Here is a 135,462-nt window from a genome sequence, read left to right as displayed (position 1 = left end):
AAGACAGAGCAGTCCACAACAGACAGACAGACAGATTAATGGAAAAAATACAAAGCCCAGAAAGACCAACATAAATACAGCCAACTGATCTCTGACCAAGGAGAAAAGGCAATATAATGAAAAACAGAATCTTTTCAACACACGGCGCTGGAACAGCTGGACGTCCACATGCCGAAAAGAGACAAACCTAGACACAGTCATTATACCCTTCATCAAGGTTAAACTTAAAAAGGATTGCAGACTTCAGAGTAAAATGCAAAACTATAAAACTCCTAAAAATAATATAGGAAAATGTCTAGATAACTTTGGGTATGACAATAACTTTTTATTTATTATTACTATTTTATTCTCACCAGAGAACTTTTTTTTTTATTGCTTTTAGAGAGAGGAAGGGAGGGAGGAAAGGAGAGAGAGAGACATTGATTCAAGAAAGAAGCATCAATCAGTTGCCTCCCATATGTGCCTGGTCCTCCGGTCACACGTGCCCAGACCAGGAGTCATAGGCACCAGGACCAGGGATTGTACATGCCTGGACCAGGGTCCAAAACTGCAACCTAGGCATGTGCCCTGACCAGGAATCGAACCCGCAACAATTGGTTTATGGGACAACGCTCTAGGGTGACAGTAACTTTTTAATCAGCTTAACAATAACCCACAACCTTTGGACCAACTTGTGACAGTAACTTTTTAGATAACAACACCAAGGACACCATAAAAGAAATAATTAATACTTTGAATTTCATTAAAATGTAGAATTTCTGTTATGTGCGACACACTGTCAAGAGAATGAGAATACAAGCCACAGACTGGGAGAGAAATTTGCAAAAGATATTTCTGATAAAAGAATGTTATCCAAAATATACAAAGAACTCTTAAATTGAACAATAAGAAGACAAACAACTCAACTGAAAATTTATAAAAAGACCTGAACACACACCTCACCAAAGATGATATACAGATGGCAAATAAGCAAATGATAAGGTGCTAAACATATATGTCATCAGGGAATTGCAAATTAAAACCACAAGATACCACCACACGCCTGTGAGAATGGCCACAGTCCAGAACACTGACACTACCAAATGCCAGTGTGGAAAAACAGGAACTCTTGTTCATTGCTGGTGGGGATGCAAAACAGTACAAACACTTTGGAAGAGTTTGACAGATTCTTGCAGAACTAAACACACCCTTACCGTACAATCCAGCAATTGCACTTTTTGGTATTTACTCAAGTGAATTGCCAATTTCTGTACACAGTCCTGGCCAGGTAGCTCAGTTGGTTGGAGCATCATCCTGATATGCCAAGGTTGCAGGTTTGATCCCTGGTCAGGGCACCTGCAGGAATCAACCAATGAATGCATGGATAGTGGAACAACAAATTAATGTTTCTGTCTGTCTCTCTCTCTCTAAAAAATCAATCAATAAAAAAAATCTGTGCATAGATAAACCTTCACATGAATATTTATAGGAGCTTAACTCATAATTACCAAAATCTTTGAAGTAAACAAGATGTCCTTCTGTAGAGGAATGGATAAATAAACTGCGGTGCATCCAGACAATATAATGTTATTGAGAGCCGTAAAAAGAAATGAGCCATCAAGCCATGAAAAGACATGAGGAACTTTAAGTGCCTTAATATTAGTAAGTGAAAGATGCCAATCTGAAAAGGCTACATACTGTATGATTCCAACCATATGATATTGTAGAAAAGGCCAAACTATGAAAATAATTTTAAAAAATTAGTGTTTGCCTTGAGTTGGGGGGGAGAGATGATGAGACAGATTACAGAATATTTAGGGCAGTGAATCTGTTCTGATACTATAAATAGTAAATGCCATTATACATTTATGAGCATTTGTACAACACCAAGAGTGAACACTGATGTAAACTTCGGACTTTGGCTGATAGTGATGTGTCGATGTAGGCTCAGTGATTATGATTAGTTTACCTCTCTGGTGTGTGTGGGGGTAAAGGAGGTTGTGCATGTGTGAGAACAGGGGTTGTGTGGAAACTCTTTGTACTTTATGCTCAATTTTTCTGTGAACCTAACACTGCTGTAAAAAATAAAGCCTCTTTGATAGAAAAAATGCCATGTGGTTTTCAGAACACTAGCCCCAGCGTCACGGCCGTGTTCAGAACTCCGCTGAAAGACACAGTTGTAATCATGCAGAAACCTTATTTTCTTTAATCTGGCCTTTTATTTTGATTCTTTCCCTTTGATTCAAACTGGCCTCAGCACCCCGACTCACTCACCTCACTCTCGTTTGCTTTAATATTAGACCCTCAGGACAATAAGGTTCTGATTGGCCCTTAGTAGCCTTAGAAACAAGGTCCTGGGTCTACTGACTATTGAGACAGAGTGTTCTTTTTCTGTTTTTTAAAAACATATTTTATTTAAAAATTTTAAAGATTTTCTTTATTTATATTTAAAGAGAGAAGCATGGAGGGAGAAATTAAGGGAGAGCAGCATCGATTGGGTGCCTCTCCTCCAACTGGGGACCTGGGCCGCAACCCAGGCCTGTGCCCTGACCGGGAATCTAACAAACAAGTGCCCTTTCGGTTTGCAGGCTGACACTCAATCCCTGAGTCACACAAGCCAAGGTGAAACAAAGATTTCAATCAAACTAAACATAATATCTTAGCTTCAGTTGTGTGTTGGCTCTAGACCCAGCAGGAACATGGAACAATCCCACAGAACAAATCCCTGTGAAATTGTAACTGAGAAAACATAAGCCAAAACCGTGAGGCAGGTGCTGGTGCAAAAGCAAAGAGGTTTTATTCAAGCGCCATGTAATTTGGGAGAATGGTGGCCTCCCACCTCAAAGACTACTTCCTATTCCTGCTCAAGCCCCCATCTTTATAGGGATAAAGAGGGGAGGGCGGGGTTTTTTGTATCCAATTACCTTGCCAACTTTTGGTGCACTCAGGGCCCTATCCATTCATCTTTCTAGTTTTCGGAGGTTTCCTCATGGAAACCTCCCTCTGCAGCCATCTTGGCCAGTGGGGCAGGGGGTGGGGGAGTGGAACTCCCTGCACGCTGACACCCTACGCTAACAAAACGGGACAGAGCAACTTGTGGCTGACATCAGGACCAAATGCAGTGGTCAGTTACCCCCTACCCTAGCACCAGCTGATCAATCAGTAGAGACCATCACCCTAACTCTGTTAGTCGTCATGATTAATCATTTTCCCCCATTTCCTGGAAGCCACTGGGGAACCAGATCTTGGAGCATGAGCTTCCTGTGACTCTGGGCTTGGCACTGTTTCCTTAATAAATCCTTGCTTTCTTGGCTGAGGATTCCTGCCCCTGTCTCATGGGACTTTGATGCATGCAGGCACATGGACCCATTTGGTCTGGTAACATAGTTTGATAATCAGCACACTCTTCTTGCAAACGATACAAGAAACCTAGGAAAATTTAACTTTATTCATCAGCCTCCCAATGTATATGTTATTATTTTGGTGTGTTTTAATTCTGTCTTAACAGTTAAATTTTAGAAGATATTAAAGTAGTATCGCTTTTTACTGTCAGTGATCATGTAGAATTTTTACCTATTCTCCACTTCATTCTTTGAAGGTAATCTGTTTCTATGGTGCTTTTAATCTGCATGTGGTAAAATTTGCATGTGGTAAAAATTTACATGCAGTGAAATGCACGGGCTTTATATGGGTGGAGGTCCATGAGTTTTGACAAATGTGTACACCATATAACCCTACTCTGGATGCTTCTAAGATCTGCTATTTTTTTAATATGTTAGTCGGCTTCACTGTGATATGTCTATGTGTAGACTTCTTGTCATCTCTTCTGCTTGAAATATGTTAGGCTGGACTTCCGCCAAATTGGAGGCATAGGTGGAAACACTATGCCTTCTCCCACAACCAAGTTTGAACACAAAAAACGTTTGGAGAACTAGGACACACCCAAAGACCAGAAAACGGAATTATACGGAAGTCCGACAACAACGAACCGTTCAACGGGGACAGTAAGAGAGGCAGAGCCAGCAGTGGAGCTGGGTCGGGCAGGACAGATCCCCCGACCTAGGCACGCAGGCAGCCTGGAACCAGTCGGGGTGTGGGGCATACTGACCAAGGTTGCACATTCGCGCACAGTGAGACGGACCACATAGGCCCCAGGGGGCGAACCCAGTGGTGGAGGGCTGACAGCGGTGGCACACTCTTGTGCAGTGGAAAACGCGTGGGCCTGGTGACGGTGGTGGCTGCGGCGCCAGTGGGGGCCACGGCGGCAGGTGGCAGACGGGAAGCCATTGTCCCTCTTTGACCCCGCCCCCACATACAATGTCACAACCCAGCGACTTAGTTGCCCTGTTCTAGTGAACACTTTAGGGCTCTGATCCTGCTACGGAACAGGCATGAACAGCCCAAAAGATGGTGCAAGAAGAACTCAAAGTCCCAGAGCCAATAACTCTAAGGGACCAAGAAATTGCCAGCCTCTCAGAAGCACAATTCAAGACACTATTTATCAGGATGCTCACAGAGCTGGTAGATTATAGTTGCAAATTAGAGGAACATAGTCACAAATTAGAGGAACATATGAAGGCTAAACTGATTGAAATGAAGGGAGATGCACAGGAAACCAATAGCGATGGAAAGGAAAATGGGACTCAAATCAATGGAATGGACCAGAAGGAAGAACAAAACATCCCACCAGAAAGGAATGAAGAAATGAGAATTCAAAAAAAATGAGGAGAGGCTTAGGAACCTCCAGGACATCTTTAAACGTTCCAACACCTGAATCATAGGGGTATCAGAAGGGGGAAAGAAACAGCCACGAGTGGAAAACGTATTTGAACAAATAATAAAGGAGAACTTCCCCAGTCTGGCAAAGGAAATAGACTTCCAGGAAATCCAGGAAGCTCAGAGAGTGCCAAAGAAGTTGGACCCAAGAAGGAACACACCAAGGCACATCATAATTACATTAGCCAAGACCAAAATGAAGGAGAGAATCCTAGAAGCAGCAAGAGGTAAGGGGACAGTCACCTACAAAGGAGTACCCATCAGACTGTCAGCGGATTTCTCAAAAGAGACCTTACAGGCAAGAAGGGGCTGGAAAGAAGTATTCCAAGTCATGAAATCCAAAGACCTACAGCCAAGATTGCTTTATCCAGCAAAACTTTCATTTAGAATGGAAGGACAGATAAAGTGCTTCTCAGATAAGGTCAAGTTCAAGGACTTCATCATCACCAAGCCCTTATTATATGAAATGCTAAAGGGACTTATCTAAGAAAAAGAAGATGAAAAATATTAACAGTGAAAGGACAGCAAACACACAGTTATTAACAACCACACCTAAAACAAAAGCAAACCAAGAGGACAGCTAGATCAGGAGCGGAACCATAGAAATGAAGAACACATGGAGGGTTAGTAACAGGGGAGTGGGAGGAGGAGAAGGGGGGAGAAGGTACAGAAAATAGCATAGATGTTAGGTAGAAAATAGATAGGGGGAGGGCGAGAATAGTGGGGGAAATATAGAATCTAAAGAACTTGAGACACGTGGTTATAAACTAAGGGGGGAGAATGGTGGGGGAGGGAATGTGCGGGTGGAGGGGAATGAAGGGGGGGAATAGAACAACTGTAATGGTATAATCAATAAAATATATTAAAAAATAAAATAAAATAAAATAAATAAAAAAATAAAATATGTTAGGCTTCTTGATTCTGTGGGTTTGTGTTTTTCATTAGTTCTAGAAACTGTTCAAACAATAATCAGTAAGCTAACTGTAGCTAACTGTAATCTTCAGTTGCTTCAGTTGCTCAAGAGCTTCAGTTGCTCTTACTTTTTCCAGAACTCCAGTTAGTTAAATTTCTCACTTTACTCTCTATATGTCTTATTTTTCTCTTTCATATTCACTTCGTTACTCAGTATTTAGTTCATATGCACTTTTTTACTCAGTATTTAATTCTCTTTTAATTTATTTTTAAGTTCATTAATCCCATCTTCAGTTAAATCTAAACTGCTCTGAGTTTTTTTTATTAAAGATTTTATTTATTTATTTATTTATTTTTAAAGATTTTATTTATTTATCTTTAGAGGGGAAGGGAAGGAGAGAGGGATAGAAATATCAATGTACGGTTGCTTTTCATGAGTCCCCTGCTGGGAACTGGCCTGCAACCCAGGCATGTGCCCTGACTGGGAATCGAACCACGATCCTGTGGTTCGAAGGCCCACACTCAATCCACTGAGCTACACCAGCCAGGGCTATTTATTTATTTTTAGAGAGAGGAAAAACATTGCTCTGTTGCTTCTCACATACACCCCCATCAGTCACAGAACCAAAACCCAGGCATGTGCCCTGGCCCAGAATCAAACTAGTGATTTTTTGCTTTGTGGGATAACACCTAACCAACTGAGCCACACTGGTCAGGACTCTGAGTTTTTTAAAAAGAATATTTATGTGGAAGTTTTCAAATACAATAGAAAGGAAAGCATAATGAATCTCCATGTACTTATCACCTTGTTTCATCTATACCCCTCCCACTTCTCCCAGACTCCCACAGAATTATTTTCATGCAAGTGCCAGATATTATACCTTATCGTTTGTAAGTACTATGTATCTCAAAGAGATAAGGGCTGTTTTTTTAACATAACATATAATAAACTTGAACATAATACTACAATTACATCTAGCAAAATTAATGATACTTTTTTTTTTTTTTACTTAGCAAATATTTATGAAGCAACTACTCAACTACAAGGGCAAGGGGTAGAACAATGAGTTGGATGGATGTAATCCTGCCCTCACCGAGCCTACAGTTTGGCGGAGGCTGGTGGTGAACCAGGTGGAGGTCAGCGCTGCAGGCGCTCCACTGAGGACGCTCCGTCCTAGTAGTCTCTGTCCCCTTGCACAGCAGCGGCTCCGATTCCCTTTGGTAATAAAACAATGATATCTTAACGTCATATCGTATCCAGCCAATGTCCAAATTTCCCTACTGACTCACAAAAGTATTTTATTTTTCAGTTATAGTTAACATTCAATATTATTTCATATCCGTTTCAGGTGTGCAGCACCGTGGTTAGACAATCATACAATGCACAGCGCGATCCTCCAGTAATTCAAGTACCCACCTGGCACTTCATAGAGTTATTACAGGCCGCCGCCCGCCCTCCCCGCAGTGCGGCCTGAGGAGCTGTTGGGGGTCCGGGCCGAGGCCCACGCGGGTAGAAGGAAGCCGCCGCAGCCGCCGACCCTGCCCACCCGCCCCGGAGAGCCAGCCCCGCATCCCGGCCTCCGTTGCTCTGGCGCCCCCTCCCGCCTGCGGGGTTGGGTGGGGGGGGAGTTCGCTCCCTCTTCTGGAAGGAGATGGGGCGGACGCTTGTGAGGCTGCAGTTCCCAGACGAGACCACCTGCGTCAGTGTCATCGCGTCGGGCCAGTTCAGCGAGGACACGGTCCCCACAGTGGGCTTCTACAGGTGGAAGGCGACTGAACAGCAGAGATCTGGGACATAGGAGGGCAGCCCCGGTTCCCTCCTTTACGGGAGGGGAGCATTGGGAGCGGTACTGCCCGGGCGTCAGGGCCGTCTTTTGCAAGATAGATGCTGCAGATCGCGAAAAGATAAATCACAGTTACAGGGAATTCCAGTGCTAGCCCTTGGAAGTAAGAGAGATCTTCCTAACGCCTTGGATGAGAAACAACTCATTGAAAAAACAGACCTGTCTGCTATTTAGGATAGAGAAATATACTGCTTTTCAATTTCTTGCAAAGAAAAGGATAATATAGATACCACACTTCAGTGGCCTATTCAACACTCAGAATCTAGAAGAAGCTGAAAAGCATCTCCTGAAGTCTTCCAGTCCTTCCTCGCCATAATCCTAGACTTATTGTCCGTTCCTCTGAAGTACTTCCCAGAATACGGTCCTTCCTAAACCCAAGAATTTGCCTCTTTCAGAGTTTATTTATCATGTGCACCGTTGAAGATGGGTGTCTCTGATCCTTCATAAAGAATCAGCTAGCCTTGGCTGGTGTAGCTCAGTGGATTGAGTGTGGGCCTGTGAAGCAAAGGGTCGCTGGTTTGATTCCCAGTCAGGGCACATGCCTGGGTTGCGGGCTAGGTCCCCAGTCGGGGACGCATGGGAGGCAACCGCACATTGATGTTTCTCTGCCACTCTTTCTCCTTCCCTTCTCCTTTCTCTAAAAATAAATAAAAAATATTTTTTTTTTAAAAAAAAGAACCAGCTAGAGTTGTCGCGTAAAGTCAGCACACACACAAAGGCTTCTTGTGCACACTTGTCTTACACGGTGTGTAGAGCTTTTTTTTTTTTTTTTTTAGCATACTTCTGACCATCTTAAATCAAGAGAATTGCAGATTTCTGTTCTGGTCTTTCTGGGCCAGATTTTTATATTGGTTTTTGGTTAATGTCTATGATGTTTCATTACAGAAAGTAGCTTAATACTGGTACTGACCTGATACAGCATGGAGTCTCTAGTGCCAAACAGTATTTAGAAAAACCTCTAGCCGAGTGTGTGGGATATAAACATCACGTTTCCATCGCCCACCAATGTGTGTGAGATGTCTAATTACACCTGAGGAATGTTAAAAATGGCCTGCAAGGTGTAGGCAGAGGCACCAGATCAGAGCTGTTTGTTCTTTACATGGGTGCCATTTTATGTGATGAGGTTTTAAAACTTTCTGCTTCCTGAGACTTCCTCATCGCCAGAGAGCAGCCAGGGACATGAGGGGGAACTAAGTAAGGCATGCTGTTTTATATCTGTCTAGATCATTACTTCTCTATTTTTCTTTCTTTTTTTTTCTGGCTCAACACACTTTTTTAAGGGCTTGGGAACTGAAGAATTCCTCAAAAGTTTTCATTAATTTAGAGCATTCCAGCCAATACAATAAAGCATGTTAAGAAAAAAAGAAGTCATTACAATATTATTGACTATGTTCTCTAAGCTGAACTTTACATCTCGTGACTATTTGGTAACTACCAATTCACATTTCTTAATCACATCACCATTTTTCACCCAGTCCCCTAACCCTGCCATCAATCATCAGTTTGTTTTCTGTACCTGTGACTCAGTTTCTATTTTGTATGTTTACTTTGTTCTTTAGATTCTGTGTATGAGTGAAATCACATGATATTTGTCTTTGGCAGACTTATTTCACTTAGCTTAATACCATCTAGGTAGGCCCATCCATGTTGTCACAAATGGTAAGGTTTCATTCTTTTTATGGTGAGTAATATTCCATTGTATCAATTGCCACAAGTTTTTTATCCACTCTTCTATTGGTGGGCATGCGGGTCACTTCCATATTTGGGCTATTGAAATAACACTGAAATGAATATAGGGGTGCATATATCTTCTTAAATTAGGATTTGGAGTTTTTTCAGATATTTATCCAGAAGTGGAATTTCTGGGTTCATAAAAATCTTATTATAGATGGTTTGATTCAGAATCCAAACAGACCTATACATTGCATTTGGCTGATGTGTTTCTTAGAATCTCTTTTAATTTTCAGCTGTTCTCATCTCCCCTTTTTTCTTGCAATGTATTTGTTGAAGAAACTAGGGCATTTAATCCTGTTTTGTTCCGGATTGCATCAAACTCGCATTCTGATGATGTCACTTAACACATTCTCCTATTTCTCGTATTTCCTGTAAACTGGCGATTACACTTAAAGTCCTGTATTTTTGGCGAGACTGCTTCATAGATAATGCTCTGTGTTTCCTATTGTATGCCGTCATGAACAGAATGTCTGGTTGCTCTTCTTTTCATGATGTTAAGTTTTATCAGTGTGTGTACATAGCGTCAGCTTAATTCACCTATTAAGCCTCTTAACTAATGCTTCTGACCGTCATTGCTGACTGTTGCCTAGATCAATTATTTCATTAGGGCTGTAAAGTGATCACAGCATATCATTCCTTCTGCAATTCTTAACCGGGATTCTTCTGTGGAGAATAATGGCTTCTTAAACTATTTAGTTTATCCATTCAGTTTTTAGCTTAAAACTTCGTAGTTTTATTATTAGAACCTCTACTTTAAAGATTTTAGGTCATCTGTGTAGTTTTCTGTTTTCTGATATGTTTCCAAATTTCTCTTATCAAGTATAGTAAGCATAATGTTTTATAATGTATCAGATAATTACAGCATCTAAAGTATTTGAGGCTCAGTTTCTGCTGTTGCTTCTTCTGGTTCTCATTTATAGTATATTATCTTTTTTTGTGTTTAGCCATTTTTATCATGAGCTACTAACTGTCTTTGGAAAGTGATTAGTAGTTCTTTGGTGCCTAGGATGAAGGGACATGTTTCCAGAGTGGATTTGTATGTGCTTCTGCCAGGTACCTAGGGCATTATACTCTCCTCCTTGGAACCACTTACATCTAAAGTTATAGCTTGAGTTTTATTTAATCACCCAAATGTGAAATTGGACTGCAAATTTCTTTTACAGCTTACTTGTGGTCACAGATTCCCCTGTTCCACTTGGTGCCAAGGGACACTCTCTTGCAGTTCCCTGGAGGTGGAGAGCTGGGGGCACCTTCACTGCAGGGAGGGTCTTCCCTCAACTCACCTCTTCAAGTGAGCCTTCTGTCCCTTCTTTAAGGGGGGGGGAAAAAGCACAATAACAAAGCTTAATTCTGCAATTTTGTAAATGCTCTCTAAGCAAAGGAGACTACAATGTTTCAAATCTCCCTAGGTTTCTGACTTCATTTAGATTCAGGCCTGTTCATTCCTTACTATCTTGTTAGCTTTACCGTGCTTTTAAGCTTTTCTAGAACAAACTATTACTTTTATTGGAATTTGTCTTCTCCCTCACTCCTTAGCTTTCTAGATATTTATCATTAATATAGCCCCAAACTCTCCTTTGGCTATACAAATCTCTTCTCAATCAATTCAAATGCATTAGGTATTCTGTCAATTTTACTTCTTGAAGAAATCACCCCCAAATCCTCTGAAGGACTCCAATCTTGACGAACTGATCTCTAGTCCTGCCCTACAACTTGGAATCTCCCTTCACCATTGCCCTTGGGATGCCTTTTGTTTTTCTTTTGTGCTGAATCTTCTATTTCTTGGGTTCCATACTGTTCTCTTTATTGACTTGTCTTTACTGATTTGTCTTGGTGTGATAAACCCTTTCCTATGTTTCTGAAAAAGTGTGCCTGGAATGTCAGTACTTTGAGACCTTATATATCTGACACTGTATTTTGGGCTTAAAATTAAGCCAGTTTGGCCAAATATAAATTTTAGGCTAGCACTAATTTTCTTCTAAATTTTGAAGGCATTTCTTCATTGTCTTCTATTTTAGTGTTGATGAATTGACAAGCCTCATGTTGTTCTGATTTTTTGACCCTCTCAATTTGTTCTTTCTCTCTGGAAACCTGCAATTATTTTGGCATCCAGTGTTCTGATCGTCTGTAATGACGCGTCTTGATATGGCCCTGATTTGTTCTGCCTGATACTATGCCGTTTTAATTTAGAGACTCAGTTCTTCGTTTCAGGGGAATACTTTTAAAGAATTTCTTTGATTATTCTTCCCTCTGATTCTCTGTTCTCTTTTTGAAACTCTCATTATTCAGATGTTTGACCTTCTGGACAGGTCCTCTAATTTGTATTAACATTCTCCGAAAGTAGAGCAAATTTGATCTTCAACTTTATCCTACAGTCTTTCTGCTGAATTTTTATTTCTGATACCATGGTTTTGAGTTCCAAGAGCTCTTTTTGCTTATCTGAATAATAGTTACGTTTTAAATAGCTTCCTGTTATTTTATGGATACACTATATTATCTCTCCGAGGATATTAATGATGGTTTTATTTTTTAAGTTTTTTTCTCCCTTACAATTGTTGTTTTGTTTACATTTCTTTCTTATTTCTTGTTTGTTTTGCTTTTTTTGTATACTGAAGACTTTCCTTAAATGTCTAATGATCCTTGACTGTCTGCTACTATTTAAGAGTAAGGACATTAAAAAGCTTATTGGAAAGACTGTGTGACGGCTGGGCATGTAGGCCAAGGGTTTACCGTAATTGTAGGATTCCTTTATCTGTTTCGTTAAGAGAATCCCGATGGCAATATCTTTGGAATTTCTTTTTTGGGCTATCATATTCCCCAGAAAGGTTTTCCAAAGATACAATCATGCTCTTGTTTACTTTTGTTTGGGAATCAATTTCCCAGATTTGCTAAACCAGTTACCATTATTTCACTCGTTTGTCGGCTTTTAAAATGTTGCTGCTGTTGTCGCCTTTCCCTCTCTCTCTCTCTCTTTTTTTATACGGCTGGGAGGATAATTTGTGCATTCATCCTCCTCCCCCATCTTTAATGGAAGTCCTGTTGTTATTAATAATTTTATCGCAGGAGGACAACATATCATACACAGAATCGTGTAGAAAGGTTTTGACACAATTACCAGATGGCTCTAAAATTGTATGTATATATGAAAAGAGAAATTCTTTTTTGTAATAGTTTGGCAACAAACAGTATTTTTCAGAGGTATTGCGCCCCCCTGCCCCGCCATTGGTGTCAATCCCCCCGCATGGCGGGGGCCCAGATACAATTGTAAGAAACGACTAAAAAAGTCGTAAGAAGACATGTAGGTGACAGCTGTGCGAGGACAGAATAAAACTGCTTGAAAAGGCCCAGGGCACAGACCGCGCCTCCCTGGAACTAGGAGAGGGTGGGAGGAAGTCTGATCTCGTCGACGATTGGCGGGCGTTTAGGACTAATCACACTTAGCGAGTGGTTGTGTATTCGTTCTGGTCCACCTCCCGTTGGGCTTCGAAGCCACGTTTACAAATGAGAGCAGGGGACATGAGAGGGACAGGACATCTAACCAATGAAACTTTGGGGGGTTAATAGACGTGGTGAGGCCGCTGCCAGGTTCAGGGCGGAAGGAGTTCTCGATCAGAGGGGAAGCGAAAGATGGCGGCAGAACCGCTGCTGTCCAGGCTGTTGGGGCTGCTGTTTTTGGGGCTCCTGTTACCTGCATCTCTGACTGGCGGTGTCGGGAGCCTGAATCTGGAGGAGCTGAGTGAGATGCGTTATGGGATCGAGATCCTTCCGTTGCCTGTTATGGGAGGGCAGGTGAGGAGGCGTAGAGCGGGCGAGGGTCCTTGGCGAAGCAAAGGAGAAAAGTAGAAGGGCAGCTGTGGAGTCGGTGGCGGGAGCCTAAGGAGAGTCGGAAAGAATAGGTAGGGGGTTTACGATGTCCCCTGAGGGTCGCAGACTGAGACCCATTCCCTCGGGGCCGGGGAATGGCCGGGCGGGGCTTCCCGCTGTCAGCTTTGGTCCTAGTTCCTGATCGAAACTCCCTCAGACTTCGTCCCCGTAGAGAAGTGATAGTGCCAAACACAGCTGGAGGACTTGTGGCTTGTTCTGTCTTGACGGGGCTTTGCCCCAGGATCCGAAGAGGGATGTCATTGTTCTTCCCGACCCAGCCTCTCTTCTCCCTGTCCCCTGACTCTCCCTCCCTTCTTTCCCAGAGCCAAGCTTCTGATGTGGTGATTGTCTCCTCTAAGTACAAGCAGCGCTATGAATGTCGCCTGCCAGCTGGAGCCATTCACTTTCAGCGTGAAAGGGAGGAGGAGACACCAGCTTACCAGGGACCTGGGATCCCTGAGCTGTTGAGCCCAATGAAAGATGCTCCTTGCCTGCTGAAGGTGAAGGGAACTGGGATGGTTGACACGAGGGCTTGGTAACTAGCTGTCTGTGGGAGAACCAGGGTGTCCGTGAGTAAGGTGGGATGGGGAGGACCTGTCAGAGTTAAGACCATTGGAGGAGTAGACGCGTTGTAAAGACAGGAAAGAAGCCAAGAATCTTGCAACCACTGGTGACACTTTGCTAAATGTAGAGGAGGGTTAGAATAGATTTCAGGGTTAAGCTACGACTGAGGTGACTAAGAGGGTCAGTGTAGCATAAGAGGGGGACTCTCCTAGAGAAGTCTTTCTTCTCTAGGAGAGTTAGTAGTAAAGTTACCTGCTGTCCCTGTCACTCCGCCCCAGTATCCTATTTTGTTTTCATCATCGGAAGTCATCTCATTAACTGAATCATCACTTTGTTTATTTTGGTCTGAGTTCCAGCACTAGACTGTAAGTCCATGAAGTCAGAGAGTATCTCTTGTTCAGAGCTGTGTCCCCAGTGCCTAGAATAGCACAAGAAATGATGTAGGAGTTCAGTTTACATTTTATGTCTCCTGGGTCTGAATACTTCAAGAATATCATGATTTCTTACTTTTATGGGAAGCAAAAAAGAATTTAAAAATCTTTTTAAAAGGAGGCATAGAAAGCCCACAGGTGGAAAACAGACTTTAAAGGTATCTCTCTCAGTCACAGAGTAAAACAGCCCTCTCTCCTCTCTGAGAATCTGGCGGATTTTTTGTGGAAGCAGAGGGAGATGAAAAGTAGAGGAGAGGTTCTGTGTCCTGGAGCCAGGAGAGATTCTAGTTCTAAGAAGAGACACCTGCACTTCCATCCTCATGATTTTCTTTTAATTGTCAGACCAAAGACTGGTGGACGTATGAATTCTGTTACGGACGCCACATCCAGCAGTACCACATGGAAGGTGACTCATGCCTACATTTTTCCTAAGCCCTCAGCAGCCTGTCATAGAAGTGACCTGCCTCCCCTGACCCCTTCCCTCCTAGTCATCTTAAAAGGGAATAACTGTGATTCACCATGGTTTCTCTTGCAGATTCAGAGATCAAAGGTGAAGTGCTCTATCTTGGCTACTACCAATCGGCCTTCGACTGGGATGATGAAACAGCCAAGGTGGCAGGAGTGTGGGGCCGGGAGAGAAAGGGTTGCTGACTGCAGACTCAGAGTCCCGACTAGAAGGGGAGGGTCGCGATTAGCTACATCTTTCTTGGGGCCTGGTGGCCATTATTCCTCCTTGCTCTCTTTCTCATGCCCCATCTCTCCTGCCCGATGTCCCCCTCCAGGCCTCCAAGCAGCATCGCCTGAAACGCTACCATAGCCAGACCTATGGCAACGGGTCCAAGTGCGACCTCAATGGGAGGCCCCGGGAAGCCGAAGTTCGGGTGAGTCTTGAAAGAGGGAAGTTGATACTTCCTCAGTGACAATTCAGATTCTAATGGAGGAGGGCAAGGTTGCATTTTACACTTAAGAGGGTCTCTCCCCGGCCCTAAACGCAGAGTTTAAGACTCATATTTCCAGCTACCAGCTCTGTGTAATTGCCTGGAGATTCAGAAACACTTCTAATCAACATTTCCCAAATCCCCTCCAAACCCTGAGTGTCATCATTGACGGTTCTTTTTCCTTCTCTGTCCTTCTTCATGTAACAACTCTTCAGTGAGGTTGTGCTGATGTAGCTATTGGGATCTGCTCTAGGGATACAGCAGTGGGCAGACATGTAGCCCTTGCCCTCATGAAATGCATAGTCTAGAGACGCAGACAGATGTTAGCAAAAGAATCCCAGAAATGAGCCTGTGATTACAGATGGAGGAAGGATGTGAAGAAAAGGAGATGAGTTCTCTCAGAGTAAATTCTGAAGCCCATTCATTCTATTCTAGATTTCTCTCACAACTCCCCTCTTCTTTCCTATGCTTTGTACCTTCATCTCTCACTTACGTTACTGCCAACAGCCTCCAAACACGTGTTCTAGATCTAGTGGTCCTCAGTGGGTTCAGGCAGGCGGGCTGTTATATGGTGGGAAAAGTTCCTTAGGTAACACTAATGCGTATTCATATACACACCGGTAGAGACCCACATGGTACAAGAATTATCCTTCTGTAATACAGATTTGCACATGCAATTGTGTGCTGGTAAATGTTGAATAGCCACATTACCAGGGTGTAGGGTAAAGGAGGTGAAGAGGGGAACCCTGATTTATAATGCCTGCCATACCCATTGCATAAATATCCCTACCATGGCTAAATTCATGCTATTACCATAATGCCAACTATCTTGCCACATTCCTGAAAATTTCCCAGTAGGCTCTTGTGAACTGTTGTGAGCCAGACCGAACACACCACTATAAGCATGTGTCACTCCTCTGCCCATACTGGAAAACCTTTGATGGTTCTTCCTTATTTAAAGGGTAGATTCCAAATATTTCCACCCAGACCAATGTGGTAGCAGTGGAGGTGGTGGAAAGCAGTCGGATTCTGAATGTATTTTGAAGGAAGAGCCAATAAGATTTGTTGATAGATTGGATGTGAGGTAGAGTCAAGTATGACTCCAGGGTTTTTAGCTTCAGCAACTGGAAGAATGGAATTGTCTCGAAGTTACGTGGGGAGGAGCGGGTTTGGAGGAGCAAACTAGCTTGGTTTGTGCACATGAAGGCCAAGATGCTTATTGGACATCCCAGTGGCGATATCCAGTTGGTAGTTGGCTCTGATCTTCTGGAGTCTATGGGTGAGGCCTGGCCTGGAGATAAAAATACTCATTGTGTTTCCTTCCCACTGGCCTCTTTTCTGTCCTTGAACCAGCGGATCTCATTATTCCCTCCACCTAGAGCTATCTTCCCACAGGTATTTGAATACCTGCCTTCCTCCTCTCCTTCAGATTATATGATACTGCCACAGGAAGACCTGACACAGACACACAGACATACCTGCACACACATGCTCACCCTTCTGTCCTCATCCTGGTAAACTCCTTCAGTGTTTTATACTCTTCAAAGCACAGATATTTCCTGAAATCATCTTCTTTGTTTGAATTTAATCTCTCTCTCTGTCTACCAGACCCACTAGAATAAGCTCCAGGGAGGCAGGGACAATGTCCATCTTATATTCTGATGTATCTTTGTGCGTGAAACAGTGTCTATCACCAAGTAGATGCCCAGAAATTACTCATTGAATGAAAGGAATGAATGATGAGCCAGTTCACATGTCACCTATTTTATGTGTCCTTTCTTGGCTAACCCAGAAAGTTAGTTGTGTTCCTTCAGCACTTCATGTACATGCATCCACATCACATATATCCTTGTCTTAGTCTGTTTGGGCTGCTGTAACAAAATGCCACAGACCAGGTAGCTTACAAACAACAGAAATTTATTTCTCACAGTTCTGGAAGCTGGAAGTCAGAGATCAGAGTGCTAGTGTGGTCAGGTGAGGGTCCTCTTCCAGGTCACAGACTTGTGTCTTCACATGGTAGGAGGGGTTAGTGGGTGCTGTGGGGACTCCTGTAAGAACATTAATCCCATTCATGAGGGCTCTGTTCTCATGACCTAATCACCCCCCCAAGGCCCCACCTCCTAATATCGCATTGGGCATTAGGATTTCAACATAGGAATTTGGGGGGGGACACTAACATTCAGACCATAGCAGCTCATGAACATCCACATATATAATCCATTGTAGCACTTCATTGTATTCTCATTATTTCCTTATTTCTTTGTAACTTCAGTATACCAAGAACGGAGTGTGGAGACTGCACTGTCCTCATATCTATAGAACATAGTGCCTGTGTAAGCACTGTAATAGGAACTGGGGATAAAGTGATGGCTGAGAGACCAAGTCCTGCCCTCGGGAGGTAGACATTAAATAAGCAGCGACAACAAGTAGGATAGACACTCCAGGGGTTAAGTACACATCACAGGGAGCACAAAATGAAGAAACTAACTGAGTCTAGTAAAGGAGTGGCCTCTGGAAGAAAGTGACCTTCGGATTGATGATTGAAGGATGGGGAGGCAAGAGGATGGCCCATCCCAGGACTTGAGAGATATTCATGGGGACTGGAGAGAATTGCGGGAATGGGGTTTGGGTGGTTGTGTGAGGGGAGCTGGGCAGTTGTTTAGCAGGTCATGGTCAAGTCACAGGTCATGAAATCCTAGGTATGTTGAGGAATTTGGACAGTCTGAGAAATGGGGGGAGGTCTGCTAAGCAGAATGATGCCGTACAAAGGTTTGTTTTGACAATTCACTCTGGCTGGCGTATAGAAAATGATTGGGAAACCGGTTAGGAGGCAGTTGCTGTAATGCAGGTAAGAACACAAGGTGGCCTGAAGAGCATGATTCCACCACTGAGATAGGTATAGTGGGACGGGGAGTAGTTGGTGAAGGAAAACGATTTTGGTTTTGAACAGGATGATTGAGTGCTGGTAGGTGTCCGAGTAGAGACCTGAGGAGGCTATTGGATCTGTGGGTCTGGAGCTCAGGAGAGTGATCCAAAATGAACCTGGAGGGCTGGGAGTTATCAACATCTTGGTTCTGATTGGAGTCATGGTATGGATAGAATACCCCGCCAAAGAAGCAGTGTGTTAGAGGAAAGTGGGATGTAACTTCAAGCAAGCTGTCATCGAAAGCAGGGGCAGAAGGGGAATGGGTCTGAGAGGAGACTGCGGTGACATGGAACCCAGAAAGGAAGGTCTCAAGCAGAGACTGGTCCAGGGTGTTGGCTGCATCTGAACCTTCCAGGAAAAGGAGAATTAAAAACTGTGCATGGTTATGGGAGTTAATTATTTTAATAAAAGCAAAGTATGCACATAGAAACAAAACAATTCAGATGGTAGGCATGAAAACCACATGAAAATTCCTAAGTCCTCTACTTCTTATCACCCCTGACCAGTCCTTTGGTTAGACTTAATAACAGAGGCTATTGGTGATCTTGCTGGAGAGTTTCAGCAGGTGGCAAAGACGAGGTGTTGAGGAACACGGGGGGTCTGGATGCGAAGGAGAGGGAGAGGTGAGCACTAGTGGGAGCAGCTGTGGGGAGGGTGCTTGCTTTGTCCTTCTGTTTTTTAAGAAGGGGCATATTTTTTTATTTTCAGTTTTTACAGCATAGTGGTTAGACATTTTATAACTCACAATGTGATCCACCAGTAAGTCCAGCACCCATCTGACACTATGCATAATTATGACAATGTTACTGACTGTGTTCCCTATGCTGTACTTTACATCCCCGTGACTATTTCATAACTGCTGATTTGTACTCTTTTGGTTTTGGCAGAATTTTATGGTTTTATTAACACAAATAAAATGTGCACACAATCTGTCTATTCATTTTCTTTGCTGTGCAGCCTGGCATTGGAATTGGCAACTCTGATGGCCACCGGGGCTACTCTGTCCACAGTGGCTTTGCAGTTCTTTGAGGAGATGCTGTGAGCAATCTCAGCACAGTGAGATTTGTTGCGCGTCTGCAGCACTTCAAGCTCCTTGACAGTAAATCCCTCCCTCCAGGGCAGGCTGGTGTGGTGCCAGCCTCCTGATGCCTCAGGAGGAACAGTGCGTGTAGTGTTTGGGAAAAGTACAGTTTTCATGGGGTTTAGGAACAAGTGGCTGGTCATCTGGAATTAAATAAATTTGGATCCCTATCCCGGTTCTTACATTATATAAAATTTCAGAGAGATCTAGGATTTTTTTCCTTTTTAATTTTTAATTATGAAACATCTCAAACATAGAGAAAATGTCACAGAGACCCATAAATCCACTGCCAAGTTAAACAGATGTTAACATTTCACCACATTTGCTTCAGATCTCCAGTTTTTTTAAATAAAGGAATAAAACACTATTGATATAGTTAAAGCCCACCTCTCATTTCTTCCCTCTCCCTCCTCTGCACAAACAACCACAACCGTCTCCCTCCTTGCATTTCACTTGTATTACTGATACGCATATCATGGACAATGTGTATTGTTTTGTGTTTTAAAATTATGTATCAGTGTTAGGAACTTGCTTATTCACTAACCAGTGTTTTTGCCATCCAGTGCCAGAACACAGAGATAACTAATTCAACGACTGTAATGACTGTGTTGTTTCCTTGTCTATTTAAACATTCCTCCGTTGAGAAATAGTTGGGCTTCAGTCTAATGCTCTCTCGCACAGTCTTGCAACGTAGGTCTCACTGTGAATGTGTGAGAGCTCCTCTGGGGAAATACTTAGAAGTAGAATCACTGGGCTATAGGGAGTGTGTGTTTTATTGGTGAGGCTGGTGCACTGCCCATTTTTCAATGTCTGGGGTTTTTTTCCATATAGGTATTCTTCATTTGTTTTTAATGTTATTATTTTTTTAAGTTGTGGTAAAATATACATAACATAAAAGTTACCATTTTAACAATTTTTACATGTACAATTCAGTGGTATTAAGTACATTAACAATGTTGTATAATCATTACCACTATTTCCAGAACTTTTCATCATCGCAAACAGAAACTCCATTCTTATTAATCAGTAACTTCCCATCTCCCTCTCCTCTCAGGGTCTGTTTTACTTTCTTTTTTTTTAAAAATATTTTATTTATTTATCTATCTTTAGAGGGGAAGGAGAGAGGGAGAGAAACATCAATGTATGGTTGCCTTTCGTGTGTCCCCTGCTGGGAGTTGGCCTGCAGGGAACTGGCCTGCAACCCAGGCATGTGCCCTGACTGGGAATCGAACCACGATCCTCTGGTTCTCAGGCCCGTGCTCAATCCATTGAGCTACACCAGCCAGGGCCTTGTTTTACTTTCTGTCTCTATGAATTTGCCTGTTCTAGGGACCTCACGTAAGGGGAAATTATTCAGTGTTAGTCCTTTTGTGTCTGGCTTATTTTACATAGCATAATGTTTTCAAAGTTTATCCATGTTGTAGCATATATCAGAATTTTATTCCTTTTTATGGCATAGTTTATGACATATTCCTTCCATGGAATATTTAATAATATTCCATCATATATATGCAAGGCCCATGCAGAAAGTATCCAGCCATGTGCTATGAAAAATAAAGACATTTATTGAAGGAGGTACAAGAAACATGGTACATAAGACAATGACACCTCAGTCCCCTTCAAAGTAGTCTCCTTGGGACCTTACACAGTTCTCCCAGTTGCCATCAGCTGCCTTGTCATATTTTCCTGAATCTGATTGACGTTCTGAAATCTCTTCCCTTTCAAAGTTGATTCTAGTTTGGGAAAAACCAGAAATCTCAGGTACCCATATCTGGGCTGTGGGGGAGTTGGGTCACTTGGGTGATTTGATGTTTCACAAAAAAACTGCAGGAGATGTGATGAATGAGCTGGTGTGTTGTCGTGATGAAGCTGCCAGTCACCAGTTGCCCATAGCTAAAGCCTTCTGAATCATGTGAATAGTTTATGTGGAAGAATATTCAAGCTTAATGCAAAATCTGACGCAGATTCGTTGCTCTACTTGCTAAGTCACTTTGAACGCAATGGCCACACAGTACACATGCTCACTCAATGGTATCTACCACCTCCCACTGACTAGTACAGTGAAGTCGTCATTGTTCACACATGCACATTCCAGTCCACTCTCCTTGGCTGCCAGGTTACATCGATGTTATGCAAACTGTTCTCATTATATTAACAATAGTTGGACTTTTTATGGACAGACCTCATATGCCAAATTTTATTTACCTTTTCATCTATTGATGAATAAATAGATACTCTATTGTTTCCACCTTTTAGTGATTGTAAATAATGCTGCAATGAACAATCATGTACAAGTATCTGTTTGAGTCTTTGTTTTTTATTCTTTTGGGTATGTACCTAAGAGTGGAGTACACCTCATGGTAATTCTATGGTTCGCTTTTTGAGGAATTGCCAAACTGTTTTCCACAGTACCTGCACTATTTTACATTCCCAGTAGCAATGTAGAAGGATTCCAACTTCTGCACACCCCCTCCAATGCTTGTTATTTTTCTTTCCTTTTTAAAATAATGACCATCCTAATGGAAATGAAGTGGTATCTTATTGTAATTTTGATTTGCATTTCTCTAATGACTAATGATGCTGAGCATCTTTTCATGTGCTTATTGGCCATTTATGTATCTCCTGTGGAGAAATGTGTACTCAAATTCTTTGCTCATTTTTGGATGGGGATATTTGTTTTCCATTGTTATTGAGTTGTAGGAATTCTTTATACATTCTAGGTATTAGTCTGTTATCAGATACATTATTTGCAAGTATTTTCTCCCATTCTGTGGGTTGCTTTTTCATTCTCTTGATTGTGTTCTTTTTTTAAAAAATATTTTATTTATTTATTTTTAGAGAGAGGGGACGGGAAGGAGAAAGAGTGGGAGAGAAACATCAATGTGTGGTTGCCTCTCATGTCTCCCCTACTGGGGACCTGACCTGCAACCCAGGCATGTGCCCTGACTGGGAATCAAACCAGCAACCCTTTGCTTCACAGGCCCATGCTCAATCCACTGAGCTACACCAGCCAGGGCTTGATTGTGTTCTTTATGCAGAAAAGTCTTCAATTATCATGAAGTCTAATTTATCTGTTTTTTTCTTTTATTGTCTTATGTTTTGGGTATCATGCTTAAAATGACTAAGTTTTTTTAAGGTTTACTATGTATGTAACATTAATAAATTATAATTTCATAGGCTATCATTTCTTTGTCTACATTTTCAAATGTATTAGCCATAAAAATATAGTTTTTCTTACTTTTTTATAATCTGTTTTTGAAGATAGATCCTCTTGTTAATTCCTAATACTGACTGCATTTTCTCTGTTTTTGATCTGCCTTGCTAGCGATTCGTCTGTTACTCTGAGAGCTGTCTTTTGACTTTGTTCATCCTCTCTATTGTCTGTTTACTATTTCATTAATGTCTTCATTATTCTGTGTTTATTATTTCCTTCCTCCTCCTTTCTTTCTGTTTATTATTTTCCTTCCAATTTCTTGAGTTTTTTCACATTTAAAAGTTCTACAACTTAATTTTTTGAATAGTTACTACATTTTCATAGCTTAAATATAGAAATGCCTTAAAAAAGTATGCAGAGCCCAGGTTGGCGTAGCTCAGTGGATTGAGTGCGGGCCTACAAACTAAAGGATCGCAGTTCAATTCCCAGTCAGGGCACATGCCTGGGTTGCAGGCCAGTTCCTAGCAGGGGATGCACGAGAGGCAACCATACATTGATATTTCTCTCCCTCTCTCCTTCCCTTCCCCTCTAAATATAAATAAATAAAAAATCTTTTTTTTATAAAGAGTTGTCTGTCCCTTTCCTCTTTTGTTTTGACCATCTAAATTCTTTGCTCATATTCCTAATGGGTTGTTGATCTCAGTTTGTAAGAGCTCTTTGTATAACAGCCAGACTATCCCTTTGTTTCCATAGGAGTTACACCTATTCTTTTAACTTCTTTTTTGTTGTTGTTGTTATTGTTTTTTTACTTTTTAAATATATTTTATTGATTATGCTATTACAGTTGTCCCATTCCCCCCCTTTATTCCTCTCCACCCTGCACACCCCCTCCCACCCACATTTCCCCCCTTTAGTTCATGTCCATGGGTCATACATATAAATTCTTTGGCTTCTACATTTCCTACACTATTCTTAACCTCCTCCTGTGTATTTTCTACCTATTAATTATGCTACTTATTCTCTGTACCTTTTCCCTCTCTCTCTCCCCCTCTCACTCCCCTGTTGACAACCCTCCATGTGATCTCCATTTCTGTCGTTCTGTTCCTGTTCTAGTTGTTTGCTTAGTTTGCTTTTGTTTTTGTTTTAGGTGTATTTGTTGATAACTGAGTTTCCTGTTATTTTACTGTTTATATTTTTGTCTTCTTTTTCTTAGATAAACCCCTGTGACATTTCATATAATAAGGGCTTAGTGATGATGAACTCCTTTAACTTGACCTTATCTGAGAAGCACTTTATCTGTCCTTCCATTCTAAATGAAAGCTTTGCTGGATAGAGCAATCTTGGATGTAGTTCCTTGCCTTTCATGACTTGGAATACTTCTTTCCAGCCCCTTCTTGCCTGTAAGGTCTCTTTTGAGAAATCCGCTGACAGTCTGATGGGTACTCCTTTGTAGGTGACTGTCCCCTTATCCCTTGCTGCTTCTAGGATTCTCTCCTTCATTTTAGTCTTGGCTAATGTAATTATGATGTGCCTTGGTGTGTTCCTTCTTGGGTCCAACTTCTTTGGCACTCTCTGAGCTTCCTGGATTTCCTGGAAGTCTATTTCCTTTGCCAGACTGGGGAAGTTCTCCTTTATTATTTGTTCAAATACATTTTCCACTCGTGGCTGTTTCTTTCCCCCTTCTGGTACCCCTATGATTCAGGTGTTGGAACGTTTAAAGATGTCCTGGAGGTTCCTAAGCCTCTCCTCATTTTGTTGAATTCTCATTTCTTTATTCCTTTCTGGTTGGATGTTTTGTTCTTCCTTCTGGTCCATTCCATTGATTTGAGTCCCATTTTCCTTTCCATCGCTATTGGTTTCCCGGACATCTCCCTTCATTTCAATTAGTTTAGCCTTCATATGTTCCTCTAATTTGTGACTGTACTCTACCAATTCTGTGAGCATCCTGATAAATAGTGTCTTAAATTGGGCTTCTGAGAGGCTGGCAATCTGTTGGTCGCTTAGAGTTATTGGCTCTGGGACTTTGAGTTCTTGCACCATCTTTTGGGCTGTCCGTGCCTGTTAAGTAGCAGGAATGGAGCCCTAGGTTTTCACCAGAACAGGGCAACTAAGTTGCTGGGTTGTGACGTTGTATGTGGGGGCGGGGTCAAAGAGGGACAATGGCTTCCCTCCGGCGCCCGCCTCCGTGACCCCCACCAGCACCGCAGCCACCACCGTCACCAGGCCCACGCGTTTCGTTCCACTGCACTCGAGTGTGCCACCGCTGTCAGCCCTCCACCACTGGGTTCGCCCCCCGGAGTCTGCGCGATCCGTCTCACTGCGCGCGAATGTGCGACCTTGGTCAGTCTGCCCTGCACCCCAACTAGGTCCGGGCTGCCTGTGCTCCTAGGTCTGTCCTGCCCGACCCAGCTCCGCTGCTGGCTCTGCCTCTCTTACCGTCCCGGTTGAACGGTTCGTAGCTGTCGGACTTCCGTATAATTCGGTTTTCTGGTCTCTGGGTGTGTCTTAGTTCTCCAAAACTTTTGTTGTATCCAAACTTGGTTGTGGGAGAAGGCACAGTGTTTCCACCTATGCCTCCATCTTGGCGGAAGTCCCCTCAGGTTTTGATATGTGGTGTTTCTGTTTTCATTGTAATTTGTACTTTGCTTCAGAACTTATTTAGAATTATGCTTACAATGTTTCTAAACAAATGTATTTCTCTTGTTTTTATATGATTGCTATTGATTTCTAATTTTATGTCATTCTTTCAATGATTCTCTTGGTCATTATCAAAACATTTTTGTAAAGATTTTTAATTTATTTTTAGGGGAAGGGACAGAGAAAGAGGGAGAGAAACATCAGTGTGAGAGGCATCCATCCCTTGCCTCTTGCTTAACCCCCAACAGGGAACCTGGCCCTCAATGCAAGCATGTGCACTGACCAGAAATTGAACTGGGGGCCTTTTGGTTTCTTGGGACAGTGCCCAACCCACTGAACCACACCAGTCAGGGCTTGTTGAAACTTCCTTTGTGGTGAACTTCAAAAAAGGGTCTGGGTGTGCTCGAGAGCATGTGTTTTCTCTAATTACTTGGTTCAAGTTTGTTTCAAACTTTTTACTAATTTTTGTTTAGTTGCCCAATCAATTTTGAAAGGGGTGTATTAAAATTTTCACTATAATGGTTTCACTACAATGGTGGATTTGGCAGTTCTGTTAATTTTTTTATTTATATATTTTGAGACAGGTGCATGTAAATTTAGAATTGTGATATCTTCATGGTGAATTGGTCCTCTTATACCTTAATGTTGTGACCATTTTTTTTCTATTCACATCTACAAAAATTATTGTGAGATATACTGCAATACATAAAACTGTATAAATTGTAACTGCACGGTTTAAGGAATAATAAAGGAAATACCTATCTAATCACCTCAGGTTATGGGAGAACATTGACAGCACCTTAAAAGCAACCTTGCGTGGCTGGTGTGTCTCAGTAGATGGAGTGCCAGCCTATGAACCAAAGGTCACCAGTTTGATTCCCAGTCAGGGCACATGCTTGGGTTGCAGGCCAGGTCCTCAGTTCAGGGGGCCATACAAGAGGCAGCTGCACATTAATGTTTCTCTCCTTCTCTTTCTTCCTCCCTCCCCTTGTCTCTAAAAATAAATAAATAAATATTTTTTAAAAAGCAACTCTGTGCCCCTGTATGCCCCATCCCCTCTCAACCTTTCCCACAGAGGGAACTGCTATCTTGACTTTATGAGGATACTTCCTTTGCTTTTCTTTAGAGTTTCACCATTTGTGTATGCGTCCCATTTGATTTAGCCTTTTTCTGAAGTTTATACAAATGGCATCATACTGTATGAAAGCATCCAGAGTACATATACAGAAGACTCCTGGGCCTTGTTTCTTTTGCTCAGTACTCTGTTTCGTCCATGCTGACATCCATCCATGTCGATGGCTCGAACTACAGTGTATTCACGGGGGCTGTGAACAACACTCTTATAAGTGCCCTCTAATAATGTACGGGAGTTTCATTAGAGAAAATTCCATGTGGGAGCACGATTGCTGGGTAAAGACGGTATGAAAGTGAGCCCATGTTCCACTTTATTTGGCAATACAGAGTATTTTCCAGTGTTTGTTCTCATTTAATACATTCTTATTGCAGTGTATGAGGTCTCATCACTCAGTATCATGGTCAATATTTGATGGTTTCAGACTTTGAAATATTTACTAATTTATTGAGTATGTAACGGTATCTCACCGTGATTTGCATTTCACTGGTTCCTAACGATTGATCATCTTTTCTAGTATTTATTGATTAATACAAAACTGATTTAAACTAATGTACTTAATTGATATTCTCATATTAAGACAAACTTTTACTTGAAATTAAATGATTTATGTTAAGCCAATTCTGCATTCCTAAGACGCACCCAGTTTGGTCATATGTATTATCCTTGACCATCTCTTTTAAATGTATCTTACTGGATTCAGTTTACACTTTTTTGAAAGACTCTTGTATGCAGGCATACCTCAGAGATAATGCAGATTCCGTTCCAGAAACCACAATAAAGTGAATATCACAGTAGAGCGAGTCTCACAAATGTTTTGTTTCCCAGGGCTTGTAGAAGTTATGTTCACACTGCACTATAGTCCAGCAATTTTCACCCAGTGTGCTGCAAAAGGCACACGGCCTGATGCAAGACTTCCCAAAACTTGTAATCCCTGACTGTTTAGTCAGGGGCACTGACATCTTTTCTCTTAGCTTATCAAATAAAAAAATGACAACTGCCAACACATAACAATAGCTGTTCATTGTGAATGAATCAAAATTATACCTGTTTGTTTTATGAGATCGGCAAAAAATATATATTTTTTGGTGCGCTACAGAATTTTAGTAATTAATTTAAGTGTGCCATGAGCTGAAAAAGGTTGAAAATCGCTGTTGTAGTCTAAGTATGCAACACAATTATGTCTAAGAAAACGGCACACATACCTGAATTAAAAAGACGTATTGCTAAAATAACCAAACCATCATCCGAGCCTTCAGCTAGTCATAATATTTTTGTGAATGGGTCTTCCCTTCAGTTTGTGAAAAACACAGGATCTGTGGCATGTGATAAAGCGAAGCGCAGCACAACGAGGTGTGCCTGTGTACCTCCTGGGAGGTACTGAGCTGTAGTTTTTCCTACTAGTACTGGTAACAAGGTTTTGCTAGTTTCAAAAAAGAAGCTAAAAAATATTCTCACTGTTTCTGCACACCGGAAAGTGTAAATTGCAATTTTTTTACCTATTTTTTATTTATTTTATTTTATTTATTTATCTTTAGAGGGGAAGGGAAGGAGAGAGGAAGAAATATCAATGTATGGTTGCCTCTCATGCATCGCCTGCTGGGAACTGGCCTGCAACCCAGGCATGTGCCCTGACTGGTAATCGAACCGCGATCATCTGGTTCGCAGGCCCGCGCTCAATCCACTGAGCTACACCAGCCAGGGCTGTTTTTATTTTTTTTAATATATTTTATTGATTATGCTATTACAGTTGTCCCATTTCCCCCCCTTCATGTAAATTGCAGTTTTTTATTCCTTGAATATTTGCCAGAATTCATCTTTAACATCACCTTGGTCTAGGTTTTCTTTGTGTTGAAATTTTAACTACTGATTCATTTCTTTAGTAAATTTAAGAATATTCAAGATTTTCTATTTCTAATTGGGTTAGTTTAAGGTTTTTTTTTTTAAGGAATTTGTCTAGTTCATCTGAGTTTTCAAGTTTATGAAAATTTATTCAAATTTAGCCTTGCAGGACAGTGAGCAACCCACTGGGCCATACTGATCAGGGCTGTATCACTGATTCCTAATATCATTTCACTGTGGTCAGAGAACATTTATTGTATGGTTTAAATTCTTAGTTCTTTGAATATTTTCTACAAGGATGACCTTAAAGTGTTCTTCTGTGAGATCCAACATCTGTGCCCTTTCAGGGGCATTTCCTGTTGCCTGCTTGTTTCCCATGTAAGGGTCCCACTTAACTATTTCTTTGCGCATCTCATAACTTTTTGTTGAAAACTGGACATTTGAGGTAATATATTGTAGCAACTCTGGGTACTAATCCCTGAGAACTAAATGTAATTATTGGTGGTAACAACTATTCGTTTGCCCTTCCTGCCCTGGCAGTTCCTCTGTGATGAGGGTGCTGGCATTTCTGGGGACTACATTGACCGTGTGGATGAGCCCTTATCCTGCTCCTATGTGCTAACCGTCCGGACTCCTCGGCTCTGTCCCCACCCTCTCCTCCGGCCCCCACCCAGCGCTGCTCCGCAAGCCATTCTCTGTCACCCTGCCCTGCAGCCTGAGGAGTACCTGGCCTACCTTCAGAGGCAAGCTGGTGAGTGATTAAAAGAGCAAGGAGAGGAAGGAGAAACGGGGGGAGGGGACAAACAAGACAAAGTATTGAAGAACCCCGGGGGAATGTGTCCCTGTCCTGTTTGCATGCTGTTTTCCAGTAGACTCAAAGCAGTTTGAAGATAAAACGATAGAGGAGCTGCAAGACCTGGACCCTCCAGTGTGGAGTGAGACCACACCTGGGGTGGTGCCCACAAAGAGAGCAGGTAGGGCCTTCCTTCACCTGTTGCACGAAACTTGTCTCTGTTTCTTCCTTTCTCTAGGTGTATTCTCTCGGGCTGACTTTTGGGTGTGGGGTGAAAATGTAGTGTGGGCCCACCCTGACACATGTGGCACAGTGGGTTGGCTGTCCTCCTGCAAACAAAAGGGCCCTGGTTCGCTTCCCAGCTAGGGCACATGCCTGGGCTGCGGGCCAGTTGGGGGCGCACAACAGGCAACCACACATTGATGTTTCTCTCCCTCTCTCCTTACCTTCTCCTCTCTCCAGTTACAAGTAAATAAAATCTTTTAACAATCATAAAATAAAACCAAAAAAGTACTATGGGCCCTTCATCTTGGTAATAGAGGAGAGGAAGGTCCACATTCTATTTGTTTCCTTCTATTGCTCCCCTCCTTTCTGATTCCTCCTTGTTCTCTGCATTCCAGCTGCAAGCCCAACCAAGGATGACAGTAAGGAATCAGATTTCTGGAAGATGGTTCATGAGCCAGAGGACCAGGTCCAAGGAAGGGAAGAGGCACAGGCTGAGGTGAGAGCAGCCTCCTAGCTACTTTGATGAGGCTGACCTGGACATTGGGATGGAGGCCACTCAAGCTGAGGTCATTGTGAGATGGCCCGCATCTGTCTCGGGATATGAGGACATACCCAGAGCCAGTGCCTTAAGAACTTGGTCGGCATAAACAAGCTTGCATGCTCGACTCTGCCTTCTTCTTATCAGGAGCAGGAACCGAACCTCGAGCCAGCAGACCCAGCTCCAGGCTCTCCTGATGGTGAGTGAACCCTCCATGTCTCCTTTCCTGCTTGAAGGTATTTTTGGGTGGGTGGGGGTAGAGATAAACACTAAGAGGGAAGTTGGTGGGCAGGCCAGCAGGGAATTTGTTTCTATAGGAGTTAGTGCTCTTTGTAGACAGTTCTCTTCAATGGAGGCAGCAAACACAGTAGTTCCTCTACTTGCTGACTTTGTGGTCTTGGATGATTTCACTTAACAAACTCAGTGTCCTCACCCATAACATGCGGGTGATCACCCCAGCGTTAGAGGGTTACTGTGAGATTAAATGAGGAGGAGTCTGTAGTTCACAGTGAAATGTCTGCAACTGAGAAGACAATAGTGGAGAACAGGATCCAGGGGAGAGGAGCACCTGGCCCCAGCATCTCTCCCAGAGCCCTAGAGTCTGGGGTGATTGCCAGAAGGGCCTCAGTAGCGCGTCCAAGAGCAGGGACCTTAGCAGCTTGTAAGCACCCTTCTCTCTCTTACCTGAGTCCGCCTCAGCCCAGTGCTTTCTGGAGGGTTCCAGCGGCCCCACCTCTCTGACCAGAAGATAGTTCCTGGGAATAAAGGACTTGGTCTCCTCAACTCCTCTCCTCAGAGAGTCAAAGTAGAATTTAGGACACAGTGGGCTCATTCCTGTTTTTCCATCTCAGATTTTCAGAGCAATGTGCAGGTCAAAGTCATTCGGAGTCCTGCAGACTTGATTCGGTTGATAGAGGAGCTGAAAGGCGGAACGAAAAAGGTATGGGCCCTGCTCAGCCGAGGGGTAGAACCTCCCTGCCCACTGCGAGCCTTGGAGAATCACCCTGACCTGGGCCTGCGCTGGGCCCCATGGAGCTGCCTGCCTGCCTGTACTCTTCTTTGGTGCCCCCACCACACCCCAGCCACTCTGCCTTTGTCCGCCCCCCCAACTATGTGCCTCTACTGAAACCCCAACCATCTCCCTTTTTGGATCCCCACCCACCCAGGGGAAGCCAAATGCAGATCAAGAACAGCCTGCAGATGGTGCTGCAGAAGCCCCTCAAAGCGAACCAGAGGTGAAGGTGAAGGGTGACACAGAACATCAGCACGAGGTGGAAGAAGAAGAGGACGATGAGGATGAAGATGAAGATGAGGATGAAAGGCAGTTACTGGGAGAATTTGAGAAGGAACTAGAAGGGATACTGCTCCCGTCAGACCGAGAGCGGCTCCGTTCAGAGGTGAAGGCTGGCATGGAGCGAGAGCTGGAGAACATTATCCAGGAGGTGAGCCCAGCTCTTCCCTCCCATTGCTTCTGCAGGTGTCTGCTCCCGTGGGCAAGACAGGCCGAGGGGCTGAAAGAGAACCCCGGTCAGCACCTAGCAAAGCATGGGGCCTGGGACAGGGCTCTCTGAAATGATAGTTGTTTATTTAATTAAAAGGGGGGACGGTGAGGCGAGGGGAATCGGAGAAGAATGAGCCTTAGACATGACTCTTCTGTGGAGCACGGACCACAGACCTTCATTGCTCCTTGACTTTCCACTTCTGCCCGGGGCATTCCAGACCGAGAAGGAGCTGGACCCAGATGGGCTGAAAAAGGAGTCAGAGCGTGATCGAGCTATGCTGGCCCTGACGTCCACTCTCAACAAACTCATCAAAAGGCTGGAGGAAAAGCAGAGTCCAGAGCTGGTGAAAAAGCACAGGAGAAGGAGGGTTGTCCCCAGAAAGCCGCCCCCCTCCCTCAGACCGGCAGGTGAGAGCTGTCATCTGGGAAGCCAGCCCCCATGTCTTTGCCACTCAGCTCATGCGTGCACAGGAGGGTGACCTGTTCTTTCCCCTCTGAGGGTGCTCGCCTGCTCCCCTCTCCCTGGAGCTCTGCTCTCTCACCTTCTCACCACCTCCATCCCTTTGCCCGCTTACCCTCATTCATCCTTTGGGAAGTGGCTTCTGGAGCACGTCTGTCTTGTTTTCTGACTGGCTCCCGTTTGCCTAGTACTTAGTACTTTGACTGGCACACACTGGGCGATCAGTGGATCTTAACTGAGTGGCTGGGAGCCTGCGTGCTGCAGACCGCACATCTGTGCGGGGCGCATGGGAGCAGCCCCAGCGGGCCAAGTGTGAACAGGCAGCCAGCTGCTCTGAGGTCAATTGCCCGGATAGACTGGAAGCCATACTTTCTTCCGGCTCCCCCTGTGTCCCTTCCATGGGGTTCTGTGTGTGTGGAGGTCAGAGGATTCCGAGTGGAATATTCACATGTCAGACCCTCGAACCTACCTTCTCTGTAAACATGGAAGTATCTTTTGAGCACCAACATGGGGAGTGCCAAACCACAGCTTTCCTACCTGCTTCTTTTTTTTTCAAATTGTAAGAATAAGTTTATTTGGAAAGTTACAGAGGCAGTAGAAGGGAGCCAGCCGGGCTGCATAGGCTCAGGAAACAAGTTACAGAAGCAGAAAAGGGCCCCTGGAGCTTAGGAGAGAGAAAGACAAAAGTAACGCTCCTGTGGGGGAGAAGAGGGAAGGGAAAGGTGGGGTGTGCTGGGGGTGGGGCGCCCCTGCTTCTTAATACAGAACTCCTTTGTAGGCCCGGACGTCCCGATTTTCCTTTCAGGAAACAATTGTCTTCCTGCTGTGACAGGCAGAATTATTTGGTCCAGAGGGGAGCCGGCAGGCTGCAGTCGGTGGAGGGAGCTTTATAGGCTGGGATGGGGTAGGGGGAACTAACTTATTGGGGCCCTGACTCCTGTGCGAGTTTGAGGTGGAATTACTGCCAAAGCGAGTTGATGGCCTAGGGAGAAGTGACCACCACAGCCCCTAACCCTGGAGTCATGGCTCCACTTTGTGTCTCCCTGTGTGTCTCCCCCTCTAAGAGGAGGATCCTGAGCACAGAGTCCGGGTCCGGGTCACCAAGCTCCGTCACGGAGGCCCCAATCAGGATCTGACAGTCCTCGAGATGAAACGGGAAAACCCGCAGCTGAAACAAATCGAGGGGCTGGTGAAAGAGCTGCTGGAGAGGGAGGGACTCACAGCCGAAGGTGGGCCCTGGAGGGCGGGGCTGGATCAGAGCTGTTGGAAGGGCTTGCTGCTGGAAGCGGAGGGGCTGGGTCAAGGAGGACTGGCAATCTCGGCTGGGGATCTGGGGGGCAGAAGACCCCCTGCCCCCTGCCTCCTCTCACTGCCCATCTTGCATCTTTCCAGGGAAAATTGAGATCAAAATTGTTCGACCAGGGGCTGAAGGGACCGAGGAGGATGCACGGTGGCTGACTGATGAGGACACGAAAAACCTTAAGGAGATTTTCTTCAATATCTTGGTGAGAGGCTCCCACCCCCAAGTCTGGGACCTGCCCCCCTCCAGTGTGCTGTGTTGTTGAGAGTGTGGCCGGGTGACACCGGCACACCCCAGCCTTGCCAGCTTCTGGGCTTCAGTCTCCTCATCTGTAAGGGAGCCCAGTGGTCCTGGCCACAGTCTGTACCCTCGGCCTGAGTACGGAATGAAGTGTGTGCGCCCCATCCCTTCCTTTTCCGTGCGGCTTGCTTTTGGATCCTCCAGCGCTCAGTGCTCCCCTGGGCTCGCCAGCCAGCACTCCAGCTCACCCCATGCACCCTCACCAGGTGCAGGGAGCGGAAGAGGCACAGAAGGAGCGGCAGCGACAGAAGGACCTGGAGAGCAATTACCGCCGGGTGTGGGGCCCTGGAGGTGGGGAGGGCACAGGAGACCTGGATGAGTTTGACTTCTGAGCCCACTACTGCCATCCTTTGCAAGGAGACCAGAGTCTTCCCAGACTGGCCTTGTCACCTCCCCATCTGTCTTCCACCCCCTGGGACCCTGAAGGCAAAACTTGGGAGCAGGGTGAGCTGTGGACTTCTGGGGCCCCGGGCAGGGGTGTGGAGGGGCTGTGGGGTCGTGCTGCTGTGAGCTGCCCAGAAGACCACCCAAGGCCTGTGAGTTTTGTCCTCCCAGGCTTCTCCCCACACCCCCTCCCTGTTAAGTCCCCTAACTTGTTCCCGGTTCCCTCCCTACCTAGAGACCTTTGGAGCAGAGTAGAGCAGGGGAGCAGGAACGGTGTCTGTGTGGCAGGCCCCAGGAGACAGGCCCCTGACCCTGCTGCTGTCGGGAGTCACCTACCCCTGCTCTCCGATTAGCTCAGGACTTCTGCTCCTTTCTCTCTCCACTCCCGTTCCCGTCTGCTTCTGAGTTGAGGCACTTTCCTCAGCTGCTGAGGAAATGGGAGGACGTTGCCCACCACCTCTGAAACAATCCAGTGAAAAGGGCGGGGTACAGACCCGCCATTCATGTTCTTGAACAATCAGGTTTCTAAATAAAGAACTGGACCATCATTCCATCAATCTTTTTTTTTCTTTTGAGGGGGGTTAGGGTGGGGGTAGGTGGGATGGGGGCTCAAGTAGGTGGGAGGAGGTATGGTGCTGGGTTTCTTCAGGGGGGAGTGCACAGTCTCGTCCTGTGCTGTGCTCCACTTCTCCCGGGTGGTGTCAGTGGGAGCCTGGGTTCCAGGAAGAGACCAGGGCAGATCAGCAAGCCAGCCCCCTAGCCTGGCAAGGACCGAAACACCTGTCGTCCCTCCTCCTTATCTGTCCATTTCTGTTCCTTCTCTTCTCCCCATTTCTATCCTGAAAGCCAAAATGCACACCATGTTAGCTCAGCATGGCCACCCCCTTCCACTGAGCGCTCTCCTTGCAGCATGCCGCAGGTCCCGTTTGCCAGCCACACCCCCCCTCCCCCCGGCCACGCCACTCCACGGCTCCCAGAAAAGACTTCTGCCTTTGGCGGTGCCCAGAGAGAGGGCTGCTGCCAACACACACTAGCTGCCTTAGTATACCAAGGGCAAGTGGGCCTGGGGGCCTGTCTTTATCTCTTCTTCACTGCCAAGTGCAGATGTGGATTCCCCCAGCCCCTCCTTTCTCATCTTTCTCCCTATTTCTGAGTGACAGCTTTCCTGCTGAAGACTCTGCATGACTCACAAGGTAAGAAAACTGCTCGAGGGCATGGCACCCCTGGGCCTGCAGCAGCGACAGTGAGATTCATGGAAGGGGAGTGTGTGGAACTGATGCTTTTGCCGACTATGTACTTTTTGTGCACGTTACACTTAAGTTGTTATTTAGAAATGTAATGGGTAGATGTATAAGACCCTGCTTACCCAGATCCGCTTATAGATCTTGAAGAGGGGGATGCTTCACCTGTGCAAGATCTGAGACATGGCTTCACGGTTAGCTGTAGTTAGAATTCTGGGTTCAAATCTTCACCCTTCTTACACTCAGTGGAGCCTTGAACAAGATATTTAATTTTTCGAGTGCTGTTCCCTCCTGGGTAGATGATGAGGCACCCTGTGAGGTTAGGCTGCCTCACAGGGTGGTCGGAGAATGGGGTGAGGTAGCACGTGTGGTGCTGTTAGCCCAGCCCTGGCCCTCGGGCAGTGCAGAGGCACTCTCGGGAGACTAGGTGGTTCTTGGGGACAAGAGGCTCAGGCGGAACCCCAGAAGTAGATCAGAAGTTACAACAGAATGTTACAGAATGGGAGGGAAGGGAGAAGCTGGAAGAGGAGGGATGTCCGTGATGCAGATGGAGTCTCATCAGAAAGGAGGGTTCTGGGACCCTCACCAGATTGGGTCACATGTGCAGCGCTTCTAACAATAAATTCCTTTTTACGTTCCTCTGGCTTATGGTGAAAATCCCATGGAGGAGGGTGGTCTGCCCCAGATGTGCTAAGGCAAACAAAAGGAGGGAAGCAGGATGTGTGGCAGATGGCAGCCAGGTGGAGTGGGGAGGGGGAGGGGAGATAATAGTGGGAATCTAGGTAAGGACACCAGAGACAAGCTGGGAAGGCAGTGGCTCTCCTTCAGCCCCACAGGGGGTCCCCTTCCAGAGCCCTATCCTGCCACTACCTGGAGGGCTTGATGTTTCGTTACCCACCCGCTACTGTGCTTTACATCTCCCACCAGGCCAAAGATGCAGCCCATGAAAAAGAATCCTGTGGATTACTCCTTGTTGGGATTGCCTATGGGGGTTCCTGATACCCTGCCTTTCACTGGCCTGTGGTTCCCTGTGCTAATTCCGCCCTCTCCAGGATCGCTGTCTCCTCCCCATACTCTCAATCTTTGCAGGAAGAGAATAAGCTTTGGCTAGCAAGAAGGAAAGGAGGAGAAGTGAGGGAATCCAGGGTCTTCGAGCTAAGGGGGAATGGCCAGGTCTTCTAGTTAAGTCTTCTTTGCCACGGCCCCGCTTCTCCCTTCGCCTTCCCAGACCACACACCTACATCTGTGTCTGTTGCCGCACTGCAGCCCTGAATCCACCTTTTCCTCGATCAGGCTGCTCTGCGGGTTGGTGCCCCGGCCTGGGATCCTACAGAACCAGGGCCTCCGTGTGAATGAGACCTGGGCCCACTGCTGCAACCATGCCTAGTTAGTCCGGTGGCTCACCTGCAGCTGAATGCCCATCGGGGTGCTGAGGGCTGGCACCCACTCTACTGAAGACAACGGGCCATTGACGGCTCCTCAAGGTAGATGAGAACATGAGGGCAGCCGTGCCCATCATGCACTGGCCGCTACCCAGCACTGCCCCACCCAGTCCTCTCCCAGGGCAAATGTTTTTGGCTGCACCTAAGGAATGAACAGCAGGACTGGCTACGGCTGAAGCAGGAGGTGCTGCAGCTGTTGGAGGCAGCACTGGCCACAGGATGCTGTTGCCATAATGGCCCTGTGGATGACATGGAAGTGGGCCAATATCTGCATTGGCTGGGCATGAAGTTCATGGCCATCAAGGACCTCTGAGGCCAGGAGATCTTACACCTCTTTCTCCTTGGTCAAGAAAAGGACCCCTACTGTAATAAGCTCTACCACTGGTACCAGATCAGGGGCCCAAGGTGAGCAGGCTAACCTGGGACAGTCTTCCAGGGGCTGGCCTTGGAGCCCTTTTCCAGGCGCCCAACAGATACCACCCAGGTAACCTGCCCAAGGCAACTTGGCTATGAAGTGGAGGGCCTGCCCAGAATCAGGCAGACTCCAAAGTTCCTGCTCTTAACCCAAACTATCCCATCTTCTCACTTCTCCAAGCAGCCGCTCTCCCCATCCTCTCCTCTAAACTTCACACCCTAACTCCTCCCCAGAACTGGGGTCATCTTGGGAGTCCGTGACTTCTCTGCTCCCTGGAGCCCCACTGTTACCATCTGCCATGCCTGTCTCCTCCTACCACATGTACCCAGAACCACCATACACAGTGGAGTATCCGACCTACCATCTCAGTACCTTTGGACACCCTGAATACCCTGCCACCAGCCACAGCAGGTCACACACTCCAGCGGTGGCCCTTTCCCACTTCCAGTTCCCCACCTTGACTGAGGCCATTCCCTGACCCACCTCTTCAAGAACAGATCAGCAACTCACCCCCTAGACAAAATCACTTCCTCTTTAATTGCTGTTAAAGAAGATTCACACCACCTGTCTTGGAGGAGATGGGGACATTCCCCCCTGCCCCCTCCCCTCTCCAATTACCTGGTCCTTTACAAAATATTTTAGCCAGAAAAAAAAAAAAAGACCGGAAACCACTGACACAGACGACCCAAAGGCTGGGTTGATTGAGGGAGGCAGGGCTGGGCCAGGTGGGCCCACTCCACCACCCCCTTTCTGGGGATGGGGCAGGGGACCTGGAAACCCTCCCAGCCACCTCCCATCCGCTTACCCTGGCTGGGAGGGATAACGGGGTTAAGGGATGGGTCTGGAGCTTCTCCAGTGGAAGGGAGGGGCTGGATAGGAAAACTAGTGGGGGAGGGGTCCCACTGTAGGGGTGCCCCCTACCCCAGTTCACCACGGGCGCTGCACAGTCACAGTTACGCAGTCACAGTCACAGACACAACCCAAGAGCACCCCCACCCCACCCCACCCTCTTCCCACCCTTGGCTTCCCCTACCCTGAAACACCCTCCCCAAGCCCCTGCCCACCCCTGCCCCATTGTTGGGGAACAAAGCAATAAATTACAAGGCCCCTCCCCAGTCCCCTTAGTTGGCTCCTACTCCATCCCTTCTCCCTCCTAAGATAGTAGTGAGGAGGGACCCAGGCTCTTGGCTCCCCCAGCCCTTTAGCTTCCATCCATGGGTGGGTTTGGGGGGATGTCTTGATATCCACTCCTCATGGTCCCTTTCACAGAAAGGGTTGGGGACCCCCCTACCCCTCTTGGGCAGCAGGGGTCCTGCCCCTCGCTGCCCTTCCGCCTTCATTGGGCAGTGAGATTAGCATGGAAGGGTGGGGTCCCCTTATTGGCCCCAAGTCTCAGGGCTAGCCCGCCCACGTATTAAGCCCTCCCTCTGGCTTGGCGTCGCCCCCAGGAGCCAGCCTGGGTAGGTGCTCCTGCCGAGCGATTGTCAAGCACAGGCAGGACTGGATCTCCCCCGCCTCACCCTTAGGGGGCGCCAGTGGGCATAGTTGACCCAAGAGCAGATAAGCGCGGGGTCCCCTTCTCCAAACACCAAGTGGCTAGTCCCAGAGCAATCCCAGTGTGAAAACAGTGGCGAGGGGGTGTATTAAGCTGGGGTCTCCATGCCTTGTTGGGGAGAGGGAGGTGAGTTTGTGTCTCCTGGGAGGTGTGGGGGCTGTGCCCTCGTGGGGGGAAGAAGTGCTCTCATGGGGTGGGGTTCGGATTGGAGGTGAGTGGGTGCATCTGTCCAGCGGTCCACCTGGTGCGGTCGTGCCCGGCCCGGCCCGTGAAGGAGTAGGGGCGTCTCTCCCGCTGGGCAACTATACCAGCGCGACTGGGGCGTCGGCGCGACCCATGCTGGCAGCGCTGCTCCGGCGGCGGGGGCTGGGCGTGGCGGTAATGCTGGGCGTGGTGGCCGCGCTGGGGGTGGTGGCTGTGCTGCCGCCCTCTCCCGGGCAGCCGTGCTGGAGCAGGATGTCGGCGCACAGCTGGCTTCCAGCCTGGCGGGCGTAGAACAGCGCGGTGCGGCCCTGCGAGTCCCTCGCGGCCACGTCGGCTCCGTACTGCCGGGTGGAAGCGGCGACGTCACTGCGCAGCCCCGGGGAGGCCACGCGCAGGCCACTCCCCAGGATTGCCAGGCTCACTTCCAGGGTCCCTTTGAGAATACCGGGCTCCCCCTGCCTGGCTGTTTCCGAGACGAGCCTTCAAAATCCCCTTTCCCCACTCCCCCTCACGTACCCACAGCAGCAGCTGCGTGATGACGACATGGGCGAGCTCGGCTGCCAGGTGGAGCGGGGAACGAAGCTGCGGGTCCTCTACGCTGGTATCCAGCGGGCCGTGTCGCGCGTGGGCCAGAAGCAGGAGAACGGCGGCCACGTCCTGGGCCTGCACCGCAGCCCACAGTTGGCGGCCCAGCGGCTCCTCCGGGGCGCCCAGCGGCGCCAGGAACAGCAGCTGCTCGTACTTGGCACGAATCCATGACTCCCGCTCCTCCCTGCAAGACCAGGGATCAATGGGAAGGGCTCTCGGGACTCCCACTAAGAACCTCAACCCAGGAGACCCTCTCGGGAGCCCTTCCCCCACACCAAACTGTTCCCTCACACATACCGCGAAGAGTCCCGCGTGGGTTTGGCTCGGCCCCGCGTGTCGCTCTCCCACACACGGTTGGCCATATCGTTGCCAATGGCCGTCAGCACCAGGGTCAGCTCCCGCGGCCAGTCGTCCAAGTCCAGGGAGCGGACGCGGGATAGGTGCGTCCCCAGATTCCGGTGAATGCCAGAACACTCGATGCAGATGAGTGCGCCCAGGTTCAAGCTGGCCCACGTGGGGTCTGGGGAAGGAGTGAGAGGTCGGCTCCCCACAGAGCAAGCAGGGGCACCCCGGAATTCTCTAACTCCAGCGAACCACACTCCCTCCCAGGCCCCTCTACTGCCCCCTTGCGCTCACTGGGGGCCCCGCAGTCCACGCAGATAGAGTTCCCCTTGGCGTTCCTGATCGCCTGGATAGCCACGGCTTCGCTTTGGCTGTCTGTGCGTAGCTGCAGAAAAAGCCGGGGTTGTTATTCACTCTCCCTGGGAGCCTTTCTCCGAACTCCTCAGACACCCCTCTGCTTCCCACCACCCCCGAACCCCTGTCACCCCCATTACCTTGACCTTGCTGCTCTCACAGCATTGCAGACTGGCTAGGATCTGACTTTCGATTGCCTGGACCCAGGCATCCCGCTCCTCAAAACTGGCTGCCTCAAAGTGCCACGTCTGACCAGTGCTGGACACGATCAAGAACTCGAAGTTTTCCTCTGGGTGGGGGGATGGGACAGGGTCATGAGGGATAGAGTTCAAACAGGGACTGCCTTCCCCAAACCTTCCTCCCTGATGTCCATCCCAAGCCCCTGGGAGTGGGGCGGAGGGGCTGGGGAAGCAGAGGGTGGGGGAGAGCAGGAAGCCCGAGCACATGCAGGGGAAGGCAGGGGCACCCCCATCCCTCTGCACCCCAGCTGAGCGCCCCTCCCAGCTCCCCGCTTGTTACCTGCTTTATAAATATTTCTTAAACTACCAAAGGATTTTAGTTTCCACATTTTGCGCTTGGCTGGTTTCCCGAAGCGAAGGAGATAGAGATAGAATAGAGAGCAGAACGAAGAAAGAGACCAAGACAGAAGGAGAAAAAGAGGCAGACAGAGAGATGGAGAGAGAGTGACAGAGTGCCAGAGACAAAGCAGGACAGACAGATGGGGAGAGAAAGCAGAACTAAAGTCAGTGGCCCCGGAGCAGAGTAGAGCGGAAGCCAAGAGCCATGAGAGCAGGCAGATCTGGAGCCTGGGTCTGAGCACCCAGCAGAGAGCAGGGGCAGTGGGAACCGGTTATCATGGCCAGTGAGGAGCTGGGTCTCTGGGGAGGGAAGGGAGGGCCAGGGTCTGAGTAAACATGGGGAAAGGGTCCAGGGGGTGGGTCACAGGCCTGGGATGAGGGGCCTGCAGTTCAGAAGTCTTGAGGGTCTGGGGGCTTCACTGGGTTCAGGAATGGGTATCACTGTGGTCAAGAGCTGCCAGGGGAGCTTGGCGATCATAGGAAGTTACTGGGAACAGGGGCTGGGTGGCCACAGGGTCCAGGAGCTGAGGAGTCAATGGGGGACACTGAGGTCAGGGGCTGAGTCCCTGGGGGACCACAAGGGCTTCTGGATGCAGGAGCTGGGGTAGTAGGCAGAGCCGAGGGCAGGAACAGACACTAGAGGGTCATTAGGAGAGTGAGCAGGAGCTAGACTTATGGAGGTCATTGAGCACGGGGGCGGGGGAATGCTGGGGTGAAAGGCACCGACTGGGCAATAGGAGGAAGACCAAGGGCTGAGGGTGTCTATCCCTTTTTCCACTAAACTATGTGCAAAGTGGTAGTGACAGTCAAGCTCTCAACTCAGGCACTTTTCCTTCTCCTGCAGGACCTGAGCCAGGGATCTAGAGTTGGGGGTGTGGGTCCAGAGTGGGGGTGCAACTGCCCACCAGGGCCTCACCTTCAGCCTGCCCAGCCGAGCCTTCAGTCTTGGACGGTGTAGTCAGTTTTTTTCTCCTCTGCTTCTTCACCATGGGAGAAGGGGGAGGTTCCCGACTCAAGGGGCTCAGGTCTCCGGACGGCGTACAGTCTTAGGAAGGGAGACACAGCTGCCTCAGCTGCCCCCTCCACAGATTTCCTGATTTCACATAGCCCGTCTCCTCCCCTGAACTAGCTTTGGCATTTTAGTACCCCTCTTCTCAGTTGGCCCTCTCTGGGAGGTCCCCCAGATTATTCCTGAGGAGGTGGGTGGACCAGTGGCTCAGAGTCAGACCCATACTCAGGGCCTGGTGCTGCCACTTAATGGCCTTGAGACCTTGAGCAAGTCACTTAATCTTCTGAGCCTCGGTTTCTTCATCCCAAAAATGGGGATAATAATCTTGACCCAACAAGGTTGTGAAGATTACTTGTTACAATGTTACTTGCTCTTTTAAATAAATCAAGAAAATATATATATATATATACATACACATTTCCAAACTCTCCAAACACTGAATGCGAACTATGAGCTGGACAATGTTCTCAGTTTGTTTAAATCTTAAAGCAACCCTCTCACGTAGAAACTGTTACCTCCATTTTATGAGTGAGGAAACCGAGACATGAGATGTCGAGTGACTTGCCCGAGTGGCAAGCCAGGACTCACATTCAGGCAATTTAGTTCTGGAACCAACTCGTTTTAAGCATTATGGTAAACATGGCAATGCTGGGCTTGGCACCTGGAGCCCAGTAGATGTCCGATGTGTCCACTCATGCACCGGGTCCCAGCCTCCATGCTTCCACTCCAGTTTCACTCCCACCCACATCCCACTTGGCTCTGAAAGACAATGGATGGAGGATGGGTCCTCACTGACCAGTGCTGAGGGCTCGGGCCAAATTCCGGTCTGGCTTCAGCAGGTGCTTGGATGTCTGGTCTGGCGGGGGCTGCAGGGAACCAGGGCTGGGACTGGGGCTTGGGGCAGGAGTAGTGGCTTCTGTCGGAAGCAGAGAAAGATACACACCTCGGTGAGCCACTCAGCCTCTGGGTCCATGCCTTGGCGGTACCTCTTGATCACCCACTCTTTCTTTTTTTAATTTTTTTAAACATTTTATTTATTTTCTTTAGAGGGGAAGGGAAGGAGAGAGGAAGAGAAACATCAATGTATGGTTGCTTCTCGTGCATCCCCTGCAGGGAACTGGCCCCTGGGGGGAACTGGCCTGCAACCCAGGCATGTGCCCTGACTGGGAATCGAACCACGATCGTCTGGTTCGCAGGCTCGTGCTCAATCCACTGAGCTACACCAGCCAGGGCCACCCATTCTTTCACTTACCCAGTTCCCGCCCCGACTATGCCTCCTCTCCCCCTGGCCCCGGCCCCCCTCTCCTGTGCCTTTGTCATGAGCCCCACTCACCAGGGCCTTCACCCATCTGGACAGTGCTCATGTCCTTGACCAGCCCATTGATGCTGGCTGAGGGACCAAAAGCAGAGATGGCCCGTGGGGGCCGCTTGCCAGGGACTTTGACCGTTGTTCGTAGCAAGTCCATCTCCTTGCCGTGGGTGCTGTGGATGTAGTCCTGGAGGGGCGCAGGGGTTGAGGGTGTAGGGAAGGGTGGGGTCCTTGGTGTTGCTGGGAGGCAAGCAATAGTAGGGAATAGAGAGGGACTGGAGAGGGGGCTCTGGGAACTGGCTCACGTTAATGCTGGGGTGGTAAAGGAGGAAGCCGTTACTGGACAGGGTCACATATTTCTTCTTCCATTCTTTGTTCAAGGAGTTGCCACTTCGCTTTAGTAGGAAGCTCTGTGGTATGGAGAAAAGACGTGGATGAAAGCTGCTTAAGACCAGCTACGCCCGGCCAGCCCTCAGCTCCTGGACCACCGGCCGACCTGTTTAATGGGGATGGCTCGCCCACTCCCTGTTGTCTCTCCCCGGCTGTCCAAGCTCCGCTTCTCAGTGTCACTGCCCCGACGATTCTGGAATGGTTATTGGCACTAGTTAGAAAATGGGTGGAGGGACACGCTGATGAAGGTGTGGGGAAACAGATGAAAAAGGGCCCAACAGAGGGGTCTAGGGACCACAGGAGATGGGCAGGTAATGGGACAGGGGATGGGGGTCAGTAGAGCCAATACCGCAAAAAGGCTGGTCCTGCGCTTGGCCGCCCGGTGCAGAGACCCTGGGGTGCTCAGCCCAGCCACTGCCGCGGCCTCGGCCCGCAGCTCTCGGTGGCCGACATTGGGTGATGACGGGAGGGAGGAAGAGTAGTCGCTAGTGTGGCCCCCGTTGCTAGCCTGGAGAAGTTAAAACAGCTGAGATGCTCCCACCCCACCAAGCGGCAGTTACATCCATGTATGAGGAATCCAAGAAGCGTGTTTCATGTCATCACCGTTTATTTGTATCAACGTTAATAAGAAAACTCCTCACTAATGTTGTCTCAGTGCTACAGATTTTACAAAGCGGGCTTCACAAGTTTTTATGCCACATAATTTTCCTGACAGCTTTGGGAGGTTTAGGGGACTTGCTCGAGGACATTGCAAACAGCGTTTGAAGCCTTTGTCACTTTCCAGTCCAAAGCACTTTCTACAAATGGTGTCACTACCATTTCCACCTGCCCCCCAACAACCCCCTTGGGTACTCCGTACTCGTCCTTGGATGAGCAGTTATTCTCTGACTCTTACTAGTCCCTCTATGGACCCTGAAACACCAACTCACCTGCCCGGCTATGGGGGTGGAAGCGGCTGAGTGGCTTGGGGAGCTGGGCAGGGACTTGCAGGCGGCCAGAAGCTGTTGCTGTTTGCGCAAGGTCACCACCTTCTGGGCCACTGAGGAGGGGAGGGGAAAGGGAAGTGAGCAGGGAGGACACCCAAGAACACTCTTCGGTGCCCAGCTGTAGGAAATCCCCAAGAGATAACACAGGCCCCTACTTTCTTGTCACTGTGGCCTTCATGCCACATGTGATACATCCTCCAGCCCAGAAAGACCTTGTGGCTATTAAGCAAAACTTCTGTGACCTTCTTGATCCCTCCTCTCTCCCACACAGGCAGATGACCTATCACTCAGAGAGAGGCCTGGATATCCGACTTCTACAAACACCCCAGGCCTCCAGCTCTCTGTCCCCCACACTCACCCTCCTGGAAGACCCGGTCCACGTTGAGCCCGTAGGTCGCACAAGTCTCATAGTAGCTGCAGCGCTTCATGTCGGCACACAGGGCTCTGGCTCGGGCATCTCCCACCACCCGAGGGGAGGAAGCACTGATCCTGTCTGAGGGCCAGGAAAGAAGCAGGACTGGCACCTCTTCCCCATCTTCCCCGTGTTCCTTTCTCTTGGGCTCCGTTCCCAGGCTAGGCCCTCTAGGGACAGGATCTGAGGGAATCTCTCCTGAGACCAGGTGGAATGGAGTGTGTAAGCCTTTTGTGAGCGCTGGGCCCGGCTCACGTGCCCAACTGTGTTTCTTCAAAAATAAACACTCCAGAGTTGAGTGGGGCTCCCCAACAAGGCCTAAACTAGCTGAGACTCACAAGTGACAATCTCCCAGTCCTGCAAACCCAGTGAACCCGGAAATGCATGGCACGTGAACTAGGGAAGGGATGACTGCGGGTAACAGGTGGACTGCTCACTCTGCCGTGGGAAACCTGGAGGTGAGCAACAGGTGGAAGCAGGCACCCGCCAGACAGGCACCCAGGCAGAAAGCCCTATGAGCGCAACACGGGTGGGCAGTGGAAGGAGATTTCCCTGGCCCGGGTGGACAGTCTGGGCACCTCTGAGTCACTTCTTTGAGAACTGAAATGTTTTCTGCCCTCTGTGTTTTCTTCATCATTTCATTCATATTTTCTCTTTGTTTTAAATAGTTCATTTAAAAGGTGTCAGCCCAACCCAGTGGAAAGGGCTTTCTACGGGCACTAGGGCCTGAGATTTTGTTTCCCGTGGCGGTGGCATCAGGAAATGGCAGCGTAAGAACACAAGGTAGGTGACCCCTCAGAGATGGCAGACTGCTATTCTAGCTGTCCCTTCCACCCCAGAGTCCCCTTTTCTTTGCTCAGGTCTTGGGAAGTTTGTGTTGGTTTCACGGCTCTCTTATCTGGAGACCAGCCTTCATCTAGAAGATGACTGGAATCCACGGGACCATTCCACACCTTACCAAGTTCTCTTGGTGTTGGGCAAGAACCCAGCAGCCATCAGTAGTGCCTTCCCATCCCCTCCTTACCTTGCGTCCCGACCAGTGCCAGTGCCAGGCCTCCTCGCCCCTCCCCCCGAAGGGAGCTCAGCTGCCCGTGCAGACGGCTCACGGCCTGGAAACTATTCTCATCCTCCAGGCTGAAGACCAAGATCACAGCATCTGCCCAGCCTGAGAACTTGTCGGGGGTGAGGGAGCAAACAGAGAGTGAAACAAGTGAATGACAGTCCCCATTAGACCTGGGAAACCAGGGTTCTCTCCCCTGGTCAGTGCTGACCCCAGCCAACCTGCGTACCCCACACCTCACCCCTCACCTTGGCGTCAGGCGCCCCAGCTTCCTCTCGGATCAATACCAGATGAGTCTGTCCATCTACCAGCATCTCTTTTTTGTGCTGCTCACCTGTCCAGAAGGGTTGGAAGTGGCAGGTCAGAGGTCACATGTCACCAGGCCACCCCGAGATTCCTCTACTTTAGCTGTCATGGCCTCGTCCTTCCCTCTGGTCTCCATACCTGCCTGGTCATTGGTCACACTGCCTAGTCACTGCCCTGGGTGCCCGAGCCCAATCTTTAGTTTACTATGGTTCCTGAGAACTCACTCTCTGTCTTCTCCAGCACCTGGTATGAACCGGTCAGGAATCGATGGATGAGCGATGACTTCCCACTCCTGGCGTCGCCCAGTACACCCTGAGGACAAGGTTGTAGAGCAGAGATGGTGGGGATTAGGGGGAGGCGGGATGCTTGAGTCTGGAGAACTTAAGGAGACTGGCAGTGTGCAACCATCCAGAGAGGGCCTACAGGGCCTGGATGATGGTCAGTAGAGATCACCTGGGAGGAGCAGGCCAGGAGTGTGGCGAGAAATACTCCCAAGCTCAAAGTGATCCATGAGCTGAAGAACGTCAGCAACTCAGTGCAATTTTTGTGTGTGTTGTGCTGTTTAGAAAGCATACTAGATGTGTGTACAGGGGTAGGGAGGCATGTCACAGCCCTAGGCATTGGTTGAAAAGTTTAACCCAATTTTAGGCAGAAGAACATGAAAGGCAATAAGAGAGAAGTCGGAAATGAGGCGAAGCCTGGAAGACAGCCACAGGTAAACAGGGAAAAGGGGACTGAAGAAAAAGTTGTGAGGACATACCAAGCCTCAGGAAGGTGCTATGAAGGTAGAACCTCAGGAAAACTAAAATCTATTCCCAATTCACAGAGAGGGGAAGGAGGAGATAGAGGTCAGAGAGTTGAGAACGCAGTGGGCAGGAGGTCAGCCTTTCTGCAGACGAGGGGCCTGGGTTACCTACCAGGCGCAGTTCAGGAATGGAGCGACTCAAAGTCCATTCCTGGCTATTGGCCACAGCCTCTGTAACAGAAAAGGAGCCATAAGAGGAGGTACTCCAGACCCGGGATTCCCAACCCTCAGCCACCCCTCCCCCTTTTGCAGCTTTCCTTAACCCTCAGGACCCTGCCTGGACTGGGGAGTTGCGTGAAGGACTAGGTTCCAGAGTGGTCCCCAGTCTTCCCATCCTAGCCAGCTCTCCCCACAGCTGTTGCTGCCGCTCAGTGGTTGCTTAGCAACGGAGTCAGCAAGATGAAAATACTTCGGTTGGCATCTCCCTTAAAACACGTCCCCAAAGGTAAATCCCTGCCCCACACCTGGGGACCAGGGCTCTGACAGTGGTAGGCTCTTCTCTCTGGAAGGAGAATGTAGGAAGGTCTCCTACCCAAAGGCCTATCTGATCACCAGGAGAGATCCTGGGAGGAGGGCCTGGGACGTAGAAGGGAGTGAATCTTCCTCCATGCTTATTTCACAGGAGAGAAACTGAGGTGAGGGATATGCTTTCCCTTTTACAAGGTCGGTGGCCTCAAGGCCTGACTCCTCTCCACAGCCCAAAGAATGGTGCTTGGATTTTCTATGCTTCCTTCTTCCATAACCCTCTCCACAAGCATCCCCCAAAAGAACTGTGGGGAAGGTTTTCAATCCCTGGTGAAGAGAAGCCGCAGGCCTGGGAGAGTGGGGGGAGGATGGATGCTCCTTCCGCCTGCCGCCACCGGGTCCAGCCCCCGCGCCTGACACCGGCCGGACGTTCCCGGGGCGCCGCAGCTGCGGCGGGAACTCTGGGATCCGGAGCCATCTGCTCCCACCCGCTCCAGAGCCAAACCCCGGGGCCGCCCCCGCTCCCGGACCTGCCTCCCCTCCGGGAATGTGAGCCGAACCATGAGTCCTTTGCCTCTCTTCCAAAAAAAAAAAAAAAAGGAAAGGAAAAAAAGAAATCAAGACAGCCCCTCCGCCTGAAAGAAACACTACCTTCTCCATACCCCCTCCCAAGTCTCCAAGGGTAAGAATTGCCTTTGCAGCAGCCCCGCCCCCTTGAGTCACTCCGGGTCAGCCCCCCGGGGGAGCTCAGTCGGGCTCCGGGCCTGGGTGGGCAGTGGGGGAAGTGAGGCTTCCTATCCGCCCCCTCTCACTTCACAGTCAAGTATTCAGCTCGATCCAGTCCCCACGCACTCCCTCACCACCCAACCTGCCTCTGCTGCATGGAAAGAAACAGAGACCCGTCTCGCTGCCTACTAGCCGCCTATCAGCCCAGGGGAGGAAGACCTATCCCTGGTGAGGAGCTACCTGCAAGGTCACTGTCATGCCACCTGCCCCAAGTGCTCAGGAGAAACCGAGGCTTCCTAACCCCCGTCCCCTCCAGTGTCCCTCTGGGCAAGGCATAGTCCTGTTCCTATGCTACCGGATTCCATCTGAGGCTGGACGTGGGGTCTGGGGCTTCTGTGGGAGCGATTTCCTACAGTCACTCTGACCAAGGGCATCATTTTCCCAGAAAGCTCTGAGGCTTTCTGAGTCCCTCTGAAATCAAGTCATTTCTCATGTCGCACAATGTAGCTAGCTATCCACCCCCGTCAGGACCTCTTACTCTTTACCCCAGGCTTAGGCAGAGAAGTCAGTCTGGTTGCTCTGCCCGCCCAGGAGAGAAGCTTCCCCAGCTCAGTGCCGCACTTGGCTACCCCAGCCCCAGCCGAGTATCCCAGGGGCCCTCCCCTCCCGGTTCTCAGACCCCGGTCCTACTCACTAGGGGAGGTGCGGAGCTCTGTGCCCAGCAGCTCCCTGGACCCGCTGCCAGAAGACAGGCCTGGGGGTCCAGGAGGGGGCCCGGAACCAGGAGGTCCCCCTGTGCTCTTGGTGAAGATGCCGCTGATAAACTTGAGCATTTTGCGATCCCGAGTGGATGCTCGGCCCCCCTCCCGGCCCCTTTTCAGTCCCGGGGCTGGGGGCTCCAGAGTGATTGGAGGCACAGGCCCAGTTGGCTGCACGGTGGCGGCGGTGACAATAGTGGCTGGAGCCGGGGTTGCTGGGATGGTTAGTGGAGGAGGAGAGCCCGCAGGTGGTCCCGGGTGCAAGTCACTGTTGTCCAAGGTCTTACTCTTGCTTTTCCGAGGGGACAGCTTCCCTCGGGCTCCGGGCCCAGCCCCGACCCCACCGGAGGTCATGGCTGCAGCTCCCCCTGCCCCAGCAGCAGCTCCAGTCCCGGCGCTGCTCTTTGACCCCTTGACCTTAGGCTTGCCCTCGCTTTCGGGCCATGACAGGCGGCTGCCGGCGCCCTTGCCCCCGCCGGCTTTGGCGCCACTCGTGGTCACCGTCTTGCAAGGCTTGGGAGCCGGTGGAGGAGGCGCCACCTTAAGCCTCCGGGTGCCAGTGCCCGGGTGCGGGGAGGACGAGCCCGGGACGCCGCCTCCCGCCCGGCCTTCAGGTTCTGGGCCCCCCCAACTCGGGCTGCTGAGCAGGGGGCGCCGGGAGGCGGTGGGGGCGGCTCCGGGCTTGGGGTCCGGACTCAGCCCTCCGGAAAGCGGGGGCCCTGGCGGGGTGGCCCAGAGGGAAAGGCGGCGGCCGGGAGCGGGGGAGACGGGGCGGGCCGGGCTGGCGGGAGCCGGGGACAGGGCGGGGGTCTCCGCGCCCTCGGCGCCCCCAGCGCCCGCGCTGCTCGTGCTGATCCACAGCGCATCCTGCCGGTGGAAGAGACGCTCATGCCGCTTCTTGCCCGGCTCCTCCGCGCCTCGGGGGCTGCCAGGATCCCCGGTCTCCGCACCTCTGGTCCCGGGGGCGCCTGCTGCGGCCGCAGACGGGGAAGGTGGCGGCGGAGGCACTGACTCGAGCTTGACCAGGGTCAGCGAGATGAGGTAGGTCGTTGTCCGGCGCTGAAGCGCGCCCGCGCCCCGGCTCATGGGGCCCCGAGACCCCCGAGCTGGGGAGGGGAGAGGAGTCCCCCGGACTGCCTCAGGGGGGCCCGGCCATGGGGCCGCCCTGCTCGCTGCCCCCAGCCCCCCGCTGAGCCCCCGGCCCGGCTCCGCTGTCGCCGCCGCCTCCGCCGCCTCCGCTTGCGCCCCCCTCCCATCACACGGGGCGCCCCCTCCCCATGCTCCCCGCCCTGCACCCCCACCCCGTCGGAGCCCCGGGACCTTGGTGCTGCTCCAGGGAGGCGCGCCGGACCGTGCACCCCGGCCTGGTTGGGGGCGCTGGGATGGGCGGGGGAGGGCGGGGAGGACGGCAGTGGGGGCAAATAGGGGACAGGGAGGGAAAGGGGGCAGAACGGGGACCTGAGGCTGGGGGAGAAGGGGAGCCGGTGCGGGGGTGGCAGAGGCGGGGAGTGAGGACTAAAGGGACGGAGGCCGCGGATGGGGATCGGAGAGGGGGTCTTCAGGAGGGTGGGAAGCCAATGGGGCTGGTCGTGCAGGGGATTCGCAGGGGCAAGGGGAGGATGCTGGGGATGGAGATACGGGCGCCGGCGGGGGAGGAAGGAGGGAAGCCGGAGGGGGTGGGAACCCACGGGTATAGGGTCTGGGAGGGGAGGGGCATGAGATCCGGAGGGAGAGTGGGGGGGGCTCGCAGGGGCTCGGCCGGTCCGGATGCGCGCTGTGTCCGGGCGCTCCCCTCACATTGGGGAGGAGGCAGCCCCCCCCCAGCATCCCCCCACCTTCCCTCTACCAGCTCTGCTGTCTGCGAAGGCGGCGCAAAATCCAGGACTGGATTTCCCTCCCAAACCCTGGGCTGGATTCCTGGAACTTGGACTCACCCGCTCAGACAATCTAGCCCCCTCCCCTAGCACAGCAGTTAGGGTGCGCGACTTCTGGGTGTGGCATTTAAGGACCAGCGTAAAAATCAGTCTATGGGTGGACAGTCCACCGCGCAAATGGAGCAAATTCGGTGTCACTGCTAATTCTGGAGAAGCTGAAGTTGGAAAGTGGAGAACCCCGAAATCCTTTTCCCAGGACCTTGCTTGTCTCCCCCAGGTACTTGCATGTGTTCCTTTCCCCATAAGCCGGCCCCCTCGCCCACCTCCACCTCCTCTCACGAAATACATCGATGAGGACACGCTTTGAACCCAACTGTCCCAAAGTGAACTTGGATAGTGTTCCCTGGAGATGGGGACAAACATGGAACTTCACAGAATAGGGAGGAGGGGGTTGCCTCATGCAGAGACACATCTGGGGGCTCGGAGGGGCCCAGGCTGAAAAGTAAATCAAAGGCTCCAGCTCGAGGTGTAAGGAGAAGGAATATATCTACAGATTGACACCCCCCATACCAAAAAGCACGGTCTCCATAGCAACCGTAGCTCCAAGAGTGCCTCAGAAACAGCGGGGATAAGCAGAGAGGAGGGATCGATGTTTATGGTGGTGTGGGTGGGGGGTCTGCCATGGAATTTGTGGGTCATGGAGGCCCCACCCTCACATCTGGTTACCCACATGTGGGGTATTAGCGCCCCCAAATATAAGGAGCCCCTCAGTTAAGACAGCGGGAGCCAGATTCTTTTGGGCTCTTATTCAGTCTCCTGAGGTTTCGGGGTGGGGCTCGTTTAGAAGGTTAAAGAGGAAAACGTCTGTTCTGTATCTTCCACCCCTCTAGGGACCCTGGAGTTCAAGGCTCACTGTTCTCAAGCCCGGAAAGAAGGATTAAGGGGTTAGGCCACTGGGGAACAGAGACCGAGACCCAGCAGGGGTGGGACGGGAGTCTGGCGAGGTTTCCCCGCACCCCTGGACTCGGGGAGTCTCAGCGTTCCCCTAATTTGGCGTCCCATCCTCCTGACGCAGCCGAGACTATAATAGTGCAGTCGTGGGCGGCTCTTGGAGGCAGGAGCCGGCGGCGCACTCGCTCGGGCCTGGTAGGGGTTCAGGGTGGGGAGTGTACCGAGACGCTGGATGCCCTTTGTTTTCCCCAAGACCTGTACCCAGACCCTCCATGGGCCTGCCCCTAGGTCAGCAGCCTCTTGCCCGATGCCCCACCCCACCTCTGCCCCCCGCGGCGCCAGGCTGGCACTCTCCCCCAGACGGAAGTCTCCTCAGCAGTCCTTTCTGAAAAAGTGATGGAAATTTTGATTCTGGCTTAACTTCTCTTCTCTCCACTGGTGGCCTCAGTTTTCCCTTATATCCACAGGGAACAGCACCCTGATTCTCTGGGAAGAGTGAAACAAATCACTCGTGAAGAGTGGAGTCTTCTCAGAGACTTCTGCCTGCATCCCTCTCCACCCCTGCTCTCTAGAGCTAAGCGGCGCCTCGACCTGACCTAAACGTCTGTCTATCCCCCTTTTCTTTTCTGCAGGGGTGGGGCGTGGAGTTCCTCCCTGGAAGTCCCTGTGGGGCCACTCCCCCTAGGTCTGCCTCTCCAACAATCAGTACTGTGGGGAAGGTGTCACCTGTCCTTCTTGTCAAAAGGTGGAGCACCAACCTCAGAAGGGCAGTGGCAAGGGGATCATCAGACTCCCTTAGGAACCGCACCAAACTGTTCCTTCTGCAGGCTATGCTCTGGTAGCCCTCACCATCAGAGACCAGGCAGAAGGTACCCTTGATGGAAAGAATGGCTTTTTGACTGCCCCCATCTGCCACCCCCAAGTAGGCCACTAAGAATGGAGAGGTTGAAAGAGACCAGGAGATGGTGGAGGACGTGTTTCTCCCAGACACCTTTCATGAGCAAAGGAGCTCGCTTTTGTTAGTTCTTTGCCACCACGCAGGTGATGAAAGGAGAACAGTCCGGGGAGACCTCCAGTTCCATCAGCTCCTTGGTGCTGGCGCCTGGTGGATGGATGAGCGGTTCCTGCCAGGGCCCCACCACAGGACTGAAGGCAGGGGTGGGCAGGAGGATGTGGTGGATGATGTTGCCATGGCAGCACTTCCTTCCTGTATAGTCATCACTTGCTCTAATGGCACTAAGGAGGTAGAGCGGAAGGTGCGCTGGGGGAAGACAGGAACGGGAGCACGGGGAACAGAGGGAACTGATGAGAGTCCCGGGGAACCTCTCTGACCTCTCTGGTTTCAGCTGTGCAGAGCATGCTTTGTGAATGTTAGTGTGTGCCTGGAAGCCTGAGATGCTCTGTGTGGTGATTTCAATGTGTGTATGTATTTGTGTGTTTCTTCCTACAGCTGGAGAACAAGAGGTCACTGATCCCTCATGGGTCCTGGGAATGAACACATTCTCCAATCCCAGAACCTTCTGCCCTAGACTGCTTCCTGCCCCGACTCCCCGGGCAGGGTCCAAGTCTACCATGGGTCTGTCACAGCCTGTCTTCTCCGTGCTCACCCACTTCTCCATTTCCAAGAAGGTCAGCTCAGCAGTGACCTGTATTTTGATCCCCAGGGTGAAGAATCAGAGTTGGGGGAAGAGTAGGAATGACACCTCCCATATTTTTTCCCATCCTTTCCAAATGTATTCCCCTGAATCCCTGCTCCATCTTGGAAGCTGCTAGGCAGTAGCTGATTGAGAAATGATGTATGACCCAGCAAACCGTCCTATGCCCCTGCTGGTCCTCTTATACACCCGAGTTGGGAGCTAACCCTTGTCTTACCTCGTACGCTATTCAGTGAGGCCTGGATGCTGTCCCGAAGCTCCGAATCGCCCACCTTTTCTGCCAGTTTCCTGAGGCGGTTTAGAGCCTGCCTGACTACCTCATGTCGCCTGACTTCTGCTCTCACTGCAGCTACAGCCAACTGCCTTTGGGCATGCATGTTACCCAGTCCTGTCTTGCCAGGCTAACAGAAACCTCTGGCAAAGAAGCCCATGGCCCTACAGCCCCCGAACCCCAGAAGGCCCCTTCTGCTGTGCCTCAGAACTCCCCGCCCCTGCCCGCCCTTCCGTCTGTCGGCCTCACTTCCTGACTGGTGAGTTTCAAACCCACAGCCTGGGACAACTCTACCTCCTGCACCAGACACCCCCTCTAGCGTTGGCCCTTTGGCTCTGCCAGCCAGCCAGCCTCTGCTAAGATTCCCCAGCCAGGTGGAGGTAGAGACCTTAACAAGCATCAAACCTCCTAGGGCCTCCTGTGGGAGGGAGCTAATTAAAATAGGTGTTGGTGCTGGGAGAATGTGGCAAGCCAGGTCCCAGGTGCAATCTCAAACCTTTGGTGACCTACAGATCTGTGTGCAGTCTCAAACTCTCACAGGAGTCCATACACACTTGGCCTGTCACTCTCACAGCCCTGCATTCCGGTTTACTTGTAATAACCACCCACTCTACACACATCCAGAGAGCTTGCATACTTATATCTTGCAACATAACCCTTCCTGGGTCAGCTACCTGACTGCAACCACCTCCTGATTAAAAGGGCTAAGCAGTTATGGGAAGAACAGGCGATTGAAGAGGACAGTAATCTATAACCAGCCCAAACCACCATGATCCATGATCAAGAGGTTTCATGATAATTAACCTGTCTATAACACAACATTTTATAACAACAGTTTACAGCACAGCTTCATATGTATCATCTTTATGTCAGGCCCAAGGGGTAGGATTATTATCCCTAGTCTGCAGCAAAGAAAACTGAGGCTTGGAGTGGCCCTTAAAAGGTGCAGCAAAGATGACTCTAGGTCTCCTGATTATAATTCAGATACCCTTTCACTACACCACCCAACCCAAATGCTTGCTGACCAGTCCCCCTATTCTTTTTTTTTAAAGATTTTATTTATTTATCTTTAGAGGGGAAGGGAAGGAGAGAGGGAGAGAAATATCAATGTATGGTTGCGTCTCGTGAGTCCCCTGCTGGGACCTGGCCTGCAACCCAGGCATGTGCCCTGACTGGGAATCGAACCGTGATTGTGTGGTTCGCAGGCCGGCGCTCAATCCACTGAGCTACACCAGCCAGGGCCAGTCCCCCTATTCTTAATGCTATTGTTCTGTCCTTGATTTAGGACCTGAAAGAGAAGAAGGTGGATGAGGAATTGAAGGACAGAATGAAAATTCAGGGAGGATAGGTGGGTGGAAATGATAGATATTTTGATCTAATTACTTTGTTTCAAGACTCAGACCTTTCTGGCCCTTCCAAATGTCTCTGCTCCTGCTTCTCTTTTTTATATTAATTTAGGAAAGATAGGGGATTATAACTATGTGAATATTTCTGTAGTTGGAGAAAAGGAATTGAGGTTGACATTACCCACTGGAACCTATAAAATAGTCTGAACAATAACTAACACTGTTTACTATGTGTCAGGTACTGTCCCAAGAATTCTATGTATATATTAACTCATTCAATCCTCACAACAATGCAAGAGGTAGGAGTGTTGTTATTTATCCCCATTTTACAGATGAGGAAGCAGGTACAAAAAGCATAACTAACTGGCAAAGATCACATAGTGAGTGGTAAAGTTGGAACCCAGGCAGTCTGACCAGCAATAGACTGTATATTGTGTATGCAGTCATAGAATCCAGGTACACACGCACTTAAATCGTTATGTGGGTTGAAGGGAGATTTTTCCTTTGTGTTCATACAAACACTGCTTCTTTCTCTTTTCCCATTTCCATAACAAGGGCAGGGTGTCAGCCCTGGCTGGTGTGGCTCATCCCTCTGAGTGCTGGCCTGTCAACTGAAAGGTTGCCTGTTGGATTCCCAGTCAGGGCACATGCCTGGGTTGTGGGCCAGGTCCCCAGTTGGGGGCCCATGAGAGGCAATCACACAGTGATGTTTCTCTTTTTCTCCCCCTCCTTCCCTTCTCTCTAAAAATAAATAAATAAAACCTTAAAAAATGGCAGTGTGACCAAGCACGAATTCAATAATAAATATGTTGATCAACTGACCACTATGCCCACCCCAGAGTGAAAATGTGGAAACTTCTCCTTATTAAGATTGATTCATATTCCAGACCCTTTCGTCTTTCTTTTTTGCAAGCCCTGGACCAGGCGTGTGCTCTGGAGACACGGCACACCCATGTCTGTACCTATGGCTTTCTTACGTACAGCAGTACCCCGGCCGAGGCTGCTGGTTTTCACATTTAATTTCTAGCACATTCATACCCGTTACAGAAGGAGGAATGTGGAACAGGACGTGTACTGGTGGCCATGCTTGCAACCGTGTAAGGGTTGGCTGGCTGTTGCTGTACCCAACACGGGGCCTCTGTGGCTGGGCTCAATATTTTGCTCCTCTGGGTGTTTCCAAGTGTGATGAAATAATAACAAACAATGGCGTCATCATGAGGTCACTGCAGGACAAGGGGAAATGGTGAAGTCGCAACTCCTCCTTTGGGTAGTTTTCCCCCAAAGAATCCTTTCTCGGATTAGGGACCACGGAACTGCAACTACAGAAAGCTTCGCTTTCAGTCCGGGGATCGAAGTTTAGGCTCTGATCCCTACAAGAATCTTTGCAAGCCCTGCCCCCAGTTTTAAGTTTCATCCTATAAGGAACCTAAAGGAGGAGCTGGGAGGCGGGTCAGAAACGCAATGCTGATTTATTGGTATTCAGTCCAACTACGTTCTGGATTACCCCAGAGTTTCGCCAATCCAGAGGCAGGGGTGGGACGGTGCAGGCGCAGACAATTGGGTTTGGCTGAACTAGATTTAAAGGGACAGACGCTGTCGCGGTCTAAGACGAGCTCTAAAACCGCCTCCCTAAATCCTTGGGACCACTTCGGTCCCCAAAGCTGGGGAGATGGTTTGCGGCGGCTTTGCCTGCTCCAAGAATGCGCTGTGCGCGCTCAACGTGGTCTACATGGTGAGGTTTTGAAGGTGGGGGGAGCTTCAGGGCGGAAAGGCGAGTGGGGAGATTCTCCAGGGGACTTCCGGTGGGGAGAATGGTGTACTGGGTGTTCCGGGAAGATTCCTAGGAACTTCCGGCGAAGAGGGAATTCCGGGGGACTTCCGTGGGAAGAGGGGAGGCTTCCGGTGATCCAAGGGTTTTTTGGGGGGTGGAAGGAATGAACTGTGGGCTCTGGGCACAAAGGCCCACCCCTCCTTTCCGTGCAATTCAGTTTGATAATTCAATTCCCAAAATAGAAAAGTGAAGTGATACTCTGGTTTCTCTATCAATCGTATAAATCTTTCGCCTTTTACCAAAATAGAAAAGTGATGTATGAAGCTAAAGGTTCGGTTATTGTATTCATAGATTACCATTCCTGCCACATTCCCCATTCCCACCCAGCCATTCTGATCTCCAATGGGAGGAGAGCCCAGGGATATTCCCGGTCACTGTAACACCTCCTTTGCTTTTTGTCCCCAGTGCCCTGTATGGCCATTGGCTGTGCTGCAAGCTAGAATTCTGAGATGTGTTCTGCTTTCTGTTTCCCATAGCTGGTAGGCTTGTTGCTCATTGGAGTGGCTGCTTGGGGTAAAGGCCTGGGCCTGGTGTCCAGCATCCATATCATCGGAGGAGTCATTGCTGTGGGGGTCTTCCTTCTTCTCATCGCAGTGGCTGGACTGGTGGGTGCCGTTAACCACCACCAAGTACTGCTGTTCTTTGTATCCTGACCTGAAGTGATGGGGCACTAAGGCTCTTGGGAGGGCTGAGTAGGCTATGAAGAAGTTAGACCTCAGGGATCTTGGGGACATGTTTCTTTGCCCTGCTCTATGAAAACAGAGCTGATGATTTTGTTTTCAACTTACATGTATAAGTTGTATAAACAGATCAGATGATTGTTATAGGTAAGACATAAAGGAATCTTGGACTTTTTTTTTTCCATAACTCTTCCTCTCAGTACATGATCATCCTTGGCTTGGTCTTTGTTTTCCAGTTTGTAATCTCTTGCTCATGTCTGGCTATTAACCGAAGCAAACAGGTAAGAGAATGCCCTTTCAAGTATTTGCATTTTTTTCTAATCTCTTCCTCCTTGAGTCTGGCCCCCAAAATGATTCTTAGATACACTACTTACTCCTGGGCCATTTGCTTCCTCTAGGGTTTCTGGCTCTTTTCCCATGAGGGTGATCTAGGAGAACCTAGGTTGGGTATTTATCATTGAGTCCACAGAATTATGATACTGGCCCCACCCCCACCCCCAGAGGGATGTTGACTCCCTTTGCTGGAATAGGGAAATTGAGGCACCCGGATGGAGATCAAAATGTAGGGAGATTCTTAGCAGCATCAAATAATTTCCCTCTGCCCATCTATCTTCCAGACAGATGTCATCAATGCTTCTTGGTGGGTCATGAGCAACAAGACCCGGAATGAACTGGAAAGAAGTTTTGATTGTTGTGGTTTATTCAATCTCACAACCCTGTATCAACAAGATTATGCTTTTTGCACTGCAGTGAGTTGGTGGGGAAGGGGGATTGGGTAGGAAAACTGGGTAAGGACAGTGCCTGGATATGAATTTGCATGTGATTGCCTCTAACAGCTGTCTTGTATTGGGGCTGTATGCTTCTTGTGTTGGGAAAGGGCATGGATATACAAAGGCTAGAGAATTAGCCAAGTGGGATTTCAATCGATAGGATACTGATAAAAACTAATCATTTCTAGGGCCATTCACCACTGGTATCAGGATAGGGTGGCTTAACAATTCTGCATCTTCCCCACCCCACCTCCACACATACACGATTTATTCTAGGTCTGCAAGATGCGGAGGCCCACATGCCAGATGTGTGGAGAAAAGTTCCTTAAGCATTCAGATGAAGCCCTGAAAATCCTGGGAGGTGTTGGACTCTTCTTTAGCTTTACAGAGGTAACATTCTCCAGCTCCCTCCTATATACCCTTTCCCTGTATCTGTTACCCTCAGAGACTCAGAACTGATGCTTATCCCTTTCCCTTTGCTTCTATAGATTCTTGGTGTCTGGCTTGCAATGAGATTTCGGAATCAGAAGGATCCTCGAGCCAACCCCAGTGCCTTTCTATAAGATTTTTGGATCCTTCTGACCTCGCTCCTGCTCTCCCTAAGCTGTTTCTTACTCCCTTAGGGAAAACCCAGGGTCAACAGCCTTTTTTGTTTGAGAAGAAGGAAAGGCCCTTTGCTATCTCCCAGTGATTCAATAGCCAGGCTCTCCACCTTGGTATCTTTTAGTGGAGCAAAATTATAAGGAATAAAGAAAAACGTCCTCTCTCCTTGAGTGGATATGGGAAGCTCCTGGGAATGCTTGAGATGGTATGGGGGTTGGAGTCATTCCTGTCTATCCTCCTCCTCCCTTCTTCCTTCCACATGCTGGACAACCATCACAAAACATCCTGGCCTGGCTCCAAGGGAAAATCAGAGACAAAACCAGAGGGAAAACCACCAAGAACTCTTTCTTATAATTAACAGGACCCAGTTTGGGGGCAGTTCAAGTGAATATAAAAATAAAAGCCATTTCAACTCCATATTCAAAGAAGCAAATTAGCCCTGGCTGGTGTTACTCAGTGGATTGAGTGCCAGCCCGAGAACCGAAGGGTCACCACTTCGATTCCCAGTCACAACATATGCCTGGGTTGCAGGTCAAGTCCCCCAGCAGGGGGTGTGTGAGAAACACTGATGCTTCTCTCCCTCTTTTTCTCCTTCTATTCCCCTCTCTAAAAATAAATTACAATAATCTTTAAAAAAGAAAAAAAAAGCAAATTAAATGCCTTGTCTTCTCTTACCAGTTTAAGGGCTCCTGACTATGCAGGCCCTGTGACCTAAGGAGAATCTCTAAGATTCTGCAGGGAAGTCCATCTCCCGAAAGGATTGTCCAAATCCCCAAATGACAGAGCCAATCAAAGGAAGAAACATTAAAATAAAAGACCATATTTCTTTGTTTTGTTTTTTCCTGTATAAAAAAAGTATCTCAATATCAAGGTAAGGAAAGGGAGAACAAGGGACATACTCTGATGGGGGAGGGGAGGAGGGGAATGTCATTAAACTTGCCAGCCAGGTATTCTCTGTAAAAGCTGGAGGCACATTCCACAGCCTCAGAGATAAAAAGGCACTGAGCTCCTTCTCAGTGGGGGGAGGGGGGCTGTGCACTCAAGTGTTTGGAGGAAGGTAAATGACAGTTTCTCTCTTCTTGGTTGTGCTGCAGCCACTCCACTGCTCACTCTGGGCTACCTTCTGCCTTTTGTAGATAAGAGTGCTGCAGGGCTCGGAAGGCCGAGGTTCGCTTAAGTGGGTTAAAAGTCAGCATCTCCTAAGGGGAGGCAAAGGTCAGAAAACCATGGAAAAATAAAAAACAAGGACTTTCGCTCACCCCCAATACCTAGGATTTTCTACATTCCTCTGTGCAGATGGCCAATCATAGTAGCAACAGACTAGCCCACCCCCCAACCAGTCTCAGGAACCACGATGGTTCGGGCCCCTCTTCTACTCCACTGTCCACCCCAATCTCAACCCCTGCCCACGCCCAAACCCAGTACCAGCAGCAGCTGTGCTCCAGACTCCTCCATCTCAGGTATCACGGACTGCACTGGGCGGGGCTCTCTGGGGGAAAAGGCTCCTCGGGGCAGAGACACGTCTCGGGGCCAGTCATCCTCGGGAGGCAGCCCAATCAAACTATGCGGAACAGAACTCTGGTCAGGGGGGTGGGGGCAGGGGTCCTGCTCCAGCCTCCATCTCCAGGGCTTAGTAATAGCAAGACCCAGAATGAACTTTTTTCCCCCCTTGCGACTCACTTACTCAAAAATTTTGCCTAATTGGTCAGCTTCAGAGTTTCCGCAGAAAAGAGGCCTAAGGTGAGAAGGGACACAGCAGTCATTTTCAAAGATATGATAGTAGAACGGTTACTGCTTGGTTAGTGGCTCAAAACAGAAAGTATGGAAACTTAAGGGATAATAAGTTCCTGATTCCAGGACATTTCAGAGCTTCTGGTTATGGGTATGGAGGTCGGTAGTATTCAAATGAAAATATGGGCAGGGTTCCACCCTGGCTGGGCAGCTCAAGTAGAGTATTGTGTCCCTGTGTGGCAAGGTTGTGGGTTTGGTACCTGGTCAGGGCACATACAAGAATCAACCGATGAATGTGTAAGTAAGTGGAACAACAAATTGATGTTTCTCTCCCCCACCACCACTACCACTTCCCCTCTCTAAAATCAATAAAAACTTTTTCAAAAGGGGCAGGGTATGGATGTGGTTTTAAGAGCTTTGGGAAATTCAAAAGTGTTCAGGATACTTGGGTCCCATACTTTCGGCGAAACATTTCTGCGAAGATACACCCAACACTCCACAAGTCCACAGGTGTTGCATACGCTGACTGCAGAAGAACTTCCGGAGCACGGTACCAGAGTGTAACAACCTGACAGGAACAGGAAAAGTGGATGAGGGCCCGATGGGTTAGCATAAAGCACAACTGCTCAACTGATATCAAGAAACACATGACTTTTCCATTGCTGGGCAATTGCTCTCCTACCCCCAACCAGAACCCATTTTGGCTACCATCTTTCTACTGACCACAGGTGTGAGTGCCATCTGGTAGCTGTAGATTCTGGCCAAGCCAAAGTCGGCCAGCTTGACTGTCCCACCACTTGTCACCAGAATGTTCTCTGGCTTTAGGTCCCGGTGAACAATGCAGTTGGCATGAAGGAAATCCAGGCCTCTTAGAAACTGACGCATCAGATCCTGGTTTGGAAGGGGGAGGTACAGAGGAACTAGAAATTAGGTGCCATACCTGAAATCACAGCAGTTTCCACAGCAGAGCAGCCACCTACCTCTTACTGTCTGCTCATTCCACTCACCTTAATGGTCTCCACTGGCAAGCCTGGTGGGGGTACCTTGTTCAGATACGTCCTCAGGTCTTGGTCCACATGCTCAAACACCAGGGTCACTCTGGTCTCCCGGTCAGTCCGGGAGCTGGCACAGACGTCCACCAGCCTGGCCAGAACAAATGTTCACTCACTCGTATCATGAATCCCTTCTGGCCCCAACATAGCCCTCCCTATCTCCTTAGAGTCCCCACTTCTCTCCTAACCACCGCTCCCCATCGTTAGATGTCTCTTCCTCTTCACTACCCACTCCCCACCCTCTACCTTCTCACCTGACAACGTTGGGATGCTCAAAAGCTTCCAGCCGCCTCAGCAGGGCCACCTCACGAACTGTGCTGACGGGAAGGCCCCCTCCAGCACCTCCTCCATTGGGCACTCTCACGCTCTTGAGGGCCACAAAGTGGCCACTGTTGGGATCACGGGCCTTGTACACCGTCCCATAGGCACCAACACCAATCTCAGCCACTGGCTCATATCGAAGGGTAGCCATTCTCAGATCAGAGGAGACCCTACAATCACAGAGACTCCTACCACCGAAACTCCCAGAGTTCGGATGATATGAGCCTACGGCAACAAAGTAACTCTGCCAAAAGGCATCACAAAGACATCACACCAGAGTCCCTTCCCCACTCTTCCATGAGGCCAGCCCCTCAAGTAACACAATGCCTCTAGCCCCAACCCCTTCAGCCACGTGAAGCCCTAGAATACAAAAATGCCTTTTCCTTTGGGACCGTCGCGCCAGCACAAGACCCCATACGACACACCCCAGCCCCTGAAACCGCACCTCCCTACAACCACAAAGCACCAGATCACACCCTGTCCCACTTCCCGCCCTCGAGCGACCCTTCGGTAACTAGCCCACGCAGGAAGCCATGGTTTGCGAGAAAGGTCTCCATTCCTGGGAAGGGACTGCACTTACTTCACCCCGGGCCGGGAGATGCGGGGTCGGCCCGTTACCGGGGCCCGGGAGGCAGTTCCTTAGGACCCATACACTGGTCTGTTCGAGGCAGCTGGACGCTACGGGCCCGAACACACACACACAGGCCGCAAGCTAGAGCGGCCCCCTTACCCCCACCCTCACCATGTGACCAGCTGCCAAAGAGGCGCGCGGAAAACCTGGGCGGGAGTTGGGGGTGGCGGGGGGAGGAGAACGCCGGACGTTCGAGGCACGTGACCGATTACTCATGCGCAGAGGGGCCGGGAGTGGTTTTGCCTGGTAAGGGGTTGGTGGGGGGCGGAAAGGAGAGGAGGGGCGATCGGAGCCACGTGACCTGTTGCTATCCCACGTGACCACTTGAACCCGCTCTGGTGGAGCTGAGCTGTGGTTACGCGGCGGACCACGTGACTAGCTGCCACTACCCTTGCTGGGGCGGGGAGGCGGGGGGGGGGGGGCGNTAGCTGCCACTACCCTTGCTGGGGCGGGGGGGGGGGGGGGGGGGGGGCGCATAAAAAGAGAGAGGGTGGAGTCCAAGACGGTGCCATGGCAACCTGGGCCACCCAGATGCGAATTCCCGCTGCAGGCCTTCGCCTATCTCCCTCCTAGTCTCTCACTCTATGGTGGGGCCTTGGGAGGGTGTCTGGGAACACGAGGTGGTGCTGTCGCCTTTCTGCTCCAACACCATCGGAGAACTTATTTGTGTCTTTGTTTCATTCATTCATTCATTCAACAAATTTTTACTGAGCGCATGCTTCGCCTGTGCATGCGGGGTTGTTTGTGGATGTGTGTTTTTTGCGTCTCAGTCACTAGCCCTTCGAAGTAGTGATAAGACTATCTGTAAAGACGCAGCCAACAGTGTGGTTATATGAAATAGGGAGTAGTCAATGCCCATCTCAGGGCAAAACTAGGATTAAAGGATTGATGGAAGGCGGATTAACACAGTAATCCAAGAGGAAGAGGGGCAAGGTAATGGCTTCCCTCTTCCCAATCTCCACCCCTCTCTGGGAGTGTTAAAGCGGAGACCACCGTTTGCGTTCTGGCAGAGAAGTTTTCAATGATTAGGAGAGAGGAATTCTTGACTTTCAAGGTTCTTTTCAGCACTATGATGTTATGTGTGTGTATGTGTATGGCAGATGCATCATGTATAAACAAATGCGCGCGCGCGCACACACACACCACAACCACCACCCCAGACCAGTACATTACATGAGAATGTCTTGTGCCCTTCTGCAAACCTTGTGACTCATTATTGGAGGTAATTGTGCTTCTTTTCCTCCAGTGCAAGTTTTCATAGCCCTTCCCCCTGCCGGGAACACAAACCTTTCCCAAATGGCCTTTGCTCACAGACACCATACAAAGGTACAAAATAGGCAGTTTTCTTGCTAGCTTCCCTTGTCTTACTGGTTCCAACTTCTTCATCTCCTAACCTTTTAGGGGAATGGAACTAAGGGAAGGAAGGGATTAGTGTCTCATTTGTGACAACTTGCCTAAAATCTGAAACCATTTTATTACCCTATGTGTCACTTCTTTCACCCCAACATCTATTTTCTTTAACCATCTGGCTGAGGATATGAGACTTCAGGTTTGAGATTAATTTAAAGCATGCTCCAGAGCAAAACAAAAGACACATCAGCAGAGATTCTCCCTCGTTGCATTCTGATAGTTATAACTCTGAGTCCTTGCTGATAAGGGCAGCTGGGACTAGTAGGAAAAACCTCGAGCCCTGGCTGGTGTGGCCCTTTTGGGAACTGAAAGGTTGCAGGTTCAATCTCGGTCAGGGCACATGCCTGGGTTTGGGGCCAGGTCACCAGTTGGGGGTGTGAGGCAACCCATGGATGTTTCTCTTCCTCTCTTTCTCCCTCCATTCTCCTTTATCTAAAAAATAGATAAAATATTTAAAAAAAGAAAAAAGTCTAGGTAGTTCAGTGCTTAGAGCATTGTTCCTATATGCCTAGGTTGAGGGTTCTATTCCAGGTCAGAGCACATACAGGAATCAATCAATGAATGCATAAATAAGTGGGACAACAAATCAATTTTTTTTCTCTTTCTCCCTTTCTCTCTCTCTAAAGTCAATAAACTAAAAAATTTAAAAATAAAATAAAAAGAATAACCTCAAGATCTGAGCCTAAGGGGTGTGTAGGGTGAATGTTTCATTGGCTACCTTGTTAGAACTGGTTGGTGTGTAAATCTTCTGGAAGGGTGTCTGTGTCAAATTTTCTGCACCAGCAGAGTCCACCTCAGCATCACCTTCCACATTAGCCCATGATAGCTCAGTCTTCAGAAGTCATCCTTGAAAGGTGAAGGAATTAAGCAAAAATGAAACATGTATGTATACACACACACACACATATAACATAGGCACAGTCAGCAGTGTGGTGATAGCCCTGGGGATGAGGGGTGTGGGTATGTGGGGGCAGGCAAAGTAGGGATAAATGGGGACAGAGAGACACTTTACTTTGGGTGATGGGTGCATTATGCACTGTGCAGACGATGAGCTGTACATTTGAAACCTGTATGGTTTTGTGAATCAATGGTACCCCAATAAATTCAATAAAAAAAAAGTCATCCTCTATGTTGGCTTGAGTTCTAGCCCCCTTTTCTGGCTCATTCATTCATCCATGCAATGCATTTGAATGCTTCCTAAGGGCATTGCTCTCCTTCATCATTTTCTATTGAGGAGCCTTAGTTGGGCAGTCTGTCCCTGGTTCTATACCCTCCCTTCTGTTAATTACTCTTTTACTAATTAATTTACTCCCAGTGTATTTGACCCAATGGGCTCCCTGGAATTTCTTTCCCTTCAGCGTTGGAAAAGGGAGGAGAGGGAGGTTGTATGTGTACATCAGAAATAGTAAGGGGGTAAAACTGGTTCTCAGGGTTGAGACCCATAAGAGCAAAGAGCTGTGTGTGGGAGCGGAGGATAGTCACTTCAGTGTAGGGTGGTGAGGGCCGGAGAAGGCCAGAAAAGACACTCTCGTCCCTTTAGCGCTCCTGTGTCCCTTGCTTATTCACCTACCTCACACATTACAGCCACATACTTTGTTTCTCATGCAATCTGATTGCATCCCTTACACTCTCATCTCTTCCACCGTCCCGCCATGCACACTTTTCATTTCTTTGTGTAAAAGTGTTTATTGCTTGAGGCCACCTCTTGCTCACTCGCCTCCTTCATGCCGGTAGACCCTTACATAGGGTCCCTGCACACTCCCATGTTGCACACGACTGTCCCTCTCTGGTGCACCTGCCTGAGCACTCACTCTCCTTCCATCCTCCCCCGTTCACACACCTATTCTCCTACCAGAGTTCACACGCCCCTTCCTCAGACACCCCCCTCCCTCCATCCTTCCCCGGGCTCGCACTGTCACCCCCGCCCCTAGGGACACCTGCTAGTGCGGGGCAGGGCGGGGATGCGCAGCCGCGGCTACTTCTCCTCCTCTCCCCCCCGTCTCCGCCCCGCCCCTCCCTTCATCCCTAACCGGCTCCGGGCTCCCGCCCTGCCCGCCCTGCCCGCCCGCCCGCCGCTCCGAGGGGGGGGTCTCCGCCGCCGCCGCCGCCGCCGGAAGGAGCCGCCATTTGCCACCGCCGAGCGCACGGGCCGAGCCGAGCGGGAGCCCGGAGCCGGGAGCCGGAGCGGGACTGGGGCCAGGAGGACGGCGATGGGGGGCGGCCCCGCCGCAGGAGGACACGGGCGCGTAATCCCGGGAGCCCGGCCCGCTCCGGACCCAGACCCGCTCGGCGCGACACCCTGAGCCCCCTCCCCGCCCACTGCCCCGGCCATGGCTGCCCGCCCCGCCGCCCCCGGGCCGCCAGCCCTCCCGGCCCCGCCAGCTCCGAAGCCCCGGCGGCGGCAGCAGTGAACGGCGCCCGCAGGCCCTGAAGACCCCGGCCGGGCTGGGCTCTCCGGCGCGCGCCCCCTCCCCGGCCTTGTCCTCTCCCCTCCCCCCGCCGCCCGAGAGCCCCGCCGCGCGCCGCCCCCCGCCCCCCGGCTCCCGGACGATGCTCAAGTCTCGGCTCCGCATGTTCCTGAACGAGCTGAAGCTGCTGGTGCTGACGGGCGGGGGGCGGCCCCGGGCCGCGCCGCAGCCCCGGGGGGGCGGGGGGGGCGGCTGCGGCTGGGCGCCCTTCGCCGGCTGCTCGGCCCGGGACGGCGACGGCGACGAGGAGGAGTACTACGGCTCGGAGCCGCGGGCCCGGGGCCTGGCCGGGGACAAGGAGCCGCGGGCCGGACCCCCGCCGCCGCCCGCGCCGCCGCCGCCGCCGCCCCCGGGCGCGCTGGACGCCCTGTCGCTTAGCAGCAGCCTGGACAGCGGGCTCCGGACCCCCCAGTGCCGAATCTGCTTCCAGGGCCCTGAGCAGGTCAGGCCCCGGCACACGCGGGGCGGGGTGGGGGCGCGCACCTGGGGCGCCCGGGGAGGCCGCGAGCGCGGGGCGGGACTGAGGAGGCTGGGCGGGACCCGGGATGCGAGCGGGGACCGGGTGAGGTCAGGGGGCTGGCCGGAGACTCCCCGACCGGTCGTGGGGGGCGGAGGGGCATCAGGGCTCCCCAGGAAGGGGTGGGGCTTTCTTCTAGCGGGGCTCCGGGTCCCTGTCACCGGTTAACGGGACAGCCTCTCTTCCCACTCCCCTGCCCCCAGGGCCTTGGTAGGCCGAGGAGGAGGGGCAGAGAAGGGTCCCTCCGTTCCCACCTCGAAGGGAGAGGCCCAGCCGGCGCCCTTGCCTGACTCAGAATTTCTCTTCGTGGGGCACTTTTCCTCACTTCCCATTCTGCAACTTTCCGTCTCATTTCAAAGAGCACTCTTTGTTTGAATGTCCCGGACAAAGTTGTCTCGGGATGGTGCTGGGATGTCTCTAAGTCGTGATGAATTATTCCTGAATAAAAGAAAACACCCTCTACTGCAACCCCCAGGGTTTCTCCTCCCTTTTGGAACGTGGAAACTGAGGATGTAACGCATCCCAGCCTGCACCACGTCTTTGAAATACTTTGCAGCGATGGAGCGGGGGAGGAAGGCACAGCTCTGAAGCCCTAACCCTAACACTCCAGATCCTCCGGGTAGCCTTCCATTTGGGGAGCCTTAAAGACCACTCTCTCCAAATTCTAGGAAAAGAGAAGACCCAGTTTCCCACTCCCAACCCAATCCCTTTTCATCCCTCATTTGTTTGGTCAGGGAAGTTGGCATTGATCTCTAACTTTTGTCTTTTGTGCTGTAGCCTTAGCCTCTTGCCCTCTTTTGGGTGAAAGGCCTGAGCGTTTTTAAGGTGGGAGAATGAATGACCTGGAGAGGAGGTTTTCCTCTCCCAGGGCAGAGAGGAGTGGGGTCCGGGTGGTGGTAGCTGACCGGGACTCTGGTCACTCTTCCTCCAGGGGGAGCTCCTGAGCCCCTGCCGCTGCGACGGCTCTGTGCGCTGCACGCACCAGCCCTGCCTCATCCGCTGGATCAGTGAGAGGGGCTCCTGGAGCTGTGAGCTCTGCTACTTCAAGTATCAGGTCCTGGCGATCAGCACCAAGAATCCACTGCAGGTACGGTGCAAGGAGAGGACTCAGACTGGGGCAAGTGCCCTTCTGCAATCAGACTCAGGAGCCCTCCCGGGAGCCTACTTCATCCATTTATTTCCTCCTCCCCACCATGACCACAATTTCCTGCCGGTCTGTATATTCTCTCTTTCTCCACAAAGACATTATTGGGTGCCAACTAAAATTCCAGGCACTGTTCTAGGCACTGGGACAACAGCAAAGGAAAAGATGATGCTGTCAATAATGATGGGAGCAAACGTAGTATTTTTTTGTCAGCCTTTTGGTGTGTATTAACTTTTAATCTTCATAATAATCCTATTAGTTATAGACCATTATTATTCCTATTTTAAAGATTGATGCACAAAGAGACTTGAAAACTTGCCCGGGGTCACTCAGCAAGGAAGTGATGGAGTTAGAATTTGGAATTGAAACCTAGATGGTCTGGCTTCAGAGCACTTGCCTGATCCTGACTTTCTAGACTATGGCAGATGAATGATGTCAAACAAGGTGAGCAGTGCCATGCTCTAGGTTTGGTCAGGGCACAGAGGGGACAGATGTTAATCCTGCTGGAAGGGTTTCAGAAAGGCTCCCGGAGCATCCTCCTTCAGGGCCGCCCATCACCAGGCCCTCCGTTTCTTTCTGTGACTTTCTGGAGCCCTTTCTCCCACACAGTGGCAGGCCATCTCCCTGACGGTCATTGAGAAGGTGCAGATTGCGGCCATAGTTCTGGGCTCTCTCTTCCTCGTCGCCAGCATCTCCTGGCTCATCTGGTCCTCACTGAGCCCTTCAGCCAAGTGGCAACGTCAGGATCTGCTCTTTCAGATCTGCTACGGCATGTACGGCTTCATGGATGTCGTCTGCATAGGTGAGGGCACCTCTCTCCTCTTTACTTAATGAGCAGCTTTCTCCAACTCAAACATTTTACTTCCCCTACCCATTCCCTTAACTTTATGGCCACATTTTCTACCACAGAGAGCCTTTGGGGCTATCTCGGTGCCCCTTTCTTCCCAGCTTCTTCAGGCCCTTCACAACCCTATCTCTTCACTCTAGAAAATGCTTGCTTGGCCCTGGACAGGTAGCTCAGTTGGTTAGAGTGTAGTCCTAATACACCAAGATGTGTACCCCCAGTCAGGGCACAGACAAGAATAAATCAATGAATGTATCAATAAGTGGAACAACAAATTGGTCTCTCTCTCTCCCTGCCTGTCCCTCTCCCCCACCACACCCCCTCCCTTCCTCTCTTTCTCTAAAAAAAAGAAAAGAGAAAAAACCTTGCTTAAGCACCTCTGGCCTAGGTCTGGGCAGGAGTTGACCCTGGATATCTTATCCCTCTTGTTCAGGCCTCATCGTCCATGAAGGCTCCTCTGTCTACCGCATCTTCAAGCGCTGGCAGGCAGTGAACCAGCAGTGGAAGGTCCTGAATTATGACAAGACCAAGGACATAGGAGGAGATGCAGGGGGAGGGACAGCAGGGAAGCCAGGCCCTAGGACCTCACGGACAGGCCTACCCTCTGGGGCCACCAGCCGTCCCCCGGCTGCCCAGCGCATGCGGACGCTCTTGCCTCAGCGCTGTGGTTACACCATCCTGCACCTCCTTGGACAGCTGCGGCCACCAGACGCGCGTTCCAGTTCCCATTCTGGCCGAGAGGTTGTCATGAGGGTCACCACAGTCTGAACTGGACTCCAGGAGCGGGGATCTTAAGTCAGTACCTTGGCTACAGATGAGCTATTATGGCTGCTGGAGGTACTACTACCTGGACCAGATGTTTGGTGCATACTGCCCCCACTACTGAGGATCTCTGTGGGCAGCCTCAAGCTGGAGACATTGTCTGGCTTCTACTGCTCACTGGGTAGAGACACGTGGATGACATTCCAGCCCTCACTGACAGCTCCTCACACTCATCCTGAGGCAACCAGAGGGCAAAGGGGAGAGCAGCTTTTCTTCCCTAGAGAACCGTCTTTACCTCAGCTCCTAGGGCCTCCAGCCCCTCAGCTCTACCACAGTGACTCGGTGAGGGGGGATCAATGCCAGAAGAAGGGGCTGTAGACCCCTCCCCCATTCCCCACTTCATGGCCACAGGGCAGCTGGCAATAAGACTAGTACACATTAATCTCCCGTTCCCTGCATGAGGGCGGGGAGACTTCCCCAGCTCTGCCCCCCATTGCATGGGGGGAGGGCATAAAGAATCATTTATATGCACAAGGAGACTCGTTTCTCATCTGGGGCTTTTTCTGGAGGGTTGGGAGGTGTGGCGAGGCTTCTTTGCAGAGGTTCCAAATCCCAAATGCAGCAGTGGGTTCTGAGATGGAGGTTTAACTCCCACTTGCGGGTGACTAATTCACATTGGCTGCTAGATGGCAGTGTTCAGAGGTATGTAAAGGGTGAACCTACCACCTCCAAGTTGTGTGTGATTTAGAAAAAATTCTCTCTACCATGGTCTGCCTGTCTACCTCATAGGGTTGAATAAGGATAAAGAGGGACAGGTTGAGTGCCATTGCAAAGAAAATCATTGATGGCATAAAAAAGATTTCTACACAAGATGATGGTTCATTTATTTTAAATAGCTAGTTAAATTTCAAAATGTGTGTTTCATTCGGAGTTGCACAGAGCCTTGGAAATGTGTGTTGAGTGTCATAATATGTAAATATGAGGGGAAACAGACACTGCAGATGTGAAGGATGGTGGTTATTTGTAAGAATGAGAGCTCCTCCGACCCTGTGAACATGGGGTAGGGGAAGGCTGCCGCTCTCCTTGCTCTGGGGATCATTTGGATCCTCCGAGTCCTTCTCAGGTTATTTATGTGCTTACCTGGAGAAGCGGTTTGAAGTGAACTTGGACTCATTTGGAGCGAGAGTGTCAGAATCCTTCCAGGAGATGAGTTCCCAGCTCCAGTTTAATCTATGGCAGTTTAGGGTCATAGGTCTGACCCCAGCATATCCCAGCTAGTGGTACTCACTGGAAGGTATTGTGCTTGGAGGCAGCAGTGTAGCAGACAGTTGTCTATAGTAGAGAAGTTGGGGAAGGACTAGGTAAAGCCTCACCCCATTCTCCTGAGGCCTTGGAGCTGTGTATTATATGAAGGATGGTGGAGCCTCATTGGCAATTAAATTAATTCACACTTCGCTAAAGTCGGATCCAGGGGCCTTTCCTATTATTAGTCCTCCTTTCAGGGAAGGTTTTCTGCTTTACCTCTTCCCTGGGGGTGTTTTGGAGGAAATGCTTATCTACCAAGGGTCACATATCTTTGCCTGGGTAATGATCCTCTCCCACCCCTCTCCAAAAGGGTCTTGGCGGCTGCTGTCCATGGTGCTAGCAGCCAGACTTGCCTGGGAGTGTGGAAACCAAAGTTGGACTTGGATCTGAGTCACCTGGAGGTGTGGAAGTGTATCACTTCCAGGGATCAAAGTGGAAAGGCAACTGAGTCTGAACAACCGCCCCCCCCCCCCAATTTTTCCAGTGGAAAACTGTTTCCCCAGAGAGATAATCCTCCACATTCCTTACTTGGACAGACAGAAGAGCCAGACTTTACTGACTTGCTATTATAGAATAGTTGGTGGGGATCAGAAGGGACATAGCCAATCAGAGTGCCTACTAGTGCCTGTCCTAGTAGATAGGGTTCAGGTTGGTATTGCACAGTGGGGTTACCAGGGTCAAGCCTGGGCTGCCCCCTTGATGGTCGCACATGGAAGTTTAAACAATCCCAAGAACATAGGCTCACTGTCTCCATTTCCACTCTGAGTCCTAACACCAGGCCAAGTGAGATAGTATATTCCTCTTCCTTTCATCACCATTGTCTGTCTTGGTATTGGGGTTGGGACTAGCAATAAGCACAGTCCCCCGTCCTTCCCTTTTCTAACCAAAAAGAGATTCTTGTCCAGGAAAGGGATCATAGAAACTGTTGCTCTTCTCAAGTGAGCAACCCAACTTGCCCAATGAGGAGTGTGGGTGTACAGAGTCCTCATCACTGAGCTCATGGGAAAGGATCTGAGAGGAAGCACAGTTTTATTCTTCCAAAGTTCAAATCTGCTAAAACTCAGGCCACTTAGGTTCAAGCTGAGCTTGGTGATAGGGGCGTTGGAGTAGAGATGGAGTGTGGTAGAGAAGGAGCTGAGAGAAGGGACCGTAGAGGTAAAAACCTTGGTCTCTGCACAGGGCCTTGGGTACAACCCGCCCTCCGTTGATCTTACACAGATAGTCCCCAGGTTTGGTGCCCAGTGGAGTTTCTGTGGTCAGGGATCCATGTCTAGGGCAGGAGGCTGAGGTGGTGGGGAGGAGGAAGTGTAAAGTGAAATCTCCATCTCTAGCTAATTGGAAGTGGGTATGAGGGGAGCGGGAGCGAGGGGACAAGTCCTGACATGGGGAGGATAATCTGGGCTACACAGGGAGCTGTGGGGAGCGTGCTGAGAGATTTATGTGTGTGGAAGATGAGTTAATCTGTATATATCACAAGGGGAGGACTGTGCCCAACTTCTGGGGGGGGGCCAGAGACTGCTGACTCAGGGAAACAGGCTCCCTCTGCCCAGCCCCCTCTGGCCTTGGTGCCCCAGGGCTTCTGGCTGCCCCCACACTGAGTTTTCATTCTGTCTGACTTCACTTCTCTGCCTGTATCCCTGCCTTTCTTTCAAGAAAATGACCTTGAAGCAACTTTTCCAGAGAGGACAGAGTGGCCATTCTAGGATTCCCTTCAGTCCAGGTTCCAAAAACACTTCAGCCAAAGAGTTGGCTGCCTCCGGCCATCTCTGCAAATCCCTAGCTCCCAACCCATTTTCACAGCCTAACCCTTATGGTTACTTTTCACTGCCACCCCCTTAATCTCTCCCAGGGAGCCAGACTTGGCTGTTCTCACTCCACACAGAAACATGTCTGGGTCTGCAACCCATTTTCCAGTGTCTAGACCTCCCATGTTATGAGGTTGCTCCAGGGTCTGAGATACCATGGTTGGGGATTTGGGTGAGGATCTTGCCTCTGGGTCTTGTAGGAAGTGGAAGTGGGAGAGAAATAAGTCAAAAATCAAGGGGGAAACATTCAGGGTTTTTTTTATTTCAAAACTATGAATATTTCAAATTTTCAAAATATAAAAAGAAGGCATACACAGGGACAAGACCTGAAATGTTTCTGCCTGCTAACTAAGTGGTGGGCAAGTCAATTTCATAGTGACCAGAGAGGCAAAGATAGTTGTTGGTTGTTTTGTCTTGTTATCAAGGATAGTTTTTAAAAAAATCATAAACGAGGCAAGGGCAGGCTCCCCTTCCTAGGGGCAAGGTGAGGGAGGAACGGGGTAGACAGAGCTTGGAGCTAAGCTGCTTGGAGCTCGGTAACCTTCTGCTACATGGTCCAGATTAAATCTATGAATTTGTGTGGTGTCACCTTTATATCCTCTGGTAGGGGATATAAAGACTGAATAAGGCCTTATTTTCCCTCTCAAAGAGCTCATGTAACAAGGAGAGAGGACCTACCAGGTGCAGACCAGACACACAAGTGCTTAGCTCGTATCATGCCACCGAGCTTAGTAGCATCAGTGAACACTGGGGAAGCCCCAAAAGGGCAATGGTGGGGTTCCTCCTCAGGTTACCCAGCATTACTCATTAAAGTCTGAGCTACTGTGGGAAGGACACATATGACACAACCAGGAGAAGGGCTGAACAGGCAGAGGGACTATAGTTTTCTCTGGGCCTGCTGGGTTGGGCCAAATGCGTACTTCACACCTTGGTCAGGGCTGCCTCAAACACTTTCCTATGGTCGTTCTGACCAGTCTGATCAGATGGACAGGCCTCGGGGAAAACACACATCTCTTGCTCTTATGCCTAGTAAACTCCCATGAAAAGAGAAAGGGTAATAATAACAACGTCCTTCCACACGACTATCTGTCCACAAACTGCAGGTTAATGCTCCTCTCGGGTACCAGCACAGTCCGGGTCTTGGGTCTGATCGGAGTGGCGCCTGGCTCAGGCTGTACCTCAAAGTGGATCAAGATCTGAAACAGGAGGAAGAAGGCTGTCACTATGAGAGGCGTCTGCAGTGGTGGGCTCTTTTGGTCATAGGCATTATGAGTGTTAGGATGGTCAAGGTTGGAATAGCATCTGTGGCTGGTAATGGACTTCTTGGTTAATCAGGACAATGGATTATGGTAGGAAGAAAAGTAGTCCAAATGCCCTCACTCAGTTTCTAGGCCTATAATGGGATTGACATATTTCAGAGAATTAGGTCTACCAAATCTTATACTTGTTCCCCTATGCTTGTCAGAAGAGGAGCTCACAGCTTTAGAGTGTTAGGTGCCTCCCAGTCTAGATCACTCACCTGGGCCAAAGCCATTTGCAGCTCAAGCTCTGCCAAGCGTCTCCCCATGCAGCTGCGCTTGCCGAAGCCAAAGGGCAGAGATGCGAATGGGTGGGGAGCTGGACCTTCCCCCAGCCAGCGAGCTGGACGAAAAGCATTTGGCTCTGGGAACTGAGAGGGGTCCCTTGAAGTGGCATAGTGACACAGAGTGACCAGTGTCTGGTGAGGGAAAAACACAAACTTCTCAATTTTGGCCCAGGAATGCAAGGAGGGACATGGAGAAGGGGCTACATGGACTGGGATGAAGGCAGGTTCTGATAGGTGATGGGGAAACTTTCTGGGGCTGCTTTTGGAAGGATTTCTCCACTGCATTCAGGTGAGCGGAGGGTTTGAAGGGCTTATGGAGAGCTGTTACAGGATGGGGGCCACGACAGTGGGAGATGGCTTAGCAAAATGGACCCATAGGCTCTACTCACATTTTTGGGGATAGTATAATCACCTACACGAACGTCTCTGTCTGGAACACGGGAATTTCCAGGCACTACGGGGTAGAGTCTGGGTTGCAGAGCACAAGGAGAGACAGGAAGGCAAGGTTGGGGGCCATTAGCCTCCCTCACCTGCTGGGAAGTTCCAAACCCATTCTCTGCCAGGAGTACCACTGAATTCTGTTTTCTCCCTGCTTGCATGTACAGTCTGCCTCTTTAGCCCTTCCCCCGCATTTTTCCTAGCTCCTCCTCTGCTGTCCCCTCACCTTAGCACTTCCTTGAGAACGGCCTTCAGCAGGGGCAGCTGGGACAGAACAGTGGCTGAGGAGTGGGCATTGGACCCCTGTCCCAAGGCAGCTGTGATCTCAGAATGGAGTGCCGTTTGGATTTCTGGGTGTCTAGAGAGCTCATATAAAGCCCAGGAGAGGGTGTTGGACACCTGAGAAGACAGGTGAGAGCATCGGAAGTATTAAGAGAGGGGGAACCAGTCCAGGGAGCAGAACATGAAGCTGTTGGGAGCTCAGGAGGTGATAACCAAGCTGGTCTGGAGGGCCATAGTGAATCCTCTGCAGCAGCACTGAGCTGCTCAGGGAGGCCAAGCTCTGAAAGGAGAACCCGCACCATGGAGGGAGGACTTTACCGTGTCCACTCCAGCTAGCAGCAGCTCTGTCACATTCCCCAGGATGGAAGGGGCAGGCAACTCTTCCTGGAACAGGAAGTAGGTCAGGTGAGCCCCAGATCCCCTTCCCTCCTCAGGCCTTCCCTGGCTCCTCATGGCTGTCTCAGCCTCTCGCCGTTCCATGTGCTTCTGGGCTGCGAGGAGAGAAGGAGAGAAGGTGCCCGAATGCCTCACTACCCCTGCATAGCATTACGATCGGCCCCCCCCGCCACACACACTTCATTTTTGTGTCTTACCAAATGCAAACATCTGGTCCCAATCTTGGCAAAGGCGGCCCCAGGGTCCCGGCACGAGGCGGTTCAGCCATTTGGGCATCGCCATGGTCAACAGCGTGGACACAAACACAGATCCCACAGCACGGATGAACATCTCTGTGTCTGGAGGCACTTCGGCTTCCAGGCAGCCCAAGCGCGAACCCAGCAATACTGCAGCTATGCCTGACCGAGAGGGGGCGCTCTCAGGGCACCGGCGGTTGTGGGGGCAACCCCTCACCCCCTTGCGGGTGCTTCCTAAGCTTGCCCCAAACTGTCTAGAGACTCACCTTCTAATCCAAACTTGTAAAACTCTCCAGCTACATCACGAACCAGGTCAGGGGGCCCAGCACTGCGTCCCCGTTGGCATCGCAGCCGTTGCACAAGGTCAAGAACCACGCTGTCTAGGGTCTTAGCATAGCCGGCGGCCGCTTGAGGCCGGAGGAGAAGCGGGGCAAGGAGGCTGCGGAGCCTTTGCCATTCTTCACCTTCCCTGTGAGGGTACGGAGAGAGGGCGCATCAGGGCAGATGGGTGTGTGGAGTCTGCTTGAGGCAGCTGGCTGCGGTGGAGGAGCATGTTCGGCTCTGGTGGCTAGATGAGGGGTTGTGTCTGCTCCCTCGAGGTACAGGAACCTGCCCTACCTGTGCCCGGTTTTTGTCCCCCTTCCTCGTTACTCATTTCCTGCCCCAGAGGGGCCTGGGTTCCTGGGTAACTTGACTCACAGAATCTTGCATTCTATCTGGATCCTGGTACCCTAGTCCCTTTCGCCAGTACCCAGGATTCCTCAAAAGAAGGACGGGGGAAGGCGGTGAGGAGAGGACTGGGCTCTAGCTGAGGTTGGGCGCAACCGACTGAGGTGGAAACCCCTAATAGCCAGAGTGGGTGAAACGGCCGCCCTTACACCCGCCTATCTTCAGACTGTCTCCAGACCCGCCACAGAAGGACGCAGCAGAGGTTCTGAGCTTTGGGGCCAGAGAGGACTCACGCGGTGAGCAGTCCGCAAGCCCGCTGGCGCCGGCGACGGTGCTCAACCCAGGGCGAGAAGCCACAGCGCTCTGGCCGGGGCCCCTCCTGTCGCAGCAGTTGCTCAATGAGTGCAGGGGCCGCCAGATACACTGTGCGCACCTTCCCGAAGCTGGCCAACCACACAGGACCGAAGCGCGCGGTGCCCCTAACCTGGGAGAATGGGCGCGGTGAATCCTGGAGACACGGGCAGGGGACTCCCAGCTTGGCCGGTACCAAGGCCAAGGGCATTGCTGGACTTCGGAAGGGGAGCGTCTGCCCCTTTGCGAACTCCCATCTAGTGTATGGTTCTAGTGCTGCAAATCCCTCCCACTCTTTCCCCCACTTCCCATTTCTAGAAGGTTTGAGTGTGATGGGCAGAACGGAAAAACTTTGCTCAGCCATTCAGTATCTCTTTGGCTACCTGGGCCGAACCGCAGCAGAAAAACCCCTAAAGGTTCCTAATGCGGACTGTCCATTTCAGGATGAGACCCCACTGACTGTACTGGAATGCAGGTAGTTTGAAGCCCAACGCGCTGAATGCACGGGGAAGGTAATGTGCGCTTCTGCCTCCCGCACCCTTGTCCTGGACCTACCTACCTGCCTTCCAGACTTCTTCCCTGCTAGAAGGCGCTTTTTGAGTGAATGCCTCTGCTGGGTGCCGAGGGTGGACTCTGCGCAGCTCGACCTAAAGCCCCAAATCCTGACTTGTCTTTACTGTAATTCACGGGCATCCATTCTCACTGGCCTCACCTCCTACTTTTTACACCTGTCTCTTTCCCCAGCATTCAGTCCCAGGAACAGTCCCTTCTACCTGCAGCTCGTGTAGCCGCGACAGTCCGCCCTTGCAGAAAAGTTCAGCAAGGAACCCCGGTGTGGAGGGGCCTGGGATGTCCGCCAAGCTCCAGGGCGCTGAGCCAGAGCTTCTGGAGCCCAGTGAGGCGCCTGGCTCAGCGCAGCGGGCGCGATGCAACACTCTCGAGGTGAGCTTGAGGGGCTGGGTCATGATCTGGGTCAGGAATACAGTACTTCTGAGCATCTTGCCTGCACCCCTATTTAACCCCTGGGTGAGGTAGTGGTGACGCCCCTTCTCCAAGTTACTCAGCCAATCCTCTTTGAGTGGTCTGTGCTGGGATTAGCACCTAAAACAGTAGGAGGGGCTGAGGCTGTCTCCACAGCTTCCTGGGATCTGGAGTTGCCAAGACCCTCTTAGGAGGGGAGGCCTGCCTCTATTTCCCTTTCTGGGCTGGTGTCCTAGTCCAGCAGTCTTTCTGGGAAAGACTATTTAGTAAGGTTTAGATGACCAAGACAGAGTCAGTCCCTGGTATTCGCACTTCTCCAAGGAGCCAGACCCTTAGCCCATTCTCAGGAATTCCCCATCCTCCAGCTCCTCCGGGAAGGGAAGCAAGCAGGGAAGAGGAACAGCTGTAGCTGTCCCCATATTCTTGGCTCACTGGGCTGCACTTATGTGAGCAGCATTTTCTTGCATTACCACATCTCATCCACCTCCCGGACCTGACACTGGCCAGAAGGCAAGTGAGTTCATGGGCTAAAATGGGTCCTGAAGCCTTCATCTTTGTTCCTTGTGGAGGTCTGTGGGTGGTCCTGTTAGGTCAACATGCCCTGTCCTAGCCATGGGAATTTGGGGCTTGAGGAGCAGATATGAAAAAACTCTTGCAAATTAGAAAAGTTCACAGAGATTTCTCTGGACTGGTGGGCACAGCAAGGGATCAATGAGTGCTCTGAATCTCCAGCTGTCTTTTAGGGGGGGCTTTGTAGTCTGCAGCCCCTTTCCACTTTTAGCCTCAGAATCCTCCAGTTAGTTTTCTGCTCCTTATTCTCCCACCCCTCCTCCATCAGGCTCTGTGCCAGCCAGTCAGCCCTGAAGTTCTGGAAGGGAAAGTCAACACTAAAAAGGAGGGTATCCAACCCCACACTCTCCCTGGGGCTCTTCAGAGGGAGACATAATAAAAGGAGCACAGATTCCCCAGGTTGTCTTAGGCAGGGAGAAGATGGGAAGAGGCACCTGATACACATTCTAGCCTTCCCCCCAAAATAGCAGCAGGGCAGGCGCCCATGCAAACATTATCCCCAGGATTGCAAAGGGCACACAAGTGGACAGGTGATTTGAGCCTAGCAGGATGTTTAGATGGACAGTGGAGAATTGTATTCTGCACTCGAGATAGAGATCCCAGAGGGAGCAGGAAGTGCTAATGGAGAGCAAGACCCCACACCCTCCCAGACATCCCTTCTGGTCCTCGGTCTTCTGACCTTCCTGGTCACCTTCCTCTGCTTTCTGAAGGCCATAGAGGGTCAGGAAGGTGAGAGGAAACAAGGGTAGTTGTGAAAACCGGGATTTGGCCCTGGGCAGTTTCCCAACTTCTTTGAGAGGCTGTTGCCTCTAAGCCCCAACAGTCTTAGCTGGGAAGGTCCAGGGAGTTGATCTTCTTTCTAGTTCCTGGAATATGGAGTCCAGATAAAGCAAGGTAAGCAGTCAATGACCAGGAGGGGTAGGATTGGGGGTCACTGCCTGGAGGGTGGGATCCTGTATTCTTCGGAAGATGGCTGGGAAATTCTTTCCTCCATTGCGTAGAACTTTCTTTCCCTCCTCGGTTGAGGTGCCCAAATGTCCCACAATGGGGTCTTCACTCTGGAAGAAGGGTCCAATAAGTTCTTGCCCACCTCCGGCCCTAAGATTCCCATCCCATCCTCCTGTCACTGAGTCGGGTTCAGAGAATATAGAGCCCCTGGAATGGGCCTGTGTCTCCACAATTTCCTGTAGGCCCCCAACTTACCAGCTCCTCCAGAGGCACACGCTCAAACAGGGGGTGCCCTTCAAAATGGGTGCACATCCATTCATGTAGTTCCGGCACATCGGTTATAGTATATACTAGCCCCTGAATAGGCAAAAACAGGGAGGGGGGTTGGGAGAGGGCTGCATGCGATCAAGCAGTGAGATCATGGAATAAACTCCACTGAATTCTCAGTGGAAGGTCCCTGAAGAGGTCACTCACCCCACCCTCCCTCCCACTCTCAATTTACCCCAACTCTCAGCACGTAGGCATATTCTGCCAGTAATGTGGGACTGATGATTCGCCACTTGTGCTTCGTCCGCTTGAAATGTGGGTCAGGGAAGAGGAAGAACATCTTTGTCAGCTGTGAGAGACACACATCGCCTGGGTTTTGAGAGCCTGGCCTCCATGTCCCACCTTCCTGCCAGCCTAATCCCCCTGGGCCCCTCCCTACCTGGCCCTTGCAGAAGAAGTTGGGAAGGTGTTTCATGGCATTGCTTCGGAGACAGGCGATGTTCTGGAAGCCACCTCCAGGAGCTGCTCGTAGGGCTCGAATCCGGTCCTGTACATAGTCTGAGACCTTTACTCGGATCTCCAGACCCAGAATCAGCGTGTCTGGGAACAGTGGTGACAGTTCCACTAGACACAGAAATAGGAATGGAATCATCGACCACATTCTGCAGGAACTTCAAAGGAATCAATAAAGAAAAGGAAACCTCAGTTTGCAACCACCAAAATCAGGAATGACAAGTGTGGTCAGAGAAATGTCTATATGGATGGTTCTACACTGGAGAAGGCTGGGGAGATCCAAAAATTGTCACCAGAACTGGAAGTGGGAGGGCCTGGGAGTACATGTATACCTGCAAGTGCTTTAGTGTTCTTACACTTTCTCTCATTTAACACTCGGTGCTCTGTGGTAAGTTGTGAATAGGAGGAAACTGAAGGTTAGAAATGCTTAAGGTCGTGGAGCTAAGAAGAGAGAGAACTGGAACTTGAACCAAAGTTTCTGCCACCAAGTATCACACTCTTCATCTCTGTCATGCCCTCATCTCTTTGAGGAAAATTAAAAATAGAGAAGTGGCTCAGCAAGCATGTCTGGGGCAATACAGACAATACAAGAGGAACTCAACAGGAGAGTGGATCAGCAGGAATGAGTTTTGGTGAGGAAGGGGGGAGTGGTGGAACCCCTGAGAAAGTCAGTTCAGGATCACTGGCTACAGTGGCTAATCTCTGATGCTTGTGCTTACCAGCTCACTGACCCGGCACTTGGCAGGTGAAACCGCTCACGTAGTGACTGGAGCCAGAGGCAAGGCGAGACTGGACAACCTAAGTTCTAAGAGGCATCTGAGGCAGCCCCCTCCCTTCTCCAGGGCAAAGGCCACAGACCCAGAGTAGAGGGAAGGTGGAGACACTCCACACTGACGTCATAGCAACAGTTTTGGGTCCGAAGGGGAAAGGCCAGCTATGGCCCCCACCAAACTGCTGAGGTGGCAGAACCTAGGCACAGCCTCCCCTGTCCAGAGAAAGGAGACAGAATGTTACCTAATAGGCCACCATAGCCACAGCCTATGTCTGCGAACTCCACTTGGGCCTGAAATCTCTTTTCTTTCTTATCCTTTGGGTCATCGAGGCTCAGATTTTGAGTCAGTGGAGAGAAGAATTCTGGGTATAGCTCAGACCAATCCATCTCCTCTGGCTTCACAGGGCTGTTGGAAAGAAGACATGAGAAACATGAGAAAGCTGGCCATACCAATGCAGAAATGGTACTTCATGTGTGTGGGTAGATGTAAGAGTGTGAAGTAGTTGGGAGGGTTCTCAAAAATTCTGCAATAGTGGGCCGAGTGGCCTCTGGGAGACAAAGTGGAAACCACCCTGTGAATCACAGGCCCATCATGAGGCCCATGATTGCAGACCCACCCATCTCTGTAATTAGGGGTTGATGTGACTCTGTCTGGGCACAAGTTCCCCTTCTCCCAGACACTAGCTGTTTAAGGCACTGGGATCTTACTTTGTTTACGTGCTCTGCGCGAAGAGGACTGAGTAAGGTGAGGGCGGGATTGGGTCTTTTTATTAAATCCGACAAAGGAAACCTTAAGATGTAAAGGGCATTCTGCTGCCATCACTCCAGTCTCAGCAACAATCTTTCTCCAGCCAGACTAGCACAGCCACGCAGACTTGGCCAGAAAGCCACGCCCCCGCCAACCCCGCCCACTGACGGACCCAACCCACCCGGGAAACTGACCGCACCCAGCCCATCCTCCCGGGGCTACGCAGTGCCTTCCCAACAGTCCCAGCAAGATCCCTCTCCGGGCGGTTGTGGGCCATTCGAATATTTCGCCCTCCTTCCTGCCCCGTTCACTCACTAGCGCAGCGTATGGTCCGCCATGGGGTTGGAGTGAGCGCGTTGTCGATAGTAGCGCTTCTGCGGCTGCGGGGCCTGGGACCCCGCCATGATCCTCCGCGGGAGCGTCTCCGCCGAACCCACGTGGAGACCGCGGCCGGCGGCGCACACCAATGACGCATCAAACTGACCCCGCCCCTTAAAGGCCCCAGAGAGAATTCTTCTGGGCCTGATGCGGAGCATCCGAGGGGGCCGGCGCGGCGAGGCGCCTCGGCCCCTGGAGTCCGTAACCTGGGGGTCCGCGCCGGAACCGGCGCCCAGCTCCTTCCACAGCCTGCGTCGGCCGGTCTGGGTCACCGTCCTGGTTGCAGGAAGCCGTGCATCGCGCAGGTAAAAGGAGTCTGGGGACCCCACTTCCTACAGTAGAATTAAACCTCGCGCCGTTCCCCTCTTGCCCGATCTCGGACAGGACTGCCGGGTCTGATCTGCCTGGTCAGGAGTGAGTTCTGTCGGGCCTGGAGTGGGCTGGGGACCGGAGCGGAGGTCGGCTACTCCTTGCACCTCCAGGAAGTCAAACTGGAGGAAGGAGAGCGAGCTCAGGGAGGCGGGGCTCAGTGCCACGGGGCAGCCGAGACGGCCCGAGGTCCCCCAACCCGCGTCCAGCTCCAGATCGGAGACCCCGGGGCTGGCTGCCGCGTCCCGAACCCTTCGGGATAGATGGGGGATCTTCGCCCAGATCCCGCCTCCGAGCCCGAATCGGTGTTCCCGAGGGACGTCGTGCTCTTCGCTGATTCCTACTCAGAGAAGAGCCGGTTCTGTTTCTGTGGGCACGTACTGAGCATCACGCAGAACTTCGGATCCCGCCTTGGGGTGGCAGCGCGCGTGTGGGATGCGGTGAGGAGTGGGTGGCTCTGGGCGAGGATCCGCGGGAGGTCCAGACCCCAGACTCTCTCTTTGCCATATGGAACCACCCCGTGACTGTCTCCCACACCCCCCTTTTTTTCTCCTATAGGCTCTGACCCTGTGCAACTATTTCGAAAACCAAAATGTGGATTTCCGAGACAAGAAGGTGATCGAACTAGGCGCGGGGACCGGCATCGTGGGGATCTTGGCGGCGCTGCAGGGTGCGTGAGCTTTGTGGCGGGAGAGGGTTGGGGAACGGGGTGTGGAGAAATCGTCACTTCTTGGGTTCTTTCCGAGGGGAGAATGGTTTGGGACCAGAACAGCACCTTTTTTCTCTTTTAACAAACTTTTTTCCCCTGCCTGCTTTGTGTGACAGGCAGGGCTCATAGGCTGTCAGAGCACACAAGGTCGTTGTGTGGGGGCAGGATATAAAAACCTGGCAGGCCTTAATAGAAGGATTTTTTCTCTCTCTCTCTCTTTTTTTTTTTGGTGATTTCACGGACAATATCGTCACTTAAAAGCTCCTTTGCTTTGGGCATGGTCTTCTGGCAACAAGCATATTTGGGGGTATCTTGTAGGGGAAGTAACTTGTGGGTATTAAATCCTATGAGGGCTTTATGACTTTATTATGAGCATTCTTTAGATTTTTAAGGTTTTGATCACTTGGGAGAAAGCTTAAGAGTTTCTGAGGAATAGGATGTATTTTGTGGGAAGTAGGATAGGAATTAGGTACCGCACACTTGGGAAAGGAAAAGGTAAGAAAAACTTTGCTTCGGTTTTTGTCAAGAACCAAAAACTACAAAGGAAACAGTTCCTTAATTTATAATCTGATAGGCAAAACCTTACACAGAAACACTCATTAATAACACTTACGAAAAATAAATAAATAAATAAATAAAAACACTTATGATGTCATCTCCCTGGAAATGCAGATTAACATGTTCTTGTTTGGAGAGGGGAGAGAATCATAGGGGAAAAGGGGATGGACTCACATGAACAAGTACAAAGGACACATGGACAATAACTAAGGTGGGGGGCACTGGGGGGGCAGGGCTGGGAATATAACAGAAAACTGTACTTGAACAAGAATTAAATTAAAAAAATAAAATAAAAGTCAACCAATTAGGAAAAAACAAACAAACATGTCCTTGTTTGGAGAGACATGACTAGGTTAATATCCAAGAATGTCTACCCAGAGGCAGGATTTTCTCGTTCTTCTATTCATTCAGCCAACATGTATTTGGAATTTTCTGTGTGCTAGAAGTCATGCTAGGTCATTTAAATACAAGTAAGACAGATTTCCTCTCCCCAAGGAGCTCATGGTTTAGTGGGGAAGGCAGGGAGGATGCTACAGTACAAGAACTCTGGAAACGTGTGCACACCACCAGCAAACATACTTTGGCTCCTTGGAATCCAAGGAGAAGCTCTGTCAGGAGGGAAAGAGGTGAACAGTGTGAACTTAGCAGGCTCAGAAGGGACTGAAGGAGTGTTAACAGTAGTTTTCCATGAAGGATGGGTGAATGAGAGGTGGGCAGTTATGATAAAGTGGGAGGAGGGCAAGTAATGTGGTTGGGAACACCTGCTTTCACTTGCTTCTAGGCTGGTTTCTCCTCCTTTGCCCCCTATTCAGCTGCCAAACCAGAAGTGTGGCTGTCTTCTGGTTCCTTACCCTCTCCCCTCCCGTCGTAGCAATCAGCCAATCCTATGGGCCATGTGTCCTTAATGCTCCCCCAGCTGTGTACTCTTCCCACCATCTCTAGTTCAGGCTGCTGCCGTCTCTTCCCTGTATTTTCATGAGAGCTTTCAGATGGGGAAGTTTAGTGTCCCCAAACTTGACCTTCTCCAAATCTCAGACTTCCCCACTGCGGTGAATTAAACCACTGCCTAGTGGAAAACCTAGAAATCACTTTTGACGCATCTCGTTTTCTCAACCCCATACCCATTATTCAGGTCCTATTGATTTCATCTCCTAGCAATCTCTAAACCTCGTGTTTTTCTGTGGACATTGACAGCTCCCCAGCCCATGGCACCATCGTTATTTGCGGAAACTACCTCAGTTAGTCAAACTGATTTTCCTGCTTTGACTCCTTTTCACCACTGAGACCTCTGCCCATTCCACATAGCAGTCAGAATGATCTTTTTAAAAATGTGACTGTAATCACCTGCCACTTCCATCTTTCAGTAGCTTCTTGTTGCTTTCAGGATAGAGTCAACATGTTCAGCATAGTCTCTAAGGCCCTGTAAGGCCCTGCCTCCCTCTCTAGCTTCTTTCTGTGCCTCTCCCTATCCTTCCTTTATGCCTTGTGCTGCCTATTACCCTTCTTTCAGTTCCTCAAGTCTATCCTTTTTTTTCTTTAATTTATTGATTTTGGAGAGGGAGGAATAGAGAGAGAAAGATCAGTTTGTTGTTGCATCCATTTATGCATTCACTGGTTGATCCTTGTATGTGCTCTGACTGGGGATTGAACTCACAACCTTAGCATATCAGGATGATGCTCTAACCCACTGAACTACCCAGCCAGGGCTTCAAATCTATCTTGGTGTTCCCTTCCTTGGAGACTTCACACAGGCCACACTCTGTGTCTGAAACCCTGTAGCAGCTGGTTAATACATATGCATTCTTTAGTGCTCAGCCCAAATATCACTTCCAGGGGAAGGCCTCCTTGACACAGCCACTCCCAGGATAGCTTGGGCCCTCCTAGTATATACACAACTGTGCTGGCTGGTTTCATTTTAAATTTGTTGTTACTAACCTCAGGTGCATCCTTAAGTGCTGCCCAGCTAGCCTCTTACATCTCCCTCAGTCACTTATTTTTCTCTCCTAAACTTCTGATTTGTACCTTCTTACCCTTTAAACCTTCGAATGCTTCCTCCCTAGTCTTTACCCTCAGCTGATGACTTTGTTTCCAGTCTCTTCTGATTGCTTCTATTTTCTCATAGAAAAAGTTTACATATTCCTCTTAGAACCTCTGCTCACCTAACCTCTGCGTCTGGGCCTGTGTATGCTGCCTTCTCTCCTGTCGTGTGTGCACCATGAATGAATGCTATGCTCCTAGCTAAGGTCAAGCCCTCCACTTGTCAAGAGAAATTAAACCTTCTCATCTACTCCAAGACATTGTTCCAGCAAACGCCTCTCTTCCCACATCTCTCGTGCATTATCAGTTTTTCTTTTCTCTGATCATTCTCTCTGTGTGTGCATAATGCACATAAATACACTACAATTTCTCCTATTTCAGAAGAATTTTACATCCTACATATCCCTTCTTGTACTGTGCCATTTCTCTTCTACAGCGAAATTCCTCAAGGGTTCCTCTCTTCCTATTCTTTCCTCAATCCACGTGACGTAGACAACTCTGCCCCCACCCCATGCCCCACCCTCTCCAGCTCTTCTAATCAAAGCTGTGAGCTTCACTTCCCACTGAATGTGGTTAAACACAGGAGTCAGTTATGAGCCCACCTTTTTTAGCTTTGCAGGATTTGGCATTCCTTCCTCCTTGAAGCATTTCCTTTGGTTTCCAGGGTACCACCACCTTTCTAGTTTCCACCCACCTTGCTTGCACTCTTTTCCATTCTCCTTTGTTGGATTCTTTTCATCCTCACAACTGAAAATTTGAGTGCCCCAGGGCTCAGAAGATGTGCTGTGAGCCCTTCCCTTTGCCGTCTGTACTAACTCCCGAGCAGTCCCATCATATCATGGATTTGAGTGCCCTTTCTATGCAGATGGTGCTCTGACTTGTCCATTTCCACCTCTAGACTTGTCTGTGTGACCTCCTGCTACTCGGATAGCATGTGCTTGTCTGATGGACACCTCACATTTAGTGTGTCCAGAAACAGACTCAGGATCTTCCTGTCCAGTCCTGCTCCTCCCGAAGTCTTCCTCAACTAGATGAACCGCAATTCAGTCTTCCAGCTGCCAGGTCAAACACCTTGGTGCCAGGCTCAATTTCTCTCTAATATTTTGTATCTCATCCTTCAGCAAATTCTGTTGGCTCTACCGTCAACATATATTCAGGACCCAACCATTTCTTAGACAGACATTGCTACTGCCCTGGTTCAAACCACCATCACTTCGCTGGGGTCAGTACGGCTACCTCCTAACTGGTTTCCTTGCTTCTCACCCCACCCCTCTGCTGTCTTTTCTCATCCCAGTAGCCAGAGTAATCCTTTAAAAATATAACTCAGTGTATGTCATTCTTCCATTTAAAATTATCCAGTAGCTCCTTATCTCACCCAGATTAAAAGCCAGGTTTCTTACAGTCTTCTGAAAAGGCCCTAGTTAGGATCTGGTGCTTGCTTTTATCTCCTTCACTTGCTCTACTCCAGCCACAGGCCTTCCTGCTGCTCCTCAGGCCTGCCAGGTTCACTCCTGCCTCAAGGTCTTTGCACGCACTGGTCCCTCATTTGGTTATTTTAGTCTGAAACATCCAAGTGGTCTGTTCCATCACTTCCATTAGGTCTTTGTCCAAACTATCTCCTCAGTCAGGGTTTCACTAGCCATCCCATTGAAAATTATATCCCCTGCCTATCCCTCAAGCTGTTCTTATTCTCCTTCCCTGCTTGATGCTTCATTCAAAAGAGCACTTATCCCTGACTGGTGTAGCTCACTGGACTGAGTGCGGTCCTGCGAAGCAAAGGATCACAGTTTGATTCCCAGTCAGGACACATGCCTGAGTGGCAGGCTAGTTCCCAGTGGGGGACGCAGGAGAGGCAACCATACATGGATCTCTCTCCCTCTCTCTCCTTCCCTTCATCTCTAAAGATAAATAAATAAAATCTTTTAAAAAAAGAGCACTTATTACCATCTGATGTACAGCATATTTTATGTGTTGTGTTTGTTGTCTGTTTCTTGCCACTAGACTGTAAGTTCCATGAGCAGAGGGCTTGTCATCTAGATTGGTTTACTGAGGTAGTCTCGGCACCTGGCATATAGTAATAATAATAAATATGAATGAATGAATAAATATGAATGAATGAATTCTTTTAAAAAAGATTTTATTTACTTATTTTTAGAGAGAGGGGAAGAGAAGGAGAAAGAGAGGGAGAGAAACATCAATGTGTGGTTGGCTCTCATATGCCCCCTACTGGGGACCTGGCCCCAAAACCCAGGCATGTGCCCTGACTGGGAATCAAACCAGCGACCCTTTGGTTTGCAGGCCAGTGCTCAATCCATTGAGTCACACCAGCCAGTACTGAATGAATGAATTATTAATGGTCATCATGGTTATGATTAAAGAGTTTTGCAGTACTTAGTGTGTCTCTCCCTCTAGGATAAAACTTAAGGAAGGCTGAGGTTTTGCTCACCACTGTATTCCCAGAACTTAGATGCTCAATACATGTATTTATTGTATGAAGGAAGCTTTCTGAGATGCTAATCTGATTATCTTCACCCCCTACTTCTACATTTAAAACCTATTGCCCTCAGTTCAGGATCAAGCCCAAATCTCTTCAGCATGTCATAATCATTCTTTCTCTTTACTCTCATGTCTTGACACTTTCTCCTTGCTTCCATGTGGTCCAAGGTCCAGCCTTCCGTGAATACTCCATGCTGTCTCACCGCCAGGCCTTGTACTCCCTGTTCTCTGCTTGGAAAGCACCACCTGACTAACCCTGACTTGTCCTTTAAGGCTCACTGAGGTCACATCTTCTGGGAAGCTTTCCAGGCCCCTGAAGGCTGGTCTGTGTCAGGAGGGGGTGGGTGCGTAGCCCTTCTCCAGCTTAGTGCCTCCCAGGCTTCTGCTGACATGTGACTGTTGTGTTTTGAGCAGAGGGGTTGAAGATTAGCTCAGAGAGAATGTTGATGTTGTAGAATGTAGAGTAATGAGAGTGGCGGTGGGTAAGATGGAGGTTAGGGCAACTAAAAGCCAAAAGGTGGACTTTGGTCTGTCAAGACATTGTCCTCTAGGCCCTGAGGCCTCTGGACCTTCTGGGCAAGAGTAGAGACCCCTTTGTTGGTCCCACTGACTCGAATTTCTTCTCCTTCCTCTTTCTCAGGGGGGGATGTTACCATCACTGACCTGCCCCTGGCCCTAGAGCAGATCCAGGGCAACATCCAGGCCAATGTGCCGGCTGGAGGCCGGGCCCGGGTCTGTGCCTTGTCCTGGGGGATCGATCAACATGTCTTCCCTGGTGACTATGACTTGGTGCTGGGGGCTGATATCGTGTATCTGCAGCCCACCTTTCCACTGCTGCTGGGGACCCTCCAACACCTGTGTGGGCCCCAAGGCACCATCTATCTGGCCTCCAAGATGAGAGAGGAGCACGGGACAGAGAGCTTCTTTCAGCACCTCCTGCCCCAGCATTTCCAGCTGGAGCTGGCCCAGCGGGATGAGGATGAAAATGTCAACATCTATAGGGCCAGGCACAGGGGACCAAGACCTGCTTGATGTCACCCTTCTCCTCCGAACCCCTTGTCCAAATGAAGGAACGGCCATATCTTCAAAGCAAGAAACATAAGGACCAAAAAGGATGGATTTCCCTTTCTTCTCTCTTTCCTCCTTTCCTCTTAGTTCTCCCAGATACTTTTGGGTTGGTGAAGGGAGGTGCCTGCTTGCTAGGAATCCTTGAGCCCCAGCAGCCCTGGGTAAGAGCAGAAGGGAAGTTCCCAGCTCTTGTTCTCAGCAAAGGATGGTGGGAGGATAGCCAGGGTTTTCGGTAGGGAAAGGGGATGGGAGGCCAGAGCAGTGGCTGCAGAGAGACTGTCATTGACCACTCTCAGTCCTGCTGTTGTCTTTTATACAGAATATTTTTTTTTGCCAGATTGTACTGGAATATTTTTTATCCTCACCCGGGGGACATTTTGTTGTTGTTGTTGATTTTAGAGAGAGGGGAAGGGAGAGAGATAAATATCGGTGTGAGAGAAACATCGATTGGCCACCTCCTGCACACTCCTGGACCAGGGGTCGAACCCACGACCTATGTATGTGCTTTGTCCGAGAATTGAAGGAAGACAGTCCAACCAACTGAGCCACACCAGCCAGGGCTCTACTGGAATATTTTTTGAAGGGAAGGAAACATGAGCATTAAAGATCTCTTCTACATCCAAAGAACTCAGGCTTTTGTTAGGGTGCTGGGAAGTAAGAAGTTTCAGACCACCCACTTCTTGCTTCTAGAGATGCTCTGGTGGGATCATGGTTCTGACTGGGTCAAGTCCTCCCAGGCCTGGGGTTGGGGGTAGGCAGCAGAGCTATCCTTTGGCCTGTAGTTTCTTCATCCTTTTTGGAGTCGGGACCCTGATCACTAAGTACTAGGTGGTTCGTTTGATTTTTATCTAGGTTTCCTAGTCCTGTCAGTCCTTCGTTCCCAATGTGTTTTGTCTTCGCCTCTTTTCTCTTCCTGCTGTAGTGACTCTGGTTGGGGCTATCCTTACTCCCTGGGCTACACTTCACTTCCTCTGGCCTCTGGGCTTCCAGCTCTTGTGGTTTTCTAAAATCAGCCCTGATTAGCTTATGCTGTTGCCTACAGAAGCAAGAATGAGCTCCTCTGCTTGGTATTCAGTCTATCTTTTGTAGTCTCAAATTACCCTCTACTTCATTTCCTACTGATTTCCAAAATATATTGCAACCTTAGGCCGAATTATAAAAGGTCTACTCTCTGTTCCCTAAATCTACACCAAGACTCCCTGACTTCTTTCGTCATTCTATTTGATAGTTCCCTCCCTAAAAGGACTATTTGTATTTGTTAGACTCTTCATAACTCTTAGTCTTTATCCTGAGATAAAGACTGAGCCTTTTTCTGAGCCTTGTGTTTGGATGTGATTTCTTTCTCCTTTGACACCCTTTAAATGTTCATCTTATGAGACCTACCTTGTGTAGTCAGATGTCTGCTCCCTATTTTCTCACCATTAGATTTCTTTGGCGGGTAGGGCTGTGGTTTATTTATCTCTAATTCCCTGAAACTTTGGCACAGTTCCTGGCACATCGTAGTGTTCAACAAATAACTTGCTCACTTTAATATTTATTGGGTTTGTTGAACGGACCGAGCTCCCACCTCTAGGCAACCCCTAGCAAATTTCTGAACCCATCTACCTACCTCACAACTTTGTCTTGAGTCAAAAATGGCTAATGAATATGAGAGCATTAGAAATAAAGAAACAGCCCTGGCTGGTGTAGCTCAGTGGATTGAGCTCAGCCTGCGAACCAAGGGGTCCCCGGTTTGATTCCCAGTCAGGGCACGTGCCTGGGTTGCGGACCAGGTCCCCAGTGGGGGCAACGTGAGAGGCAACCACACATTGATATTTCTCTCTTTCCTTCTCCCTCCTTCCCCTCTCTCTAAAAATAAATAAATAAATCTTTAAAAAAAGAAAAAATAAATAAATAAAATCTTTTTTTTAAAGAAAAGAAATAAAGAAACAAAGTGTTATCACAGGTGTTGTATTGTTATTTTGTGACGACTTTGGCTCTGCGTTTCCTACTTCACCCGCGAGCAATTCTGCCTCCCAGCTCAGTAAGACAAGCGGGGGAAGAGAATGTGTTCCCTCCGACCAACAGGTGGCGATATCCCCGTTCGGCACATTCCGGTGAAGTTTGGCCTCGCCGCGCCGCCGTAGGCTGGTGGCCTCACCGGTGCGCCGGCCCCGCGGCGGTTTGCGGCGGCCGGGAAGATGTTGGCATTACGGTCACTTCGCTTTTACCTTTTTGCGCGGACGGGGAGCTCCCAGGTGAAGGGTCTTGGTTCCTGCACCGACCTGCTCTACTTGCAGGTCTTCTGTGCACCCCTACCTCCGACCCCCTTTCGGACTCCGTCCCACCCTTCCCCCCATCTCATCGCCTCTTCGCTGTCCAGCTCCCCTGTGCTGCCTTTCCCCCAATGCCCGGGGCCCCAGGCCCTGCTGAGGTTCCCTCCACGCGAACGTGCTTTCTGGCTTGGAGCGCCTCGCTGCGTTCTGCTTCTCATTCCTTTCTTCTCACCCCCTCCAGGTAGGGCCCCTTCCGTTGCAGTCGTCCCAGCCATGGCACACAATTCACGCTGGGCCCTGGCTGTCTTCCTCGGCCTCCAGCAAGGAGCTCCTCATGAAGCTGCGGCGAAAAACGGGCTACTCCTTTGTAAACTGCAAGAAGGCTCTGGAGACTTGTGGCGGGGATCTCAAACAGGTGTGTGGGGGCAGGGAAGGGAGCGGGAGCAAGGCGGGTACTTAGGGCCGGGTCTGTCTCACAGGGAGGTTGCTGTCCATTATTCTTAACGGTCGCCTTCTAGGTAGGATTCTGACTTTAAATGACCACCTCAGCCTTTGACTCCGTGTAAGGAGGAAGCAGTTGACTCAGGATGACAGTGTTAACAAACCTTATTCCATTTTGCAAACTGTAATACTGTTTCCTGCTGCTTGGAGCTGAAAGGGCTGTGTGCACTTTGGAGTCAGACCAGGACTAAAATCATGGTGCCCTCACACTGACTCTGTGACCTTGGACACCTTACCTGATTTTTCAGAGGTGCATTGTTCTTGTAAATGAAAATACTACTGTCTGCTCCGTAAGGTGGTTGTGAAGATTAAGCTAATCCAAAGCACCAGGCAGAATTTGGCATTTAGTGGTAGGCTGCCAGTATAGGGGTGTCAAACTCATTTTAACCCCGAGGCGAGCACATCAGCCTCATGGTTGCTTTCAAAAGGCCAAATGTAGCTTTAGGAGTGTATAAATGTAACTACTTAACTGTTAAGTGAGAGCTCAGTGGTGCTCTGGGTAGAAATAAGGCGTTGGGTTGCATAAAACAGGGTGGAGGGCCAGATTCCGCCCGCAAGCCTTGTGTTTGTCACCTGTGCAGTAAATGATGCATTACTTCAGTTTCTATTATGGGATTGAAGAGAAGCAGAAAGTGTAGGAGACCTGAACATATTTTAGAGTCCCATTTAGTTTTAAATTCTATGAGTTTGTCATCTGCCCCATTTCTTTTCACTTTATAGGCAGAGCGCTGGCTTCATGAACAGGCCCAGAAGGAGGGCTGGAGCAAAGCTGCCAAGCTCCATGGCAGGAAGACTAAAGAAGGCCTGATTGGGCTGCTGCAGGAAGAAAACACGACTGTGTTAGTGGAGGTGAGTTGTTAGAATTCCAGATACCAGGGACGGCCGCCCCTTCAGTGTAAGGCTTTGTGGTAGATTCTTTGTTTTGTTTTGTTTTTTTAGATTTTATTTTTATTTTTAGAGGAAGGGGAAGGGAGAATGAAGGAGAAGGAGAGAAATATCAATCAGTTACTCCTACATGCCTCAACTGGGGACCTAACTCGAAACTCAGACATATGCCCTGACCAGGAATCAGACTTGTGACCATTCACTTTTGTGGGAGGGCGCTCAACCAACTGAGCCACACTGGTGACAGCTCTTTTCATTCTTTTTGTATTATTATCATTATTTATTTATTTATTTACTTATTTATTTTTAGATTTTCTTTATCTTTAGAAAGGAAGGGAAAGAGAGGGACAGACATAACAATGTATGGTTGCTTCTCGTGTGTCCCCTGCTGGGAACTGGCCCCTGCTAGGGACTGGCTTGCAACCCAGGCGTGTGCCCTGACTGGGAATCAAACCGCGATCCTTTGGTTCGCAGGCCTGTGCTCAATCCACTGAGCTACACCAGCCAGGGTCATTCCTAAAGAAGAGGTGTTTGAGCCCTGGCTGGTGTGACTCGGTGGATTGAGTGCTGGCCTACAAATCAAAGTGTTGCTGGTTTGATTCCTAGTCAGGGCACATGCCTGGGTTGCAGGTCAGGTCTCCAATAGGGGACATGCAAGAAGCGACCACACATTGATGTTTCCTTCTTTCTCTTTCTCCTTCCCTTTCCCTCTCTCTAAAAATAAATAAGACCTTAAAAAAAAACAGAGGAATAGGTGTTCGAGAACCGTAAAGGGTAGTTGAGTTTAAACCCATGAGACCACAATTATTAGCTGTGGATTCATTTAAGTTTAGAAATGCACATATGTGTTGATGAGAAAAGGCCTAGCAGTCTAGAATAGTACTCCTAAATGTGAGTTTCGTGTAGCCTTACACCTTGGAACTGATTGCTTCCTGGACCAGTTTAAAGCTAGGAATTCTATTAATTAGGTGATGGATGGAGAGTAGCTGTTGTAGAGGTTTCAGGGCCACAACCGCTGAAGAATCAGTAGGGTGGATTAGAGTTTAGAGTGAGAGGAGATAAAATATGCTGGTAACAAAACTGGTTTGTAGTTTGTGGAGGCTGGAAAATGAGTTGATTATGGCATGTAGCTATGGGCAGGTGGCGACCTTGTGGTGAGTCCTTTGGGGACATTATAGAACCATCCTCTGAATGTACAGGCCATTGCTAACTAAGGGACACAGTGGAAATCATTTCATTCAGTTTTTGGCCTCAAGCTTGGAAGGAAGCTACAGGCTTAGAATTCTGGGGTTTTTTTCTTTCTTAAAAATTTCTTTTAGATATTTATTTATTTTCAAAGAGAGGGAAGGGAGGGAGCAAGAGGGAGAGAAACATCAATGTCTGAGAGAAACATCGATTGCTTGCCTCGTACCTGCCCCAACCAGGGACCTGGCCTGCAACCAGGCATGTGCCCTGACCGAGAATCAAACTGGAGACCTTTTCCTTTGTAGGATGACGTCCAACCAACTGACCCATGGCTGGGGTCATTTATTTCTGCTTTGTTGAATCTGCTGCTTGTTCTGTCAATACCTTGGTTTACTCTCCAACCTTAAGGCACTTTTGGAAACTATCAGTAAATAGCTTATACAGCAATATCAACTTATTCCTACAGGTAAATTGTGAGACAGATTTTGTATCAAGAAACCTAAAATTTCAACAGTTGGTCCAGCAAGTAGCCCTAGGAACCATGTTGTATTGTCAGAGCCTGAAGGATCAGCTCTCCACGTACAGGAAGGTGAGTTTGGGGGCCTCCAACATGCTGGGTTTGTTCCATCCTTACCTCCCCGCCCACCCTTCCCCCTTAGGGTTTTTATTGGGGACATTAAAACCCTTTTTTTCAGACATTCTCAGATCTCCCTTACTTCACGTCTCTGCTTAAATGTTGCCTTTTGGAGAGGTGTGCCCTTCCTTCTGTGGCTCTGTTACCTCAATAAGTCAATTAAAAATCTGTGGTTTTTCATTAAAAAAATTTTGTTAACAGTGTTTATATATTACATTTTTATTTATTTGTATGTTGTCGGTTTTCCCCGGTAGAACACAGCTTTGTGAGGCAGGGAATTTGACTTTTCACTGCTGTGTCTCTGGTGAAAGAGAAGTGGGCCCAGCACTTGGCTGAGGCTCGGGACATCTGTGTTAAGTGGATGAATAGCTGCCAGTGGGGTGGAGCAGTCACATCGGGTGCAGGTTTGTATTTAGGAATCTAGAATGGCCTGAGGAAAGGATCCTTAAATAAAGATATTGGAGAACGTACAATTTAGGAGAATATGGATATTCTTATCTATTGAATCTTGAATTTGCCAGTAACTCTGTTTGTAATCCTGAACCATTCAGTTATTTTTACTTTGTTTCTGGTTCATTATCTGTAACGGGACTGTGGTCCCTTTAGCTTTATTTAGTTTTTCCTCTTTTGATCTCTAGTTTAATTTTTTAAAGATTTTATTTATTTATTTTTAGAGAGAGGGGAAGGGAGGGAGAAAGAGGGAGAGAAACACCAGTGTGTGGTTGCCTCTCACCTGCCCCCTACTGGGGGGACCTGACCCAAAACCCAGGCTTGTGCCCTGACTGGGAATCCAACCGGCTTCGTAGGCCAGCACTTAATCCACTGAGCCACACCAGCTAGGGCTAGTTTAATTTTTTAAACTTTCATTTTGAAAAAAAAAATCAAAGTTACAGAGAAGTTGCCAGTATTCTACAGTAAACTATGGTGGGCTTTTATCTAGAGTCACCATTTGTTAACATTGGCTTTATCAGTTTTATTTTTTTAAATCGTCACCCAAGGGTGTGTTTGTTGATCTTAGAGAAAGAAAAAGGTGGAGAAAGGTGGGGAGTGGGCAGAGAAACAACGATCAATTGCCTCCCATATGAGCCTCGTCAGGGGAGCAAACAGTAACCTGGGAATGTGCCCTGACCAGGAGTAGAACCTGCGGCCTTTTGGCATATGGGATGATGTTCCAACCAACTGAGTCACCCGGCCTGGGTGATTTATCAGTTTTTATATACATAATATTATCATCTTGATTTCTAGTTGTCATGTCTGTTTAGTTTCTTTTCTTTGTTTTTCATTACATTGACATTTTTGTAGAATATCCTTCAGTTTGGGTTTGTCTGATATTTCTTCATAGTCAGACTCAGCATATGGATTTTTGTAGGAATAGTAAATCAACTGTCCTGCACTGCAGAGCATCGTGTCAGGAGGTACATCATAGCTGTTGGTTCCATTGTTGATGCGGATTCTGATCTCTTGGTTAAGGTGGTTTTTGCCACGTTTCTCCACTGGAAAGGTACCATGCTCGTCTTTGAAATTAACAACTTCTCTGTATGGGAGATTCTTTGAGATGTATAAACATCCAGTTTCCAAAAATCTTTATTTATTTATTTATTTATCTTTAGAGGGGAAGGAGAGAGGGAGAGAAACATCAATGTATGGTTGCCTTTTGTGTGTCCCCTGCTGGGAGTTGGCCTGCAGGGAACCTGCCTGCAACCCAGACATGTGCCCTGACGGGGAATCGAACCACGATCCTCTGGTTCGCAGGCCCGCGCCCAAAAACTTTACCTCATAGTTTTAGTATCCATTGATGATTCCTAGCAGATCAGTTATTACTGTGATAGTTGCATAATGGTTATTTCTCTAACTCTTGTCATTTCCTTTACATAAATTTTGGTAGTGGGCATTCTGTGGTGAGAAAAAAAGACTCCTCCATTTATTTAGTACCAACATTGACTCATGAGTTCTTTATAAGTAGGCTACAATTTATTGTATAATCCATTATTTATCTTGATGCTCAAATTACCCCTGGATTATTTTATATTTCTTTACTTTTTGGTATACGAGATATTCTGGGCTTATGTCATACTTTGCTTGCCCCAAACTATGTAATTGTTCACTTCTCCAAGGAGTCCTGGTCACTTTTAGTGGGAAAATGGTTTTTAGAAACCAAGATCTGGGCCTTAGGTATTCTTATCCTACCGAGATGTCGTTGCTGCTCTGTTCTTTTAGCAGACAGCTGGGGGTGAGGGGGGTGAGTGTGTGTGTGTGTGTGCGCGCGCGTGCGCGTTTCAGTGCTAGTCCTGCTCCACAGGAAGGGTTCTTCCTTTCCTTCCCCCGTTCTGTCTTGTCTTCCCTCTCTCGAGTGGGTGTGTTGCCTCCTAGCAACGTACCTATTTATTCAATGTTATCTTACACACCAAATTGCTCTGGAGTTACTGTACCTGACCACTGCAAATAATAAACTTGCTTGGGAGTTCAAGATTTCTTTAATGTTCTCTTTCTTTTAAATATTTTACTTATTTTTAAAAAGAGAAGAAGGCGAGGAGAAAGAGGAAGAGAAACATTGGTGTGAGAGAGAAACATCAGTTAGTTGCCTCTTGTAAGGGCCCCTACTAGGACTGGACCCACAGCCCAGCCATGTGCCCTGACCAGACATCGAACTTCAACCTTTTGCTCCGCAGAGCGATGCCCAACCAACTGAGCCGCGCCAGTGAGGGCTCTTTGATGTTCTTTTTGTCTTTACATTGAAGTTATGTGGTGAAAGGACTGTATTGAAAGTTACTTGGATTAGTTTTCTTTCCTCCCTCTGTTAATTTAGTTTGTCTTAATTTAATTTTTGAATGTTTAGCACATTAACATGGTTCTGAAAGTTAACACTATAATAATATACACACACAGATGCCTTTACTTCCTCTTCTTTCCCCTCTACTCCCATTTCCTATCCACTCCTACAGATAACCAACTTTATTGGTTTTTTTGTTTTCCTTTGTTTTTTCTTTTTTCTTTTTAAATATTTATTTATTTTTAGAGAGGAGAAGGGAGGGAGAAAAAGAGGAAGGGAAACATCAGTGTGTGGTTGCCTCTTGAGCACCTTCTATTGGGGACCTGACCCGCAACCCGGGCCTGTGCCCTGAATGGGAATCAAACTAATGACTCTTTGGTTCGCAGTCTGGCTTTCAGTCCACTGAGCCACACCAGCCAGGGCTATCCTTTGTCTTTTCACAAAAAAATAAGCATATTTGTACAAATGCCTCTTACAGAATGTTTGTATAATTTTTTATACTCTTTAATTTGCTTTTTTCACTTAAGACAGCCTGGGAATACTCTGTAGCAGCTCATGGAACTCTTCTTTTTTTCAGCAGCATAGTAAATCATTGTATGGCTGTGCTATGATATATTTAATCAGTCTTCTTTCACATTTAGGCATTTAGACTATTCCCAGTATTTTACGATTAGAAGTAATTATTCATTGAATAACATTGTGCATATGTATGCTCACATTGTTAGAAGTGTATCGTCAGGGTAAATTCCTAGAAACAGGAGTGCAGGATCAAAAGATGAAAGTATGTGCACTTTTGGGAGTTGTTGTCCAAGTCCCCTCCTTTGGGTGGTGCCATTATGCAGTTATGCAGTCCACCAATCTGCAAACCTTTTGCTTTAAACTTGTATGATTGATAATAAAAGTACTATTCCTGATTTCTAGGAAACTACATGTTAAGAAGTTAGGCCAGATGACAGGAGTGGGATGGCATTGGGGTGGGGTAGTGACAGAATCCACTGTTTGTAAAAACAGAACTGTTGTAAGTTTTTCTTTATCTTCCATCTCCTCGAGAAAACAGCACTGCTAAGTGTCTGTTGTATCTGATGGAGAGCTTCAGCTTTAGGTCACCGAGTTAAGAACTTCTGGTTTGGGTCCCATGAGCCCTCTTTGAAATGACCTGTTGTTACCAGTTTTTAGCCTCCTCGGCTTAATGACATCTGTACTTAGTTGTCTCAAATCATTTTCTGAGCACTAGGCTGTATTTGCCTAGTTTTTTAAAAATTTGGGTAGCACAAACTGATTGTGTTCAATTTGTGTGTGTGCACATAGGGCTTCTTGAATTCCTCTGAGCTCTCCGAACTCCCCGCGGGGCCCGAGAGAGAAGGCTCTCTCAAAGATCAGCTGGCCTTAGCAATTGGTGAGTATTTGTGAGGGTTCTGGAAGCCGGAATCTAAGAACTGGATCTCTTTGTATCTTTGTATTCCTCCAAATCTAGACCAAGAATTGCAAGCTCACGTGCCTGAAAAGGTCATAATGTGATTGTGCCCTGTGGGTTGTGTGTTAGATGTCTGGGAGCCGTGGGACCCTGACAGGCCTGCGCACTACTGGAGGGGGCCATCACCAAGCTCTCGCCAGTTGTTACCCTGGGGGAAATGGGGTTTCAATGTTGGCAGAACTTTAACGTTTCTTTAAAAGAATTTAGATTTGTGTACAAAAATCTCAGTTTTTAGCTGTTTGCAACTAATTAAAATTACTTCCACACTTGGCATGCATCACTATGCTGACTGAACAAACCACGTCTAGGCAGCGATGCCTGGTGATTTCTAGTCGACTACTTCTCCATACGCTGTAGGGGAACATTTCATCTTCTTCATTGTTTTTAGGAACTTGGTCTTTTTAAAAAAACATCTGATCCTGAACTTGTGAAGACACAGTCTTTCAGAGCCCGCTGGCTGTGGGAGCCATGTTGGGGTCCCTGTGGTGGGACTCGTGGGGGTTGTGCCTTCCTCCCAGGTGTCCTTGATGGAGTTGGGGAGGTGAGGCTGGGGTTTGAGATTGCTGGGAATGCACTGCTCATCTGATGTTTCCAGTCAAGGCATACGTTTTTTATCATGTCGTCCTGAAGTATGTATAATGTTTCAGTGAGTCATAGATAGGAAACCAGACAGACGGCTGGGTATGGGGCTCATGAAGAAATTTTGGAAGAACTGGGTGTTTCAGCCTTGTCAGTTTCTGGGAATTAACTGTTGGGTAGATGCTTTGAGCTGTTGTAAGATTCTTTCTGGTTTCTGGATTCCCCCCTTTCGTGACTTGTAGATATAAATTATGGCCAATTCAGGGACATTTATTCAGACCCCTTTGTTTATCTCCTACCCCTTCCAACTTTTTGGCTTATTTCAACTTCTTTTAGAGGGTAGAGCATCCTGAGAGAAAGGGGAAAACTGTAATCTATTTTTGGTTCTCATAAGCACCTTTGAAAATGGCATTTTTTTTAATGAGAGGAAGTTAAAACTGTCAGATGACACAGGGTTTCGGGTTTTCTGGGGCTTTTAGTTGTGGACTTTTCCCTGATACAATGAGTGATCAGGAGGTGTCTGTGTCAGTTATGGCAACATTTGGGAGGGATGGTAATTCGGTGGGAAAAAAGTACGTATTGCTTTGGAGCTCTGAATTTTAATTCCAGCAGTACCCGGTACTGTAACCAGTGTAACCTTGTACTGGTCGGTTATTGAGCCTAAGTTTAATGACAATACCCAGCATTAAGGTGTTACCGTGTGCCAAATACTGTAATGTGCTTTTATACATATTATTTATTTTTCCCAGTAATCCTGCATTCAGGTTATTTGAAGTAACATCATTTCCTTTTTACAGATGAAGACACTAAGACTTGACAAATTAGTAAATGAGGTTGAATCATTAAGTTGCTTGCCTAAAGCCATGCAGCTGGTAAGACGCAGAAGTGAGACCCGAGTCCGGGTCTGGGTGGCATTATAGCCCATGTTGTTAAACGGAGCGTGCCTGGCACCTAGTTGGTGCTCCGCAGAGGCACTCTCCATTTCCCCCCACTCCCTGCACACACCTTTTCCTCTGTAAACTGAAGACGGTGCCCCCATCCTACAGCAGACTCACAGTGGAAGTGCAGAGGACCATCTCCCAAACTTGGCCACCTGTGTGTGTGTTTTGGTATCACCACAGGCATCATATCCTGGAAGTGTGGTTTTTGTTTGTGTTTTCTTGTAGGGAAACTGGGAGAAAATATGATTCTTAAGCGCGCTGCGTGGGTGAAGGTGCCCACTGGGTTCTATGTTGGCTCTTACGTCCATGGAGCAACGCACAGTCCCTCCCTCCACAACCTGGTGCTGGGGAAGTACGGGGCCCTGGTCATCTGCGAGACGTCTGAGTGCAAGGCAAACCTGGAAGACCTGGGCCGCCGCCTCGGGCAGCATGTGGTAGGCATGGCCCCTCTGTCTGTTGGCTCCCTGGACGACGAGCCTGGGGGAGAGGCAGAAACCAAGATGCTGTCCCAGCCGTACCTGCTGGACCCCTCCATCACATTGGGACAGTATGTGCAGCCCCAGGGGGTATCTGTAGTAGACTTCGTGCGGTTTGAATGTGGAGAAGGGGAAGAGGCAGCAGAGGCCGAATAGGTTCCAGAGACTTGTGGCCCAGGAAGAAATGTTTCTTCTTAGTTCTGAACATTATTACAAAAAGAAGTTATTTTCTAAGCTTCTTCAAACTTAGGATTCGTTTTTCATTTGAGTTTATAATGAAATTATACTTCATGGGTAAAATTATGAAATAAAATTGTTACATAATAAAGAGAGTAGAATCTTTTCCTTGTTTGCATACTGCTGGGTTTAGCTTTCCGTGTCTTGCTCATGACGAGTTTTAGGAAACAGCAGGTGGGCCTCACTGCAGTGACCGACAGCGTCCGGGCAGACGGGCAGCAACATGCGCCCATCAACATAGATTTATCATGGCATCCCTACACAGTCTGACTCATTCCGTCATCTTCTGTGCACCGAGCTCTCGTGTGAGGCTTTGGACTATACTATCCTGGAACGTCCCAGTTACATTACTCCTGCCACATGGAATCTTTTGGAATTGTTGACTCAAACTTAGAGTTGTTTGGAAAATGTGGTTCACTTGTTGATGTCTGTGGTGTGCTTTGAAGGCTCTCTGCAGTGGTGTACACACTGGTTCTGGCCTCGTTACTGAAATGAGTAACACATGACTCTGTTTCTCTCTTGGATAATGGGGTGTGGGTGGGTGGGGCCTGAGGTTTCCTGGACAGCTGTGAAGCAGATTGTGGCATTCTTGTGCCAGGAACAGGAATCGCAGCGGTCTGGTTTTCCAGAGCGCTCGCTCGGTAGAGCCTGTTTACTTCCCTATTACTGAGATGTTTCTCCCCACAGTACATCAAATAATTACTACAATAGGCACACCTCTAATGCTGGAAAAAACTCCCTTTTGCTCATACAGGTGTCTTTATTTGAAGAGTTAAAAAGCTCTGACACATACAGATCTGGGCGTTTGGATTTTGGCTTTGGAATATACATGAAATTTACTTCAATGATTTGTAGGTTAGATAGGTTTTGGAAATACTATTCTTTCAAATTGAAAACTTAGGTTTTTTGCCTTAATGTTAAACACTTTAAACTTCGTGTGTTTTGTTGTTGTTGTTGCTGTTCTTACGGGTTTTTTAAAATCTTCATCCAAGGATATGTAAGCTGTCTTTTCCTTTTTTGTCCTCTTACTTTCGACTTCTCTAGATTCATGAAGTTTTAGTGCTTTCTGCTAAGGCTTTAGCCAGAAGGCCGCAAAAATCACAAAGTGGATAATTAACATTTTAGGTATATAAAAAGTAAGAAATGCAGAGCTGAGAAAAATGGAGAACATGCTATGATTTCAGACCCTACTTATCTAAATTAAGCAGCTGGATGTTAGGCAACGATTGGCAGGTGAATTCTTTCCCGGTATTGGCAACTGTCGGCTCTGTCCTGTGGTCTTGCAGTAGGTGCAGGTGTGTGCTTTCTCACCTTAGAAAAGCCCCTTCTCTTTCTTCATTTGGAGCTGTTTCCAGCCAGGCAGAGCAGCGAACTGGTTTCTCGTGATTCCAAACACAGAAACAAAGTCCTGTTCAGAGAGGTAGTTCTAAGAGAAAACAGAGTGTCTGGTTAGAAGGAAGACATGGCCCCTAGCACTGCCAACAGCGCTGGGGAGAGCGGGGCTCAGAGGGTCAGTCCTTAAAGGGGGAGTGGAGTGAATGTTTGGAAAGTCTAACAGACATTCGTTAGGTAGTTTCTTAGGTGATAGAGTCCCGTCCTGGCCTATGGAAGAACTGGATCCACTGCTCTCACAGCTTCACCTGGCACCCATTTCTTGTCGGAAGGACAAGAAACAGGATATATGTTATATGTGAATTCTAGACATTAGGTTTTGGCTAAATGGAGAACTAAATTGAGTGACGGTTTTTCTTGCTTTATGCCCTTATCTGCCATTTTTATCCAGATATTTTCAAGTACAAGATCTTGAGAGCATAAAATGCTAACATTTATTTATTTATTTATTTATTTTTAATATTTTATTTATTTATATTTAGAGGGGAAGGAAAGAGAGAGAAATATCAGTGTCTGGTTGCCTCTCATGTGTCCCCCGCTGGGAACTAGCCTGCAACCCAGGCATGTGCCCTGAATGGGAATCGAACCTCGATCCTTTGGTTCACAGGCCCGCACTCAGTCCACTGAGCTACACCAGCCAGGGCGCTAACATTTATTTATTAATGTTTAATGAATATCTTCTGTCCAAGTAAAATTATTAGGATGTAACCTCTGTTTTCAAGAAAGTTGCCCTGGTTGGTGTGGCTCAGTGGATTGAACACTGGCTTGCAAACCAAAGGGTCACTGGTTCGATTCCCAGTCAGGACACATGCCTGGGTTGTGGGCCAGGTCCCCGGTGGAGAGCGTGTAATAGGCAACTACGCATTGATGTTTCTCTCCCTCTCTCCCTCCCTTCCCCTCTCTCTAAAAATAAATAAATTTTTTTAAAAAAGAAAGTTGTTGTCCATTACTCAAGAGTTGGTTAGATAAGACATTGTAGAAAATCTAGAGACCTTCCCCAAATCAAATCCTTTAAAGGGAGAATAAATCCATTCATTCAATGTGAATGTGTTAATTCATTCAACCAAAACTTAGGAAGTGCCTATGGTCTGCCGGGCATTGTGTTAGAAAGCTAAGAACGTGGTGGTGAACAAGACAGATCAAGTCCTTGCTCTTAAGGATACTAATAGAGGGAGATACAGACGAGCATGTATAAAGGGTCTTGGCAGGGGGTGCGGGAAGCAGTGCTAGGTAGGGTGGTCAGGGAAGTCTTTCCTGGGAAGGTGAAACCTTTCCTTGGAGCTGAGACCCAGATCAGGAGGAGGTTGCTGTGTTAGGGTTTTTTCCAGCCAGAGCAGTAGGAAGTACAAGGCTCAAAGGTTGGCGTGAGCACACTGGAGGAAAGGCAGCCACTGGCTGAAGGGGGCTAAGCGAAGAGGACAGTGGTGTGTGAGATGAAATCAGAGAGGGGCTGGTGTCAGGTTGGGTAGGGCCTCGGAGGCCATGGAAAGGACTTTGGATTCTTCTCTAAGTGCAGTAGGAACTATTCAAGGTGTTTTAAATACAACAGTGTCATCTGTTAAAAAACCCCATTGGTGGTTACATGGGGAACAGACTGTAAGGTAGTGTGGAGACCAGGTGGAGGACTAATGCAGTGGCCCGTGCTGGCTGGACCAGACTGGCAGCAGAGGAATGGAGAGGAGTGGGCAGAGGCCAGCTGAAGGATTGATGTAGGGGTGAGGAGAAAGTATCAAGAGGGAGCCCTGGGTTTTTGCCTTGAGCTACTGGGTAGCTCAGGTGTCCACTGAGTGCTTATGATGTTCCAGAACTGTCCTGGGCCGCACACCAAGACAGGCGCTTCACTCACATCAGACATTGTTCCTTCAGCTACTCACTTCCTTTTTGGCAGGGTCCACATCCTCAGGCAACTCTTGATTCTGGTTTTTCAATAGAACTTCTACAGGGTAACATTTTATCTCAGAATTCAGGGAGATAGCTGTATTTCTCATGTCCTAGGTAAGATAAGATAAAAGCATAGGCACAGGATAAAAACCCGTTCAGGTCTGTGCATTCAAAGTTCTGTGTATATAATATTAACATTTTGGTTTATACCACTTTACCTTTTGTAATTATCTTTTAGAACAATTGTTTCCAAACCTGGCTGCATGTCAGTCATCTGGGAATCTAAAATATTCAGATTTTGCAGCTCTTGGGAAAGCTGACTGTGTGCATCTAAGGTAAATCCTGGGTAGCTGGTCTGGCATAACATCTGTGCTTAAAGCTCATCTAAATACTGTGACCACATCCCTCCTCTTGGCACCTCACTTAGGCTCTACATTGCCAGCCTTTACGTGACTTTAAATTGACATCACACTTGTTTTTCAGTACATTTTAAAGGTGCTACATCACCGCTGACTTTGGAATCTTGAGTTTGCAGAGCACAGAGGACAAAACTGCCTCCTGGCTTGGACAGCTGGTGTCACGCACTCATCTTGACCTTAAATTGCTGTCGAATTCCTAGCCAGCAGCTCTACTTCTTGTGGCCGTTGAAATAGGGGTAATGGGGACTTCCGTCAAGATGGAGGCATAGGTGGAAACACTGTGCCTTCTCCCACAACCAAGTTTGAATACAACAAAGGTTTGGAGAAATAGGACACACCCAAAGACCAGAAAACGGAATTATACAGAAGTCTGACAACTACGAACCGTTCAACGGGGACAGTAAGAGAGGTGGAGCCAGCAGCGGAGCTGGGTCGGGCAGGACAGGTCCCCTGACCTAGGCGCGCAGGCAGCCCGGAACCAGTCGGGGTGTGGGGCAGACTGACCGCGGTCCCACATTCGCGCACAGTGAGATGGACCACGCAGGCCCCAGGGGGCGAACCCAGTGGTGGAGGGCTGACAGCAGTGGCACACTCTTGTGCAGTGGAGCAAAACGCGTGGGCCTGGTGACGGTGGTGGCTGCGGCGCCGGTGGGGGCCGCGGCAGCAGGCGGCAGACTGGAAGCCATTGTCCCTCTTTGACCCCGCCCCCATATACAGCCTCACAACCCAGTGACTTAGTTGCCCTGCTCTAGTGAACACTTTAGGGCTCCGATCCTGCTACATAACAGGCACGAACAGCCCAAAAGATGGCGCAAGAAGAAATCAAAGTCCCAGAGCCAATAACTCTAAGCAACCAAGAAATTGCCAGCCTCTCAGAAGCACAATTCAAGACACTATTTATCAGGATGCTCACAGAACTGGTTGATTATAGTCACAAATTAGAGGAACATATGAAGGCTAAACTAATTGAAATGAAGGGAGATGTCCAGGAAACCAATAGCGATGGAAAGGAAACTGGGACTCAAATCAATGGAATGGACCAGAAGGAAGGACAAAACATCCAACCAGAAAGGAATGAAGAAATGAGAATTCAAAAAAATGAGGAGAGGCTTAGGAACCTCCAGGACATCTTTAAATGTTCCAACATCTGGATTATAGGGGTACCAGAAGGGGGAAAGAAACAGCCATGAGTGGAAAACGTATTTGAACAAATAATAAAGGAGAACTTCCCCAGTCTGGCAAAGGAAATAGACTTCCAGGAAATCCAGGAAGCTCAGAGAGTGCCAAAGAAGTTGGACCCAAGAAGGAACACACCAAGGCACATCATAATTACATTAGCCAAGACCAAAATGAAGGAGAGAATCCTAGAAGCAGCAAGGGATAAGGGGACAGTCACCTACAAAGGAGTACCCATCAGACTGTCAGCGGATTTCTCAAAAGAGACCTTACAGGCAAGAAGGGGCTGGAAAGAAGTATTCCAAGTCATGAAATCCAAAGACCTACAGCCAAGATTGCTTTATCCAGCAAAACTTTCATTTAGAATGGAAGGACAGATAAAGTGCTTCTCAGATAAGGTCAAGTTCAAGGAGTTCATCATCACCAAGCCCGTATTATATGAAATGCTAAAGGGACTGATCTAAGAAAAAGAAGATGAAAAATATTAACAGTGAAAGGACAGCAAACACACAGTTATTAACAACCACACCTAAAACTAAAGCAAACCAAGAGGACAGCTAGATCAGGAGTGGAACCATAGAAATGAAGAACACATGGAGGGTTAGAAATGGGGGGGTGGGAGGAGGAGAAGGGGGGAGAAGGCACAGAAAATAGCATAGATGGTAGGTAGAAAATAGATAGGGGGGAGGGTGAGAATAGTGGGGGAAATATAGAATCTAAAGAACTTGAGACGTGGTTATAAACTAAGGGGGGGGAGAATGGTGGGGGAGGGGGTGTGCGGGTGGAGGGGAATGAAGGTGGGGAATAGAACAACTGTAATGGTATAATCAATAAAATATAAAAAAAACATTTTCAAATACTGGAGAAAAAAAAAAGAAATAGGGATAATGACCTGAATTTCTGTGGACTCCACTGTCAGAAACTAATGAACGTATCATTGGTTGGAAACTTATTACTTCTGCAAAATGCTGCCAGTAAATTGAATCTATCCTGACAGAGTTGAATAATAAAGTTAGTTTTTGGTGTGTGTGTGTGTGTGTGTGTTTTAAACAGCAAATCTGTTCTGAATTCTGGAGGGCAGTAAAGTGGGCTCTGAGACCTGCGTTTCTTCTGGTTACAACGACCTTCGTATCAGATTGGACCACTACAGTGCCACGCTTCACCTTCCTCCTTAGGAAGGACGTGAAGGGGCTTCGCCCATGTGGCATCTGCCACAGTCCCTCGCTCTCTCTGGCTCTGGGTGCCCATGTGACTTGCTCCTCCAAGAAACTCACAGCAGTGATTCTCGTGATAGCAGTGGCGTCTCCCAGCTCTTCTTTTAACTGTTCATATGATTTCCCCGCCTGAAAAGGAGAGACAGAAAACATAAGATGAGGTGCCGCACACGCACACATACACCATCTCAGGTCTAGTTTGTACCCTTGAGAAAAGCCAAAGCACTAGGAGTCACAGGGCATTTCAGGGATAAGCAGAAAGGAAAATCTCCCTTCTGGGGCCCCTGCAGGATGGGAAAGCATGTAAACATAATATGCTGCTTTGTTGGTGGTCCCTCAGCCCTCCTTACAAGACTTAAGACAGAGCAGTTGAGTAGGAGTCAGAAAATCTGTTTAATTGTGACTTCAGACAAATAACTTCTCCAAGCTTCTGCATGTGTAACATGGGAAGCAGTGTTCGTCCTACCTGTCAGGATGGAGGTAACGCTGGAAAGGTGTGTATGGGTATACTTTCTAAACATCATCACTTGTACAGGCAGCTGATTCCTTGTATAAGCTGTGACTTCTGTAACTGGACTTAGTGCTATGTATGGAGCGTGGGAAGAGGAAGAAAAGTAGAAAGCAGGGAGGGGACAGGGAGTGAGGGGAATGTGGACTTGGGTTTACTCAGCCGCCCCCCTGCCCCGCCTTCCCGCTGAGCTCCCTGGCAGCGAGGTGAGAGACCGTCTTCCCCACTGGCTGTGTTCTTACGCTCCAAAGGTGAGAGTCCCAGGCCAAGAACCAGCCTGTGAAGATGGGAGGCTCGAACCCCTGTTTGATGATCAGGATCGGTGTAGCAGGGTCTCGGCCACCGGGGTGCGTGTGCAGGTACTCCTGGGCTGTAGCAAGGGCCCTCTCCTTCTCTGTGGCATTGGCCTCAGCCCCAATCCACAAGAACACCTGTTGTGGTCGAAAGTGAATGTTCATTTATGTGCTCTTCACAGATACTGTGTACCAGACAGTAACACTGCCCTCTAACCCCTCGGCAATTCACAGCCTCGGCAGAGGAAGCTGTGCTCAGCATCACCTTGAGGTGTTAATTGCCATGTGTATTTCCCACACCTACATCTCCAGTCCTGAGCTCTTTCTCTGAACCTCAATTTCCTGAATCCACCTTGCAAAAAAAACACCTCCTCGGCTGTCTTCAAGCAACTCAAATATTAACACCCCCCAAAAGTAGCTCTTCTTTTCTAAATGGTGTCTGTGTCTTCATTCTTGGTGAATGGTGTCCACCCAGTCATTCCTAAGGCAGTAACCTGGGAGTCACTGTGGGTGCCCCCCATATCCAGTGAGTCATCAAGGCTGGCCAGTGTGCCAGACCTGTCACCACCCCTCTGTCCCTACTCCACTGCCCTATGCAGGCCCACGGCAGCTCTCCTACTGACTGGCCTCCCAGCAGTCTTCGCTCGTTCCCACCCCACCCCTCCTCTCCTACACTTGCCGGAAGGCTCAACCTGAAGCACAGTCTGACCTTGTCACTTACCTGCTTAAATTCAGTAGCTTCTCAGGATAAATGTCAAACTTCTTCACAGGGTAGGTAAGGTCCATGCTTCCTCCTTCAGCCCATCTCTAGGGTTTTAACTCTATTTTATGTTCTGATAATATTTGTAGTTCCTTATATACTAGACTATTTTGTGACTTGCTTTTCCTTGTGCTAGTTCCTTTGCACAAGGAACCTGCGGGCTAGAATGCCCTCTTTTCCTGATGGGTGCCTACTGTTACCCTTTGAGAGTCAGTCTCAGAGCCGTCTTCTTCAGGAAGTCGCTGCCCTGGAGCCGCTCACCTGTGCTCCCTTGGCAGCTTGGTATGCGCCTCCATCATAATAAAGTGGTGCTTCTGTGTTCCCCCTCCCTCCATCAACCTGTAAAGTCCCAGAGGAGGGTGGCATGCTCCACCTTGGTGACAGCATGCCTAGCACGGCAACCACGACAGAGGAGGTGCTGAATGTGTTTGCTGAGCTGAATTGAAGATGGATGTCGGGAGGGGTTGCCTTGAAGGTATCCCCTTTTCACTCCTTTGCACCCAGAAGGCCCTTATCTCTGGGTGTGGACCCTACTGCTGTTGAGCCTGAGAAAAAGAAGTGCCTGGTCACAGGATGACCTGCTTTCCCCAGAGCAGGGTGGGAAAATGCCCAGGGTGGTGCGTTTTAAACAGCATTCTGTTCTCCAGCCCTGGCAAAAAGCAAGCTTTTTCACTGATTGCCGCTGGCCATTGTTTGATTGACTTGGGAATGGCCTAAGCTTTCCTTGGGTTTATCTTGGCAGGGGAGTTACACAAAAATAATCAAAACTCCGAGGGTCTTTGTCATTTGTTCCAAGCACTCTGGATGTGGCTCACCTGGTCCCAGGTATCGAGGAGCATCACATCGTCTGGGTTCAGGTCATCCTGGGTGAAGTCTGTGATCTCAGTGACAGTGAACCGGCCGGTCTTATTGGAACATTCAAAGAGACGGGACTGGACATCTAGGATCTCCTGCTGTAGTCTGCAATACAGGTGCATTTGGAGGAACTGAGCTGCTTAGAAATCGTGTGCAGTTCTCAAGTCTGGAAGGCAGGGGGAGCCGGGAGGAGGGGATGCTGTGGTCCCATACCTTTTGCTACTGGCATAGGGAGTTTTTCCTCCCAGCAGGTCCCAGAACTCCGGGGGCTCCTGGCCCTCAGCCACAGCCTCCTCGTTGCCATTACAGAGGCGCCTGGCCAGTTCCTTAGCCATGGCCCGCTCATCCCCGCTAGACCCCTGAGAGCAGGGTGAGGAGAACACAGATGTTAGCCACACTGTGTTGATGTGGGGAAAAAGCTGCTGAGGCTGATGGCTTAGTGTAGCCAGGATCAGCCACCAAGCCACAGTACCTTTGGTTGGGGAATAGGTTTGTTCTAGTCTTGGGAAGGGTTTGGGGTGGGGGCAGGGGACAGTGTGGCAGCAAAGAACAAAGAACAGCACTGGACTCCAGCTCACAATGGATGTTGACAAGGGTCCCCTTTGTTTTGGTTGTAGTTGAAATTTTAGCACCTACTTTTAATTTTTTTTAAGAGAAAATTTTAAACTTATTTTTTGCCCTGGCTGGTATAGCTCAGTGGATTGAACATGGGCCTGCGAACCACACAATCATGGTTCGATTCCCAGTCAGGGCACATGCCTGGGTTGCAGGCCAGTTCCCAGCAGGGGACTCACGAGAGGCAACCATGCATTGATATTTCTCTCCCTCTCTCCTTCCCTTCCCCTCTAAAGATAAATAAATAAAAATTTTTAAAAAATAAATGTATTTTTTAGTTTGTACACAAGAAAATTCACACTTTTTGGCATATAGTTCTGTAAGTCTTGCCGTAGAATCAGGTTACTACCACCACAAAGAATCAGAACAGTCGCCTCACCCCTGCAAAAAAATTCGCCCAGGCTGCACACTTCCAAATCCTTAACCTCTGGCAACCACTACCCTGTTCTCCATCACAGCAGTTTTGCCTTTTTCCAGGAAGTCATAATGGAGTCATAAACCATGTAGCCTGAGGCTCTGGCTTCTTCCCCTTAGCACCCCCTTGTAGTTGTGGGTGTGAGCAGATTGTCCTTGGTGTTGCCGTGTTCCACTGTGTGGATGCCACACTTTATTTATCCATTCTCCGGCTGAGTTGCTTCCAGTGTCTGGTAATTGCAAATAAAGGTGCTATGTGCTGTAAACATGCGTGTTCAGGTTTTTGTGTGAAGACAGTTTTTTGTTTCACATGGGAAAATGCCCAGGCGTGGGACTGTTGCTGAGTGTATGTTTTATAGGAAACACTGATTTTCAAAGGCCATCTCCCACCAGCAGCGTGAGCGCCCGTTGCGCTGCCCCCTCCCTTGCACTTGATACTGTCAGTTTTGTCTGCCGTTCTAGTGGGTATCTCACTGGGTTTCACTTACATTTCCCTAATGACTAATGACCTGGGGCATCTCTTCCTGTTAAATTCTCTTTTGTACAACAATTAAGTGCTTTTTCATGCAGATGCAGTCTGAATTGACAAAACTGTATTTTTAGTGTATTTGTTCAATGGTACTGCGTATCCTGTTACAACCCACCACACTGGTGTGGGAAGATTGCCTTACTCAGCCTCTGTCCGTTTAGAAGTTTAGGGTGTATCTCTGGGGTATGAGTGAGCAGTGCTGTCGCTGACTTTAACTGGAGGCCCAATTGCAGGGAACGTCCTTTTGAGGATCCAGCCTGCTCTTCACGCTGACCGGATGGCGGGTGCCGGGCTGCTGTCCTACCTTGCCATACCACAGGTAGTGCTCTGCCTGGGTCCGCAGCAGAAAGACGTCATTGGAGTTTAAGGAGGAGGCCAAGGCTGAAACCTCCACTGCCTTGGTGTTAGATTTGTCATTGCCTTGAATCTGGAAGAGCCTTACTGGAGGTTCGGGCTCGGCATTTCCCTTCCGGGAAGTCCCACCCTAGAGGGAACGAGAGGAGCGCAGATGAGATTTTAAGGCGCACCACGTGAGCAGGGTGCTGGGCTAGCTATTGGGGAGACGATGTCAAATGCATCCCTTGAAGAGCTTGTAGGCCAGGGGTGTCAGACTCATTTTCACTGGGGGCCACGTCAGCCTCACAGTTGCCTTCAAAGGGCTGAATGTAATTTTGGGACTGTGTAAATGTAACTACTGTTAACTAGGGGAGAGGAGCTCTGCATTGCCACCAGGTAGATGCAAGGTGCCAGGCTGGAAAAAATAAGGAGAGCCGGGTTCAGCCTGCAGGCCTTGTGTTTGCCACCCTTGTTGTAGACTAATAGGCAGTGGCCCGGTGAGCTGGAGTTGTGGTGCTGGTGATGTTAGCCTTCTTCTGAGATCTCTGCTATATGCCAGACTTTGTGGCTGGTGCCTGTGTACATCATTTCACTGGTCCTCCAAATAACTGTGAAGGAATTATCCCATAGCACAGGTGGGGAAGCTGAGGCTTAGAAACCTGGCTAATAAATGGCAAGACTAAGACTTGACCACAGACTTGTGTGTATCAAGCATGTGACATCGCGCACTTTTTGTAGCCCTTCAGCTGGGGCTTCAGGGAAGAAGTAGGACCTGAATCTGAAGGGTCACGTTCAGTGCGGGAGGTGGGCAGGCAGCGATGTGGCGCATGTGAGGGCTAGTGAGGAGACCCACCCGACAAGTGGGGTGTGTAGCTTAGGGAGCTGAGGGTAACATGGCCCAGATTGTGAAAGACCTTGAACATTAATTAGGCAGTGGTTTGGACTTGAAGTCCTGGGCAGTTGGGATTCACTTTAGTGTCTTAGATTAACCCCTTGTCCAGGTCTACCCCAAGGCCTGCTCCCCCACCCCCCTCCATTGTAGCCCCTGCTGTCTGGCTTAGTTCTGAGTGTTCTGGCTCACGGTGTCACTTTACCTGAGGGCTCTCACCTCAAAAATAACCAGCTTTCCTTTGAAGATGGCCATGAAGTGGCGTGGTTCCTTCCCCATGGTCACCCGAACCTGCACAGGGGCCCCGTCCAACTTCTGATCCACCTCCACTGCCTGGTATGCTGAGGCTGCCAGCTCGTCCTGTGAGGCATGGCGGCCCTGTGGTGGCGACAGGAGGAATGGGCCCTGCTACCCCTGTCCCAGCTCAGTGGCCAGAGGAAGCCCCCTCTCTGAAAGCTGAGGGCCTGCTCCAGGCCTACCTGCCAGATGTACAGGATGTAACTTGGCTTCCCGTAAACCTCGTATGTGTAGAGAGCCAGGTAACAGTCTCCCCCATAAAAGAAGCCATACCACTCCTGCTCCACGGGGACCAGCTCCAGGTTTTCAATTCTCCAGATCTGGGCATAGAAGGAGACACAGTTTCCCAGTGATGGGGGTCCTATTTGAAGAGACAGCTGCCTGAGGGAACGGGGTTGAGGTCATGCTTAGCAGAGAATCCCCAAGTGAGGCACTAAGGTGTGTCCTCTCCAAGTCCCCTGTCCTCTCTGGTGCTGCTTTCCCAGTGGGGAGGGCTTATCACATTTGCATAATTTGAATCTGTGGGAGAACTGGATTGTCCCTGGTCAGGGGCCTCCCCATCACAGCTCACAACTTGGAGGTGATTTGAATAGACCTGCCAGGTGAGGTATTGAGAGCTCACTGGGGTTTCTGCCTTTCACTTCCCTGAAGAATCATGGGAAAACTGCAGACCAGGTCACCTCTTGGCGAACACTCCTAGGCACCAGAGATGAAGGTGAAAGCAAAGCAGACCCAGAATCCCCGGGTGCCCCCTCTACCGAGGGACAGCCAGGAGGGCCAGTGCTGCCTGCCAGCCCTGAGAGGGGAATCGTGAGGCTTACCTCAATTTTTCCATCACCATCATCCACCATTCTTTCCTGGGCAGCTACCTCTGGTTTGGTGTGCAGCAGAGTCACGTCTAATTTATCCTGGAAAACCTTTGCTGCTTGAGAAGAGGTTGGGAGAAGCCGAGTGAGTGGCAAGCATCCTCGCCTGCCTTTCTGGAGCCCCAGCAGTGAGACAGACAGTCCAGGGCAATCATACCGATCTTGCCGATGCTGAATATTTTCCCCAGGCCTGTGGTCTGCTCCTTCACTGTCCACTTCTGAAACAGCTGCTTGAACATGGCCGACTCGGCGCCATCGTTGACAGTCTCCACGTTGGTGCTGCTGGGGTAGCCCTTCATCTTGATGAAGTTCTGTAGGCAGCCCCCAACGCCGAAAGGCAGGTCAGTCAGGGAATGCACCGAGTTCTCTGCCTGGCTGGTGAGTCACCCCTTTGAAGCCAGTTGGTAGGATTGCTCCCTTGCTCCCTCCTGGGACTGAGTCAAGTTCTGACTCACTTCTGTCTAGAGACAAACTTACCTGACTCAAGGAAAGGACTGAGCTGATTATTTTCTCATCTCTCCATTGGCCTGTCATGGTTATTACTAGTTTTTTTGCACGATCCTCTATACTCTGTTCTTTCAGCACTCATGTATTCTGCTGACTTTGCATCACATGCATTTGTCCATTTACTGCTCTGTTGAGTGCCTCCTGCTGGGCTCAGCTGTGTGGGTCTGCACCGTATCGTAAGCCCCCTGAGGACAGGCCCTTAACCTTGATAAGTGGTGTCTGCCCCTTTCACTAATAACATCCACTGCCCTGAGTGGTGCGGCTCGGTGGGTTGGGCAGCATCCTGCAATCCGAAAGGTCACTGGTTTGGTTGGATTCCTGGTCAGGGCACATGTCTGGGTTGTGGGCCCGGTCCCCAGCTGGGGGGCATGCAGCTGATTGATGTTTCTCTCATACATCGATGTTTCCCTCTCTTGCTCCCACCTTTCCCCTCTCTCTAAAAATAAATAAAGTCTTTAAAAAAATAGAAACATCCACCAGAAACTTTCTGAATGCTTTACAAATGTTATGTAATCCTGGCAACAACCCCAGGAGACGGTATTAAACCTGGATCTGAATCCCAGCTTGCCTGACACCAAAGTCCATGTATAGACCTGCAATGTCATATGCTCAAATGCCTAGTATGGCTCTCAGAGCACATCTGAAGTATCTGTGACATATTTTTTCGGGCAGTATTGCACATCTGTAGCTCCTACCAGGGCAGTAGACATGGCCATCTGTTTCTCCACTTTTGTGGCTCCTCTTCCTTTCCACACGTAGATCTTGGTCCCACTCTGGTCCAGGATGTAGCAGTCCTGAAGCAGGGATGTAGGCAGGGATGAAGTGCTTACACTTGGCCCAGGGCCTGCCTCTGAAGCCAGGCCTGATCAGCCCACACCGAGCACACCCAAGCTCTACTTACATCGTGGTTCAGTAAATCCTGGACCAGAGGCCTCACTGCTACCTCACTGACCACCAGCTGCCCAGCTGAGTCTGAGACACTGGAAAAGGGAGAGGTTAGCTGGTGCCTTCTCTTCTGCAAAGCATTTTGTAGTCATTTGGTATTTTCCTGGCTTTGTTTTAGTGTGGGGTTTCTGTGTGGAGCTGGGCTTCCTGTGACAGGAGTGACTTGAATGCAGATGGGAACATGAGGGACTCTGTTCGCTAGAGAAGACTTTTGTGTCTCTCTCCAAACATTACCCCATCCACATCCCTGTGTATGTACAGATCCAAGTAAAGGAACAGCTTCCCCACAAGACCAGGGAGAGTTGCTGACAAGAACAGATGGTAGCTTCCTCCTTGAATCCGAACACCGAGCTCCTTCTAGAAGCCGCATCTGAAAATGACTAAAAGAAAGCCAGACTCCTGCACCCAAAATGAGGAGCGAAGCAGAAGTGCCTAGTGTCCTGGGGACACCTCTCCTGCCCCAGCTTCCAACCAGCAGCCAGGTTTACTCACTGATATAACACGATATTTGATTTCTGCTGCTGATCTATGATCTCATCCGGGACCGCTGGCTTGATAATAGAACGTCGGCCGAGGGTGTCCTGCAGGACCTTCATCAGCTCTGGGCTCGCTGCCTCCTTGTCTCCCTCGATCACGCCGATTTCAGCACGGCCCCCTCGCTCCCTGTCACGAATATCCTTTGCCAGAAGCATAGCCTGTCAACGAAGCCCATGCAAACACTCAGCTCCTCTGCCCCTGCCCCCTTCTGCCTGAAGCCTTGGGAAGGAGCAGCCTACACCCCAGACCAGAGTTACTCTGATGCCAAGGAGCCCAGGGGGGCACCACAGATGCACATACTTAGCCTCTTTCTCAGACAGATTCTACTCCAAGGCAGGGGTCCACCTTGAATCTCAGGGAAAAGCCAGTGAGGAAGGAGAGAGGAAAAGTACCCTGAGAGAGCCAAGCCCTGTGGCCAGGCCTGAGGGAGAGGAGAGATCAGGAAGACTGGAAAGAGCCGTACCTTTAGGCGCTCCCCGCTGTTGCTCTCCGGACCATTCCACTGGATGATAACCTTCCCGAGGTCCAGCAAGAAGACATCACCTCGGTTAAAGCTGTCCCAGCTCATTTCCACCTGGAGGTAGACATTATTCAGGAGAAATTCTTAGGTACCAGGTGGAGACCCTGGGCCCAGAACAGAGAATGGGCAGGACTTACTTCAGTGGCCCTTATGTTTCTCTTCCCCTTCAGGTGTAACAGCCGCTTCACGTCGTAGGTGTTGGTCTCCACGTGCTTCATCCCAGAGGCCACACCCCCCTTCTTGTAGCTAAGGGAACATCCATTGGTTATTGACTGAGCACCTGCACGTGCTGGGTGTGGGGAGACGGTGGTGGGTTCCTCACCGTGCAGTCTGCACGGTGCAGTCTCTGCCCGTGTGTTGGTCGACAGTAAACAAGCAAGGTCAATGGAGGTGGTAGTAATTGCTGCCACAGAAGCAGACACAGCGGCGGACTTTTTGACAGGGTGGTCAAGGCAGTCTTCTCAGAAGGGGTAACATTCCAGCAGGGATAGGAAGAGGAATAGGAACCCAGAACAAGGAACCGGTGCTCAACACAGCAGGAACCCCGGTGGTGAAGACTGACCACACCACACGAAGGAGCTTGTTCTAGGAACTTGGGGGTGGGGGTGGGGTGGGGGGGTGGGGCGGGGGGGTGGACTGTGTGCAACCGGGAGAGAGGCAAACGCTGGGCAGCAGCAGACGCGTTAACGGGGGCCCAGCCTTAACACCAACCCGCTCTTGGAATCTGCTCCCGCCCCTGGCTCTCGTCCCAACCCAGCCTCCATTCTAGGGGTCCCACGCGTGAAGGGGCAAGCAGAAAGCCACCCTGGAGCAGAGGGTGGGGGTGTTGTTGGGTTCCCTGGTGACTCAGTGTGGTGCCCTGTGCCGACAGGACTGCAGTCAGTGGGAATGGTTGGTCTGCAAGAAGCAGCTCCAGAGTTCTCAAACTCTTTGGAATTGCTCTTTTTCAGTCTCTAGTGCAAGCTCTGAGTAATCGGTTCATGGAACAGTATTGTTATTGGCCTTCACCAGACCCCTCTCTTGTTTTAAGTATTTGTATTCTCTCTTATCTGCATACCTTATTCCCAGTTCTGTTCTGCCATAGGCAATGATTCTAACAGTTTAACATCTTATTTTCATTCTGGTGAAATGTGACCTATGGTTTTGTGTGCATGTATTTTTTTAAAGCAGAAATTTGCATTCTGTTACATATCTCAAGGCTGTTTCTTACTATGTTCACTGAGCACCCTGATTTCAAGCTCCGTCTACGGAGTCTGAATTTATTAGGTCTGTATCTAATCTGCTGCTTCCAGCTGCTGCACAGACCTCCTTGCTGTCCTGGAGTGTTTCCCGTCTAGTCTCCCAGCGATGGGCTTCTGCACTGCCTGCCGCTTCCACCACCACTAGCGATACTGCTGGGAACGTTCTGGTTCTTGCGCCCTTATGGAGCGGGTCTGTGAAAATTCCTGAGTTATACCCCACCCCAAGCGGGATTTGCTGGGGGCAGATTACTCTTTGGAATGCTGTGCCAGCCCTCCCTGCCCCCAGCAAGGCACAAGGGCTCCTGTTTCCCCACAACCTTGCCAACACTGGGCACCACCCAGCTCTCCAATTTGTGCTGCTCTAGTAGGTGCAAATGATAGCTTTGTTTTGATTTGCATTTCTTTGATTACTTTCATCATATCCTTATTGGCCCTTTGGGTCTCCTTTTTGGTAAACTGTCGTTTTTGCCCTTGCTCTGTATATAACTACTCACATGATACCCTGCTTGAAGTAGCCGCGGAAGGTGTCGGACTCGTGGTACTGGACCTCTCGGTGCTGCACGGGGCCGCCGCCCAGGTAGTCGTCCAGCTGTGTGGTGTAGATGGCCGCGCAGCTCTGCTCATCCTGAGAGGAATCCTTCCCGATCCAGAAGTGGACGTCCTGGGAGAGGAGACCGCCCACTCTCCGGGTCTGGGATGCGGCCAGAGACATCGGTCAGGTCGGGACCAGTTTCCCCTGTGATGCCGGCCCCTCCGGGGTGGGGAGAGTGCCGCACACAGTGCCCTGTGTTCCGTGCTTGGCGGGCTCCTGGCCCTTCCCCCTCCCTGTAGTGGCCTCTGTGCAGACCTGGTACCTACCCACATTTGGGATAAGTTGACAGCCTATTGTTCTCAAAATAAATGGAGAGCAAGGGGGACCAGGGGGACCTTTCTCAACTTGGGCCACAGACTTGCCTTGCTGCCCCCGCACTTCCCCAGCCGGCACGGTGCTGACCTGCCCACCTGCGCGCTCTGTCCGCAGTGTTCATGGGGCAGCTGTTTCCTCAACTAGATGGGCGCCCTGAGGCTGATGGGCGCCCTGAGGCCGGAAGTGGCGCTTGGGTATCTGGCCTTCCTCCGCCCACTTTAAACTGGGGTCTACCCCCACCCAGGGAAGTGTGCTGCTTATGAGCTACTTATCCAGGTTCAGACTGAGGGCCCCACCCCTCCCCTCTGATGCAAAATTTAAACAGCCCCCCACCTAAGAATGGCTCTTAAAAATGGTCAAACTGGCCCTGACCAGTGTGACTTAGTTGAGCATGGTCCCTCAAAGCTAAAGGTTGCAGGCTCGATTCCCTGTCAGGGCACATGCCTGGGTTGCAGGCCAGGTCCTCAGTTGGGACGTGTGCAAGAGGCAACTGATGGATGCTTCTCTTGCATATAAATGTTTCTCTCCCTCTCTTTTTCTCTTCCTTCCCCTCTCTCTAAAACTAAATAAATAAAAATTAAAAAATGGTCAAACTGGAGGCCTGTCTTGTACACACTGACGAAGAGTCGAGATGGATACCAGGGACCTGGTTAGCATCAATGGCAGACTCTCAGCGGAATGTGGCTCAGGGGAGAAGCTTGTGGGAATGAGGCCGGGGTGGGGGCAGTGCTCACCGAGAGGATGACGTAGCAGTCGCCCTCATAGAAGTTGCCATGGGCACTCAGGGGGACCAGTGCCAGCTCCATTTTCTGGAAGGACAAGGAACATGCACAGGCTCCATCCCTCCTCCCCGCACTCCGCCAGCCCTTCCTTTCCTCTCCACCGTTTGGCAGAGGCAGCAGGGGAGAGTAGAGGGATGTCCCCGCTGATCTGACAGGGCCTGTCGGCAAGCTGCAGGGCTCTCCTGGCCACCTTTTGGAATCCGAGCTCAGCCTGGTGGCCCTGCCTGCATCTCGGTGCCTGTCCTCACCCTGTCCTCCTCCCTGCTGCCTGGCTTGTCCTGTCTTGCTGCACTGTGAGGAGCAGTGTGAGCCACCCCCAGCGCATTGCAAGGAAAAGAGTTGGCTATGTGCTATCGCGGAAAACACCTCCTCTGAGCAGCTGCACCGTTGCCTCCGTCACGGTTCAGCTCTGACCACCAGTGCTGGTGGTCAGGTCTTCAAGAACGGACCGCCAAGATTCTGTGGGGCTTCAGGCATGACGTGAGTGCCAGCAGTGCGCAGGGCGCCTTGCCTAGTGTCCCATATCTGGAGTCTGGGTTGGGGCCCTGATTTGTCACCTGCATGTCCATCTGGTGTCAGGAGGACTATTTCCCATAGCCTCTGATGCAGATTTTCCTCACTACCTCCAAGTGAGGTAAGCTCACAGTCATACTTGTGTGATTTCTATGTAAAATGTGTGTGAATATAAAAATGTTGCCTGGAGCCCGGCCTGCAGAACCAAAAGGTCACCAGTTCGATTCCCAGTCAGGGCACATGCCTGGGTTGCAGCCAAGTCCCCAGTTGGGGGGCACATGAGAGGCAACCACACGCAGATGTTTCTCTCCCTCTCTTTCTCCTCCCCTCCCTCCTCTCTGAAAATAAATTTTTAAAAATGTTAACTATCCCATAACTTTTATACACTTTTTAAGTATCTCTTGGTTTTTAATAAAATGGAAGTGTCCCAGGCCTCTCACAAGCTCTGAGCCACTTGCTAGAAGCTGTGACTCCCCCTTCCACACGGAGGGCAGTGGAGTGAGGCATCACCTCTGGGTTTCATGCAGCAGCCACTCAGCTCAGAGCAGGGAGGTGGGGTGGGGTGGGGGGTCCTCATGTCTGGCAGGAGGGGCTGCCTGGGCCAGGGTGGTTCCCAGTTACAGACTGCTGGAGCTCAAGGTGAGCCACAGGGACTCAAGTCCCTGTGGGAGAGGTGGTGAGCCGTGCCCATCTGTGCTGTGCCCCTGGACCTACCCTGCTACTCTGCAGGAGCCAGAACCCTCTGAGGAAGACAGGTTCTATTTTTCTGTCAGAAGCAGCCAGGAGTATCAGTCTCCAGGATGGTCCCTGGCCACACCCATCTCTCCAGGGCATTTACTAGAAGCGCAGACTCACTGAGCAGATGGCTGAATAAAGGGCGAGCTTATTTTTCTCCAAGCCCTGCTCTCCAAGGCTAAGAACATTTCCTCCACCTGCCACCCACCTGCTCTGAGCACCCAGCAAAGGTCACCACCGGTAGGGAAATGTGCACTTTGATGCCACCTCCCACTGTTCCCGAACCGCAGGCCAGAGACTAACTAGGGCCTGAGGGCTGTCCTGGAGCAGATCTGAGTGACAGGAGTCGGCCCCCAGATTCAGGATGAGGAGGAGGGTGTGCCTCCAAGCACAGCTCACCTCAATTCTCCAGGTGATGATCCCAGGGTCGTTGCCCACAGCCCTGAAGGCGCTGCTCAGAGGCATGGCTCTTGTCTTCCTGGGGCTGAAACACCATAAAGCAAGCAGGGGCTGGGGCCTCTCCCGGCAGACATCACCCAGCTTCCTTCCTGAGTCACTTACCAACCTCTTGTCAGCCATCCTGCCATGTGCTGTGGTGCATCCCTCTGCTATTTTACAGCAGTGGTGGGGGAAACGACTTGTCCACGGTCACATGGTTAGCCTGGCTGGCTCAGGGGTCCCCACCCGAAAGTTCTGCTTCCCACTTGCCTCTTCCCATGTTAGGAGCTCTGGTAACAGCCATGATTACTCACTGAAGGGGTGACAACTATGTTAAACCCTGGGTAGATGTGCTGTATGTTATCTCACTTAAGTCTCACACACTGAGAATATGTTCATTATCTTACATTGTAGGGACACAGGTTCTCAGAGGTTAAATAATTTGCCCAGGATCACACACTAGAGTGAGATCCGTGTCTGATCCTAAAACCTGTGCTTTTAGTCATTTTGATGTACCGCCATCCTTCCTAAACTTATCTAAACTTAGTGGTACATGGGGAGAAAAGCTGATGCCAGAAAAAAATTCTAGGTTGGGGTGCCTTCTCTCTTTCTCATCCCCTCTAACTCTGCCCAGCTCCTCTCCACAGTCACCTCCTCAATCTTTCTTTGGGCTTTTACTTTCCAGACTTTTTTAAGCAACCTACCCTAAAACTCGGAAAACCCATCCTGCTTTTGTCTGATGACTAGTATATTTCCTGAATCTCACAGAAGGGAAAGTAAAATGGCAGGGCTGGGCCTGGAACAGAGTGCAGGTGCCCGCAGGGGAGGGTAGGCTCTCCTGTCCCCTCCCCCTCAGGCCCAGGAGCAAGCAGCCAGGGGTCTGCCCCTGGGTTGCTGGAGGACGAGGTAAAGAGAAGTCTATGCAGATCCTGCGCCATGTCTATTGTAGGAGTATCCAGGTTCACATGGAGGCTTTGTACAACTAAAATGCATAGCTGGTTCTTGCTCTCAAGGAGCTTACCATCTGGTAACAACACACACGACCCAGGAACGCACCAGAGAGGCAAGGATAAAGGACGGGTTCGATGGCTCTCACGGGATGAAAACCCATCCAGAAAGGACTGTATGGAGCTCTGCTGTCTGCACGCACTGTGTGCTAAGAGGTGCACGTCTGCCCATTCTTTCCTTGAGCCGTGGTGGATGAAGCCAGGTTCGGAGAGCATGTGCTGCTCAGAAAGGACTTTGGCAAAGACACAAAGGCTAACCCCCTTTGTCTGCTGCTATGAAAGGACAGCGGGACAGTGAGGGCGGAACAGCCACTGTTTGGGGATTTGATTTGATTACTCGCCCCACCCTGTGCTCAGAACTGCAGTCACTAAAGGCAAATGCTGTTACCAAACAAGGCTAAGGGGACAAGGGCCAAGGAGTTCATCCCTTGTCGATAGAGAAGTGAGAACCTGGTAAAAGCTAAACAAACTCTCACTAATTAGGGCTGTCTTAGAGGCCAAAAGCAGTCTCACTTGCTAGCAGGGATTTAGCCACCGGGAAAGTCTGGGTACCCCAAATGCAGGAGAGGGCATGCTCAAAGGGACTTCCTGACACACTGGGACACCTAGAAAATGTGATCCCCGCCTGTGACAGCAAATTTCCCTAAAACTAATCATTCCCTCCCCCCAAAAGTTCTCATTAATTTGGCACACTTTAAGATCACTGTAGAAACCCGTGGGGTGGGGTGCAGTTCTGAAATCCTGGGTTGAAAGCCAATGGCCCGTAATTAAGTCGTAGAGAGACAGCATTACAACTGGATCCCAACAGAAAGCTGGTTTTAACCTCTGCCTTGCCCCATACCATCTCCCTGAGGGGTCTTCTTCATTCCCAGCTTTTAAAAACATGCCCCATCTGTTCAGTGGTCTCTAAAAGGGGCTGTAGCATCTCAACAGAAAATCTGCAAAACTGGCCAAACTCCTAGTTCAACTCCTTAAAAGCCTCATCCAAGAAGACAAAGCCAGGGAAATTTCCATCTCCTCTTCCTTTCGTTTTCTCCTTGTTCAGCAGGAGAGTGCCACTGACATGCACCCATAAACCAGGCAGACCTTACCTTGCCTTCTCTCGCGCCGTCTTCCCAGTTTGCTGGCAAGCAAGCAGCGGCGGGACCGGAGACCCACTCCGAAGCGAAGCGGGAGGCTCCAGGTCTGCTGCCAGAGCTTAGTACTGGCTGCACACACACTGGGTTATATTTGCCTGGGTTTGCATCTTAACCACATTTTCCTAGTCCTGGCCAATCATGGCCAACCTAGCCCTGGGCTTGACTTAGGGAAACCAGAGGGAAAGCTTTATCTGTTCCTATTCAAAACAAAACAAGAGCAGACTTTCAAAGGCTTTTTAAAAAAAACCTTACGCTCCACGCCCTGATCTAATTGATTTTTAAAAAGTGCATAGTGCATCAATAATGCAGGAAAGAGGGTGGGAGGATATGAAATTTGCCATATTGTAGATACGGATGCATTATGCTGACAGGAGGCAGGGGCTGGAGATGTCTGCCCAGTGCCTGGGCTGTCCGGGTTGGAAAGCACCTCCAGAAGCTTCTGGGCACTTCTCAGAGTGGGTTATCTAGGAGAGGGGCCAGGAGTATGTTATTACCTCATCCTGTCTTGCTCCTTCGGGTCAGACATCAATCCAACTAATATTTGAGTGCCTACTATGTACCAAGTACCATCCTGGGGTCTATGTTTTGGGGAGCCTAGTTTGGGAACATCAGTGAGGGGCACAGAAGAATGAAGACTCAAGTCCTCTGGGGCTGCTGGGTCATCCTCCGATGTCAATAGGACACAAAGCATATGCTTATTAAGCACCTGGATGGCAATGGAGTTGGTTCCACTGGGGGCCAGGGAAGAGCTAATGCAGCCCGACTTCTTTAACCTTGAGCTGAAGCCCAGAGCCGAGTCCGCCGCTGGTCTCCCAGCCGTGGCACCCCAGCTCCGTCATGGAAGAAGGGGTTGTGAGGGGTGAAGGCTGTGTCCAGTAAGTGCCCCAATGAACAGCAGCACCCATTCCTGGATGGGTTTTTTAAACCCGCTTTTATTAATTGTAAGTAATACAAATACTCCAAAAATATAAACAGACACTTAATGGCGTCCCACATTTCAAGTTTATGAATATAACAAATTTATCAAACCATGAATCTGTAAGCAAGGTAGTCAGAACCCCATAGCCCAGTCACAGTGGGAAGCAGACCCCTACCCTCCAAATGGCTTCTTGGAAGGGCCAGAGGCACGGACACGGAAGGTGTCACACTGGGGTTAACTGAAGCAAAGCAGCCCCGGGGTCAGGAGAGGGTCTGCCCCAGGGGCAGGCCCTACACGAAAGGAATGGTGTAGCAGGCCAGACCTCTGCCTTCCGGCCCCCTGCTTGAATAAAAATACTTGCCGTTAAAAAAGGTTGGGAAACTAAAATAAAACCCCATTTTACAAAGTGACTGACGTACAACAGTGGTGAAGTAACCAACTGAAGACGTAAAGCGGGAAATAGGCTCACCTTCCTCACCTGCTGGGACACAGGACACAGGGCAGCCTCAGAGAGGACTGCCCTACTGGATGAGGCCTCAGGCACAGGCAGGGGCAGCAGAACAGAACGGCATCCATGTCCCAGGGACTAGATGTCGTTAGGTTTCCCATGCTTTTTAGCACATAGGAGCTTTTTGGGCCACTGTTAACGGAGGTCAGTTTGTATGTACACTTACACAAAACGGTCAGAATCTTTGGGAGGCAGGAGGGAACTAAAGAGGAGGTCCCAGGTTAACCGAAGGCAAATTAATTCAACCTCTATATGGTTAGGGGCCCACGGGCCTACAGAGTGTCCCCTCTACAATGTGCAGAGTGAAAACTCTTATCTGACCCTTTCCAAACTGGTCCTGTGTCCAAAGCTCCCCCTATGAGAGGGACACGAACATCAGGCTTTTGATTTAGAAGCCCAATCAGAGAGACACACCGTGTCCCTGAAGAGGCACATTAAGGAACTGAACCTGGCGGGGGGGGGGGGGGGGGGGGGGGGNGGCGGGGGGGGGGGGGGGCAGGTTCCTGGCATGGCTTGAATTGGTGCTGACCAGGCATGGTGGCCAACTGCTCCCCAAATCCTGAGGTGACTGGCTCCCTCCCCACCTTCCCCTCCACACTGAGTCTCGCCTGACCCCTCCCAGGAGCATCTTCGCTCGCCTCTGCCGTGCAGTAAGGCTGGAATCAGACAGCAAGAGGCCAGCTCTAGTCCCCATGGGTGGACCCTGTGTAGTGTACTTGGCCTTTTTGCTCCTCTGGGGAAGTGGAAGCGGTGTACCTGTTGGGGAACTGCAGGTGGGCAGGCAGAGTTCTGAGGGGAGCAAGGCCTGCAGAGCAGGGGCTTCATGCAGAGGGTGCAGGGGTACTCCATTCAGGGTGTCCTAGGCTCTGGTCACGAGCCACACCTGGGCAAGCCTGACAGGACAGGGGCTGGCACAGGTTCTTCCTTCACCGGGAGGAACACGGAGACCCACAGGACGGGCAGAAAAGGTCCTTGGAGCTGGACCAGCTTAGAGCCTCTTATTGCTTAGTCAGGAGAGCCTGCCTGGGTCCAGATGGCGGATTCAACCCAAGTGTTAAACAAACCTTAAGGGTGGGTCCTGAGGGAGAGCCCCCCCCCCCCCCCCCCCCCCAGCAGTATTANCCCCCCCCCCCCCCCACCGCCCCAGCAGTATTAGGATGGAAGCCTAGACCTGGGGCCGTAGAGCAAGAAGCCTCCATTTCCTGCAGGAGCTGTCCTTCCGAGCTAGCAACGCAGGCTGCCCCCCCCCGCCCCCCCGCCCCTTGCAGGACCATCCCATGGGAACCAGGGAATGATTGGGGGCGAGGGGGGGTGATGACCACATGGGCTTTGGGGACTCTGTTCCGTTTCTGTGACACCAAAGGGAAACAGAAAGCCTTACAACCTTGGACAAAGCAGAGAGATGGTACCATAACATTAGAGAAAAACGCTAGTCATCCAGCTACCAAATCAGAGCACCAAGCTGCCGCTCGCTCCTCCAACTGGTTATCCAAACAGGTTACTTCCTCAGGCTGGACCTAGTATGTGCAAACTGGAAAGGACAGTGGATATGAGGGCTGAGAGGGAGGTGTCCCCACACCTCAAACAATGTACAAATGCTTTACAACACCTGCCTCTGGGGAAAACGGAGATGGGGACTGGAACTCTCTCCTGCCCCGGACGGAGGGAGAGAAGAGAGGAAAGAACCCCACCCAGCCCTGGGAGAGGCCACAATTAAGGCAGTGATGCTGAAGAGGGGCCACCTTTTGGGTGCCCTGTGTGCTCCCAATCACAGCAGCACTTCCCCTTCTATTTTTTGTCCTGGGGAAACTTCTATTCTGTGACTCCTTTTTAAAGCATTCATTATTAAGAAACTTTGAAAGCAAGAGACACACCAAGAGCAGGCGTGTGAAGGGCTCATCACACCTGTTACCAGAGGCAGGAGGCCTTGTGTGCAGGCCGGCCAAGTGAGGCCAAGGACACCTGCGCCCCCTCAGCCCGGGGAAAGCGGGGGTGCCTTTGAGGCCCCGGAGGGAGAGTGACAGCCAGAAAGGATGAAGACGGAGCAGAGAGCGGTGCGCAGGCCAGGCCCCAGGGGAAGACACGATAGGAAACAGCTCAGCCCAAGGAACAGGAGGGGCAGAGAGGGGCGCCTTCCCGGACTTTGGAACGAAGTCCTTACAACAGCACCAGCACCGGCAGAGAACCCCTGAAGAGTGGACTCACGGAGAGTCCCAGGCTCAGCTGATTCACTTGCAAGCTAAGGGGACACACACAGTCATGGCTTTGGGGATCTCCCTCTTTCCTACACCCCCAGCACCACACGCATTCACCTCAAGACCAGGACTGCAGCTTCGTCAGAAACAAAACAGGCCCAACACTCCATGTTTAGGAAGGGAATTTTAAAACAGAGTCAAAAGAACGGAAATCAGTTATCTGCCCTCTTCCACGTCAGGGAGACCTCCTCCCCCATGGGTTCAAGAATTATGGCTAGGTAGTGAAGGCAGGCCCAGCACCCAAGCCTTGGGGAGACAAAGGAAGGCCCAGGCCAGACACTCGGCTGGGGGCAAGTGCAACCCTTGGACGGCAGGACTCGATGGCCACTGGGGCTACTGGTTCTGGAAACATGCTTTCATCTTCCCAAATTGCCGTCTGTCTGCAGCAGCTGGCTGGAGAGAGATTTCAAAAGGGAGTGTGGCTGGGGCACCCAAAGCAGCCTCGGACCCTCCCTTTCTCCTTGGCACAAGCCTTACAACACTGAGGGAAGGCCATGGGTTTGGCGATGGAGCCTGGAAGAGTCTTCATCCCTGTAGAGCGCAGTGGCTCTCAGGTGACTGGAGAGGCGACGAACTAACTTGGAGCGAGTCTTGGTCTTTCAGCTCCCCCCCACCTGAAACACTTACATCCTTGAATACAGTTCAAGGCAATACTCTCTGGCAGACCTGGGAAACCCAACCCAGGGAGTAGGCAGCTTGGGGTGTACCACTGGTCTGACATTGGCCCACTCAGCATCTAACCTGTCCTAAAGTTCTTTCCCATCATTTCTACTTCCAGGCCCCCTTTGGTGAGATGCTCCGGCTTCCGCTCCGTCTGTCAGGCTGATCATAAAGGCACAGTGTCGGCAAGTCCCCTACTGGGATGACCGTTGCTTGGAAGCTGGGGAGGCTAAGGGGCCCGCAGCTGTCCAAGGCTGGTGTAGACATCCTCTGCTCCACTCAGCTCCTCGAAGATTGGGATCAGGTTCAGCAACTCGGTGTCTGCCATATCATCAAACCAAGACTGCACAGGCACCTGGGGCAGGAAAAGGCGGCATCAGTCTCCCAAATGCCACTCTTTCTTCCCTTGCCCCGGAGCCCCCGGAGGCTTGCCGGGTCCACCTGGGGTGGAGTGCTTTTCTGGTCAAGTCGAAGGCCCCCTGCCCACTGCTTCTCCCACATAGGACAGGCCCTCTCCCAGGCCCTGCAGAGCAAGCATGTCTGGGCCACTCACTGCATTTTCCGGGTGGAAGATATAAGAAGCAGGCGAGTTGTCCAGGATGAGGGTTTTTCTCAGGTCCCTCCCCAGGCGGCTGAGGTCCTTGACATAGCAGCCCTGGTGGAACACACAGGACTCACGGAACAGGCGGGCCCGGAACACCCCACACCTATCCAGCAGATCCGTCACAGGGTCGGCATACTGGGAGAAGAGAAGACACTTTTGTTTGGATGTGGTCCTGGTTCCCCAGCGGCAATCTGGGGACCAGCAAGGGGCTGCTGGACCACACCTTAGCTGCCGCACCTGCTCCCAGTTCTTCGCTCCCCTCCTGCCCCAGGTACCTTGGCCAAGCTGGCAGTGAAGAGAACGCATTCGAAGAGCTCCCCCATCCGTCTCAGGAACTCATCCACATAAGGCCTCTTGAGCACATACACCTGAGGAAAAGCAGAGAGGCTTGTTGGAGGCAACCCGGTGAGGGTGAAGCCTCACAACATCGGTCACTGTCATCACTTACACAAAAGGCACCAAGTCATTCCAGACTTTACTCTGCTCAGATGCCCACATCGCAGCCTCTGGTGCTCCCTGGCTGGAAGCCTTCTGCCCCACAGATCAGCACACTAGCATCAGCCCCTCACCAGGTTTCTTCTGGTTCAGTTGTCCTAGCCTCCACTCAGCTTGGGAAGAAGTGCATGCACCCATGTCCCGGAGCCAATGCTGTTTCCGACGACGAACCATCAGCTGCCTCCGGAAACAAGTAATCAAGAATAGGCCTCACAGATGGAAACAGCCTATCCTGGATTACTTGAATCCAGCCACAGCCTCTGTGGGAGTTTCCTGTCCTTGGCTCTGGCAGGAAAGTCTGTCCAGGTCACTACTGGGCGAGGTCGCAGATACTTCCTGAAACCTCATGCCCTCGCACAGCTTCTCTTAAATGCACCAGGGAGAAGTGACTTTTCCCCTCAATGACCACAGACCAGGCACTCTGCAGTGTCCTGCTCTAACGCCCCCACCTGTTTTGTGCTTGTTCCTGACAGACAACCCTAACAGGACCACCTTTCACGATCTTGCACATTTTGGCCTAAAAGATCCATTGGTTACACGTCCCTCAACAATCTGCACGCTGCTGCTTCCCTGCCTCCGGGTTATTTCCCTCTCACCCAGCCTCCACAGGGCCTGGAGCACCAGTCCTTCAAAGGCCCTTTCTCCTGCTTTACTCCCTGCTCAAAGCGCGGCCCTGCCATGGCCCTCCCTCTCAGCTCCGCAGCAGGAATCCTCCACTGCAGGTAGCCACAACTTGGCTCCCTATTTCTTCAACGTTCACCAAGTTCTTCCCTCTCCCCAGCTCTTCATTAAGCTCAGCCCTCACCACCCTGCTGAAAACTTGCCTTCTGCAGGTAGCTGCCTTCATTTGTCATCACTCACGCCTCTCCTTCTTAATTAGCAGTTCAGTATACAGTTGCCTGTTTGAAATCATGCCTTCGTCTTTTCCCTGTGGGTTCGCACATCTCTCCATCCTAAACTAAACTGTACAGGGCTGCTGGGCAGAGGCTGGGAGTCCAAGGGCTAAGCCTGGCTTTGAGCAGGGGCTGCCTCTGGCCTCAGCAGACTAACTCTGTGTGTGTATGTGTATGTGTGTGTGTGGGGGGGGGGGGGGGGCGGTGCTGGTGAAGATGGCCTCCAATGGATGCAGGACAGTGACGACAATCCACGGAAGCCTCAAACCCCATTCCTCTACAAGTAACTGATACATAACCAGACCATGCCAGCCAGTATCAGGGCTGCCAGGGCCCTGGTTCCTGATGGGCCCGGTCTGTCAGGCCAGCTGTCAGGCCTTGTGGGCAAGTGTTCTCAGTAAAGTGGTTTTCCACTAACGATACCACCTGATCCCTGAACCCTGGACTGAGCCAATCTTATTTAGATTCAAGTGCTCTTTACTTTGACAGATGCATACTGAGCACTTAACGTGGAGAGATTGCAGTGTAGGGACCCAAGGGGAGGGGAGCTGGAGAAAGCTCTGCAGAGGAGCAGCCTGGCTGGGAAGGGCTGAAGTCCCTTGCTGGGATGGAGAAGCTGGGCACAGGGAGTAGAGAAAACAGCCAGCACTGCCCTCCTTGCCCAGAACAGGCAGAGAACCAACTATTCGGAATTAGAGAAAATGTAAACGATCACACAACAGTGCTGGTCACACTGGGAGAAGGGGTGGCGCGATCAATAAATGATAGCTACCAACGCTGACTATGTAACATTTCATTTCAAACAGCTTGGCTGTCAAGAGAAAAAAGGTGACAGCTAGTGGGGGATGACGGGCTGTTTTTTTTAAAAGATGAGAAAGGGTGGTAAAAGCACCAATAAAAAGGTAAAGGCTTAAGTCCAGAAAGGGACCAAGTGAGGGAACACAAGCCCTGAGAAGAACGGAGGCCCCTGCGCCCCTGGGCTGGGTGTGGCCTGGCAGGCAGCTCACCTGGTGAGTGGTCCCCTCGATCTCTACAGGCACTATGAAGTCAGCATTGTTGATTGGCTGGAAAGAGAAAGTGAGTGAGGTCAGTGGGGTGAGGAGGAGACAACAGCCACTGCACTGTCACCCAGGAGGGGTGGGGAGAACAGACCTCAGAGACTCCAGGAAGCCCCACCTGCCATCCCACTAAGCAGCTCTCACCCCAGAACAGGACGCAATACCTCCTCTGGTCTTTCCTACTTCCAACCTCCCCCCAAATTCCACCAGAGCAGAGAGAGTTTCAGGGCCTAATTGAGTTAACAAAGTTTTTGGTACCACAGAGAGGGGCAAAGTCCACAGCTGAGTCCACCCCTTCCGGGCCACCCTGCACACAACCTGGTGGTACACAACCCCGGTGGTGCTCTGTGCTGTGTGACCAGCAGGGCAGTGGAGGCAGTGACTGGGGGCGGGGGGGCCCTGCCCAACATCCGTTGGTGTAGTCTCCGTATCTGTGATGCCAGTGTGGTCAGAATGCCAGAGGCCCGGCCTGCCCTACCCGATCACCAATCTCTGGCCGCCTTGGCCAGGTTCACAGGACAGCCCGAGATGGGCGAAGAAGGGCTCCAGACGTCAAGTTACCTTAAAAGAACTATGCACAAGGGTTTCATCCAGGTCAATGACCACGCAGATCCTTCCTTGATCTTCCTCTGTCACCTCTGGGAGCAGGCAGGTCCCCGGGATCTAAAACCAGAGCCAGGATGCTGAGATCTGCCACCAAGAAAGCCCAGTTGTTCTCTTCAGCAGAACTTGGGGGAGAGTGGAGCTCATGGAGGAGAAAAAAGACCCCCAACTTCAACCTAGGAGAGATGCGCCTTGAAGGCCAGGAGGCAAAGAAGAGACAAAGCTGTCTCCTTGGCTCTAGCCCCCCCCACTGGACTGTAAAGTGACCTGGATGTTGGAGATGGAGGCCACGGCTCGTGTGGGGTAGACACCAGCGGCCCCCCACCCCAAATCTACTGCCCTGGACATAATGGGCTCTCAGCAAATATCTGGAACAAATGGCTCCCAGGACATGAAGGTGGCCAGCCAGACAGAGAGGAATGAGGGCACCACCCCATGGGGTTAGCAGGGATCACAGGGTCTCAGGCTTCTGAGTGTGTCCTGGGGCAGGCTCACATACCTGATAAAACTGGTACTGGAGACACTGGAGCAGATCAGACTGTGGGGAAAAGGGGGTGATCAGTGCCGACCTGCCAACTCCTTCCCCAACTGGTCTAAAGCCCCTGCTTCTGCTTCGGGCCTGGAGGATAATTTTCTCCCCACGACCCCAGCCCCCTAGAAGGCACTAACATGACCAAAGTGACTTAAGAGCCATGCAGAAAAAGCCAGAACTTCCTTTCCACATTAGCCCTGACAAAGGGTGGAGGACAGTGTCCCTGCTCTTAGCTGCCACTGTCTCTCAGCTGCACGAAGTGAGGAACGGGGGACCCGAGAGAACCAAAGTCGGAATTCTTCACTGTGGTGGGTTAGCTTCTTGCTTAGTCCTGGAACCTGGGCTTCTTCACAACATGTATTTTCTACGCCCTCCTTGTGGGAGGCCCATGGGGAGAGGGCGACCAAGCCCCTGCAAAACAGAAGCCAACACGGACCCACTGTGGGTTCCCAACGGGCGGGAGGTGGAATGCGAGGGGTCAGAATGGCTTCCCCACCTTTTGCTAGTTACAAATGGAACAAATGGAACAAATGGAACAAAAAATGTTATGGTTGTAAAAAGTAGTGTGTGGAAACCTTGAATAAAAATTAAAATCCCAGCACTTAGAAACACTTAAATTGGCACGTCAGTGTACTTCCTTCAAGTTTGCTTTAGCAATTCCCCCCCATAATTTAACGTTCTGCTTTTTCAACTCAATACTTTCTCATTTATTATGAACTCTGTAAAAGTTAATGGCTTAATGACACTGTCATGTCGCACTGCTGGATAACGGAGTGACTGTCACTGATGCACACATCGTCAGCCTGGTTCTGAGAGAGAGGAAGGACAGCCAGACTTTGGTGTTTCAGAAAGAAGTAATAACGGCACTGGGGGCATAAGGATTTTTGGTCAGGGAAATTCTAGACATATTTATTGGCCACGTGAGGATCAAAGACACCCACATGTTCCCAAATGTCTCTCACAGGTACAGGGGAGAGTGCTGGAAGGAGTTACCAAGAATGTGTAAGAATTTCATTTCTTTGGGTCCCGAAAGTCAAGTAACTCGGAAGGCAGCTTTGCATAGTAAACAAGAGACATGGGATTTACAGCCAGAGCGATCTGAGCCAGAACTCGGACACGAGCACTCTTTAGGGACTCAGTCCCCACTCATCTGTGAGTGGGGAGCTCTGAGTCTCCTTGCAGGGCTGTTACATAGATCGTATGCAAAGCATCTCACACGGTTTCTGGAACCTAGAAGGATCTGGACTCAGAAATGACAGGGACATCTGGGTGGCCCATTCCACAAATGGGAAGTAAGAGAAAGAAGGTGAACTAACTACAGGTCCCATCAGAGGACCTGTAGGGACCTCAGGTCCCATCTGAGCCAAAGATCTTGGTGACCTCAGGCAAGGCTGCTTGCCCATGTGCTGTGGGTGCAGCCCGCACAGTCACGCCACCCCGATCCAGCTACCTTAGCAATGGTGTTGGCTTCCTCCTTGTACGCGGAGAGCTCAGTGGAAGGGCTGGACTGGCCAACATGCTGGGTGCGGAAACAGCAGAAAAGGGCCTTGAAGATGTTCCGTCCACGAGGCTTTTTGAGAGAGGTCTTGGAGACCAGGCCTAGAGCAGAAGGGATGACAAAGCGTTACTTACAGAGCAGCTCTGTCCAGAGGTGCTTCCCCCAACAGTGGAGCCGCACGCCCTCTAGTCCGTAAGCGCCACCAGGGCACAGTATGTGCTTGGCCAATGACCAAATACAGCCAACAGGGAACTGTCCATGTTTACTCCAACATCTTTTCTTCACAGCAAAAACAGCAGGAACCCCCACTTCCTGGTTTGAGAAATGAGCTGCAGAAAATCTGCTCCTCATTTTATGGAGGGTGGGCACTCAAAGATGGCACTAAGTACAGAAACCAGATGTCCCCCCATTCTGGCAGCAGCGCACTGGGGGTACCTTCAAAGTTAACTCACAAAGACACACATCCTCCCTAACACCTGTTCCCACAGGCCACCCATGCTAAACCACAGAGCAACCCAGAGCCCCACCCTTCAAGTCAGTGGGGCTGTAGTTCTGCCCAGGGTCAGTGTCCCTAGATGCTGGGTCGGTGGAGGCAGAACTGAGCCCAGACGAGACCCAGCAGACTACAGGACAAAAGAGCCACAGTCCCAAGGAAAAAGCCAATACTTTGTTCATACCCTTGTTTCCTCCCACACTCCAGACAATTCCCCTCACACTCCCCCCCTAATTTCAAACCAGAGGCAGGTTAACCCGTTGGGACACAAGCATCCAATGCTGGGTTCTAGCCTGATGTCTCCAACTCCAGACTGCAGCTGCAGTCCTGCCTTGATAAATTCGGGCCTTGGAAATACAAAACGATCTTAAAAGAAGGCTTGGCAACACAGCACTAGAAAGGCCAAGCTGATACAAAAAGCTATGAGCATAAAGGATGAACCAGAAATGACTTCAGAGTATAGCATCTTTTTCAAGTTCCTTTTGGGTTTTACACAAACTGTTCTGGCAACCGTTGAGAGCAAAAAAAAAGTTGGAAGACACCAGTGGTCCTCTAGCCAGGAGGTGGCGCCACACAACCACTGCCAGAATGGTCCTGAGCCACAGGTCTCCCTCCCCAGGCCTGTGTGGGAGTTGGGCCTGAGGATTAAACCTAGCCCTCTCCACTTGAAAGCGCACCGTGCAGGACAATAAATGCTGGAAATGCCAGTATCTTTATGGAGGAAAAAGGCAAACAGAATGGCACTGAGGGCAACTTGCCCTGCGTTGCTCCCTGTAAGGAGGGAAGGGGAAGGCAACATGGTGGGGGCCACCCAGGAGCTCCACCTGCCAAGTCCTCACAGCATATACCACACTGCCAAGGCGGCCCTTGTAGATACGGTGCTAGAAAAACCATTTAACACCAGTTATAGGGCTGCCTGTGACCCCTGGAGAGCAGGGGAAAAAACCAGACTCTCTTCCCCAGGACCAAGAAGAGGGAAATGGCTGCTTAAGAGTCAGTGCGGTGACAACCAGCATGACCCCAGAGCCACCGGCCTCAACTAACAGGTAGAGGGATTCCTGCAGGTGCAGGGAGGGAATTCCTGGTCAGTCAGGGGGTCCCCTAAAGCCCTCACTCTCTCCTCTCCCTGGGTTAGACCAGATCCCTTGAAACCTGTATGAAACCTTTTGGAAAATGATCAGGCCTCCTCCCCAGCAATTACCCTAAAAGCCTGGATATCACTGTTGAGTTCTTGGCCCTGGAAGCACCAACATTTCCAGGGACTGGGGATTTCTGTCAGGAAAAAAGAAAACACATTGGGGACCTCCCTGTAGGCCCTGTATCAAGGAGACAAACTTCAGCGCAGAGCCCAGCACTTAAAAGGAGGAGATTCCCCTGATTTTTCCTGTTCAAAACAATCTATGCAGAAACCAGGGGGAAGAGACAGCTTCTCCACCTGCTTGTATGACCCACATTCGACTCCAATCCAGGGATTCAAGCAGACTCTGACACAAAGCTCAAGACCAAAGCTGAACCATCGCTCTTTCTTTGGTTTATGGTTTCTTCACGCGGAACCACAATCAGAGGCTTACCCGAGCAAATGAGCCTTTCTTAAAAGGCCACACAAACCCGAGCCTTTCCTGAAGAGAGGCCATCAAGAACGCACTCGGCGTCTTAGTGACAGATGCTGTGAAGGCTGAGTAATCCCGGGAGGCGAGGAGGTGAAAGGGGCAGCAGGCTGGGCCACAGAGAGGCCTCGCTGGTGCCCGCTGCAGGAGGCCCAGCAGCAGAAGGGCTCCAGTCTTAGACAGGGAGTTGCTGGGGTGACGCTGGGGCCCACTCAGCTCAGCTGGGCTCTGCAGGGGATGAGGGTCTTCTCAAAAACAATGTGACGAGGCAGACCCTGGGCCTCAGAGACCACAAATGCCTTAACCTTGGGGCCAGGCGCTCAGAGCGAAGCAAGAGCTGAGGCGCCTGGGAAGGGTACCCCAGACCCGTCACAGCAAGGTCATTATCCTTTCCCCCACTGGGGCCCCATTTCCTCCAATCCTTCTCCAGGCTGTCTGTACTCCTTACCTGTATTAACACTGTCACTGAGAATCCACCAGGGCCTCTTCAGCCTCCCCCCAAACATGGTTGTCTCCTGGCAGGGCCTGCGATGGCCTCAGCCTGGCACATTCATCAGCCTCCAGCTCTCTGTGTCGCGGGCGCTCAGTAACTTTGGCTGAGTGAATGCGTTCAGGGGCCTCAGGGACTGTCACTTCTAGAGAGCCAGGACTTGTCTAAGTCTTCACTGGTTTGCAACAGCCCAGAAGAGTTCAATGCAGAGAAGGTGCCAGTGTGTGAGAAGAGGAGGGTGGGCTCTGAAGGAGCTGAGCGCCGAGGCCAGCCACTGAGTCCTTCTGGGCCTTGGTCACGTTTACTAAGCACCTACAATTGCCCAGCTTGCGTTAAGACACTTGGCATCATTACCTCATTTTGCCCTCACTAAAATCCCATCTGTAGGCACTAATCATCCATTTTCTAGAAAGAAAACTGAAGCAGAGAGAGGTTAAGTAAGCTGCTCAAGGTTACACAGGTAGGATAGCAGAGCCAGGATTTGAACCCAGGGCCGCAACAGCTCAGGGGCACCCTACATGTTTACTCCCGCAACAACTGGGAGGTGGTGGGGCACTCTCAAGGTCTCTTAGAATGTTTGCTCTGTTCCTCTC

General features: G+C 49.9%; 11 protein-coding genes, 1 non-coding gene and 1 pseudogene across 28 annotated transcripts in view; 6 read left to right on the top strand and 7 right to left on the bottom strand.

The window, feature by feature from the left end:
- Nucleotides 1-7,295: 7,295 nt before the first annotated feature.
- On the top strand, nt 7,296-7,889 carry LOC118975937 (ADP-ribosylation factor-like protein 8B; annotated as a pseudogene).
- A 4,943-nt stretch (nt 7,890-12,832) lies between these two features.
- OS9 (OS9 endoplasmic reticulum lectin) lies at nt 12,833-33,868 on the top strand. Of its 4 annotated transcripts, none has more exons than XM_037030074.1 (15): nt 12,833-13,034; nt 13,433-13,609; nt 14,447-14,510; nt 14,640-14,716; nt 14,887-14,985; nt 28,355-28,565; nt 28,687-28,788; nt 29,228-29,328; nt 29,518-29,569; nt 30,222-30,310; nt 30,537-30,812; nt 31,090-31,279; nt 32,396-32,560; nt 32,724-32,836; nt 33,138-33,868. In XM_037030074.1, exons 1-15 carry the CDS (start codon nt 12,873-12,875, stop codon nt 33,261-33,263), a joined length of 2,004 nt encoding a protein of 667 aa, XP_036885969.1. In that variant the 5' UTR covers nt 12,833-12,872; the 3' UTR covers nt 33,264-33,868. The 4 variants fall into 4 exon arrangements, with proteins under 4 accessions (XP_036885969.1, XP_036885968.1, XP_036885971.1 ...); XM_037030073.1 differs by having other exon boundaries at nt 28,684-28,788; XM_037030076.1 differs by lacking the exon at nt 32,396-32,560 and having other exon boundaries at nt 12,834-13,034.
- A 3,605-nt stretch (nt 33,869-37,473) lies between these two features.
- On the bottom strand, nt 37,474-53,231 carry AGAP2 (ArfGAP with GTPase domain, ankyrin repeat and PH domain 2). Of its 4 annotated transcripts, none has more exons than XM_037030188.1 (19): nt 52,958-53,231; nt 46,424-46,482; nt 45,731-45,818; nt 45,449-45,534; nt 45,165-45,312; nt 44,087-44,221; nt 43,672-43,781; nt 43,092-43,250; nt 42,849-42,935; nt 42,658-42,762; nt 42,377-42,539; nt 41,840-41,959; nt 40,951-41,079; nt 39,976-40,035; nt 39,597-39,745; nt 39,397-39,487; nt 39,058-39,280; nt 38,689-38,944; nt 37,474-38,513 (listed from the first exon to the last, which is right to left on the bottom strand). In XM_037030188.1, the coding sequence occupies exons 1-19, from the start codon at nt 53,115-53,117 to the stop codon at nt 38,271-38,273; spliced, it is 2,571 nt and encodes an 856-aa protein (XP_036886083.1). In that variant the 5' UTR covers nt 53,118-53,231; the 3' UTR covers nt 37,474-38,270. The 4 variants fall into 4 exon arrangements, with proteins under 4 accessions (XP_036886083.1, XP_036886081.1, XP_036886084.1 ...); XM_037030186.1 differs by lacking the exon at nt 52,958-53,231 and adding an exon at nt 48,197-49,438; XM_037030189.1 differs by lacking the exon at nt 39,976-40,035 and having other exon boundaries at nt 52,958-53,230.
- A 2,676-nt stretch (nt 53,232-55,907) lies between these two features.
- On the top strand, nt 55,908-58,625 carry TSPAN31 (tetraspanin 31). Of its 4 annotated transcripts, none has more exons than XM_037030111.1 (6): nt 55,908-56,103; nt 56,665-56,832; nt 57,069-57,149; nt 57,486-57,617; nt 57,915-58,028; nt 58,127-58,625. In XM_037030111.1, the coding sequence occupies exons 3-6, from the start codon at nt 57,072-57,074 to the stop codon at nt 58,199-58,201; spliced, it is 399 nt and encodes a 132-aa protein (XP_036886006.1). In that variant the 5' UTR covers nt 55,908-56,103; nt 56,665-56,832; nt 57,069-57,071; the 3' UTR covers nt 58,202-58,625. The 4 variants fall into 4 exon arrangements, with proteins under 4 accessions (XP_036886006.1, XP_036886003.1, XP_036886004.1 ...); XM_037030108.1 differs by having other exon boundaries at nt 55,913-56,089; XM_037030109.1 differs by lacking the exon at nt 56,665-56,832 and having other exon boundaries at nt 55,929-56,089.
- Nucleotides 58,626-59,045: 420 nt separating this feature from the next.
- On the bottom strand, nt 59,046-62,155 carry CDK4 (cyclin dependent kinase 4). The gene is made up of 8 exons (XM_037030107.1): nt 61,926-62,155; nt 61,279-61,515; nt 60,980-61,115; nt 60,696-60,863; nt 60,431-60,540; nt 59,926-59,976; nt 59,667-59,802; nt 59,046-59,440 (listed from the first exon to the last, which is right to left on the bottom strand). Exons 2-8 carry the CDS (start codon nt 61,494-61,496, stop codon nt 59,348-59,350), a joined length of 912 nt encoding a protein of 303 aa, XP_036886002.1. The 5' UTR covers nt 61,497-61,515; nt 61,926-62,155; the 3' UTR covers nt 59,046-59,347.
- A 3,325-nt stretch (nt 62,156-65,480) lies between these two features.
- MARCHF9 (membrane associated ring-CH-type finger 9) lies at nt 65,481-69,989 on the top strand. The gene is made up of 4 exons (XM_037030100.1): nt 65,481-66,296; nt 67,303-67,458; nt 68,125-68,317; nt 68,793-69,989. The coding sequence occupies exons 1-4, from the start codon at nt 65,937-65,939 to the stop codon at nt 69,125-69,127; spliced, it is 1,044 nt and encodes a 347-aa protein (XP_036885995.1). The 5' UTR covers nt 65,481-65,936; the 3' UTR covers nt 69,128-69,989.
- Nucleotides 69,990-72,652: 2,663 nt separating this feature from the next.
- On the bottom strand, nt 72,653-78,132 carry CYP27B1 (cytochrome P450 family 27 subfamily B member 1). 4 transcript variants are annotated; one of them, XM_037030097.1, is made up of 9 exons: nt 76,962-78,132; nt 76,131-76,321; nt 75,435-75,637; nt 75,130-75,330; nt 74,855-75,027; nt 74,481-74,653; nt 74,206-74,284; nt 73,751-73,948; nt 72,653-73,427 (listed from the first exon to the last, which is right to left on the bottom strand). In XM_037030097.1, the coding sequence occupies exons 1-9, from the start codon at nt 77,184-77,186 to the stop codon at nt 73,314-73,316; spliced, it is 1,557 nt and encodes a 518-aa protein (XP_036885992.1). In that variant the 5' UTR covers nt 77,187-78,132; the 3' UTR covers nt 72,653-73,313. The 4 variants fall into 4 exon arrangements, with proteins under 4 accessions (XP_036885992.1, XP_036885991.1, XP_036885994.1 ...); XM_037030096.1 differs by lacking the exon at nt 76,962-78,132 and having other exon boundaries at nt 76,131-76,950; XM_037030098.1 differs by lacking the exons at nt 74,206-74,284; nt 76,962-78,132 and having other exon boundaries at nt 73,338-73,427; nt 76,131-76,950.
- Nucleotides 78,133-78,264: 132 nt separating this feature from the next.
- On the bottom strand, nt 78,265-81,811 carry METTL1 (methyltransferase 1, tRNA methylguanosine). Of its 2 annotated transcripts, none has more exons than XM_037030106.1 (6): nt 81,303-81,811; nt 80,482-80,645; nt 79,394-79,578; nt 79,190-79,261; nt 78,943-79,044; nt 78,265-78,797 (listed from the first exon to the last, which is right to left on the bottom strand). In XM_037030106.1, the coding sequence occupies exons 1-6, from the start codon at nt 81,521-81,523 to the stop codon at nt 78,642-78,644; spliced, it is 900 nt and encodes a 299-aa protein (XP_036886001.1). In that variant the 5' UTR covers nt 81,524-81,811; the 3' UTR covers nt 78,265-78,641. The 2 variants fall into 2 exon arrangements, with proteins under 2 accessions (XP_036886001.1, XP_036886000.1); XM_037030105.1 differs by having other exon boundaries at nt 79,190-79,303; nt 81,303-81,805.
- Nucleotides 81,812-81,982: 171 nt separating this feature from the next.
- Nucleotides 81,983-88,631, top strand: EEF1AKMT3 (EEF1A lysine methyltransferase 3). The gene is made up of 3 exons (XM_037030112.1): nt 81,983-82,174; nt 82,293-82,404; nt 88,175-88,631. Exons 1-3 carry the CDS (start codon nt 81,998-82,000, stop codon nt 88,564-88,566), a joined length of 681 nt encoding a protein of 226 aa, XP_036886007.1. The 5' UTR covers nt 81,983-81,997; the 3' UTR covers nt 88,567-88,631.
- Nucleotides 88,632-90,708: 2,077 nt separating this feature from the next.
- TSFM (Ts translation elongation factor, mitochondrial) lies at nt 90,709-115,642 on the top strand. 4 transcript variants are annotated; one of them, XM_037030102.1, is made up of 6 exons: nt 90,712-90,839; nt 91,099-91,272; nt 92,079-92,207; nt 93,895-94,017; nt 98,141-98,228; nt 114,554-115,642. In XM_037030102.1, exons 1-6 carry the CDS (start codon nt 90,783-90,785, stop codon nt 114,586-114,588), a joined length of 606 nt encoding a protein of 201 aa, XP_036885997.1. In that variant the 5' UTR covers nt 90,712-90,782; the 3' UTR covers nt 114,589-115,642. The 4 variants fall into 4 exon arrangements, with proteins under 4 accessions (XP_036885998.1, XP_036885997.1, XP_036885999.1 ...); XM_037030101.1 differs by lacking the exon at nt 114,554-115,642 and adding an exon at nt 100,052-101,473 and having other exon boundaries at nt 90,715-90,839; XM_037030103.1 differs by lacking the exon at nt 98,141-98,228 and having other exon boundaries at nt 90,709-90,839.
- Nucleotides 97,866-97,990, bottom strand: LOC118976032 (small nucleolar RNA SNORA25). The gene has a single exon (XR_005064185.1). It is a non-coding gene; the product is annotated as a small nucleolar RNA SNORA25 (small nucleolar RNA).
- Nucleotides 101,543-122,463, bottom strand: AVIL (advillin). Its single transcript, XM_037030095.1, has 20 exons — nt 122,207-122,463; nt 120,070-120,154; nt 118,375-118,449; nt 117,228-117,424; nt 115,630-115,738; nt 115,436-115,546; nt 114,928-115,130; nt 114,392-114,470; nt 114,186-114,284; nt 113,141-113,294; nt 112,939-113,039; nt 112,300-112,437; nt 112,040-112,198; nt 110,900-111,079; nt 109,251-109,396; nt 108,998-109,142; nt 107,372-107,560; nt 106,682-106,750; nt 103,806-103,922; nt 101,543-101,965 (listed from the first exon to the last, which is right to left on the bottom strand). The coding sequence occupies exons 2-20, from the start codon at nt 120,133-120,135 to the stop codon at nt 101,852-101,854; spliced, it is 2,451 nt and encodes an 816-aa protein (XP_036885990.1). The 5' UTR covers nt 120,136-120,154; nt 122,207-122,463; the 3' UTR covers nt 101,543-101,851.
- Nucleotides 122,464-126,045: 3,582 nt separating this feature from the next.
- CTDSP2 (CTD small phosphatase 2) overlaps nt 126,046-135,462 on the bottom strand; it is a 20,119-nt gene continuing 10,702 nt past the window's right edge. The window contains exons 2-8 of the mRNA XM_037030289.1: nt 132,232-132,380; nt 130,749-130,787; nt 130,208-130,309; nt 129,596-129,652; nt 127,476-127,568; nt 127,150-127,335; nt 126,046-126,951 (exon numbers count right to left, since the gene is read on the bottom strand). Coding sequence (XP_036886184.1) covers nt 126,826-126,951; nt 127,150-127,335; nt 127,476-127,568; nt 129,596-129,652; nt 130,208-130,309; nt 130,749-130,787; nt 132,232-132,380 — 752 coding nt within the window. The 3' untranslated portion in view covers nt 126,046-126,825. The remainder of the gene's footprint in view (nt 126,952-127,149; nt 127,336-127,475; nt 127,569-129,595; nt 129,653-130,207; nt 130,310-130,748; nt 130,788-132,231; nt 132,381-135,462) is intronic.

Source organism: Sturnira hondurensis, unplaced genomic scaffold (assembly GCF_014824575.4).
Source record: "Sturnira hondurensis isolate 20B ecotype Veracruz unplaced genomic scaffold, ASM1482457v3 Scaffold0020601, whole genome shotgun sequence".
NCBI classification, from domain to species: Eukaryota; Metazoa; Chordata; class Mammalia; order Chiroptera; family Phyllostomidae; genus Sturnira; species Sturnira hondurensis.
The sequence above is the reverse complement of the archived record's forward strand: the minus strand, read 5'-3'. Positions and strand labels throughout refer to the sequence as shown.

Coding starts and splice junctions, on each gene's coding strand:
- CYP27B1 (XM_037030096.1), bottom strand. CDS start 76,552: ATGGCTGAGCAAAGTTTTTCCGTTCTGCCCATCACACTCAAACCTTCT. Junction 75,638..76,130: donor GCTTGCGGACTGCTCACCGC/GTGAGTCCTCTC, acceptor GTACCCTCACAG/GGAAGGTGAAGAATGGCAAA. Junction 75,331..75,434: donor TTACAAGTTTGGATTAGAAG/GTGAGTCTCTAG, acceptor CCTCTCGGTCAG/GCATAGCTGCAGTATTGCTG.
- MARCHF9 (XM_037030100.1), top strand. CDS start 65,937: ATGCTCAAGTCTCGGCTCCGCATGTTCCTGAACGAGCTGAAGCTGCTG. Junction 67,459..68,124: donor GCACCAAGAATCCACTGCAG/GTACGGTGCAAG, acceptor TCTCCCACACAG/TGGCAGGCCATCTCCCTGAC. Junction 68,318..68,792: donor CATGGATGTCGTCTGCATAG/GTGAGGGCACCT, acceptor CCTCTTGTTCAG/GCCTCATCGTCCATGAAGGC.
- AGAP2 (XM_037030186.1), bottom strand. CDS start 49,346: ATGAGCCGGGGCGCGGGCGCGCTTCAGCGCCGGACAACGACCTACCTC. Junction 44,222..45,164: donor GGCACTGGTCGGGACGCAAG/GTAAGGAGGGGA, acceptor CCTGGCCCTCAG/ACAGGATCAGTGCTTCCTCC. Junction 41,960..42,376: donor CCAGATGGGTGAAGGCCCTG/GTGAGTGGGGCT, acceptor TGCTTCCGACAG/AAGCCACTACTCCTGCCCCA.
- EEF1AKMT3 (XM_037030112.1), top strand. CDS start 81,998: ATGGGGGATCTTCGCCCAGATCCCGCCTCCGAGCCCGAATCGGTGTTC. Junction 82,175..82,292: donor CAGCGCGCGTGTGGGATGCG/GTGAGGAGTGGG, acceptor TTTCTCCTATAG/GCTCTGACCCTGTGCAACTA. Junction 82,405..88,174: donor GATCTTGGCGGCGCTGCAGG/GTGCGTGAGCTT, acceptor CCTCTTTCTCAG/GGGGGGATGTTACCATCACT.
- OS9 (XM_037030073.1), top strand. CDS start 12,873: ATGGCGGCAGAACCGCTGCTGTCCAGGCTGTTGGGGCTGCTGTTTTTG. Junction 28,789..29,227: donor GGTGCCCACAAAGAGAGCAG/GTAGGGCCTTCC, acceptor TCTGCATTCCAG/CTGCAAGCCCAACCAAGGAT. Junction 30,813..31,089: donor TGGAGAACATTATCCAGGAG/GTGAGCCCAGCT, acceptor GGGGCATTCCAG/ACCGAGAAGGAGCTGGACCC.
- AVIL (XM_037030095.1), bottom strand. CDS start 120,135: ATGCCTCTGAGCAGCGCCTTCAGGGCTGTGGGCAACGACCCTGGGATC. Junction 118,450..120,069: donor TCATCACCTGGAGAATTGAG/GTGAGCTGTGCT, acceptor TTGTCCTTCCAG/AAAATGGAGCTGGCACTGGT. Junction 101,966..103,805: donor TGGACCCTGCCAAAAAGGAA/GTGAGTAGCTGA, acceptor GTTTTCTCTTAG/AACTACCTCTCTGAACAGGA.
- METTL1 (XM_037030105.1), bottom strand. CDS start 81,523: ATGCTCCGCATCAGGCCCAGAAGAATTCTCTCTGGGGCCTTTAAGGGG. Junction 79,579..80,481: donor TGGCTATGGTGGCCTATTAG/GTAACATTCTGT, acceptor TTCTGTGTCTAG/TGGAACTGTCACCACTGTTC. Junction 79,045..79,189: donor CCTACGTGCTGAGAGTTGGG/GTAAATTGAGAG, acceptor TTGCCTATTCAG/GGGCTAGTATATACTATAAC.
- CDK4 (XM_037030107.1), bottom strand. CDS start 61,496: ATGGCTACCCTTCGATATGAGCCAGTGGCTGAGATTGGTGTTGGTGCC. Junction 61,116..61,278: donor GAGCATCCCAACGTTGTCAG/GTGAGAAGGTAG, acceptor TGTTCTGGCCAG/GCTGGTGGACGTCTGTGCCA. Junction 60,864..60,979: donor TGCCAGTGGAGACCATTAAG/GTGAGTGGAATG, acceptor CTTCCAAACCAG/GATCTGATGCGTCAGTTTCT.
- TSPAN31 (XM_037030108.1), top strand. CDS start 56,027: ATGGTTTGCGGCGGCTTTGCCTGCTCCAAGAATGCGCTGTGCGCGCTC. Junction 57,150..57,485: donor CTATTAACCGAAGCAAACAG/GTAAGAGAATGC, acceptor TCTATCTTCCAG/ACAGATGTCATCAATGCTTC. Junction 58,029..58,126: donor TCTTCTTTAGCTTTACAGAG/GTAACATTCTCC, acceptor TTGCTTCTATAG/ATTCTTGGTGTCTGGCTTGC.
- TSFM (XM_037030101.1), top strand. CDS start 90,783: ATGTTGGCATTACGGTCACTTCGCTTTTACCTTTTTGCGCGGACGGGG. Junction 91,273..92,078: donor GTGGCGGGGATCTCAAACAG/GTGTGTGGGGGC, acceptor TTCACTTTATAG/GCAGAGCGCTGGCTTCATGA. Junction 98,229..100,051: donor TCAGCTGGCCTTAGCAATTG/GTGAGTATTTGT, acceptor GTTTTCTTGTAG/GGAAACTGGGAGAAAATATG.